Source organism: Netta rufina (genome assembly GCF_964035555.1).
Source record: "Netta rufina genome assembly, chromosome: 1".
Lineage (NCBI taxonomy): Eukaryota > Metazoa > Chordata > Aves > Anseriformes > Anatidae > Netta > Netta rufina.
In genome coordinates, this window is record NC_140123.1 from 130,943,754 (window position 1) to 131,087,932 (window position 144,179).

Genomic DNA, 144,179 nt, shown 5'->3' on the forward strand with positions numbered 1-144,179 from the left:
TTATACATTCATGCTAGCATAGAGCGAAATACTGCTCAAGTATGAATAACAAGTTTCAGAACTACCATCAGAGGTCGTAAGGCATATTGGAGGAGGCTTGTGTGGGTTCTACCAGGTCTAGTAAAAATGGTGAAGATGACTTCTATAAGATACTTGTCATGATTATTACTCTTTTTATCACATTGTAAAGGACTCTTTTGCCATATTAAATAAGTAAATAAATAAATAAATAAATAAAGTGGACTACATACAAAAATATCTTGTGTTGATAATTTATTTCCATACCTCAAAGAAAAAAAAGAAAAAAAAAAAAAGAAAAAAAAAAGAAAAAAAAAAAGAAAAAAAAAGAGAGAGAGAGAGAGAGAAGATAAAAAGATACAGGGTAGAAAAAGATTTTTTTTAAAAAAAAGGTAGAATTTTCAAAAATATTCCAGTTATCTAGATTCATAATTCTCATTTCTAAATGTATCATAGAAGCAGGTGTCCACTTCACTAATTCTATGTGTGTGAGAATTACTTAAGCCTAAAACAATCATACAGACTCTCTGTTAGTCTATGGAGTGAAATAGTGAAATATCCAGAGGGGAATGAGTTCCCAGTATCTTATATGCTTGCTTTACAATGAAAAGAATATATTTTTCTCTTCAAATTCTGTATAGATAGTCTAGGCAACTAGCTAAGATGTAAGCAAACAATTATCAGCTATCTAACTCTAGGTTAGGTGAGTTCTGTTTTCTGGGTTCCCCTTTCAGTTCACATTGAAATTAGTCACCTAAACATCTTTTTGTTCCTGTCTATGATGTATCTAAAATCCAAAATTTGAAAAAAAGGGGACTTGTGAAGGTAGGTGGCTGGTTGATTTCTATGGGAGAAAATGATTCTCTCCCTAGTTTAGTCTTGTCATGTTTGCAAAAAGGATAAAATCAGATCAGAAGGTTTGCTGGTTTAGAAGTGAAAAGAGATTTTACGGTCAACATGCAAGAACAGTCTAAATCGTCCAATGTCAGCCCCAAGGAAATAAATTCAATACAGCACAGATAAAAACAAAGAAAACACCAGTACTTTGCTCCAGCTCCAGCCAGACATACACACACAACATCCAGAACAGTGTTGTCATTTATATTTGTGAGTCTAAGCATCTAGTAGACTTTATATTGTAGTAAAAAAGACTACTTTATGAAATTTAGGATCAAACACCTCTGTGCTTAAAGGAGATGCAAGTCTTCTATTGTTCTTGACAGCCTCAAAAAGCCCTCCAGTATTAAAAGAATAGCTGTCAGGTTTTGTGACTTTTTTTTTTTTTTTTTTTTTTTTTTTGACTAAAAATGTGTAATTTTGAATAAAAATGTTTAATTCAAACCATACATGTTTTCTTGCCCATGTGACTACCCTTCAGTACCTTTATCAAACAGAACAAATACAACTGGAGATCCTAAAAGTAATATTGTGTTTAACATTTAAACATATAACTAATTTTTCTGTATTTATCCTAGTGCTTTACTTCATATTTCTGGGATCTGAGACACTGAGACTCAGCTAGTCTATCTCATTTTTGCTTACTGCCACTTTCTAGTTAATGCTCTGTGTACAAAGGCATGTTATTCAAGTGTTCCTGTTGCAACTTAGAACTTTTTAACTCTTTATGTGGTTGGACTTGTGTTTTTGTATTCTTATAAAAACTACTTGGGGCTGGAAGTTTGGCAAAACAATGTGAGGAAGCATCATGGAAGGATATGCTAACAACTAAGTAGTAGTCCAGACTTGTGCTTATGAGCCTTGTGTGGGGCAACCCAGATTCCTGCAGCAGTGCAAATCTCTTCTGCGGATAAACTGCAATTTTGCACCCTGATTCAGCCAAGATTATGAACTACTGAGATGAATATAGCATTGCATTTGGTGCCTGGGACTTCACTACTGCACCACTTACACTTAGTTGTCCGTCAAAAGATCAGAAGGATGGTACATCCCTGCTCAAGTCATGTGGCTGTATACACCTTTTATAGTGATGAACTCCGAGGTCTGGGATTTTCTTGTAGTTCTCCATATAGAGCTCTTTTCCACTTAGGTTGCTCTGTTGAACTTTTGCTGTATATATTTTCCACAACACTTTTCCCCATAGAAACCAGGAATAATAACTTTTTTTTAAAGCTGTGGAAAATATTTTAAATAATGCTAAGCTTCTGGTGCTTCTCCTCTCCAAGCTTAATCACAATAAATATTTAAAAGGGACAGAGAAGTTATTCAAAGAGCAGGCTGCATTTTCCATTACATTAAAAAAAATTAAAATAGAAAATTGACGTTTTGGTACTTCTTTAAAGTGTTCTTGGCAGATCCATTTTTTGAGATAAAATTAAAATGAATGCAGAAAACCTTTCTTTTATTTTAAATAGAACTGTAAGCATAAATATAATTAATCTTGAAGGTGTGTTACTCTGGTCTTTTTATATGATGGCAAGAGTCCTGACACAGCACTACTAAAGGACAGTTACTGTGACAAATTTAGAAGTAAGATAAAGGCTTGATATGCTTTAGCTTATATAATTTCCTCCTAGCATTGCCTATGTAGCTATATTAGTGTAAGACTCTGGTACACATAGGTTTAAAATAAGTCAAGTAATTTATCCATACTTATTCAGCTGAAGATCCGTGAGAGGTTTTGTCAAAAACAGCTGGTTCAGTGTCAACAGTTCAAACAAAACCTGTGTGTATATGTGAAACAATGGTGATTTCAGCTCTTTGCCTAAGGAATGGGAGAGACTGAGGGATGGCATGCAGCTACCTGAGTTGGGCTAATGAGTAATAGTTCTTTAAAGGCCAATTATTTGATTGCTAGTGTTCGTGGGCCGTGAAGTACGTGTTGAGGGAGGTCTATGGACTGGTCTGCAATGTGGGAGAGAGCTGTACTCAGCAGAGACTCCACATATTGCAAAACAGCTTGTTATGTGAACAGTGTCCAAAGCACAGGTACCCTCTGCCGTGTGGAGAGTTAAATAATCCAAGACAATTAGAGTGGAAAGTGCTCAGCTGGGACCTGTGGCAAATTAATCCACGGCTGCAATGGATTGTATTCACAAAGGTGAGTGCTATTTCATGAAAACCTTTTCCCACTCCCGCTATTCCTTCACCATTTCAATTCCTTTGGGTTGAGCCGGTCAAGTGTGATGCAAGCCTGCAAACAGCATGGAAACTATCGCCAGCATGTTAATGGGCTTTGGCACTTAATTTTGCCTGCCTGCGAGCCAGCAGCCAAAACTCAGCGGTTTCATAAGATCTGCGCACTTTCCCCCCAGAGTCATCAGGTAATGTGGCTGGCGGCGCTGCGCTCTGCAGCCCTTCAGCCCTGATGGCTGCACACCTGCTCCCCGAGCAGGGACAGTGGCGAAAGACTGGGGCCTAGGCCAGGGCTGGGGCTGGGGTTGGGGCCAGGGGGCAGTGGCCCGCAGTGGGGGGCGTCCGGGGGCTTCTGAGCAGTGGCTACAGGCATTCGGGAGGCGGGCGTGGGAAACTGCATGGGAGGTTTTGGGCAGAGACACCTAAAAATCACCCAATTTTTCTCATTTAGTTACAGATCCGAACGTATCTTAAACCATTTTGAATTCCTTTTTATTTATTTATTTATCTGGCGAATCAAGAAGCCCAAACGCAAAAAAAATCATTCTGGATCAGAGCAGAATGTTTTCTGACATTTTAGAGCTTTCCGCTCTCCTTAATCCTTCTAAACATTCATTTACAAAGCATTTTAGATAAAACTTAAAGCATTCAATTGGAAAATAGAAAATGAAACATTCTGGTAGCTGCTACTTTTATTTTCATATACTGTACCCTTTTTTTCCTTCCTTTTAAAACAGTTTGATGGAAATGGGTGAGCCAAATTTTCATGTTTTAATTAAGAAAATCTTTCCATTACTTTTGTCCCCTTCTGTCTGAAATCACACCTTTTTTTTTTTTTTTCCAAAACGCCACATGATGGGTTAAAGATTTTATTTTGTATCATCTTTAATGAAACATAGATATATAACAGAACTCAGATCCTTTCCCCTCAAAGTTACTTTTTCCTGAAACACTAAATATTAATATGTTAGAGGGAAGAAAAAAAAAAAAAAAAATAAGGGCAAGTAAAACATTTCAAGTGCTGTGGAGGATGGTCAAGGACTGTCTCAGTCGCTCAGTGTAATGGTGTGTTGATGTTTCAAGTCAATGGGATATATCAAAAGGCAGTATTCTTCTTTAGATCTGAGGTTTCCACTTTTTTTTTTTCCTATAGTCATAAGGTAAAAAAAATAAAAATAAAAATAAAAATCTCAGAAAAAGGAAAAGGCTGGATTTGCCAAGATTTTAATGATTCTGGCAATATTTGACCCCAAGCATTCCCCTGCATATTCAGATCACAGTTTTCTGTAATCCCTTTCATAGCATGAAAACACATTTGACCACAATCTATTTGAGACCATCTGTTCCCCGCTGATCTCAGTGCAACCCCTGGATTCTGCTAGGTCTGAGCAAACTTTGTACCAGAGGCCTCTAGCTCTGGTACCCAACTCCAGAACCGCTGTGCTTGTAAATGCTCTGAGTATTTATGCCAAGCCCCAGGTCTAGCCCTAAGAACTTTGCCATTTTTGGCCTCAAGATGTATGGCTTGATAAAATGAAGCTATCATGACAGAAAAATCTGAACCTTGGCATATCTTGCTTCAATGGCACAGAAAGAAAATAGGCAACAAACCAGCCTGTAGGCTCTCGAGGACCTCTTTATTTTTAAATAAAGAAACATACGCAATGTAGCAACTTCCAGTGCTGCCAAAAAATATTATCCCTTATAAATAAGGGCAATTGTATGGAAAATTATATCCCTGGAATAAACATAACATTTACTTTGAATTTTATTTCAAGATTATTTGTTTTCAATCTATTTCAAAAGAAAAGCTATCCAGTACTTTAAGTGATAAAAAAGTGGAATTTCTTCTGTATGTTAAGCGGGAGAGTCTGGAGGGATCTAGGGTAAAGTGAAATATCTGAGTAGACTTATGCTTTCTCTTTTGCTCAAGATGATGGACAATGTACAAAATTATGTTGTCAAATTCAAATTAACCAAGCTTAATTCAAAAGAATTCAAAAACTGCAGCTCCCATGCCTGCCAAAAGTTAGACTACCTTGTCCAAACCAATTATTTCAGGATAACCATCTGATAATAGCCTGCGCATTGCAATGCAGCCTCTTGGATTCTTACCACTCCAGCGAGTAAGAATGAAAATAAAAGCAAGCAGAAGAAATCCCAGGGGACTGTAGCTTCAGGCGGCGAAAAATTGGTGCTTCTTGCTTGCCTGTCTCTTCCCAGTTTCCTGCCCCCTTCGGCATGTGAGAAAGACAAGCAGAGTTTGTGCGCTTTGGAAACTCGATAGGAGGCAGCAGCTGATCTTCCCATCACCAGCCTAAAAATAATCCACTCCAGGGCTTGGAGCTGCTTCACTAAGTGGAGGAAAATCCTGCCACCGGGATGATATTGATCACATAGCACAACCGAGTGAAAATTTGGGTTGGTATTTTGTTTTTGTGTTTGCAAAGGTAAGCTACAGAGTTTGCTCTAACATTCAGCAAGCAAGCGGGGCATGCAGTGTCCCCCCCCCCCGTCATCCCCCACTAACCGTCTCCTCCTCCTTCCCTTTATATCTGTGGGACAGGGCTGCTCCTTGTTCTTTCCTGGGATTACAACTCAGATCTGTTTTTCTTTTCCTTTTCCATTCTCAGGCATTCTCAGGCTTTACAGTACCCTACCGCTGATGTTTTCTTTGCTGCTGTGCACAGGGTTATGTTTCTTTTTTTAAACCGTCCTGTCTTAGCATGTGGAGTCATAGGTTTTGCAGCAGGCAGCGTAGCACGCCGATGGTTGAAATCGCATTGTGTTAAGGAGCTTACCAAAAAAGAAAAAGCAATGTCTTAGATGTGTGAGAGCACTGCAGATGTTTGTGTGAAATACTTTTTAGCGTCAGTATTGTGTTTAGCAGCCTTGCTGTTGTGATTTTCTCTGTGTTTGGGGCCTGATCCAAAACCTACTGAAGTCAATGAGATACTTTGCTTTGACTTCAGTGCAGTTTGGATCGGGCTGCTGGTATACACCAGTTAGTGATGAGAATGCTGACAAGTATCAGAAATTCATCACCTTAAGGCCCAAGGTAACTGGGACAGTGCTTAGCAAGGAAGCAGGGTATATCTAGGGTAGCTGGTCAAAGCCGAAATAGAAATGGAGAAATTTGGTACAGGATCATTTGGGGTAAAAGAGATTTTAAGTGGGCAGCACTTTTTTGCCATTGACTTAGCAGAACTCTTTGAAAATAGTGCATATCTATGGATTGCAGATTCCATTATATCAGGTGCTTTTAGGGAGGTAAGAAAAAAGAATTAATAGGTTTACACCTGGAAAGAAAAATGATTCAGAGCACTAACTGAAAATCCATGGCAAGTTAGGCCTTCCATACTGCTTATCCTACCTAAAAATAATTTGATCTTTGTTAAATTTTCTCTGTGAATTTCAGGAAAGAAGGAAAAAAAATCTTGCTTTTGTAATGACTCCATTACTGAGAAGTTAAAAGCCAACTACTTTCATAAGACTCGCAGTATTTTCTCCATCCTGCATCTGTGTACACATATGCATATATATATATATGTATACATGTATACATGTGTACTTGTATATATGCATATATGGGCATATAATGCAAATTCTAAGACCAAAAAAATATGAACTGAGACCCAAATATGCTCTGTAAGCTGATGTATTTTAATCAGGAAGTGCAGCTATTGATTTTATTTTATTTTTTAAGGCAACTGAACTGCTGAAATAAATACTTTTTTAAAGTTCCATATTTCCCCCAAGCAAGGTCCACCTGAGAACTGTATTTATGCTGTTTTCTTTACAGTCATATCTTGCAGAGCGTGCAGAACAGTGATAATCCAGGTAAGATAAAACTCTTGAATATGAAGATTTTTAAGCCCAATTTTAAAGTCTTATTTTAAAGATAATTAAAATGTATTTATCTTATTTATTTATTTATTTACCTATTTATTTATTTATTTATTTATCTTATTTTAAATATAATTAAAATCAATTTTAAAGATAATTAAAATGTCTGTAACTCTGTAACTCCAATTCTAAACAGTTTTGCACTCAGGCTGTTCTTATTGTTTTTATGGAAATTTACATTTTCTGCCATTTTCCTATTTTATTGTTTTCTATAGCTTATGTAAATTATCTCAGGAATTGACTCTATGCATTAAGGATACCAATTTCAATTTGTTAAAATGAGATTTGTAAGTGTTTAGGTTAAATATTTCATCACATTCATGCTTAATTTGTTGTCCTTTTACTTTTTTCTTCCCAAAACGCTTTTCTTATTCACAATGAGTATACATGTATGTTCCTAAACTCTTTTGCACTGATTTCTGTTTATTATATTATGACAATGTCTGTACACCTTAACTCAGAGCCGGAAAGTCTCAGTTTGCCAGTGATGGAGATTTTTTGATGAAAATTTAAATGCTTAAAGGGCATAAACTTTTTTAGCTATTTCATTGGAGGGTGACCTGCTGTTAGTTCACATCCTCATTAAAGTAAACCAACAAGGAATCAGATTGCCAAATGATGTCAAGGAGAGATGAAACTGTCCACTGGCACCATCATGGACTCATCCTCCTGACTGTTCTTTTCATTCCTCTACTCTGTGAAGTTCTGCTCATTGCTTTAGCTTGCAGCAGACTGTTTGCAAAGGGAGAAAGAAAAAGCACCACTGAAAATCTGTAACTAGTTCTACTGTTTGCAAGGACTGAAGTTAAACTGAACAATTTGTCATTAATTTTGAAGGACAAAGGCCTCTCATTGTACAAGTGATAAAACAAAAAATTACCAGGTATTTGGCAGCCTTACTGGGGCTGAATGTAGCTGCTACCCTCAAATAGTATGCACTTGTTAGCTGAAGATCTTTATCACATTACTGCATTTCTCCTGACTGAAATGCTAGGTTAAGCCTAGTGTGCTTGCCAATGTTATTATAAAGTATACCATTCCTACTATAATTAGTAGTAAAGCAAATATATAATGATATCCTCACTTTGGTGCAATCAGCCCTGCATAGCTTGGTGGCCTACTGTATTCAGCAGAAAGAGAAATTATCTCTGGGAAAGCCATTTTTGTAATAGCCATAATACTGTTTTCTGAAATGAGTGTTAGGATCTCAACAGGCATCCTGAAAGGCTACTGCTACTTGATGAGAAATAGTGGTCAATAACTTCAGATGTCCAAAAAATTTCAAAACAACTTGTTACCCTTTCATCTGTCCTCTCCTGAATATTTATGTCTAGGTTATGCATTCTGTTGTTTTGTAGTGGCAGTTGGACTGCTCCCGTTTATTGCAGTCATTCCTGTACACTATACAAAGCCATCTGCCTGTAAATAAGCCTTCAGCTACAAACACTACAAACTGAGTAAGAACTTAGAAAAAAGGTCTTGGTAATTCATGTGAGAAGAAGAGGTCTCTGTGCTTTCCAGAGGCTGTCCCTTCCTTTGGGACACATAGGTAAAGATTTGCTAAGAAACCAGTGGACATTTCCCTGCTGTGCTATTCCCCATGACTCATAGGTCCTTGAGTTTGTCCTAAATGAGCTAACATTGAAATTGAAGTATGGCAGCTGCAACAACTCAGCACTGATCTCATCTCAGGCTTGCAGCGAGCAGAGCTTCTTGTCTTGGAAAGAGTACCGTGGTAATAGAACACCGTTAACTCTGAGACAGAGTTAATATATTCATGGTTCCCCATTGGACCTTGTAGAGTACAACAAAGCAGGCAGCTGCCTGGAGCAGCAGGCTGCTGGGGAAGATAAAGCAACCTGGCTTTGCTGCTCGATTCACCTACATACAATTCCAGGAATTAGAATCTCCATGCTGCTGCCAGTGTCACCAAGGATGGAGGCTTGGCACGTGTAGGAGGGCAACTGTGATAATGTCTCTGAGTTGCAACAACCTCTGCTGTTCTCTCTACCATCCCTTAACAACAGAAATCTCCTCAAATCTCTCCTCATGTGGCTCTGCAGCCCAGCTTCTCCTCTTTGACCCCTCACTGCATACATACTGCAGCCTGAAAAGTTTGTCTCCACATCTTTGGTAAGGAGAAAAGTTAGCTTTGGCTACACTGTGTGGAAAGCTTGAGTGAACTTTGTATTCTGACTTGCTTAGAGCTAACTCAAAGAGCTTCAACATGGCTATTCATTTCAGGCATAAACTGTTTTTCAGTGTGGCCAATATTCTGTCTTTGGCAATGATAAAGAACTGGTGCTTGGGAAAAAACATAAGAAGTCTTTGGAGTATTTAATTATGTTATAGCATGATGCTTAGCACTGCGTGAAACAAGCAGCACTTCCTCATTTAGGCAATATACCTCTATCCATCTCTCTATAGGTCTAGTTCTAAATGAACCCTAGCATAACCTTACTAAAGCCAATGGAAGAAAAGTCTAATTATTAATGAGGAACCCAAATTTGGTCAGTGGTCATTCATAAATGTGTTTCATCTTCCTTTCTAAATCCAGCTGTAGTTTTGATGAGTTTTAGCATTAGGAAAAACTACAATTCTTGATATTATTTCAAAATTTGATGTTCTTCCATTTCACATTTTTGTTCTGTGAAAAGAAACTTTATGGTATTACAGAACAAGAGGGATTAGTGCTTTTTCATTCTGCCTTTTATCGGTTATATGCAGGTGAGATCTTCCAAGCTATCTTCATTTCCAGAATCAGTTTTTTGACTCAAAATTTTCAAATGTGCATCTGTGCATCTCCAAAGTCTATGTACATGAGTTTTCCAAAAGTCAGAGCTAGGTCTAGTGGTTTGGGCCACATGGGCAAAACTGGGGAGGTTGTATCTGATCTTATCTGATCCGATACCTTCTGCACCTGAAGTGGATGCGAAAGGAATGCTGAAGTGGTTTGTTGCTCCCTGTGAGGGACAATTATTTCTCTGCCTCTAATGTAATGCAGTGTATTTTCATACATCACTATTCAAGACACAAAGAACAGCTAGCAGCCTGTCTTCAAACACCAGAAAGCATCTATGAAAGCTGGCATGTACCAACAGATGCAGTACATCTCCTCTGTGGGTCCTCCATTCACAGTCATAGTTCAGGTCTAGCTCAATGACAGATGGACAGTTGGAAGGAAGGAAAGAAGGACGGACGGACGGATGGACAGGAGGGCAGACCACTGGAATATTAATGTTTCCTGATGATCAGAATACTTTAATAGATTTTAAGCCTTAGGAGCATTAATAATGGCGGTCACTGGATGTGCTGATTAAAAAAGAAGTGTTTTCTGATTTAGTAACTTGGGAATTAATGGTCAATTACTTTATTTCATTTCATTGACAATGCAATCTTTTTGATTGTGTTTTTGTTTGTTGGTTGGTTTATTTTAACAAACTAACCAACCTAGACTCTGATTTCTCTCATTTTAAGAGAAGAAAATTAAATTCTAGCTCTTTGAACCTGTAACAAAAATGTTGTAAATAGACTGCTTATACGTATCTTGAAAATGATCATCAGTATGACAGACACTGTCTCTCTGTATTGGTGTTAATGACAGAAACAGATTCTTTCCTCAGCTCTATCAATGTACAAAGGATGGTTGTTTTTAAGATAGTATATTGTTGGACATACTCCACCATAAAACTGAGCACAGCAAAGGTGCTATGCATCTTACTTGACAGCTTCTAGGGACCACTGTTTGAGGTGTAATAAGAATCCTCTAGAAACTGATGGTTAGGTCCTAGCTAGCAGAGAGCACTCTCCATGCAGATAATGGCCTATTCTTGCATGGGGACATCTACTGCCTATATTCCATTTCACTTCCAGAAAAATGGGAAGAAAGAAAAAAAAAAGGCAAAACAGTTTCCCTTAGCTTCTCTTGGACACAGTTTTAATCCTTTCTCCCAGATTTATATTTGACCAGAAGCCAAAAGCTACACTTGAAGTCAGTGATTCAGTACTTGTTTGAACCCAGGATCCCCCTGCCCTTCAGTACCAATCCAACAACTAGACCACAATAGCATCTTATGCTGTCTCAGAAAAGAGCCCTATTTGTGGGAAAGGGAGGAAAATTCCCAGCAGAACTCCCTTGGACTTCTGACCTTCGATAAAAATGAGGAAACAACACTTCTGATTTTCAAGAGATTATCATTACCATTATGTTTCTCTTAAAGGAGACATGTCAAGCTTTTACAAATTAAAAACAATCTCCTTGTAGTTTTTTTTTTTTTTTAAGTTATTTGTTTGTTCTGTTAATAACTCTACAGACTATTTAGAAAGAATTCATGAATTCAAAGGAATACTTATTTTGCATTATTAAACATTTAGAATTTTGAATATATTTTATATTAAAGTATAATGTCAGATTGATAGTGGTCATATCATACTATTCATTTTGGAGATTGGGTCAAATTCTCCATCAAATTTTGTTCTACTGAAAATTGAGTGGGTTACCCATCATCTGTTGCACCACAGTAGGTACATGAATTCATGTTTGCAGAATGTGGTCCACCATATGACCCTTTGTTATGCTTCACTTCTGGTAAATCTCAATCCACGAATCCCTGATATGTTTGGAAAAGGGGTTGCATTTATCACATTCTTTTCAATTAAACTCCTTTACATGTTTCAGTGATATATTTCAATATGGATTACGCTTTCTGGACCCAGCAAAAAACTACTTAAAAGCAAAAAAGAGGGGATTAGCAGAGGTTCAAAGTGCTTCTTTGATCTCTGAATTCTTTTGAAGATCTTTGTATTTGTGTTCTCTCCAAGGTAGTACTTGAGTAATTTATATTTACCTTGTCATATTTACCGTTTTTAAACAAGTAAACCGATAAAACTAGTCTGAACTATCTAAGGAAATAAGGAAAGCATTTTTCCTCATTGAACTAAACTTTTCTTTTTTAAATTGTATTCATGTATTTTTTGCATGTCTTTATTGTTCTGAGTATGCAAAACTCTTTAATGCCAATGTTATTACAGAAAGATGCATTCACCAAAACATACAATATACTTCGCTGAATTAAAGGCATTCTTTTTATTTAGTGTGTAAAATTTGAAAAACAATGTTGTAAGCAGATAAGTTTACACAAGCTATTCTACAGCACTACATTTCTGTGTATAGGTTTTGGGAAAAGAAACCAGCAATGAAACATTTTGGTGGCAATCTTCTTTGATCTTCCTATAAAGAAGAATAAATAAATAACTAATGCACAGGGTGATAAAAGCCAGAATCTGGCCATAACTCTGGGTCATATTGTAGCCCACACTCTGCAAGCATGAACGCGTGAGCTTATCTTGGTGTACAAAGATAATCTCATAAGAAAACATGGAAGCCAAATAGTGGCCTAGATGAGGCTAAGCATGTGCATAAGGATTTGCAGGATCAACAAGCATGAATGCTGATTTACTGCCCATGCAATCTTCAATACAACCTACTTTGATTAAGTAGGTTCGCACTTTGTCTGGAATGACTAGTGTATATGATCACTGTTGTTCAATGGGACAATGAAAAAATGCAAAATATCAGGGAATTCAAAGCTGCTAAACAAAAGGTTCAATGTGCTTGCACTGAAAATGTGCAACAAATCTTATGAACAGAAAAGTTGCGCAGAGTGTTGTCTCATCAAAGAAAGAGTAACACACAAGATTCAGCTAATGTGAACTTGAGTTTTCTTACTAGAAGTGAAAGTATTTTTTCTCAAAAATTTCTTGTTCTTTTTCCACATCCTCTTATGAATATAGAGCACTTGCAGTCTAACTCTTGTGCATATAATGAACACTAGAAGACATTGCACAGTATATTTAATTAATGTATATTCGTTTAATATATTTAATATAAACACGGCCTTCTTTCCAATGTGCTTGTACTTGAACAGGCCCCAGAGCATTTTCAAAATACCAGAAATTTATTCTTTGTAAATTGCTCAGTGTGTTCCTCATGTATCTCCCTCTCTCTCTCTCTCTTTCTCTCTCTGTATGTAGCTGAAATAAATGTTAGCAGTCTTGGTAGTCAACTCTTGCTTCAACATGTCTCTTGTATTCTCTTTTTTGTAGTAGCCAGACCTTCTGGAAGCCATGAGGCTTGCATTTTGTGGTAACGACAATGCTTCAGCCTATAACATCAGTGCTGGTGTTCTTAGAAATGTCTGCTTTGTGGATGCCCTCAACTTGGTTCCCCATGTCTTCCTGCTTTTTATCACCTTTCCAATTTTGTTCATTGGTGAGTTATTCAGTGGAGCTGTGCAATCCTACAAACACTTGAGCATGTGTTTAAACTCAGACATGTTTACATGTGCCTAGAGGCCAGTGGTGCTAACTGCTGGATGCTTTGTATTTAATAATTTTTAAAAAGAAGAGAAAGAGTGGTTTGATCCAGAGGACCCGGAGCAAACTCACTTGACATATTGGGAATTTTAGATACAAATCTGAAGTAAGAAACAAGAAAGATGGATGAGAACCAGAAAAAACAGTTTGAAATGCTTTGAAACTCCTCTCTGGAGAGGCTTTCTTCAGATTTGAAATTAGCAACTTGCAAACTTTGTTATTTATAGATCCTATAAGACTTAAGACAGTGGGTCTGAATTCCCTTGAAGTTATGCGAATTTTGGAGAATATCTTGGATCTAGCAGTAGGAGAAATGTAGGAAACTTTTAAAACAGAATAATTCTCTCTTTTGCCAATATTTGGAAGCAAAGGTAGAGCAAAGGTTACAATCTTTGCCTATGGGAATGAAAATAATAAATGATAAATATTTCTGGGCTAAGTGGGCTGGTGAGCTAAGACACTTAATAACTAGCAATCAAAGCTATTGTAAGGTCCAGAGACTGAAAGCTAATTAAATAATTAAATGGGGGAATAGGAAACAAATTTTAACAGAAGAGTAATTAAAGACTGGAGAAAAAAAAAAATCAACAACAAAGGTTATGGAGCACTGCATCCAACAGAAATCTTAATATCAGTGCTGGATCTTTCCCTGAGGTAAGATGTAAGCCATCCTTGAATTACAGGGCTTTCTGCAGAAGTGTTTGAAACCTAGTACAGGGTCTGAGGGCTGACATTATCTTTTACAACTTTCTGTGTTGTATCAACTTGTAGCAGGCTCCTTTAATATTTTTACAGGTATTAGCCAATTAATTTTGAAATAGTATTGCGACAACTAAGAATTCACTCTGTTTTCTAACAATGTTAGAAATAAAACATGGTAGCTTAAATTATATGGCATGCAATTATATATGTGTGTGTGTGTGTGTGTGTGTGTATACAATTCTTTCTTTTCTATTTTGTACCATGATAAACAGGAGAAGTAGGTGTTGGACAGAGCTTTAAGAGCCAGCTAGAGTCCACAACATTGACTGAATCTAAAATTGAAAACTGATGATGAAATGTGTGCAGATTTATGTGCAAAAGGAAATAAAAATGAAAAGCAGCTTGGAAGAGAAAAGATAAAAGCAAGGTCAAAGGAAGACATATTTGACTAGGAAAATCTTTGGAAACTCTGGAGAGTTCTTGAGTTAGACAGGGAGAAGAGAGGATATTTTGGTCCTGCACTACTTTGCATATTAAAGGATGAAATGGTGATAAACTGATGGTTTCCAAAAATGAATAAACAAGGGTTCTTGTGTATGTCTTAGTCACCTGATGAGCCCTATGCATTATGAGACACTACCTCCATCCATGGCAGGGACTTAGAACTAGATGAGCCTTTCCAACCCAAACCTTTTTATGATTCTTTCATTCTACGATCCTTGTATATCAAAGGTATATCCTCAACTTTAAATTCAGTTCTGCACCATCTGAAAGAAAAAGATGGAAAGCTCATATCCTAGTTAAAAATGTTTTTTGTTTGTTGGTTTGGTTGGTTGGTTGTGTTTTTATTTTTTTACTTCCCCTAAAAATTGGTGTTCTTGAGTTTCTCTCTGTGAGTTCCAGAATTTGCCGTATAGTAAAAGGGACATGTACGGACCAGAGCATTTAGACTGAATGGTTCAGGACAGGCCTTTACCAGAATGAGAAAGGACAGAGGACAAGTTGCCTTACAAAGCAACATGCAAGAAAGAACTTGACACCATGAGAGACTAACCTCTGATCAAACTTCAGTTCCTCACAGCACTGACACGTCTGTCAGGTCCCTGGTGTCCAGCTTGTTTTCAGGTTACTGGCTTAGAGACAATCTTCTCTGAAGAGGATAGTTGATATCTGAGGTGATGAAACTGAAATAGGTTTCAAATTTAATTCATTGATTAAATCAGCTGAGTTCTGGTAGTGGAAGCTTTGAATGCACAAGGCCAGGCTGCGCCAGAGGAGACTGGGAAATGGCTGCCTGGTATCCCCTGAGATAGTGCTCCCAGCCAGGCCTGAGAGAGACATAATAAATTTTATTTGTTTGAAGTAAATATATCTCTTTGAGGCCTCATTGGAGGATGTATTTTTATATCAGTTGGCAGCTTTGCCTGCTCTTGATCTGTGGCTGGGAAAAACATGACGACACCACCATTTCAGTTCTGTCAGCCCCTGTCATGCGAGGGAGAGACCAAGATATTCCTATTGTCTTTTTCATCCTTGTTCTTGGCCAGGAACCTCTTCTCTTTGATTGCTATTTTGGAAAGTCTGTTGTCCTGTTGTCTGCAGGGTCAGATCTAAACTATGGAGGGCTACATGGCGACTCAGACACTCCTGGGTCACAAGGGTAGGTAACAACAGGTCTTGTAGCTCTTTTATGATGTTGATAGTTGATTTGCTTTTCAACTGATGAAGCATGACTACGGCTTAGAATGGATAACCAGATCTCTTGCTGGCTGAATGCTAACTTCCTTCCTTCATTAATATTATTTTCCAGGCTGGGGAAGCCAAAGCTCCAAAGTCCAGATTCACCACAATACATGGCTACACTTCCCTGGACACAACCTACGGTGGATCCTGACATTCACTCTCCTGTTTGTACATGTGTGTGAAATAGCAGAGGGCATAGTTTCTGATACGTAAGTGACAGTGATGGGTGGATAGCCAAGTTAATCAAATTTGTTAATGTACACTGTTAACATGTGACATGCTTGCTAATATGTTCTAAAGAGTTGCTTTTTTTCCCAAAAAAGATGGAGCATCAATTCAGAAACTCTTGATTTCAATGGGGTAATGAAATGACTGTTCTTAGATAATTGTTATTCTCCTCTCAAGCTATAACAGTAAGTAAATATTGACAGAAATTAACACATACACATGGAGAAAAAAATGCTACTAGGAAAGTCGTATTTGTCCTCTTAAGTAGTTTAACAGAATACCTAGCAATGTAATATTGGGGAATAAAGACACCAAATTCACTAACTTAAACCTCATTTATTTTCAGACAAATGAAATCTCGCCATCTCCATCTCTTTCTACCAGCTATAATGGGATTTGTGGCTGCTACTGTATCCATAGTCTATTATCATAACATTGAAACATCTAACTTTCCAAAGTTACTGTTAGGTAAGTCTGAGTCTGATATTTCTGTACTCTTACAAAAAGCAGTAGGTTAGCCAAAGTCAGCTTGCTTAGATTGAAAAGGAAGATGAAATCCAGAGGAATATTAAAAGTAATTTTCTGCTCATAGAACTACTATTGCTGTAGGAGTTACTACACCTTTTATTAGGTACACAGAGAAAACTATTTTTAAAAATAATCACAAAAGGGAAAGCACAGTATGCTTATAGTATTTCTGGCATGAGCTTTTAGGTGTTCTTTTTTGACACTGCTCACTAATTTTGGGGAAAAACTTATTCAACTCAAAAGGGCTATTTTGAAAGGCCATTTTTAATAGTAATCTGTTCACAAGCCATCCTGTGCAGATGGCTGTTGTTTCTCAGCATCTATTGCAGCTTACTCTGCATTTATCCAGTCTAATGAATGCCATCCCTTGCTTTTTCCAAATACGATTGGCAGGTAGGGGGTAAGGAAGGTATATCTTTGAGAAACACAGCTACCTTGTATTCATGACATCTATCTCAGTCAGAAGGTGGTCAGAAGAATTTGACTAGACAATGAAGGATAATGTTTCATGGAACTATACTGTCCAAATTACCTGTATCTCAACAGCCTGAACTAGTAATTGTCAGATACAAACCAGGCTGCAGGATATAATTAAACTATGTATACTTTGTTTCAAAATAAACACATTTCCAAATGCACACCTATGATGAACCCTACTATTTCAAAGATGCAATAAGATATTTGTCATGTTAAGTGATTTTTACTTAATTTTAATAACATAGTTTCCCATCAGATTGTCTTTAATGGACTTTTTAACTGTGCAAAGACTCAACATAGTGGATCTCTTTGAAAGGTGGTAGCCAAGAAAAGTAAACAGTGACTTGTGAAAAGAAAATGCAAAGTAAATCTCATGATCCCCATCTCCTGACTTTGGCTGACATTACCCTTGGCCAGCCTGCAGGCTGGTGATACAGAAGATCACCATGCTTGCATCGAATTAAGCTTAAGAATATTTCTGCTTGAGAAAGCTACAGCTTCTGCAGCATTATCATAGCTAAACTATGTATTTTATAATGATGCATGTGCACCTGTTTTACAGCTCTCTTTCTTTATTGGGTAATGGCATTTGTCACCAAAACAATCAAGCTTGTCAGATACTGCCAGGATGGTGTGCCTTTTTCTCAGCTGCGTTTCTGCATCACTGGAATTATGGTCATTCTCTATGGACTGCTGATGGCTGTGGAGATCAATGTTATTCGAGTTAGGGTATGTGATTTCGTGATCAGGTTCTGAAAAGATATCTGTAGTATCTCAGGGATGAAGATGGATCATTAGTCCCAGTAACTGTAACTTGTGTCAAGTTTACATCCAACTTTGTCTTATCTATGGATGTCTCATTAATTCTGTAGAAATCAATGGGACCTGGTGTCTTTTTTAAATATATCCTTGATTTAGGCCCTAGACTTGTTATTATGTGTGCATATGAATATATATACATACAGAGAATACATATGTGTATATAGATATACAAGCATATTTGTGCATGTATAGGTATGTGTGTGTGTAATCTGTACAGTATATGCTATGTTAATGCAGATAAACTATATATGCATAAACAAGCATATGCTTTTACCCATTGTAATTTAAAACATATACCAAGAGTTCTTTTGTTGCTATTCAGACAGAGATAGGTGGTACTGGTAGGGTATAGTGGATTGTCTACATACCACAGTGGTCAATTATTTGACAGTTACATTGTCAAAATGGAAATACTCCTGCTTAAATGCAAATGTATATTTGATTGTAATGTATAATTGCTTTTACATGCAAATTTGTCACTGCAGTTATATTATACATATTTTTTACTAGAAATTGCGCTTAATAAGATAATTCCTGGGGACATGCTGTTTATTATCTTCTTTCCAGAGGTATGTATTTTTTATGAACCCTCAGAAAGTAAAGCCACCAGAGGATCTACAGGACCTGGGGGTGAGATTTCTTCAGCCATTTGTCAATTTGCTCTCAAAGGCGACTTACTGGTGGATGAATACTCTCATCATATCTGCTCACAAGAAACCTGTGGACTTGAAGGCAATTGGGAAGCTCCCAATTGCAATGAGAGCACTGACAAATTATGTTTGCCTCAAAGAAGCATATGAGGAACAAAAGGTAACCAGAGATGTCCATGTCATTGTTTTGGCTTTCAGAACCGTAAAGTCACTGTGAATTTCTTCTGCTTCTATGAAATCCTGGTTTTAGGATTTTTAATTTAGGACTGTTTGTTCCAAGGTCAAACTTGGCATAGGAAGTTCTAATCCAATAGTTACTTTTTGGTTTTAAGTGAATTTACAGCAGGGGAGAGTTGCCAAATTGAGAGCAAGAGGATACTAGAACCATAACAGAATGATCACTTGCTAGATTCCTCTTTAAAAAGGAAAGCTTTGTTTAAATATTAGATATTCATGACAGCATGTTAATTTAGAAGTGTATTCTAATGATGAGTATTTTCAACTGGAAATACTCATCTTCACTTTCTCCTTAGAAATTCTGCCTTAGAAATGTTGCATGTTTAAGTAAATGTTGTCCTTTACCCTTGCAAGAGGGTACAAACTCATGGACAAACCTGTCTATATGACGTAAGGGCTCAGCTGTGGTTTTCCTCTAAGATGCACATTGGAAGGGGAGCAAACAATTAAGAATGTTAATGCAAGGGGAAGCTGGAAAGAGCAGCGCTCTCCACCCAGTAGCCGGTGGAGCTGCAGACTATTCTGTGGTCTCTGATATGAAGGCCTAATAAGTACAATTCTTTACATTTTAATAGATTGAGGTTGCTTCTTTTGCCTTTTGTAATGGATTTTTAGGCTATCAAAGAGTCAAAGACTCTACTTTAAGCAGAAAACTATGGAGTCATCAGAATTGGGCTTTTCACACCAGAGGAGAAGTGCATCTCTTAGACCAGCTCCTTAAAGAAGCATTTGGTGCCTAAATCTTACTTAAAGAGACCAATGAGCCTTAGACACATACATACCCCTGAAGAGCTCAGTCTTGTTCTTTTCTTTATCACAAGCATACATGACAGTGCAAGCATTTGTCTGTAGCTCATTTGTATCTTCAGATACACTGTGCCTGCACAAATACGTGATTCAGATTCCAAAAGGCAACTGAAGTGTGTTATTGCTCCTGTGCATGAATGCAAGCATTCAGTGCATAGCTTCCATCAATGTGCACCACGAACATATGAACACTTGCAGAATTTTGCCCATACATTTGCATGCACCTACATTTATAAAGATGACTTACATCAGATTTTTTTCTTCCTGTTGGTTTGCATAAATGTTTGAAGTCTCAAGGTTATGATAGCCTCTATTTGTGCTAATATTCTAAAACAGGCTGTAACCCTTAACTGGTATTTTATAGACAGTGTGGAAGTAAACCAAAGTGCTAAAAGCAACATGTTGGTTTTGTACATGGCCAGGTTAGAAAATAGCCACAGAATTTGGCAGGTTGCACGGTCTGCAATCTGGAATAAATGCTATGTCACTGTCTCTGTTGACAGGGTGGATTTTACACTAACCTTCCACAGGTGGTGAGAGGAGCCCCCATATCCGCTGGATTAAGTTGGGTTACCCCTGCCTGCACCTGCAGAGATCTGTTCTCATCTGTACTCCCTGGCCATGTGGGAAGGCTACTGTTCCTTTCCAAAACCTTTTTATCACACCTTGATGAAAGACATTGCGCATGAAAATGAATGTTTTGTATTGTAAAATGCCTTTGACACAGCTCACATGAAGTGTGGTTTGTTGCTATGTTGTTGTTGTTTTTCTGTCCCTTCTGTCTGAAATTTAATTTGAAGGCATACCAAAAGATAAAGCAAGAGAAATTAATTAGGTTAATGACCGTTTGCTCAAAATCATTGTTTTCCTGTTCTGTGTCCCACACAGATCGGACTGTAGGCTTGTAGGGCTGAGACCAATGTTCTGTGGCTGCTATATTCTGCTAAAATAAAACGCCACTTGAGTAACGATGAAGTCTGTGAACACTGGGTGGAACCTTTTCTTCTTACCTTTGATGCCAGTAGGATCACTCCTGAAATCTGTATTCAACTCTTTTGACAGAATCCTTCTGGCTCCTACCAGATGAGGGTTTGCCCACTGACGCATGAGACACTTAGTTAACACACAGTTAACACTTCTTGGTGACAAATCTGAATTCACTATTCTTTTCTTACATTTACCAATCTGCATCAAGCAGTTCTTGGCATTGTTAATACAAACACTGCTCAAAATTATTGACTTATAACTATTTTTTTCAAAGCATCAAGTCATTTAATTTTAATATCACTTTCATGCTGCATTATATTTTATAGACTATTGAAGTCAGTTATCAGTAATGTTATCATAATATAAAGTACTTTAAAACAGTACAATAAAGGCTAAATAACTGGAGATCGACATTCTATTTGTCTGTTAGTCTAGTAGTCACTACTGCCAAAGGCATTCCAGCTCTTACAATAAGATATAGGTTGTTTGTTACAGGATTTGTAGATTGTTTGTAACAGGCAACATAAAATAGAATAATCATAAAATAGAATACAGCATATGTTCTTTCAAAGTAGAAAATATTATAAACTAACTGGTAAAACATGCTCTTTTGATAACCAAGCTTACTTAAATATGTTGTTTGAGTTTTTTCCTAAACAATGTATTTGTTTTTTCTTAAGCAATGTTTTTTCCTAAAGGATGTATTTTCAGCAAAACACGCTGCAGTTGGATTTCCTTTACTTTTTTTTTTCCATCAGTAAATATCCTAAAAGATAGACACAGTGTATTTTCTTGCTTTTCTAGATAGTCTGCCCTAGAAACTGAAATACTTGATCACTGTATTTTAATCTCACCTTTCTAAGAACTGTAACAGTGCATAGGAAGGTTGCTTCTGCAAAATAAGCTGTGGTGCACACCATGTGCATAGGGTTAGACCTTTAATGCATGTTCCCAGTTCCCACTCTATAAAAGAACATTTTGGCTGAAGATAAATAATTCTTTATTAAGATTAAGATGATAAAAAAGTCCTTAATAATATCAAACTAATCTCTCACAGACAAATTTTTGGACCAATGTACTACATGTGAGTAGGACTTGTCATATAATCCTTAAAAGTATTTTGATTGTGTTTCTGCTGTTGCTTGGTGTTGTTTGTTTTTTTTGGTAACTGTACAAGTGGTCTAGATGTTTCAAACCACAAACTAATGCATATATCACATATCCAGGAGAGATTTGCACTGTACACCATACTATACTGAAGCTCATAACATTAGGCCTAGAGGACCATTTTGTAAAATCTCTTGTGATTATTAAAAAAAATACACTATTCTTTCTCCTCCCTTCACATTAGATGCTTCGGTTATGTTGAAGTCCTGATTAAATACAAAGAGAACAAACATTGTTAAGCAGTAGAGATTAATAGTCTAACAACCCTGTGACAGATATTAAATGTCTAATGATGTTTCTATTTTTCTGTTTATAATTAATGTCTTTTTTTTTTTTTTGGTAGAAAGTTCTTTGAAGGAATATGGAATGACTTCACAAATTGAAGTGGCAGATATCAGGGAAAGACAATAACTTTAAGGCTTACATTTGATCTTATCTTTTTTTTTATTTTTTTTGTCTTTGATATACTTAGCTTGAATAGCAAGGAGGATGACAACTGCACTTGTAATTAGAATATTAATTTAATTTAATTAGTAGAATTTCAGTGAAGAGTAAATGCATTAAATGCAGTGATGACAATTATGTGAATTTTGTATAAGTAATGAAAACAGCAATTAAAATAGCAAAAAAATAATTAAAGAAATTAGAATTCATCATTACCATTTCCCAAATTTGCCATTGATGGAATGCCCAGAATAGCATGTGTTGTTGTTTCTAAAAGACGACATGCATTTTCCTAAGAAGGTAACATAACTCCTATCAAACAGTTAAAGTGCAGGTCTCTGTAGCTGCCTGGTGAGATACAGATGTGTAGGAGTCCCTGGGTGCAGAGTTGTGCAGAGTTGCCCACCGTCTGCTGCTGTGGTCTGGATTGCCCCCAGCAGCAGTGAGGATGTGGGCACAATGCAGGGCAGAACATGCATAACACCCATTCAGACCAGGTCACTCTGTCAGTACCATGGTTTCAACAGGAAAGAAGAGGCTTGAGAAAATTGCACTCTAGCTCCTATTTCTAAATTAGTTCAATGGGATTTTTAGTCTGTCTGATTCCACCTGTATTCATTTATTTATTTATTAATCTGGTTGTTTCATCTTCAAGTGTCAAAACATCTTTAAAATTTGGTCTCTGCTACCTGAATAACCCAAAGTTTGTCTGTGACATACATTCTCCTTGCCTACAAGCAACAAAAAAAGAGAATTGCTTCTGTGAAGTGGAGAGCCTGAAAACAGCCTGTTAGGTCTAGTTTGTCCCCATGCTGCCTATTTCTCTCTACTACACTTCTTGCCATTGGTTATGACCAGCCTGGTCTAATCCCTAGAAGCCAGCAAACAGTTATCTGGCCCTCCAGTACATTTGTATATTTTTGGCACCATGGGAACATTCTACCTCACTGTTGAAGTGGCACAAAAGGAAAAAAAAATGAGAAAAGAGAAAAAAAATGCATGAAGCAGACAGACAATACAGACATACTAGCTTTTTGTTGGTTAACTTGCTGGGTCAGGGGCCTGTTATTACTGGGCTTTACTTAAAATGTCTCTGTGAACACTCAAGAGTGCTTGGCTTAGGTTATAACTTGCAGGCATTTGTGCTACTTGAAAAATGACAGATGCTTTTTTACAGTGTCAAAAGCTGCTGCCCAAAGTGCAAGACAGCACTCTGCAGACCATGGATCTGTTAAATAAACCTCTTTCTTCTTAAGATTAAAAGGGCCTCAGCAATATCAGTACTCCTCTGACAAGGCTCAGAGATATCCATTGGCTGGTGTTTTAGTGCAAGAGTCAAGATATTGCACAGATTCCCAGAACTGAAGGCTCAAAAGGACCATTAGATGATTTAACCTTACCTCCTAAAATAGCCCACCATTTTCACCTTTTTGAGTGCAGTAATTAGTGATTAGCTGAAGTATAATCTTCCTGAAAGGCATCCAAGAGAGAGAAGAAAATCCAGATAAATTAAATGATGTTCTTCTCGGTGTCTGACCATATTTTTTCCCTCTCATATCAGAAGTCTTTGGATCAAGTTGTTTCACACCTACTGTGAAAGTAAAGATTATCCATAGGAGCAAGGGCTTGAAAGGTCAGACCCTTTCCTGAGCACACATGACAAAGAGCAATGTCTACATACCAGTATGCTCAATCTGTATTTGCATCCCTGTGTTCATGGGTTCAGAAAAGTTTTAGGATTTAGAGGTGAGGAACCACAGTTACCAAGAGTAGGCAGAATTTGAATTTGCTGTGAACAGTGTCTGAAATCTGCTGATACCTACATCATGTTTAGTGCTTTGTCTACCCTTAAAACACCCTGCAGGAACCATTTGGGCATCCAGACAGGAATGAAAGGGAAGATGCCACATACTGCCAAGGAGGCCTCTTGGTGCATTGACACCTTTCTTTCTGTTTTCCAGAAAAAGGTAGCAGACCAGCCCAACCGGAGTCCCTCAATATGGTTAGCAATGTACAGTGCTTTTGGACGACCAATTCTTCTCAGTAGCACCTTCCGTTACTTGGCTGACTTGCTGGGTTTTGCTGGGCCATTATGCATTTCTGGCATTGTCCAGGGCTTCCAGAACACAACCAATAACACAAATACAACAGAAAAGGTAACCCGACAACATGGATTAAAATATTTTGTTTGGCATAAGTTCTTGATTGATATCACATATTTAATACTGTATGTTCCTATATGCCTATGATCATCATTGTAATGTTTTATTATTACTTTCATGCAAATTGGGTATTTTTGGTGAAAGACCATCAAGTTATAGACCTAAGTAGTGAAAGTCTTGGGTATGAATGCAGCACAGGTACAGACGTAGTGCAGGCTTCCCCCAGCTGCCCAGCTGTCTGCCTCTTTGTGGAGTCTGTTCTGAACTTCTGGGGAGAAGGAACAGCTTCTGTGCCTCCTCATTTCAGGCAGGACACCTCACTGGTAGTGCCCCAAAGATGGATTCAGTAAGGAAGAGTCTGGGGATTCTGCCTAACTTCTGTCCATCTGTCTATTTGTCAGTCATTGACACTTTGAGCAATTTGCAATCTATTTTCCTCTGAGAGGCCAAGAGTAGTCACCCTCTATGACTGATTATTCTGCTTGTTGCTGTGATGAAATACACTGAGTATGTGCAAAGTTGAAGGCCATCCATTTTGTTCAATAGAATCCGTTCTTCTAGAGATGCACAAAAGTTGCTGGTTTACATATTTCAAACTTCACTGAGACTGCACTTTCAGATTATCACTTCCCAAAGCATTGAGCAAATCTCTGATGCAAGACATTTTCTGTCATAAGAACAATAATTTGTTAGTAACTAGTGAAAACATAAAGACAACATTTATTTTACTAGCTGACATCATACAAAATACAAGAAAAATATTTTCCTTTGTCTTTTTTAGGGTATGGAAATACAGCCATACACTTTATATAGTGAATGTTTTATATTTGAATGAGCAGATAGGTATGTAATGGAATAAAATTTTCCTCTGCAGATAACAGATTTGACTGTCATTGTTATCCAAGCATCTTCTTGGCTGCTTGCTCCTGACATTCATTTTCTTGACTGATTCTCTCAATTTGGCTTTAGACTCTCATCCAGCCATTACACTGAAGAAGCAGAGTGTAACTGTGCAGCTTATCAAATAAAGCATTTTATCATCTTTGAACCTCCACATACTGGATTTGAGCCACAGAATTAAAAGGCAAAGTACATCTTTTGCCTCAAAAATAGGTGGTGTGTTTTGTTTTATTTTGTTTTGTTTTTGCTTGTTGAACAAACAAAACATTTTAGTTTGGGAATGATCATTTCTGGATCTCAAATGTAGTAACCTGTACCTTTTTCCCTTCCTTTATCTGTTGCACTCTTCAGTGAAGTGTATTCTTTTGTTGCATTTTAATCACCACTGCCTAAGAGGAAGATTAAAATCATCAGAGAACTTGAAAGTGCTCCAAGAGGCTGGCTTGGTGACAGACAGTTACTATTTCTGTTGGATATATTTCAGAATACATTTGCTTTTAATTTACAGATTTTGATAAACTTTCCCTTGGTTGTTCTTGCTATTATGTTTTTCTCCTTTAAATTCTTTCTAGCTTTGATTAATGTAAATTACTTGAATTTTATGGATATTCTGCCTTACTTCATGAGAACCCTATATATATTGATAAAGGTATCTACAAATGGTAGTTTGTTATTGTTATCCCTACTATGTACACATGGGGAAGTTAGATTTATCTGACCAATTATGCACTTAGGCAGCCCTCATTTCAAAAAGCCTTGAGCTAGTAACCAACTCAGTCCTATTATTTCAGCAGGATTTAGGTGTCTTACAGACTTCAGCTCTTTGGAAAACACCATTAGGTGCTTATAAATGTTTGCGTACATCTATGACTTTTGGAATTTTATGGTTTAATTTGTACAGAAGATGTCTGACTGGGGACGGGAAATGATTCCCCCCAGCCCCACAACGGGTTCAGCCCAAACCCAGGCTACCCATTCACTGTGTCTTTGACAGAGGGAGGAGAGTGGAGTGAGGTTAGAAGAGAATAGGATAGAACAGAGCAGAACCAGAACAGAACAGAAAGAACAGAACAGTTCAATAGGAAGGGACCTTCAAAGGTCATCTAGTCCAATTGCATGACCACTTTAGGGCTAACCAAACGTTAAAGCATATTATTGATGGCATTATCCAAACATCTCTTGAACATTGACAGGCCTGTGGCATCAACCACCTCTCTAGGAAGCCTGTTCCGGTGTTTGACCACCCTCACAGTAAACAATTTTTTCCTAATGACCAGTCTGAACTTCTCCTGGCTGGGTGACCATGGTGAAGTGCACCTGCAAGCTCAGGGCACCTCTCTCCTCCCTGCAGTCCTCTGGGAGGTTACAGCAACCCAGAGTGATGAAAGACTCTGTAAGAGTGTAGATACGCAGCTTACCTTTCAGTATTTCTCAGACCTTTCATCTCAGCATCAGCCTGGGGATTTCAGAACAGGCTTTTCCTTTCTTTTTTTTTGTAAGAATTCCAGTAAATCCTGCTTCCAGCTGGATCGGAAATGCCAAAGGAACAGCCTTCCTTGCAGTATTTTGGTACATTTATTTCCTTCTCTGGCTGAAACAGAGTAGCACAACGAACATAAAAAAGTAGAAAAGGAAAACAAATAAAGTGTTTTAAACAAGAATTGTTTTTCCCCATAGAGGCATTTACATGTCATTTCATGGGAAATACTGGAAGCTAAAATATTTCTTTATTCAGAGTACAAAGGTAAAATAGACTATATTTCTGGAAGGAATTGCTTCCATATTGTACAAATGCAACATACTTAATATTGCAATATCAATGCAATAAACCAATAACCAATCACGTGTTATAGAAAATACTATTTTTTCAACTTCTTCATGTGCAGGTGGAATAAGCTTTATCTTCTGCTGAGTGGTATTTCTATCCTCCAAATCAGAATTCAATGGATAAACTAATGATAAACCAAGCATGGTAATCTCACTGTCCCTCTTCTGCTAAAAACAATTTATTTCAGAACTACTAGAAATTAGTGTCCTAAATCTTTGGAACAGGAACAGAGAGTTTAAATTCTGCCTAAATGATTATGATATGTACAACAGTAAGAGTTATAATTCCTGTAACTTTCCCATATTACTATCAATATATTTTATTCTAATGCAGAACAGACAATCCCTCCTTTGCCACTGTTGTCATGTTTTTCCTTTTATTTTCAGTCAAAGGATCCGTCAAATTCATATCTCTCCTCAGAGGAATTCCTCAGGAATGTCTATGTTTTAGCAGTCCTCCTCTTCCTGGCCCTTATCCTTCAGAGGACATTCCTGCAGGCTTCCTACTATGTGACTACAGAAACGGGTATCAACCTACGAGGTGCTTTACTGGTGAGCAAAGATGTTCCCGTGATCTGACAAGAAATTCACTGACATTAGCTCCCACTTTGTACTTTCATTTATCTTGTTTTTTGGTTTTTGTTTTTAAAGACTCAGTTAATAATAATAGTTTGAGAGAAGATATGCACTGTATTTTTACACAGAAAACTAGAAAATGTAATATCACTGACACAGCCAAAGTCATGGCAGCAATTCCTTTCACTGAGAACTAGACATATCATAGTAATATGGAGAAGTTTAACATTCAGTCTGTGCATCTAAGAACATATCTCTGCAGATAGTCATATGAAGATAAGCAGCATTGTTCAGCATATTGAAGTTTGAAGCTCTGTGTTTGCCTTGTTCATTTGCTTAGGAAGTTATTTTTGCTGACTGTGAACAGTCATCTGCCATATCATTGGCTGAGCTGTTTTACTGGAGAGCAAGTCCATGAATCATGAGTGGTGATTCTGAACAGTTATGCCCTTTTGCACAGAGCCCTGTGGGATGGGACAGGAATGATTCATCTCCAAAATTGTCTTTAAAGCCAGCATCCATTAACCCTTTGTGAAAGTCATGCTTATGAACTAAAACCAGCAGCTCCAGCTCAAATTGTGGGCTGTAGCTGGAACATCCACAAACCAAACTCCTCAGAAAGTATCAGGACTTCGAGCAGAACAGAAGTTGCACTGATGTTCTCCCAGGTATAACTAACCACAGGATTATTGTGCCATTGTGGAGGCTTCTCTTTCTGTGTGCACAGTGACTGATGTAGCTGTTTTAAACATTTTCTCTCTTCTCTCAGGATTGAGGGTGTAGACTTGATGAAGAAAGAGTACCTGATTATTTGCTTATGTTTTTATGATTCCTGGTTGCCAAAATGGGGTTCTATAGGATTTACCTTGCTCACAGACAAAACAGGGCAGAGAGTACAAATTATTCTAAAAAATTCCCTAAAGCTGTACTGTGTGAAATTTAATCACAGCTGTGACTGGGCTCACAGCATTTGTCTTTAAAATTCTGGTAGGTAGAAGCCCTAATTAACCTTAAACCCTGTTAAGCTCCTACAGATTTTATGGAAATAGATGGCTAGGTACAGGAGAGAAATGCAAAGGAATATAAATCCACCCTGTTCAAAACTTCATAGCTTGAATTCAACTATTTCACTGGAAACAAGAATTTCTTTGACAGTGCCCAGAAAACCAGGCTCACCATGTGTTTATCAAAAAAAGATCTGCCCAGTCTCCTCAATGCTGATGTTTTCTTGTCATTTTGTTCTGTTTTAGGTCTGCATTAAACAGCAAAGCTTTTGGAGTTTTTAAAAGTCTGTTCTCTCTCTGGTTCTTTTTCTCATTCTGTCTCCATCTCTCTTTGTCTCAAGTGAGAGAGTGGGAGAAAGGCTGTGCTAGGTAATCACTGATACTGAAATGTGAAACATCCTGCTGCTGCTATTGCTTTATAATGACATAATTTTCATATATGCCATTTTATTCCTTTCCCACAGGCAATGATATACAATAAGATCCTGAGACTTTCCACATCCAACTTGTCCATGGGAGAGATGACACTGGGACAAATCAATAACTTGGTCGCCATAGAAACAAATCAATTAATGTGGTTCTTGTTCCTGTGCCCCAATCTGTGGGCTATGCCTGTTCAGGTAGAGCATCAAAGTAAGGGCCAAATGTCAGGATCCTCCAACCTGTTTGAAAAGAATATATGTCTGCTGTGAGATTAACACCAAATTCAGAACCTCTAGCACTGCACTTCATGCTCATTTTCTTGGAAGAGGACTAACAAGCAGAAATGTGGTCCGTCATCTCCTCCAAGAACTGTGAGGCTGTGTCTTTAAGGGCCGATAAAGAGAGGATTTTTTTTTTTTTTGAGGATTTTGCTGTCATTGATAAGATCTGTGGCTTTAAAATTATGACCTGTCATCTTTTCCCTGCTCATCTCTCTTCGTCTACTGACACAAGTCATTGCTTTTCCTTCTGCCACATAGCAGCAGCATGGGCATCTCTCCAGAGCCAAGTGTTGCATTTGCAGTGCCCACTTGTAACTGCACTTTGTGGCAGGAATGAAAAGCAATTGAATTCTGCTCTGTGACTGATGGCAGCACCAACACTGTGCTGCGTGAAATGCTCAGAGGTGCTCTGATACAAACACCTGGTTGTTATCAAGGCTGGAAAAAAAAGAGCAGATGTGTAGGAAGGAAAGGTAATAATTACTGTCCTGAAATAAATCCTCAGAAGTACATATATAACTAAGGTCCTAAGCCACACTGATTTTCCAAAAAGCTTGAAATCCTATAGCACATTCAAAATTTTAGCTTCAGGTGGGATTGGCATGGTCCTCCATCAACACCAAACAAGTTAAAAATGGTATAGAAGCCATTCTTGTTGCCTGGAACTGCGTCAATAATTGATTACACTAGACAGCAGTATGACTACTGCTAATGGAAACAAATATTGTTTTTATGTGTATACTTTAGGATATGGTAGGGTTTAGATGGTCATAAAATAACTAATAGAGAAAAAGACATAAAAAAAGTTTGCGTGGTAACAGACGTTAGAAATAATGCAGAGGGTTCAGATTTAAGTTATAAATCAATAAAAAGAGGTTTCTGTTTCACATCCAGGTTTATTTGGAAGTGTTGCTGTTAATATCAGTGTTACTAAATGAACAGGTGGTCTGGTTCTACTGAAGGAATGTAATGGCCTTCCTCATCAGTATTTCACTTTCAGGGAATCAGTAGGCAGTGAACACAAGAACAACTTGATCATATCTTTGTCCAAGAATGAGCATAACATCACCCAGGAATTTGCACCTGATGTTGAATTTAGTGAGCGTTTGTGGCCTGGGTTTTACTAGTCTCCTTCTGTGCTTAAAGCACTATAAATTGTAGTGAGTACTTTACAGCTCTGCTTCAACAATAAAATCGGAAGGAAAATACTATTTCCTTCTGAAAGTATTATGCAGTTGATGTCAGTGGCACTGTTATTGTGATAATGTGTCTTTATGCTTGTTCAGTTCAATTGGCAGCTCTTAGCTCTTTGAAAAGAAAAAAAGAAAGAAAAAAAAAAAAAGAGAGAACGAAATAACCCTTGGTAACTATGGACTCGATTAGAAACATACTGCTTTGGAAAAGATGATGGAACTATCCGGGAAAGAGATGAGCTAGAAGGGATGTCCCAAGAAACAGCAGTTGTAAAGGCTGCCCCTTTCTCAAGCAGAACAGCTTCTAGCAAATACTGAATTTATATCCGCCCAGTGTGATCAAATGTAGTATAACTGGCCATAGCTTGCTGAATACTGTTACTAACCTTAGGAAATGTATCGTGTATCCGATATATTTGGCCTACTATCAAAGGGCAAAAACTCATAATGGGATTGGGCCTGCAGTAAGGATTTTGGAGTTTACCCCAAATAGAAATTATTACCTGAAATCTTGTACTTTTCTGCTAAGAAAAAGGCATCTGTGTATGTTAACTTACATTACAGATGCCTAGAAATCTAAATAATGCTTTCAGAATGTTGAACTCCACTGATTCTTTATAATTCTTTATATTCTTTATGATTCTTCATATTCTGTATAATAGGGCAGATTTAAAGAGAGAGCTGAGTCATGTAAGGGAGAGCAAAACAAAGTGGGGAACAAGTTCTACATGTCCTATTATCACTGAGGATCTCTCTGTACCATAAAGTGAAGCTTTATATTAAAATACTTATGTTATAGAGCTTGTATTAACTTTGGCACCAGAATCATGGTAACTGCATCAGAGTCATTCCCAAGTAAACCTGTGTGGGTACTGTTTCTAAACATTTTGTAGTGCTCAGCTAGCACCTTGGTACTTTCCTACAGAGCTATACAGTATTGATGCACAAGCTCATGCTTGTGTCACTCCCAGCACGTCTGCTTTGTGCTTCAGTGCCTGTCTTAGACATGCCTCTGTCTGCAGTTGGAAGAGGATCCATAGGACAGAATGCAAAAGTGATTCATGACAGTTCCATGACCTTTGAATGCTTCTAGCTTGATGTAAGGAGCTGTAGTGTAAATAAGACTTGAGGCCAGTGATTCTGTCAGATGCCTTGGGGCAAGCACCATCTTTTTTGGTGCTACTTCAGTTCTTTGGAATCATTATCTGGAGTTAGGACTACCAGGCACCAAAATAAACTGCAGTTAATGTCAGAAATAAAGGCATCTGGGTTCATTTCCCACACTTTCTAAACATGACCTTCTGAAATAAGGTCTCACTTAACTCCTAGGAAACATTTAGCTGTTTATTAGAAGAATAAAAATATAGATATATTTGCTATCATTCCAGTGTATTGAAATCTACTTTTCCTTCTACATATCTTTTTTTCTTCATAGATAATAATGGGTGTCATTCTACTCTATAATTTGCTTGGAGTAAGTGCCTTGGTTGGTGCAGCGGTTATTGTACTGTTAGCTCCAATACAGTACTTCATAGCTACAAAGTTGGCTGAGGCTCAGAAGAGCACACTGGTAAGTAATTTATATTTGGGGCAAGCCATCACTTAATTCCATCATTCTTCCCTTTCTGTCTCTCTGTGGCTCAGCAGCCCTTGCTGTCTGAGAAAACCACCTCAATGTTTGTCAGAAAGAATCCAAAAAAAGTGTGTGGGCCTTGGTTTGTCCTCTCCACAGAGAGTATTTTCACCCAAATGGCACAGTTTTCTTTGAATTCAATTCTATGAAAGGATGTTACTCCTAAATTCAAATGTTGTATTTCATGGGATGTTACCAAATAGTACAAGTGACTGGTAAATTATGGCAGTATTTTATTAAAGAATGACAACCCCCCTCTATTAAAGAATACAACCCCCTTCTGAAATGGCTGGAGGTTACGCTCTCGCTCCAAGCCTTTGAATTCTCTAAAACTCAGCTGGCATTGCTGGATTAATATCTATTGTGCCCTCTTCAATGCTGCGAGTTTATTTTATCGTCTAATCTAGTTTACCAGTTGCAAGTGTTTTCTGATACTTTGTCTAATGTTTAACCTTATTCTCATGGCCCTTGAACTTTTTTGATCAGCCTTTGATGTGCGAGTCCTCAAATATTTAGAGATCATTGTTATCTTAATATTCAGTAAGCAAATTATATCTAAGTGTATCTACTCTTCAGCACACTTCAATCCTGTTGAGTTATTGCAGCTTATAACAATAGAGGATTTATCTTCTGCACTGTTTCAGAAATCTTTCTTTTACCATTTCTGAATCTTTCTTTTTGCTCTCTTCTGAATTTCTTCTGACTCATAAAATCTTTTGGATTATGATTTTACGTGCACATATGAGCAATGTTTTCTGGTGAGGAACAATTAGCTAAATACATGAATAAACATCTCACCTATTTTCATGATCATTCTGTATGAATCCCAAAATGAGTCTTGTATCAGCAATTACACGTGTAGTTTTCCATCTGTTCTTATGGACACTATCTACCTACTAATCCACCTTCCCAAGTTTCAACCTGTTTGAGGGATTCAGGTATTTTGTTTTATTTCTCTTCTCAGAACAGAGTCACTTAATTTTTCCTCGTGATTGTAAGTATTTTAATATCTCCAAAGAACCTGAAATTGTATGTTGCCTTACTCTGTTTGACAACCGAAATCCTATGCAAAATCACAAACAAAATTATAATTCTTTAATGAATTTTACAAGAGAATTAAAGGGAAGAAAAATTCTCATTAAAAATACAAAGCATTGTCAATTTCTTATCCTTGTTTTCTTTTGAAATAAAGGACTATTCTACTGAGAGATTAAAGAAAACAAACGAAATACTAAAAGGCATAAAGTTATTAAAGCTCTATGCCTGGGAGCACATATTTTGTACTAGCGTAGAAGAAACAAGAATGAAGGAACTCACCAGTCTCAAAACATTTGCTCTTCATACATCTCTTTCCAGTAAGTAACTGTTTTTAGCTCTTGGAAATGCATCCTGTTCCTCATGTCAACATTCCTTCTGACTTCAGCTACAGTGAGATACAGCTGTTTCTATGACATTTTTCTGTGTGGAATGTATTACAGTAAAAAGACATGACAAATACATAACACAGAAACTTGAGAAGATGTCTTGTTGGTTTTTGTAGTAAGTTTTCTGTCACCTTAATTATGACATTACAACTACAAGTTGTTTTATAGTAAGGAGTCTCCAGATAATATCAGAAGCTCTGATTACAGCAAAGATAAATTAGTGTCTAAAACAAATTGTATTTCTTGTACTGAGGAAGAGCTGAGGGGATAATGTTTTAGTTATGTTGCATAATAATTGTGCGCATAAAACGTTTCATCCAAGTTCACTAAAGTATACAAATGAGATAATTCTTTGGCTTATTCATTTGTATGTTTAAGATCTCTCTGTCACGGAAGGAAATTTCTTCCTGCAGAGGAATTTTCCCTTGGGACTTTTCAGTACTTGAATTGGAAATACCTGGATTATTCTACCTCCATATTGTAAGACTGTTTTTTATATGTCATGTAATCTGATGCCTATTTTATCTCTCTTCCCCAGTTTTTATGAATGCAGCCATACCAATAGCAGCTGTTCTTGCAGTAAGAAATGCTTTTTTTCACTCTTTTTCTTAAAAAAGGGGAAAGAAAAAGACAGGAGGAGAAAGAGAAGAAGGACACTGGTGTTATTGCAGGACCATTGTTTACAGTCATAAAAACAGCACATGAGTTAATGCACGTGTGCTGGCTGGAGCATAGCATGATGTTAGAAAAGCCCATTCCCAGTACTGGTATTTCACCAGCTGTAATTCAAAAATAAATAAATAAATAAATAAATAAATAAATAAATAATAAAAAATGAAAGGCCCATTTTATAGACACAGAAGCTCTCATTTTGAGAGCTCTCATTGTGAGTTCTCATTTAGGTGGCTTTGCTTTTCTGTTGTCTAGCAGTGAAAAATAATTCCTGTTACACAGTGCATCGTAAGCCTCCATTTCAGTATTCACGAAAGCATACTACAGAGTTTAAGGAGAAATAAATTTTGCTTGTCCTCTGGCCAGATATGAATCTTAGCCTTCACTACAGTAGTTATGGCCTGCTGGTCAGTAAGAATTCTGCAGAGACCGAATTCTGGCCTTACTCAGAGTATGATGATGGTGTGTACCAGAATTCAATGAAATATAATAATAGTTTTGTGTCTGTGAAAAAAGTAAAAACATTTAGTAGATTTTTTTCTAAGTTGTCTGTTTTCTCTAAACATTGAAACTTTACAAAGTTTCTACAAAACTTTACAAAACTAAACGTTTTGATTTTACAAAGATTTTTATTTTTCATTCTTAATTGCTTGAATCACTTGAAATTTCTCGCAAATGTTTAGATTCTTTTTTACTTTAGCAGGACCCACCTTTCTCTTCAATTTTCTGGAATTCCCAGCAAACTGAGATATGTAGTTATCTGCCTTATTGAAGTAAAACATTTTGTTTGTTTTCTTTGTTTTCAAGAGCTTTTATACTAATATGCTCTGTTTTTCCGATGTGACAGACATTTGTGACTTATGCATATACCAATGACAAGCCACTGCAGCCTGCCCAGGCCTTTGCATCACTGTCATTGTTCCACATCCTTGTCACACCATTGTTTCTGCTCTCCACTGTGGTTCGTTTTGCAGTCAAGGCTATCGTAAGGTAAGCAGTCCTTGTAGTTTCTCCAGCTCTTAACATCTACATTCATTTATACAGCAGGAAAGGTGCTAGAGAAAAAGGTTGTTCCTACCTAGTCACCTGGAAGAAGATTTAGAGGTGGGACTCAGAATGTTTATAAGCCTGAGAGAAAACAGAGTAACCATTTCTCTTCACTGCATGATACAGAGACAGATAAGTGTTCTGTTCTTTTTTATAACTTCACTAAGTTTCTAAGTCTGGATTCAGAACCAGGCCGGTCTCTCTTGTGTTGAGGTTGCTTCTCTTCTCACAGTGTTGCCACCTGTCATTGCACTCACATAGTACTTTTCTGGGCTATAGCCAATGCAGAGGCTGATAAGAGAGGCTGGGTTGCAGTTATCTAGTAAGGCTTGCCTTGCTGGTACAAGGAGAGCAACAGGCTGAACTTGACCTCCACAAAGGATGCATTGTGCTTCAAGTGAGAAGTTAGTATAATTCTCTCTCATTGTCTAGTGATAGCATGGACTCTCTTTGGAAAGAGAGTGATTGGAGGAACATAAGGCACTGAAGAACTAATTATGCAAGAGCAACAGCACTACAGGACTTTTCTTATAGAGGAAATTCTAATTTTTTACTGTCATTCCCCTGAATGACATTAAAGAGGTGCAGGAGAGGAAGCAGAGCAAGGCAGAAATTTGGGAGTTTTGTCTTCAAGTCCAAGAGATGTTAATGTCAGGACAGCAAGGAAGCTGGCACAAAGTGGAAAAAAATAAAAAAGAAAAAAAAAAAGAAGAAAAAAAAAAGAAAAAAGAAAAAGGAACTCATAAAATGTGTTACTTCATCAGAAGCATGTATGTGCCACGCATACACTTCTGCAAGTAACCTGACAAAACAGCTTCCTTTGTGCTGGGGTACAGAACACTTAATCTTAAGGAAGCTGGTTGGTAGTAAGTCAAATTTCAGATCTTCAGCTATTGCATCAGTGGTCTATATGGAAAGAGTCACAGTCATAGGGCAGTTATCTAGAGGTAGGCACTGCCAGGCTGCCCGAAGAGGAACAGATGGACACCTGATGGGCAGTAACATGTCAGAGGCCAAGCACTATCAGGACATGAAGATCAAACTAGCCTTCCCACCTGGAAGGCTTAAAATAAAAATCAGTGAGACTTCAGGCTACACAGCTGTAATTTACCAGCACTCATTAATAAACAAAAACAAATTAAACAAATAGTGTTTATTTTTATCAAAGCAGCATCAGAGCCACATGAGAGATTTTCCCTACGTTGAAAATGATTAGTGGAAAATAGCAGGTCTGCCAAAACAAAATTTATCCTTTGGCGATCTTCTTTGCTATCGTCTTTCTCCCATGAGCATTACATCCCCCAAATAAAGAATGAATTCCATCAGTTAAATATATGTATACAAGTATGCACTCATTTGTGTTAAGGTTAAAACACTAATACTTTGGTCAGAATCTCCATTTTATTTTAAAGAGTAGTTCTAGTAACACAAAAACTTTTGAGGGTACCTGTCCTCATTCAAACACAAAGTAATGATCGATGTCTTATTAGGCAGATGATCAGAGCAAGGTTTCTTATCTTCTACAAGATAAATTCTTGCCTGATGCAGATATACTTATGAAAGACTGAAATTCTGTTATGTGAGTGAGACATCTAAAGAACATGTATACCGGCAAGAGGAAGCAATGACAATAGCAGTACATTCTTGCTAGCCACTACCTCTGTAGCTTGAACAGGTACTGGTTATTCCATACAAAATGCTCAGGCAGGTCTTGAAACAGGTCTACTTTCCCATTTGCAGGTTCATGTTCAAATCATTCCTCTAAAGGTATATACCCTCCTGCTATCTCCTGCACCTAGATCTTAGTTTTCACAAAGTGATGTAGCTCCATCGTGGCAGGTGGGAGTTTAGGTTCATCTCTTCCTCAGAATGATGGAGCCAGGTACTTATAGCAGTCTTACAGGAAGTGGGACAGAGGGAAGATAAAGCCTTTCTGAAGAATGAAGAATTAAATGAACCTTTGTGCTGTATTTCCCAGGAAGCAGTTTTACAAAGTAGGCGTAGAGAACTCTTGCTGTATTTCTTCAAAGCTGGCCATGGCTATGCTGTTTTGTGTAGTGTTGGGTCCTGTTAGAATGTAGTTTATGCCAAAGCTGTGTTCAGGATGCACCTACTGCACTGATATTTTCAGAGGGTGCAGGTAGGTGAATGACTCATTTATGCACCCTGACTGTGTGTAAACATGGCAGAGGCACAGAAGAGAGAAATCTGCTGAGACGGAAACCATATTCACAGAGTTCTAGCAGCCAGCACGTGACTTCAGTTCTCCTCTTCATTTCCAGCTACCACTGCATTTATTTCATCTGTCCTCCTGATAGGTGAAAATTGCCCCAATGGCAAGTGAAAACTTGCAGACAGTTAATAGGAAGAGGAAAATATCCTGCAAACTTTTATTGAAATATTTTTGGTGTATCCTGCTGGCTGGACTGCAGATAACTGGAAAAGTACCCATGGAAACCTGGGCTTATTTAACTCACTGTCCTGTGGTTGTTTTGTTGTTGTTGTTTGTTTTGTTTGTTCGTTTGTTTAAGTGTACAGAAGCTGAATGAATTTCTCCTCAGTGATGAGATTGGAGATGACAGCTGGAGAGGTGGGGACAGCTCTGTGGCTTATGAATCCTGTAAGAAGCACACGGGACTTGTAAGTTCTGTTTCATGGCACTGAATTTCAAAGCAGAGAGCCCATACAGCCCAGGACAAGGCCAATGGCCTGGCTGATAGGGTTCAGGTTTTTTTGGCTTCTTACCTGACATTACTGATGACCAGTTTTATAACTGTCCCAGGTGCATTTTCTGTGTTTACAGGGATTGTTCTGTACATTGACAGAATAATGTTACATTGGGCATTTTTAGGTAGGACAACTCCCTGCTCTGGGAAATTCAGGACTGGAAGTGGAAAAAAACAACACTGAAGTTTGTGAAACAGGAATTAATTCCAAAGTGCTGTTGCTGGAGTGCTAAAAATCTAGTGAATTTGAGTAAAATTTGAGGAATAGTTCTAGCCAAGACATCAGTTACAACAATTAAGATGATTTGGGAAAATATATTTTTTCATTTCAAAATTTTTCTAAAGCTAGATAATTCAATTGTTTCAAACTGATGATTTCATTTAAAATGTGACTAGAACTCAAAGAAAGCAACAGAAAGAATAAGCACAAAACAAGCTTTATTTTCAGCTGAATTAACCTTTCCAAACCAAAACAGCATATTTTTTCTTCTGGCTTAAGAATTATAATAAAGGAAATAAAAACAAAATTATTTCAGTGTTTACTTATTTTCTTTTGTCTACCTGCTATGCCTATTCAGCTCAATACAGTGCTGCTTACAAATATCCCAGGTAGCTCTAAACAAGCTCGTTCTACAATCAGAATTATGCATTAGTGGAGGATTCTGCACAAGCTAATATAATATGCTTTTCACTGTTGCATCTATTTTGCTTCCAAGAACCAAGCTGGTAACTCTGTGTGTCTTTAAGTCACTCTGTGTGTTTGCTACTCAGTTTTACTGACACAGCTTTGTTTGGAGCTACCTCAGGTAAAGCAGACACACCTAATAGTTTGAGGAGGATGACAGAGCTGCAATTTGGGATAGTTACACATAGGAGACCAACATCAAAAAGATCAATTCCAGTTCTTCACTTGAGGATGATTAAAACATTGCAATATGTACAACACAGTATAGTGTTTTATCACACATATTGAAAAGCACTGTTTTCTTCTTGTGACCAAGAATGGTGGGAGGAAAGGGAATGGACTTTCTTTTTTCTATGGAACGAAATGCTTTCCTTTCTTGAGAATTCCAACTTTTCTCTTCTCTTCTCTTCACCTCACTGTTTAGCACACCAAGGCCATCAACAGGAGGCAGCCTTTGAGGTATCAGCTTGAAAGCTATGAACAGCCATCAAGGAGGCAAACACGTCCTGTGGAAACAGATGACATTGCAATCAAGGTGGTTAAAAAAAATCAACACATACTGTCTTCCTGCTAAGTACTACAATACTAGAAAGCACCTAATTGCTGTTCCTCTTCCAAAGGCAAATTGTCCATTGCAAGAACAAGAAAAAAAATAAAAATAAAAATAAAAAATAAGCACTGTACCCAAAAATAAAGTGTGAAGAATTGTCTTCAGACCAGTTCTTTACAATGTTTCCCTGTCTTTTTGGGAAACAAGAGGCATCATGAGTCTAAAGGAACAAAAACTAGATAATCTGATTCTCAGGATTAATACAGATTTTTTAGAGTTTCCCTTCATGCACTTCTTTTTCACTCTTAGAACCAGGATCAAAATTTTGTGTCATTTTTTGTCGTTTATTCTGCCACATTATTTTAAGTTATTTTGGACAACTTTTCCCCACATATGTCCTTGTTCTCTTTGCAAATAATGTTTCATTGGAGGTATGCACACAAAGGCCAGGTTCCACTGGGGAATATTTTTCTTATGGCCAGCATGAACCTTGAGAATATTTAATGTGTACATTGGGAATCCATTCACAATAGGCCATATATCACAATATGCAGAATTACTTGTTCCTTGATAAGCTATGGTATTTAGAATGTCACCTGTGAAATCTTGTGATCATTATATTCAGTGTTTAATCTTTTATTTGACAGAATGAAAGTGTTTGGTACAGCTCAAGATCACAACTTTATCACCTTTCATGCTGTGTATATATTTGTGTATGTAACCTTTCTTATTCCCAAGCTTTTCTGAGTTTGACAATCTTTTCTAACCTAACTTGCATTTTTATGTGTCTGTGTGAGAATACCTCATCATTCCTCATAGTTTGTTTTTTTTTTTTGGTAACATATTTTAAATACAAACTAGACATTCTAGATTTTGCTCCTCATGTTTCTATATCTGACATGATAATTGTTTTGTAGGTGACCAACGGATACTTTTCATGGGGAAGCGGTTTAGCTACATTGTCCAATATAAACATCAGAATCCCAACAGGTATGATAAATGCACATCTTAAAAATGAAGTATGTAATATCAGATTGCTAATAATTCCATTTCTTGATGTTGTGAAAGGCTTAAAAATACACATTTAGTGTTTTGTTTTTTTTTTAATAAAAAAATACCATTAAAAATATACACAAAGTTATGAATTATATTGGGTATAATTGGGTATGAATTATATTGGGTATGGAACATCAACATGAAGTACTATATATACACAGAAAAAAAATGTAGTTTTTATATACCTGTATTGTTTATATTGCTTTTATAATAGCAGGAACAACACTAAGAATAAAGGTAAAAAGGATGGTTGCAGAAAAATACAATTTTTATTATGAACAAAAAAAAAAAAAAATGAGAACTCCAGGCTTCTTCAAACCACAGGTTCATCTAGACCAGGATTTTGTTTAAGCAGTGGCCACCAGTCGGTGCACAGGGACACAGCAGTCATATATTGTACTTCTCTCATTCTTCAATGTTACCGTCTCCCAGTACACAGCTGTTTTCATCTCAGTGTATTCCTTGACCTTCATGCAGTTTGTCTTTTAAGGAATCCTGAATGAATTTCTTTTTCAAGTAGTCGTTTGGTCTGCCTCCTCTACATTTCTTGCATCCACAGCATCTTTTGGCTATGAGGTGCACAGGTTTACAGAACATTGATTTGTTTTGGAAAACCTATGAAGCAAGTGCAAAAGCTATTTTTTACTTTGATAATGGTGAATACTATAAAATTCCTAATGCTGGTCTGGTGGTATTTCATGTTATTAAATAAGACTTTATATATATGAATATATATGTATTATATCCTACTGTTTACTTTCAAAATAGTTTGTTCCTTTAAGCTGACACATGTTGAATGTCACATAGCTGGTTAGTAATCCTGGAGTGCATTATTCTACATAATCTTTCTCACAGTAGCATTAGGTCTCCTATACATGAATGAACACTCATTTGTGCTGGCCCAGTCCCACCTGTAACACCAGGAGCAGATCTTGGCTCCAGGGAGTTTACAACCTAAGGCCACAGGTTCACAAGTTTGGTCAGCCATTCTAAGAGCTTACATACTTTGGAAGGAATGAGTCCATTAACACATTATCTGGCAAGAAGCTCACCTGGCAAAAGCAACAAATAGCACACTTCGTGATTTCAAAAAGTTTGTGGCAAGATCTAACACCATTACCACCATAGGGTGGAACTGCAGATGGAAAGGTGGGGGGAGGAGGAGGCAGGAGGAAGAGTACAGCAAAGGAGAAAAGAATAAAATGGATCTTCTTTCAGATGGAAACACTTCTGTGATTGGCCCAGATTTTCATGGAATCATGGACTGAATCCTTACTTCCCACCCAAATTATCATTTGACCCCAAATAATTTTCACAAAATAATACATTCTCATACAATGTATGATAATGTATGTCAAAGCAATATTCTTGTGCTTATGGAACTTGGTGTGTACTTGTACTATCCATAAGTGTATTTCTATAATTGAACAGATGCAATGCTATCTAATTATATAGCGTATACTAACAAATTTAACCAACTATCTCAAGTGCTGTAGAATGGGATCTAGTTGGGCCTCGTGGACTTGAGTAGTTTATTTGTTTGATTGTTTGTTTTAATGTGTTTATTGTTATTATCATAGGTCAGATGACAATGATTGTGGGTCAAGTTGGCTGTGGCAAGTCATCACTTCTCCTTGCTATATTGGGAGAGATGCAGACACTGGAGGGAAAAGTTCACTGGAGCAAGTATGTATCGTATAGCTATTAATTGTTTTAATTCAAGAAGGAGGTAGCTGGATTTTTTTGTGAGAAATGTAAACTTCATGTCTCATACTGCTTCTTAAATAATTACCCATGTGCATCACCCAGATTCTCTTTGAAAAGCATCAACTGAAAGCTTATGAGGGATTATTTTCATTTCTGATTTTTTCATGGTTCGTAGCAGGCAGAGCAGAGTGCCTCAGGAAGGGAAATGGGCCAGTATGGTGATTAGTATCTAATATATTAGCACTAGGAAATAACTGGAATAGAAAGAATAGAATATACTCTTCCTATTATCAAATGTCCTTCTGTGGTGGGAATCAGCTCTGGGTTTACAGTACTCATTATATTAGAAGAAAATCTTACAGCAAATAACATGTATTTCCCTGTTGTGGTAAGAACAATGAGGTTCAATTTATATCTGTTGTGTTTCGTCAGAGGCATTTGTTGTCTAGTAACACTGTGCATAGTATTTGCAACTCAGGTTGCGCAAATAACAAGATTCTTCAAGATGCATTGAAGGGATGGGATAGTTAGCCAATGTAAAAGGAAAAACAGTGTGGATTCCTACCCAGACTTAAATCAGCATTATTATGCTGTAACTGTTCACAAGTGAAGGCGTGACAGGCTGGAGCTTCTTCACTTGAGAAGTGGCATGTGTGGAGTACTAGCATGTGGGAAAGGCTGTCTTCGCCACTCAGTGATGTTGCTGCTAGCAGAGAAGAATGTTTTCTCCCTTCCCTGCTATCTGCCCAAGCTTCATCTGTGAAAGCCATATTCTTTCCCCTAAGCCTACAGAAAGCAGACTGAGGATGCCAAATACTGAAGAGTGAATGCTCTGAAGAAGCTGTTATTGAGGAGGGGATTGCAGATGGGGTCAGACCTCTGGATCTACATGGATTCAGACCCAGTGAATGAAAACTTCCTATGGAAACTAAGTGGGACCTTTATTCCAGTGTAGGCAGGACAGAGGTTGTGGAAGTGGTGTGCTGTAACCCCAAGACTTGTTCTCTGGTTCTAAAGCTCAGTTCTGTTTCCTTAAATCTACCAAGCCAAAATCTTCTTAAGTAGCTTTTTGAGGAGAAAGGATGAATTTCATCAAATATACCAATTTTTTTTTGCCCTGTCCTTGAATAGGAACCTGCTTTGTCATCTTTTTCTTACAGCAATGTTGCAAGATATTTTTACTTTTCCTGTGTTAGTACGCATGGCATTTTTTTGTTCCCTAGCCATATTTCACTGTCTGCTATTCTAAACATATGATCTCACTAGAGTAGTAGGTACAGTTGGAGCCAAGGCAAGACTTACTTTAGTGTAATAATATGCAAGCTGAAGTTTTGATGGACAAATATGTGACTTGCCATGGTTAATTTTTTCAAGATATATAATGAAAATATTGAGGTCACAATGAGTTGGATTCTATTCTGAAGTAGTTTAAGAAAAGATGAGTCAGAATAGTGTACATAAAAATTATTCTCAAATATTTTCAAAGATATATTTGAGAAAGACTCAAATTGAGTCCTAGAGAAGGATATGAAATCTTAGAAAGATTAGAGAAATAGAGAAATCTAGAAAAATGCAAGACGTTACAGAAAGATTGTGAAATAACGTGAAACTTTATGTTGAACTTTCACAGTGTTTAAGGGATTGGAAACATATTGTCTGTTTACCAGCAATCTGTACATAACCAAACAGGTAACTCAGGTTTTTGCAAGCATCTCAGGCCTTACTGAGTGACTGTTTTCATTGCAAGGTATAATTTGGTTCCTTGCTATAGCTGATGCAAACAGGGTTATGTTTTGCTGATAATTTCAGAGTGCCTGACAGAGAGATGAATACATGTACAGAAGGATACTTCAGGTATTTAACTGAATGGATTCTATACTTTACAAAATAGCAATAAAGGTCCTATTTACTTTCTTGAATCCCTTTCCATGTGGTTCCATGTGCATGACTAACGTAGCTACTGATCCAAGGGTGATATGCAGGGAAGGTGAATTCTCCAACAAATTCAGGGGTAACAGCACAGTAAAGTAATGATGGATCAAACTTCAGCCATAGTATAATCCTGCAATACATCACTGTGAAAGCTCATCATGGGGCTTGAACGCCCTGTTGCAGTTGTGGTTGGCTCTACTGAGAGCTGTATGCTCTATTGCCAGGGTTGTCATCGTTTTGGTGTCTTAGGGAAAGCAAGAGCGTAACACCTCTTGGCAAGAATAAATTTGATGGGCCAGATCTCAGTTCTTCCCAGTTATATGAGACATGCTTCAGGTGCATTGCAAACCTTAGACAAGGAACTGTGGTTTTGTTTTCGCAGTGAACAATCAGCCAGACAGATGTCTTAAACACTGAAAAACGAGTCTATCTAGATTCAGTGATTCAGCTGAGCCTGTTTCAGATCTGAGTTACTGTTAATTGTATACTGGGAAAAATGTCTATTTTCCTCATCCACATCAAACCAAGGAGTCAGAACCATCTTCTCAGACAGACAAGCAGAGAAGAGTAGCTAAGTGGAAGGCCCTTCACTGGGTATACAACTATCGAACAGGTTTCTGTGGAAACAGGCTGCCATGTACTAAGTGAGAAACAGGGGGAACTCAAGAGTTAATGCATTAGACTTTCTTCCTTTTTGTTTGGTTTGACCTAATTTCTGACCTCTTTCTAATCTCTCACTAGAGTCCATCTTTTGATTTCTTGAAAATTCTTTCCATGATAGAGAAGACTGGGAGCGCCTGCTCATAAAGGACAAACTCTGGTGAAGCAGTGTCTGTTCAAACTGAGCCTCGGTTTGTGGCTCTCTGACCCTTCTGAGATAACCAGCAGGGATCATTCACCTCTGATCTAACATGTTCTGCAGCAGTTGGTGCATGAAGAAAACACACTGATTGTGCACTTAAGGAGGCATTAATTATCAAAGTTCTTAGAAAGCTGATGCATAGTGCAGAAAGCAGCATGTCTCAGTTCTAGCACTTTGGGAAGATGCTCAATATGTGAGTCTGGCACTATCAGGGCTCTGCTATTAGAATTTTTCTGTCCTTTGCCAGATTTGGATCCTCTGCTTTCAAGTGCAGCTGCAGTTACTGGTATCCTAGCAGGCAAACACATTTCTGTTTCAGCAGCAAAATACTTCAGTTGGAGTATTTGTAGACTTGGGAAGGGAGGATTTGGGGGATTTTTGTTGGTGGTTGCTTTGTTGTTATTTGTTTGTTTGTTTAAGTGAGGCAAATAACACATTAATATAATTTTCCTAGTCCTTTCTAATGTCTGTTTCCATTTACGTGGCATGAACTTACTTGTTAAGGTTTGGCAGTTTGGAGTGATGCATTGCTGTTCCTGGCAGCAAGCACCATTACTGGTCTAGAACCCCTTTGTATGGCATTCCATGGCCTTGGCACTGTTAATAAGTTAATTCATGGACAAAGAACACTGCAATATCATTACTGTCATTACTGACATTGTGTGTTCTACAAAGTGCATTTCATGAATATGATCCTTAGAAGTGGAGGCTGACAAGAAAAGTCTAGGCATTGCAGTGCCATACATAGCTTGATGCAGCCTCGCTGCTACAAACAGGTTCAAAATCTGTTCTGATTACACAGTAAAAGCGTGTCACCTGAACCTTGCAAAATTATATCTGCAAAGGTTGTCTTTGCCCCAATGAAATCTGATGTTAGGGTAGTTACCAGCTTCCATAGGTTGTTGGTGGAACAGTATAGAGAAGCTGACTTATTGATTGTCAATTTTTTATATTCACAGGCAATGTTAATAATTTCATTTTAACAGGTTTTACAATGCAGTTTTCATTTTTAATTCATTTTCTAACAAGATAGATTGCCTGTTTAGCCACTATGCACAATAGACACAAAACTGTTGTATTTAGAAAAGTTATATGCTTTTAATTAGTCCATGTTTATTTTCCCTTTAAGAGCAAAAAAAAAAAAACCAAACCTAACCAGACAAAAAAAAAACTGATGTTGAGTTCGTAATGTACTTAACTACAGTTTTCCTGTATATAAAACTTGTATAACATGTTATTTTCTCTACTTCCTGCTTACTAAATGTCATTTACCATAACTTACAGTGTAAATGAGGCTGAACCTTCTTTTGAAGCATCCAGAAGGTATTATTTCTGTTTTTAGTGTATCATAATACACTAATTTTTTCAGAATTTCCTCAAACTTTCATCTTCATACCCTTCAGCCATCTCTGTGTTTCCTTACTCTGTCAATAATTATTTACTGTAGAATTAACTGACAGATTGCTCTAAATCCAGTGGATCCCAGTCTTTCCCAGCCATTGTACCACTACCTCAATCTGAGGGCTAGCATCCCAGAAAGGCCCACATCTTGCTTAAAAGAGGTTGAGTGCTCCTAGCTCCCATTTGACAACACTGTGAGTTTAGTGTGTTCCATATCTCTCAAGACAGGATGCCCAGATACAAGTCATCATCACATGTACCCTCCCATGAGCTTGCATGTTTTCTGATCGGCACTAGGTTTCATGCTTTTGGTAACCCAGCTGCTTGCTGCACGATGAAGCAGGGCCACGGCATGCAAAGGGAGCAGTCCAGCTCATGTCAACCGGTAATTCCAGCCCTGGCTTCCATGAAGGAGCCTGCAGGATTAAAAGATGGGCAAGCTAAACTAAAAAGGCACGCCATAAATGACAAACAAGTAGTGGCACCAATAGCAGTAGTTGGGAGCCACACCGTTATTTGATACCTGACAGTCCTGTGGACATATTTCATACTAGTGGATATCGAACTGCTGAAACTGCTAAAATTTTGGGAGTACTACTGACTGCTTCTAACCAGCTATTACTCATACCCTAGCACCCTCTCTCTCAAAAGTAATAGATACTTACATTCAAAGCTAATTTGAATGCTTGGTTTGAAGCAATGCAATCAAAGAAACAGAAAGGAAAGATAACCGTTCAGATTTACAAGCCATTAACAATGCTTCCCACATGTCTCAGGCATTACAGAAAAAGGCCTGACATTATATGATCATTTTTGCCACAATACACAGACAAAACACCCAGAAGTAAAGAATTTTCTTACACTTACTGTACATATTTAATGAAGTATTTAGACACATTTAAAATTAAGCCTAATAAGTATTTGGGATACTGTAATGATTCTTTCCAAATCTGTATTGAATTGTCCTCTCCTCCCATATCATGTCTGTTCACTGAACATCTAATAGGCTTAAAGAAGAAAAAACTTTGCCTGAGAAAAAGATATTTCATGTGCACAGGCTGGTAAAATAATTTAAGGCTTCAGAAAGCAGCAAGACAAGTATAGTGATGACATTTGAGCAGTGCCTTTTTACTACCTGTTTCAATGTTGGAGAAAAAAAAATCATTTTTGTCATAATTTCATCATTCTGAATATTTATAATCTACTTTTGGATTGAAATTACAGTTACTAAATTGAGGTAGGTACCAGTCATTTATAGCAGAATAGAGTACAACCTAGAATATAGATTGTGCCACCAGGGGAGAGAGTGCGTGCTGTTCTAACAAAAGTATCTCATTTAAAGTTCTTCCCTTCACTTCAGTAACAATTTCTCTGTCTATGTGTTTCTCTGTATTTTTTAATGAATTTTTTCTGTATTTTTTTCCCCTGATTCTCAGACATTTCATAATGCAGATGTGTTGCTTTTTACTAATGTTCTTTATTCATCTACAGTAGAAACAGATATTCAGTGGCTTATGCAGCTCAGAAACCATGGCTGTTGAATGCAACAGTGGAGGAGAACATTATATTTGGGAGCCCATTTAATAAACAAAGGTAAATATGAAACCACTTGCAAAAAATAAAAATTTAATAATAATAATAATAATAAATAATAAATAAACCTGACTGCTTCCCTTAAGGGGTTTTGTCTTCTCCTTCTGGCAGAAGCTTTCAGATTCTGAAAAATATCAATGCACGTGAACCCTAGTGTGGGTTTAGCTAACCTGACTTTAGCCATTTTAAAAGGCTTTTGCTTTAAATTAGCCTTTCGAGGCTCTTTCTCTACCCTGAGTGCATGTCTAAAATTTATGTGAGGAATCACACAGCAGCAGCGATTCTCCATGGAATACAATGGAAGCCTTATGTGTATTTTTCAAGCAGCTAAAGTCAGGTGAGATGAATCCCATCTTTGGATGCTAGTGCCGTATTTTTGTTTTGTTTAGTGGAGCTTGAGGTTGCCAGAGGACTATGGAAACAAAGATAGTAGGCATGTTTCCACTGAGTTTATGTCCTAATCCTGCTGTGATATAGTTGCTGGAGCACCCACTTTACAAAAACAATGCACATATGCAGATGGGGTACCTCAAGGAAATAACCTTAATTCTTCCTATAGAAATACAGGAGAAGGGAGTGTGAAAGCTGGAAGTGCATAGTTTCTGTTCTGCCTATCCAGCACTTGCTTATAACGTCTTTCCAAAAAGGCTAGCTAACAAATACAGTGGAAAAAATGACTTAAGTAAAATAAATTGCTGTTGTTTCAAAGGTCATACTCATTTTATTTTAAATTATAAAAAATACAACCCATTCCTCTTAGTGTGTACTTTGATAAGATGTATGATTCCATTCCCACTGAACAAAAGTTAACAAATAACTCAAAATTCAGATAAGCACCTACATTTTCAGGGACTAGGTTCTTCAGCTAGTACATCATCCTAAATTCATTCATATCAAAGGGGCAAAACTGAATTAACACCACTCAGATTTTCTGATCCCAGCTGCTTATTAGCAGATCATCAGAGATACCCCACAGACCTAGAAATCTCATAACACATTTCAAGTTTTTGCAAGAGGTTTCCTGACGCAAGATCAGAAGCACTGTAAGGATCCTTTGCCCTGAAATATCACACTGAAGTAACTGAAGAGGCACCTAAAAGGGGAAGAAGAAAACTCATTGAAAAATGCCTTCAAATACTCCAGAGTCCAACAAAACTGCTCAGTGACAGGGAAGAATGTATCCAGCAATTTAAGTAACAGAATCTTCAAAAAATAGTCTTGCCAATGAAAATTTCTGATAAATATGTGATTTTTTACAACATTTGCCTTACTTATTTTTGCAATTATCATTTGCAAAACATCACAGGGCCATAATAACTTAGCTGTGAATTTGAGATATAGGGTTTTTTGTTTTGTTTTGTTTTTGTTTTTGTGTTAATAAAGCATGTGGCTGGTTAAACAATTGCAATGACCGTATTGGTTTTACAGGTACAAAGCTGTTACGGATGCATGCTCTCTGCAGCCTGACATTGACTTACTACCATTTGGTGATCAGACAGAAATTGGAGAAAGGGTAAATAACCTCAAGGCTTTCGTGTTTGCTTAGTCTATGTATTAAGAAGGGACTTTCTGATGTCACTCATCTAATCTGATTTGGGTTGCCAGCCTGATAAATAATTGTAATTCACTAGTGTTTACTGAAGTTATTTTGCATTAGCTGCTGCAGCATTCTAGGCAGTCATGACAATGAATAAATGCTATGACATTAAACAATATTGTTATGTGATCTCTAATCTGGAGAGCACAAGACAGATACAAATCTAAATAATGTATTTTGTTTCAGAGATCAGAATTTGCCCCCACGCATATATTGTTTCTTTGTATGCCATAGAATTACTACACTGGATGTTATGATACACAATGAAAAACAAAGATTCTCAAGGGATGAGTTTTGTGCAAATTTCCATAGAAAATTGGGAAAGATTCATACTGGAATTATTTCAGTGAGTTTGTTGTTCACTATGGGATAAAATTCAAAATGTAGTAGTCAGTAAAAGGATAAATAGGGTTTAAAGTGATGGGTGAAATGGCCCTTTTACAGTATATTTATATAGCAGAGTGATGTTGCTGTGAGCATACAGAAATTTAAACTGTATATTTTGTCCTACAGGAAAATTGGGTTACTTGGCACTGATCTTAAGCCAGGAGAGCTTTATTCCCAAGCTCTTGTCAAGCACATCTCCATTTTGGTCTGAATGTGTGTGAATGAGTTAGTTTAAAAAAGCTAATTCTGTTTCCCAATAATGAATACATGGCCATATAAAGCTTAATTGAACATCCTTGGATAAATACTTGGACATCTAGACAGGACTGAGGCCTGTACAGCTACAGCACAGATCAGAAGGTCTCTGGTTTATTAAGACCTCAGGGATGTGAACGAGTGGCCTTAACTGTAGGATGGACATGCCTGGAAAAAGGCCGACACTTTAATGGTTGAAAAGGAAAGAAAATGAAAGAAAATATATAAATAAATAAAAAGTAATGTGCTCCTTTTGAACAGCTGCACCATGCTTTTTGTTGTATTGACATGTTAAAAATTGTTTTGAAAAAAAAAAATCCTTCAACTGTACCTCAAAAGGGATTTTTTGATAGCCAATATTTTGCTTGCAGAATTTTATGCTAGCATTGGTTGCATTTTTCAATCTAAGAAGCCTACTGTGCTTAGAGAAGCTCTTCATAATTCATACTTATCCATGATTCGTTGCTGAATAATAATTTTTCTTTGTCTGTAATGTAAGGATTATGCTTGTTTATCAACAGGATTAGCATTTTAACTAAGCAATTGATTTTTATTGGAACCTTGTATAACTGTAAAAATCATATTTCCCAAGACCTATCATAATGTTTATTCAAAGATGCATATTTCTGATCCATTATATTCATTAGGGGATTAATTTAAGTGGTGGCCAACGACAGAGAATCTGTGTAGCTCGAGCACTCTATCAGAACACCAACATTGTCTTCTTGGTAAGATTTTTCTTTTTCATATGGAGCACATAAAGTTAGTAATAAAACTGTCATTCCTTGTATATATCTTCAGAAAACTTTATATTATCTTCAGAGAACTATAGGGACTTGTATTCAACTACAAATTCAAGTTATGGAGTTAGGAAATAAAAAGCCACCAGAGGCGGTATCAAAACATACTGGGAGACTAAAGAAGGTGGGACCTACAGAGATTAATGCTGAAGGAGGCAAACAGATTGCCTTTTACTCACTCACAGTGGTACCTTGTATCAACATAATCCTGCTGAAATCAGCAAGACTTCAGGATAAGGAGAAGCACCATAATGCAATTAGATCTGAGCAATGAACAGACTGAGCATTCAGCAGTCTCCTGTAGAACGCTGTCGATTCAGACAGACTTTTCCTTCTCGGTTACTTCAGGGTATGTCAGGAATTTCAGGAGGCTACTGTTCATGAAAGGGCTGTCTGAGACCCTTCAAAATTAACCAGAGACTTAGCTCTGTTCTTAGAGAAGAAGTGTTTGTACAGCTGAATGTTATCTTATTGCTAGCTGCAAGTTTAGTTTGGGTGCAATCAGTGTAGTTCCTGACTCTGCTTTATCTTAACTGTACCAGTTTCACATCAAAGTTAGACTCAAGTTTGGCTCTGGTTTCCAACATTTTCAATTTTGAATGTGAAATTTCAGACTTAGTGTTCCTTATCATGCTTACTTCTTATTGTCAGTGTGGCACCAGCACTGCACACATCTAGACACAAAAAAATTAAATGAGTCTGTTACTATGAATTGAAGAATAATGGATTCTAGGTCACTGCTTTATAGTGCAGCCCTCTGACTAGGTCTTAGTCATTAGAGAGAGATGATTGGTCATGGAAGATGCTTTCTATTAAAAAAAAAACAAAACAAAAACAAAAACAAACAAACAAACAAACAAAAACTTTTTAAATTAAAAATATATACTTTTTAAACCCTGTTCTTTTTATTTATTTTATTTGTTTTATTTAATTGCAGGATGACCCATTCTCTGCTCTGGACATTCACTTAAGTGATCATTTAATGCAGGAAGGGATTTTGAAGTTTCTCCAAGAAGACAAGAGGACTCTTGTTCTGGTGACACATAAGTTACAATATCTACCACATGCTGACTGGGTAAGAAAAGAGCTACTACGCTGCAGATCTGCTAACGATGAACATACGTTTGAAGTTAACACTGTAATGCTTGACAAATTCACTATTGCTTTCTGTAATAGAGTGATTAATTCTATATATCATGTGGCTAGCTACAACATTACATAACATGGATTTTATAATAGAAGAAAACATTTTATTTTTATATTACTTGTGTAGGATTTTTGATGGAAAGCCACTAAAGAATTGTGACTTAATTACAATTATGACTAATACTTAATATGGCTTGTCCATGTGCTTTACAAGTACAGATGAGTTTGGCTTACAGAAATTTCAGTTTATGAGCTGTGCTAACAAAATTAAGAAATTATTTCTTAAATATTGAATACAGTGAACACAGAAATTTATATGAATGTAATCTCAACAATTATAGGACATCTTGTAGGATCCAGGTCAGTGATTATACTACATATATTGCTGAGTAGACCTATTGGGTGCTTTCTCCCCTAGATCATAGCAATGAAGGATGGAATGGTGCTTAGGGAAGGGACACTAAAGGATATACAAAACAAGGATGTTGAGCTGTATGAACACTGGAAAACTTTGATGAATCGCCAGGATCAAGAATTGGAAAAGGTAAATAGGAACATGTGGGCAAGGATATCAAGGAAATATTTTTCAGTTAATTTCTAAAAAATCAAAACATGTCATGAAGCAAGTTTTAAACTAGACACTAAGGAATAACACATGAACAGTAGGAGATGTAAGGTCTAGAAGAGATTGTCTGAGAAGTCCATCCTAGGTGGTTTTTAAGGACACATTAGGCAAACATCCTTTTGGAATGATGTGCACAATTGATCCATTCCTGGGGCAAGGGGTCTACTAAGGGACTTTCTATTTTAGCCTTATGTTCTGTTATTGCCATAAGGATTTAGGATTCTTTAAGAGCTATTTTCAAAGTTTTTATCATTCTAGAAGAGAGGGAAAGAAAGAATACAAGGCAAAAAAGAGGAAGAAAGTGGACAAAGAAGGATTTTCTGAAAGAAAAATCCTAAAATACTGCGTTTTTGTGTTCTGTGGCCTAACTGATCCAAATAAAGTCTCTTTGAGGTTAATGTTGGTGCCAACACAGTAGCAGACAACTGAGCTCTCAAATTAATGAATGGTTTCTTATCACAGGATATGGAAGCTGACCAGACTACTCTGGAGAGAAAAACTCTTAGAAGAGCCATGTACCCCAGAGAATCCAAATCACAACTGGAAGATGAAGATGAAGGTATGTTTTATCATTTCATTTTTTTATTCTATTGCTATCATTGCCATTTCACTTGAATATACAAAGCTGACAGCTAGCAGTGAAGTATGAAGATGTTGAGGGGAGGCTGGATACTGGCAGCTGGCAACAAGACCCATCAGGAACATCCCTAGGATGACAGACCAGGCCTAAAGGGATTAGTCAGTCCTGAGAAGCAATTCAGTGATGCCAGGGAAGAGAAGAGGTGAAGTGCAGGCTTCCTCTTACAGGGAGCACTAATCACAAAGATTCCAATGGTGCTGTTTGCTGTAATGATCACAGAATACAGACTAGCTATTTGCAGGCTCTTTATTAATGCCTTGTGTTCAATCTGGCAAAACTCATGGTGGATTGCTATTTAGGACATAGATCTGTTGGGCCTTGATTACTGCATTTTGAGGAGATTCCCAATCATTGTACAGTAGGCAGAGCTAGACACCAAAGTCCTTGAGATGGAAATACTACATTGTCTTCATACTTATTTGGTGAATGTGGGCAGAACAGCTCTTACTATGTGCAGTTATCACTACATTTTATCAGTTAATTTCTTGGAGGAGTTTAAACTGGGGTCACTCCCAAGCTCCTCCTTTTGATCTGTGCAGGAAAGCCTTGCCAACAACCTAATCCCAGAAATTGGAACCCATTATTTCTTTGTGGGGGTAATATAGAAAGTACAAAAAAAAAGATGTGTCCATATAGTCCACAGAATGCTTACAAAAAACAGTCATCGTTAGGATTATAAACTATATATCAGTATCTTCAGGGCTGAAATATAACCTGAGAATGCATTCCAGGTCATCCACAACTCCTATGTGGCCTGGGAATGTACACGTCTCTGTGTCCCAAAATAGTATATAATTTTCAAAAGTGTATAATATTAACTTTAAAGAAAATGCTTCTTACTAATTCATTTTTAATGTTCAAAATCAGAAATAGGTTGCATACACTGTCAGTTTAGAGCTGTCAAGTAAGAGCAGGTCATCTTTTTTTTTTACCCAAGTGTATCATGCAAAGCTATCAGACATATATTCTTTTTACTTGGTGGAAAAATATTTTAATGTAATATTTATGCATATATGAAATACATATTTGCCATAGCAAAAGTCTGCCACCAATTGTATTTCAGTATGATGTGCAAATTATCAAATAGTCAATGGTAGGCCCAGAAGAAACACTAATCCAACATCTACATTCTTTTAAATAGACAAAACTTTAGTACCTCTAAATAAAGTGAGAGTAAAATTCACTTGTGCAACAAATGACAGAGCCTCTGAATGGAAAGCTTGGGAGAACATTTTGTAATCTTGCACATGACCCATAGTGCTCTGCTGACAGTACAAGAAAAACAGCTGAACACACTGGGAAAAGGCCTAGTCTCTACTATAAATACAGTCAATCCTGAAGACTTAACATTAGCGAAACTTCAACTAGTCAAAGACTGACAGACTACAGAGTTACTCAAAGAACACAGGACAAAGAATAAGTCTTATGAAAATATGTCTGAAGTGTTTTCTGTTTTCAAATGATGAGTTGTATTTTGTCATTAAAACGTAAGGTTCAAAACAGAAGTCAACCACATACAGTAAAACCAGGTATGATTCTTAGGACTGCATCCAAGCTAACTTGATTAAATGTCTGAATCACAGAGGAAGAAGAGGAAGAAGATGAAGATGATAATATGTCAACTGTCTTGAGGCTCAGGACAAAGATGCCATGGAGAACCTGCTGGAGATATCTAACTTCTGGAGGATTTTTCTTGCTCTTTCTGATGATTTTCTCAAAGTTGTTGAAACACTCAGTTATAGTAGCCATAGATTATTGGCTTGCTACGTGGACATCCATGGACAATGAAAATGAACTCAGGAATGCTGATGATGCTAAGAGCACAAAGGTAGGCCATACCTTGGAACCTGACAGAAAATAAAAAAATAAATAATTTAAAAAAATAAAAAAGAGAGAAAATGTTTGCTGTTCATTTCAAAGCCAGCTAGACTGGAAAGATAGATAGACATAGTAAAATTAATCATTAGATAGGATGTATGAAAAAATTATGCTAAAAATACAAGGCAATTCAAATTTTATCAGTCTTTTCAAACATGTAAAACTGAAGCAGAAGCATGTTAAGGGTAGAAAAATGGTTGAGAAATGAGGAATCTCATAACAAACTTTTCCAGCTGGATTTTTTAACACCTAAGTCAATGACCCCATTTACTGGCTATCCAGTTATGTCCTGTCAGGAAAGAAAAGTACAAAAAAAAAAAAACAAAAACAAACAAACAACAAAAAAAAAGTCTTCAAATATTCAAGTGTACTGCTTAAATAGGATCTGTTTATTGTTGTAAATGTAACTAATATACAAATATCTTATCAGAATCCACTTAGCAAACTTTCAGAAGGCTTAAGAGTGTTATAGCCCTGGCAGATTAGTGTAGGATTTGCTCTAAGAATTTTAGTGGTGCTTGAACTTAATAATGTGGAAGTTTCCAACATCTCTATAGTGCCTTAATTATTGAGATAATCTAGTCTGTTTGTCTGAATTCCCTGGCTAACAATTTGCCTACTTTCATGTTTACCCACCTCGTCTATCTTCATAGTTCTATAGTTCTATAGTTCTTCATAGTTCTTCAGCGTCTTGAAGGATACTTGTCAGTAGCTTGAGTAATCTTGGAGCAGTCAGATTTTCTAATTACATTAACTTCATGAATTTCAGTTCCATGACAGCTCTTTTATTTTCCAAAAAACAAACAAAACAAAACAAAAACCAATCTAAAATGTAATATAATTATGTAGTATCTGCAATGTGACATAGCAGCTGTTTGTACCAGGTACTAGTTCTGAAGAGCAGTACCTTGAGAACTTCACAGTAGACAAAATAAATGTGTGTTTACTCCTAGGACTGATATATTTGTCATTTTATTAGACTTATCATGTAGCTGTCTTCAGCATCCTCTCTGGAGCAGGAATAGTCCTGTGCCTCATCACATCTCTAACTGTGGAGTGGATGGGTCTTACAGCAGCCAAGAACCTACATCATAATCTCCTCAATAAGATCATCCTTGGACCAATCAGGTACAGGAAAAATAATGTTCCTTCTGGAGAACTACACAGTCAAAATCTGCCCTCTTTTTAGCTGGAAATGTACTCCTGTGAAAAACTCTTGTAATGGCCCTGTTTCCTTCAAGACTTCAAAAAGTGAAAATAAGCAGTGAAGCAATGGGGGAAAAAATCCCATGTCAGCACATGTCAAATTTTGACCCCTTTTTTATCTGGCTGAAAGGTAGGTGTGTCAGATAGCTCCATGCAAGCTTCAAGGCTTGGATATCAAGGAAGGCTTTAAGTGTAGTTCTGGCTCCACAGTACCCAGAGCCAGCCCTGGGGTCAAATGATTTGAACACTAAGCTTCTTCTAATGCCTGTGGGGATAGATTCTGTACATGCCAAGAATGGTCTCTTGTAGGCAATGGTCTGGCCAGAAGGGTTCCTGCATAATGAATACAGCTATCACAGTTCTTTCACAAAACAATGAAGTCCTGGTGCCTGGACCTGTGCAGGAGGTCAAATAGCAGCCAGGGAGAGGATTTGATCCTTAAAATGGAATGTAAGCCTGGAGGGAGTGTAGAAGAAAGAGCAAAAGGTAAAATGATTTGGGAGCTTTTGGAAGAGATGAGTTAGCAGCTAAGTGGGAAAAACGCCAAGAGAAGCATTTGGATAGTTAGAATGCAGACATGATGGGCTGGTGTGATATTTATGTTTATTGCTTAGTTTTAGAAAATAGCTGGACACAGCCTTGTATTTTATCTGACTAGGATTTTTATCCAAAACTGGAATTCCATTTCAAATAACATTTTGCTTTTAATTTTTTCAACAGGTTCTTTGATATGACTCCACTGGGACTAATTCTAAATCGCTTCTCTGCTGATACCAATATCATTGATCAGGTATACATATCAATATATTCTGTTTTATTATATCTTAGCTTTGTAAATTTTCACTTAGCTGCTGAATAAGATGATGCATTAAAGTATTCACTAGAGAAGAGCATAGCAAAAAGAGGGTCTGGAAAGGATAATAGACAAATTCAAAATATAAATTAGTCATACATTTGTAGCAACAAGGGCATTAAACTATTAGATTAAATGTGATAGGAGATGGCAGCTCTTAATTTCTTCATATACAGATTAGTAACTTTTGTTGGAAAATCTGGGTTAGCAAAACACCAGATTTTGGATTCAAATCAGGAAAACAGAATTTAGAATATAATAACTTTTACTGTATGGTAGTGCATGTGAGGTAAATAGGTGCTCCATCCTGGCTGTAGCACGTATGAATTTAGATCATTCAGGGAGAGAAAGGGATACTGTCATTATGTCTGTAAATCAAAAGGTTTGAATGAGTAATAATCCTGGATATAAGGATGATGGGAATATGGAAGAAAAATTAAGAAGTTCTGAGAAAGAGAGTGCTGTTTCTCTAAATATTTAGTATATCAAGAACAACATACTCTTTCTTCCCTCTTATATAAGTGAGGTGGAAATGGCCCCTACTTCATCATGATCTTTGGAACACTGACCTCTAGAATAAGAACTGCTATGCTGTTTTTTAACCTCTGCACATTAGGGAAGTGGAACCACAGAAACATGCAGGCTCCCAGTGTAAGGGGGTATCAATGAGTGTACAGTAATATCATTCTACTTTCCCTAGGGTCCTCTACAGGAAAAGGCATATAGTCGTGCTATCAGTTGATTTTGTCTTATATATTCTGTTTTCTGTTTTTCTGTTTGCTTTAGCACATTCCCCCTACCCTGGAGTCTCTTACCCGGTCCACATTACTCTGCCTGTCAGCCATCGGGATGATCTCGTATGCCACTCCGTGGTTCCTTGTTGCTCTTGTGCCCCTTGGCATAGCATTTTACTTCATCCAGAAATACTTCAGAGTTGCTTCCAAGTATGCATTTAAAATCTGCCCTGAAAATTTCTTTTAAAAAGTTGGTATATAGGACTGTATTGAAATGTGAGATTATTGAACTAGTATAAGGGGAAAATTGCCATAGTGACCATGGCATCCTGTATACAGTCCTGAGGTATGAGTTTGAGCCATGCATTAGAGGATGTTTCCAGCTGATCTGACCACAAATAAGGTATTTTGGGAAGTAACATTTGTTGCTGAAGTCTTGTACACTATTAGCTGTTGAGACTGATTAGTGTGAGTTTTGGTAAGTCACCTGAGCCAGCTCACATCTGGTCAAAGCTCCTCTTTGATCTTTTGAGGGTTAGTAGAGAATTGAAAATAACTTCCTGGATTAATGCCAGTCATGACTTTTTCTTCATATTGTGAAAAAATCCACAGAAAGTTATTTCTGCTGTACAGCAACATCTCATACTCAGAATGGTTTGGCTGGTTTTAAAGAGAACATTTTTTTCAGTAGAAAGGTGCCATGATTTCTCAGAGTTATGTTTTTAGTACTAATTATATGATTTAGTAACACATCTAAGCAAGTCATTCTAAGTTTTTTCTTAAGTTTACTCAGTCATGCTTCTTTTTTTTTCTTTTCTTTTTGTAATCAGACAGATGTCTGACTCGTTTTATTCCAATTCCTGATACTTAAAAATGCCCATCAAGGTACCTGCTGGTGGAACATGCATGGAGGCCAAAATAACCTTCTCATCAGCAACACTTCACTTCAGGCCCTGTCTCTGTAGTAGGCATGTTGCAAAGCATTAACTTCTGGTTTTTAGCATCCATCTAAAAGGCATGGTGCTTTTAAATCAAGTGCTCCAGTACAGTTAATTTCATGGATAATTATCTTATTTAGGTAGCCTGAGAAAGAATTATGCCAGTTATTCCCCTTAAATCAATGCAGCAGGTGGGGCACAGAGCAAAGTATCAGTAATTTATCTTCACTGTAGCCGGCTTTTCTTCAGCTTTCCTCAGAATTTCCAATGAATTTTTTTCATAAGAAAACTCCTTAAAGTCAGAATTGGCAAAATAAAAACTGTTTAATTCTAAAATAATTGCTTACATTTTCTAAGATTTTGCAAAAACCTTGCTATTTCTAGACTGTGTTTCCAAACTGAATCTGTGCATGACAGTCCAGCAGAGTGTGACTCAAGGTGGCTAGGGAACCAAGGGACCTGTTTTTCATTCATAAATTCATTATGATCTTCTGTCACCCTGTTCTGCTATACACAGCAGTGCACATCATTTAAAATTCTTAAAAAACACAAGAGGAAGCAAAACCTGATATATTAGACCCCAAGGAAATACCGTGTTTTCTCTCTGTGATTTTATAAGGGAAATAAAAGTCTCCATCCATCTCCAAACCTGTTTTTCCCACGTGCTGAACTGATAGCCATAGCACACGAGCCAACAAGAGGTTGGTCACTCCTGTAGGTCAGCACACACACATGTGTACCATTGGTTTTGCAGTCCCTGATATTCTGCAAGTCCATAACTACCTCATTTATTTTATTTCCTTACAGTTTTCTGGGAAAACATGCATCAGCAAGTGCTTTATTTTTTTTTAACTTATTTAAATTAAATTATTTTAAATCACTCATGAGGCACACAGGATTGAATTGTGTTCTTCCACTTCATGGTAGAAAAGAATACATATAATAGTTATTCATAGAAAAAATATTCTTGGGAAATGTGTGATGAAGGAATAGCTTGAGCCAGTATTTATAACATATTTGCATGCAATACTTTCCAGCCATATAAGCTTCAACAATTTTTAGAAATGCAAATATTTACAGTATTTCTTGCAGCACTTTGATTCTTTATTGCATTTTCCATTACATCTCTCAAAAACTTCTGTGTATTTTCCATCATAAATTTGAAATAGAGCATATTTATCATCAAAACATAAGCAGCAAATTCAGTTCTGTATACTGTAACGTTCAGCATCATGGAGCAGCTATTTCTGCTGGCCTATCTAATACAGTGCGCAAACAGAGTAGTATTTTAATAAGGAGTTTAAATATCTAATGCTGTGGCCTCTGTTCTGTTTATACTTGTACAGCTGGCTGGTATGCCAATGGCAGTGTGTGACAGAAAGATGTATTTGTCTCTGTGCCTTGGAAAACATTCCCGTTTCAGAAGACTGGAACTTTTAGACTTAAATGTCATTGCTCCATACAGTTTTTGAAAATAAGAAAATTTCTCATTCATATTATTGCTCTATCAGTGATATCTCTATTTCAACCAGTGGGCAAATATTAATGCTACAAACAGGTGGTCTGCTATACTCTGCCATATTTTGTGTACAGCATGCTGTTGTACTTACAGATACTGAAAATGAAGAAAAGTTTTTATGCAAAGACATCAACTTTGTCAGGCCAGCTGAAACACTTGAACTAAAATAGACAAATTTACAGATACACAAGCTTTATTTTATAACTGGTGTAAGAGCCACAAATAACATGCTATGAAGTTTCAAATTAACTGCTCTGAGCTGATTGTATTAACTATATTAATAAATTAGAATGTTTAAGAGTAAAAGGTGATTAGTGATGGCTAAAATAGACAGCAGGGTTTTAGCCAGGAGAGGGGTGGTGATATCTTCACTGTGGGACCAAGAGAAGCTTGACTGTAACCAAAAATTGGCAGGGTGGAGGTGGCTGCACTGTGATTGTAGTCTTCTATGACAAAAATGAAATGTCAGATTTTTGTGCCAGTTTCTTTCTACACTATAGAAATTGTATTTTGCATGATCCTGAAAAGAATATGTTCAATACATAAAATACTGCTGTTGTCCATTAGGCAGTAACATTTCTACAGGAAAAGATGTAATAGCTTCCTGTTGTTTGTTTTCTCTGCTCCAGGGACCTCCAGGAACTTGACGACAGCACCCAGCTACCTTTACTCTGTCACTTCTCTGAAACAGCTGAAGGTCTTACCACCATCAGAGCATTCAGGTCTGTAAAACCAATTATTAGAGGGAGGCTTGGGTTCTGGTCAGGCCCATGTAGCTTTCTTGGAGCATGTCAAATTACTTGATTTGGTGGACTTTAATTAAGCTATCTCATAAAAGGGAAGTGGTTTTTGTTTTCATGTTGCTTTTCCATACCTTTAAACTCTTGTGCATGTTTACAGTAACATACTAAACATGTATATTGGTTTTCCTCTGAATTAAAGATGGTGACAGTTTTAGGATATGCTTTTTAAACTTTGAAGATGTTTAGTTTAACTGTGCCTTACTTGGACAGCAGGGAGCTCGCCTTTGAGGGCAGGCACAGGAATCACTCCTTCAAAATCCCTGTGCTACAGCCTACAAGCTGTGTTATCCAAGTTCCTCTGAATCATTTCTGTATTTAGCCAATACCTCAGTCAGGGATGCATCACTGCTGTACTCACTAGCTGGGAGAGTATATAAGCAACTAGAGAGACTTTCCAAGAAAACTACGACAGGACAGAACCTGATCTTGATATTCTACAATGTAGCCTTGTCAGCCAAAACAAAAAATCATATTCCAGGTGAGAGTTTTTTCACTTTTCCATGTTTTTCTTTTCTTTTCTACATGAAATATAAGCCAAATTAGCTTGTTTTCACTGCATTACAGCTAGCATGCATAACTTTGTCAAAGTGCAAGCTTGATGTTGTCCCCAAGTATAACTTGCACTCATTCCACACACAGTAGAATTCCAAACCAGAGTAGATCACACTGTACTACTATTTACATATGTATTTGATCTGGTTCAGCTCTGCAGGAGACTTCTGATATTTTTTCCAGCTCTACTGGTATTGGCCCATTTTAGCCAGCAGTGATCAGGCTGAGTTTAACAACAGTGCCTCTGCCTCTTTGCAGAGAGATGGACAGAGTGGGATAGAGTCTAAACCCTAGATGGCCAGTGTCTGGAAGAACTCTTTTCTCATCTTGTCAATGAATTACACATTCTCTGAGACTGTTCCATCACTTCAAGCTAGCTTTAGGACCCAGTTTATTAGTTCAGAGAGCTGCAGAAAGGACTGTGGCAAGACGAGCAAAAACGTATGCAGTGTGTTGAAGAGATATGAGCCAGTGGTTAACACAAAATATTTTGACAAGCTATGTCAATATGAATGAAGTATTAAACCGGTAATTCATAATTAAGTCCTGATACTGATGTATGCTGAGACATCTTCTTGAGACATTCAGCGTGGCCTTTCATCACATTATCTCCTGAGAAAGAAGAGGAGCTTAGCATTTCTTGGGAGTCATTCAACTCCTCCTTACTTAACAAAACAACTATGTGAGCTTGGATGGCAGAGAGTAAAAGACAGCCCCAAAAAATGACGAGGCTTTGTAACCATCACTTGAATTTTCCCAGATCTCTGGTGCAAATCAAAGCCATTTCATTTCCCTTTTTTTGCTCCACTGTCAACCAAGAACCTGAAGTCTCCAGTGGTTTTTGTCAGCAAGCTCATATTTACTAATAATCCCGTTAGTCATTCTCTGTAGTTTGAGTTCAGTATGTTCCAGGATAAAATAGAGCAGCTCTCTGCATAACTTACCACAAAGTAGCACAGTTGGATAAGAAAGCAATTTCAGTGACCTTTGCTGTTTGTCATCTGACAGGATAAAAGTCTAAAAGAGCCCAGAAGATGAGCTGGATGTGGATGAAAAGATACAGATCGAGCAAGTCAGATTTTCCATTAGGAAAACAGGAGTTTTGCTGCCAGAATGGCAGATGAGCAGAATATTCAGTGAATCTTTGCTCCTCCCCATGTCTTTGCTGTTGCCAGTTGCTGCCTTGGGGAGGTTGCTTGCCATGTTTACAAGCTGTTCAGAGGAAAATGAAGTATCATTGGGAAAAAGAACAAGAAGAAAAAAAAAGGAAAAAAAAAGATAGGAAAGGTTTCTGGTAGAACAAGGATTACAGGAGCTTCATAGCAGGGCCCGGAAACTTTGAAATGTAGGAACTTGCCATGATAAAACAGACGATAAGCGGCAGTATGAAGTTTGGCTATTTCTTTCAAGTGATGGTATTGAACAGACAGCAGAATGTGGAATGAGAAAATGTCTTCCACCTGACTGCAGGCCAGACACTGAAGTACTGTAAGGCACCATGAATTTAGTGTATTTATACCAACAGACATTTTACTTATATCCCTCCTCTCCACTCAAGTGTACCTTCATTTTCAGGTGCTCTGATGTTCTTGCACTGGTTTTTAAAGGTGATGGGCATTAAATGGGAGAGGCAATTGACACTGGAGGTGATACAACTCATTTCTGTAATTCAGAAATGATCTATAGGGATCATTGACTACATGGGATCTACTCCCTCATTGTAGCTGTCTGAGCCTCTTAGGCAGTGTATAGCTGACTGAGAAAACAGCTGAGCTAAGCAGAGAGGTATCAATCTACAAATCAATCTACAACCTACTAATAAGCAATGAAACCTTAGAGATGCCACTCATTTTGAAGACTCACAAAGCTGTCCAGCTAACTTCTGCCTGGTCAGAAAGCTTTGGCAGCAGGCTTGGGGAAGGGCTTTTAATCCAAAGTTTGGCAAAGGCACAAGGGCAAAGAGTTTGAGGTTGAGGGAAGGGGAGGGAAAGAAGAATTTAATACTTCATCCTTTTGTGTATGAGCGTGTAATGTGTTGTAATATAACAACTTTGCTCTCGGCAGGCATGAAGCCAGGTTTAAACAACGTATGCTGGAACTAACGGATACGAACAACATTGCCTACTTATTTCTATCGGCTGCCAACAGATGGCTGGAGGTCAGGACGGTACGTTCAGTTTAGTCCCAGCCATGATTTTGAAACCTTGGAAGCAAACAGAGATTTTGCATGATGCAGAAGAGAAGATAACAAGAATAAATCTCGCGATGAGATTATACACACTGTTACTTAAAATAGATTGGGATTGTTTATGTTAAGCACATAGGGGTTTTTAAGCTTTCTTGGCCATGAATAAGAAAATACGAGTCTCCCTCATCTTTTGCTGTTGTGATGTCTACTGTCTGAAGAGACTGCAAGAACAAACATTTACATAACTTGAAATAAGGTTTCTCTACTACTGTCTGCAGACCTGTCCCTGCAGCAGCTATTTTCAAAGCATAGCATGGCTTTTAAGTAATTTTGTGAACTGTCATAAATCTGCCAGGGCTGTTTCAGGCATCATGAAGCTCCCTGAGATGTCTCCCCAACAACAGGTTTAATCCCACAGCTGTAATTTAGAGCCCCTATTTGCACAGCCCTTACTGTGTGTAATGTACAGGACTGTTTAATATCACAAAACATAGCAGAGCTAGGCTTCAACTTAAAAACAGTAGGCCACAACACAGCCAGTACCAGTGAGACAGGCTTCTGGATTTTATAGGGGCTCTCCAGTGACAGCATGTGAGGAACTTCCCTGATGTGCATGAGGGGCAAGCAAAATCACTGTGATTTCCTTATTCATCTGACGTGAAAAGAGCAGAGAATGAACAGAGCTGTGACCTGATTTTGCTAGACACAAATAGTAACATACACAACTAATCCTCACATCAGGGGCATTATTCCAACCTTCACTTTGTGGTACACTGCTAAATTAACAAAGCTATGCTTCATTTCTTATGGCTTTCCCTTGTGCATGAAGCGTTCAGCATGTGAGATCAAGCTGAACTTGCATTCACACCAAAGACAGAAAAATAACAGAGCCTCATCAAGTCCTGAAATAAGCTGTGGCAATGCCCATTAATGTCTCAGTCTCAGACTTGCTTACATGCAGAATGAATTTGATCCAAGAATATGCGTTGCTTCATCATCACATTAGAAATAATGTGGTCTTGCCAAGGAATAGTTCATTTAGCTTTACCTAACAGTGCAGTGGTACTAATACCACTCAAAACTTAGGAGAGTTTAATAGCAGCTGTGAAGTCCTGTCCCAGCTGCTCATGGAGATCCAAGACCACTGTGCTTCTGTTTCCCAGTAGTTAGGTTAGAGTCTGTCATCTGCTCATCAACACTTCTTACAGAGAGATGAACTAGGCAACCCTTGTTTCAAATCTCAGAGGGAAAGACTCCAGGAAGGACATTATCAAACAGGAGGGAAAAAAAATAGATGGAAAATGCTAACCCTGTAATCCAAAGTAAATATAATGCAGGGAACAGTAAGAGAGTGGGAACGCCAGCAGTCCCATGAATCAGGCACCTTGACAACTACAAGACCACACATATCTGGCATTCACTTCAAAACAGAGATACACATCAAGGAGATTGGTTCAAGCTCCTGCAGAGGATATGAGAAGTCAGATCTGTCCAATACAATCTCCACAGCAATTTCTGCAAGAGCAAGGCTTACTAGCCCAAATGCAGCCCTATAACTACATTGCTCTACTGCTTTCAGCTACTGCTACCAACATCAACATGGTGTTTCACTGCAATCTGTGAGTGTATAGCAGGCTTAGAGATGTCTTCCCCATGCACAATGTTCCATTGCACAATGCTTTATGCATCATGCTTTATTGCAGACACTTTATGTCTGTCTGCCTACAAAATGTGTGCATTAACTGTAGAAGTCCTACTAGAATCTTTTCATGGACATTGTGAAGTCAGCATTACTTCTGTTTTGAAAGGTAAACCCATGTTTGAGAAGACATGGAAGTGGAGAGGAATAGACTTGATTTGTTTTAGTAGTAGTAAATAAGGGTGTCAATGTTATGCTATTCTTATGTTTTTCTTCACACACTTAATAGATTTTTTTATACCTCCACTTTTGGGTGTAGCTACACTGAGATGCCCCAGCCCAACTGTATTTGAAGAAAATACTGGACTGTTTCACTTGTGTCCAGCAAAGTCCAAGAGTATTTCAGTTTGGGCACCAAAAGTCCTGACCTTTTCCAGGAAAAACAACCCAGAAGTAAGGACTAGGTGCCATTATAGAAGTAACTCTCAGTAAACTGAATGTGCTGTGAGACTGAAGAAATTTTCTTGGTGCTGCATTTTAATGTTGTCTAGAATCTTTCTTTCTCCCTCTGTCTCATTTTAGGATTACCTCGGTGCCTGCATAGTTCTTACTGCAGCTGTCACTTCCATCACTGAAGGGCCTAACTCGGGGCTTGTGGGGCTAGGTCTCCTGTACGCTCTGACGGTATGTACCAAAGCAGAGGAACTTTCAGACCAATTATCAAGTTTATGGTAGTTTTAAAAATACATATACATGGTTATCTTCCAGCTTTCTTAATCTTGAAGAAAAAAAAAAAAAATCTTGCAAATAATGGATTCAAGCCAAAGTTGAGAGAGTTCAGGGCAACTTGGACTTGCTTCAGGTTTTATGAGCCAATTAAAAAAACACAGCCATTCCCAGGCCCCGAGTGCTCCCAAGCAGAGCAGAAAAATTAAAAATGCGTAAGAGAACCTGCTGTGCACTCTGTTTTGAACAGCGCAGTGTTGATTGCTCCTGTATACAGCAAAACCTGCCAGAAACTGCTATCCCACAGACTGTCATAACCTGGGTAATGTTTAACCAATGGCTGATAGAATCATTGCTGAAGAAGAACAAATGCCATTTCTGCTTTGGAGGGAATCTGCTCAAACACCCAATATTCTCCATCCAAATCTGGATGGATTTGGGGATTGAGACCTTTAAGGTTGGTAGGCGTGGCCCATCATGACAAGTAGCAACTGGAAATCAGAGAAGATGGGGTTAGGAAAGACAAGATTTTGATGGCACAATAGCCAATTAATTTTAACTCTTATCATTAACAGTGAGCTATTTGAGACGAGTCACAAAGGTGGAACGGTGTTTTAGTGTAGTAGGCTGTAAGACAGGATGAGAGAGCATCATGGGCATAGACTGAGTACTATCATCATTGAGAACAAAAATATTGCTAAATTCACCAAGAGAGTGGGGATAAAAGCAGGATGAGGATAGTCGCAAGGAGAATTTTTGAAATCATGTCTGGAGTGGCACAAAGCTGGCTGCTTTAGGCACTGGTACAAGGAAGGTGGTGTCCTCTAGAGGGTACGGGTATGGGTCTAACACTGAGATTTGGCTTTAAGCATAAATGCTGGTGAGCCTATGGTTGCAACAGAAGATTCTCAGCAGCTGTCTTAGGGTGGCCTTAGATCCCCTTCAAGCCACTGTTGCAGCACTTTGAGCATCTGCCAGCAACTGAGAATCAGTCCCAGACTTTCAGCTTCACTCTGAAAACATTCCTGGTAATCCTGCTTCATTAGCAGAGATCTGGAAGCGCCAAGATGTCTGCATCAGCTTTGGCTACTTTGTATTTAGTCTGCATTTGCAAACAGATCATTAGTGCAAGTTAGCTGTTCACTCAAGTCTGGTGTAGCAGATGAAGAGATGCTCCAGTTAAAAAGTGGTTACCTGTCTCTCCCCTCCCTCATAACAACATTAGTGAAACATTGGATGCAGTTGGATGATTGCCTGCATCTCCTGACAGGTTTTTGTGTCATTTCTCTTTGGAGCTAGGAGAGGGCTGATGTTTGGACCTGGATGAGAGCAGACTGTTTGCACCAACATGATGTTTACTATAGACATTCAGAAGCTTATTCTCTCCCCTTGTATAAACCCTCCCAATTCTGTTTCACAACTGAGATAAAGGCTGAAACAATGGGCAGAGCCTTTGGGATACCAGGCTCTTTTATCAAATCTGCTAGAGCTATGACTGCAGATAAATTTCTGAATCAAAAGCTGGACACAGAAGATGTGTATTTCTGACCAATAAAGAAAGTACTTCACACTACCCCTGAGAATAACTCCTTATCATTAGGGCAAGCAACTAAATCATCTAAATCGACCAAAACAAATATTGTTGACTCTGAGTGAAAAATATTTACTGTATGCCTGTTGCATCTGTATTAGGTAAGTGGTAAAGAAGTGAATCTGAGTGATTTATCCATAATAAACATCTGTCAGATTCATCAATCTCTGGCAAATAAATGACAAAATCATTCTCTCGCTATGTTAGCATATAGAATGTTCTCCGTAAGTGAGGTTTATACACCCTTATTCAGGTTTCTAAAGCTGCTCAATTTCTAAAGGTGCTTGTCAATCAACAGTACCTAATAAGATTATTTTTGTTGTTGTTGTTGTTTGTTTGTTTGTTTTTGTTTTTTAATTAGCACCTAAACAGACTTAGGAACATAAGTTTAGGAAATGGCTATACAGTTTTCAGCCTTAAATAGTCTTGACTAGGGATAAGCTTCCCTAAGTTACTGGGTATTGTTTGACAACTAGTTATCAGTAGTTACTTACTACAAGTAATACCTTTTTGATTACAAATGGGAATAAAAACTAAGAAGGAAATATCATTGAGCTGATAGTATATTTTTTCTCATATATTGCTATGATAAAGGAACACACATTTTCCACTGAGATAAATGGATTATGTAAATATGCACAGAAAGAAGCAGAATTGAAATGCCCATAAAATTCTTTTCAATGTATTTGCAAATAGTGAACTTTCTTAATCTTTAGTCTGTCTTTGAAAGATTATAAATTGCCATATTCCCAAATGGCATTACCAATTTTGATTTCTTCTGTGTCGTGTGTTTAAAGAAGGTGTCTTTCAGTACTGCTTACTTGGGAACAAGAGATTTCCCTAATCAATCACATCTACAGACTCTGGGTATAACCTCTTTCAAAAAGAAAAAAAAAAAAAAGAGTATACTGTGTGCTAAATTACTATGTCACAGTTGTTTGCATTGGAGTATGACAAGCCTGTTATGTGTTTGATGCTGTTCCACTGAGTTTAGGACTGTTGCAATGCCAGTAACAGATCCACGGTGCTGGGTCAGGCCAAAGACTTTCGCAAATTTATCTGAGTTTTATTCACAAACAGATAGATGCACAGACCTGAACCCTGTCCTTGTTTTCTTTTTGTAATGTAGATAACAAACTATTTGAACTGGGTGGTGAGAAATCTGGCTGATTTGGAGGTGCAGATGGGTGCAGTAAAAAAAGTACACAGCTTCCTGAACATGGAGTCGGAGAACTATGATGGCTACTTGGGTATTGCACTCTAAACTTTTTTGTTTGTTGATTTTTGTTGTTGTTGTTCTTCTAGAGGATTGTTAAAGCAAGGTAGACTTGGTCATGCAAAATTTATAGGTCTCCTTGTTATGTAGGAACTCCCACTGATTTGACTAACAAGGATAGCCAAAAGCAGCCATGAGATATGTAGCCTGTACTAGCCAACAGGAAAAAAAAAAAAAAAGAGGAAGAGGAAGGAAGAGGAAGAAGAAAAAGAAGAAGAAGAAGAAGATGAAGGAGAAGAAGAGGAAGAGGAAGAGGAAGAAGAAGGAGAAGAAAAAGGAAGAGAAGGAGGAGGTGGAGGAGGAGGAGGAGAAGAAGAAACCTATCAAAATGTAGATAAGAATTAAAAATGCATTAACAGTCACATGCTTCAAATGTGGGATTTTTGTAGCCCCCATTTGCTGCAAGACAGAGGTATGATGGCAGTCAAACCTCAGTCAGACCTCAGCAACTCTTCCCTGAACTGTATGCTGCTCTTTGTACTGCTGCTGTTTTATTCAAATTAGCTTTGACTGGTATTTTGCAAGTGCTAGCAGTGCAGAGATGAAGAAGCTTACAGGTCAGAAAGCCTCCTTGGAAAGCCAGGCTCCTATTCTGAAGACAAAACCTGACTGCATATTTGTAAATCAGGATGACATATGAGCTGTGATAATGTCAACAGCTCAAGTTGTAAAGCGGTAACAACATCCTTCCTTGCACTGTCCTTCCTCTGCTGGTTACTGACTTCAGAAGATGTTAACACTCCGCTGACCTTTTCTGCCCTCTTTGCTTCTACCCATTTCATTGCTAAGAGCCCCTTAGGCATTTACCCTCTCGTCTTATGTGTCAAGATCTGGCAGCTAAGTGCTAACGTGCTCTGAGACGGTTCTCAGCTCCCCTGCAAAACAATCTGAACGCCAACCTGGCAGAGGGCGCACCCTTAGCCTATGTCCTTTTGGCATGGCCTAGGTTTCTCAAGTGGCTTCATGAAGACTCCCAGGAAGGAGGGAGGGGAAAGGGAAATGTCATAAAAAGTGGCCCTTTGATAGCATGTTTTGTTTTATTGTGACTATTCCAGACTCTTCTCAAGTCCCAAAAGACTGGCCTCAAGAGGGGGAAATCAAGATTGAAAATTTGTGTGTGAGATATGAAAACAACTTGAAGCCTGTTCTCAAACATGTTAAGGCCTATATTAAACCAGGACAAAAGGTACTGTATAATTGCATATGGTCCTCATTCTGGAGCAGATCCTTCCTTATTGTGTTTTCTTTTCTAATGTAGCAGAAGAACAAGAATAACAATTTGCAGTGACATTCGCATACATTGATGGTCCTCTCTGAGGTCCCTAGCCATGGGTCTAGAAACACCCTGATGATATCACTTTATTGGCTGGGATCAGTTTTTCTTCTGAGACTCCCATCTCTTTCCGTGTCCATCCCCCTTGCTTAGAGCGAGCATAGGTGGCAGATGAGATTAGATGAACATCAAAAAGGAGATGAGTAAACACTCAAGAACATCTCACATTTCAGCATGTAGTGTCATTGGAGTCCAGGACAAAAAAATTACAAAATTTTAAAAATCTTCCTGGAACAGATGTTTCTAAAGATTATTTAGCAAAAGGGAACTATTTTGTTCCAACATTTTTGACTGAATATCCCAACATTCCTGAAATTCTATTTTATTTTTTTTATGTTAAATTTCAGCTACTGAAATCATTATAAAATGCTCAAATAAAAGTAATATTAAATTGCACATTACCCCACTGATCAATTCAACAAGATGAAATAAAATTCTACATGAACCAAAAAAATATATTTTTCCCTTGGTTAAAATTGCATTTATTGCAATATTAATATTGCAGAAATTTTGTTTTCCACTGTATGAATTGTGATGCATACATGCAAACTCATTGCATGTAAATGAGAAACACCATAAGGTCTCACTGTGAAGTAAATAATACTCTTTTTTATCAAGCTGTAAATAGCTAGCTTTTACGATGTGATTGCTAAGGTTGTTTCTTGGGACAGGTAGGAATCTCTATCACATGTTCCATGAGCTCTTCAGTGTACATGTGAAGCAGCTTCACCTTTCACTTAAGGGTTCCTCTCCAGGTCTCTGAAATTTCAGCACTGCACAAGCCATATGGAGAAATTAAGCAGGTTTTCTTTTTTCTTTTCTTTATTTTATTTTATTTTATTTTATTTTATTTTATTTTATTTTATTTTATTTTATTTTATTGTATTTTATTGTATTTTATTGTATTTTATTGTATTTTATTGTATTTTATTTTATTTTATTTTATTTTATTTTATTTTGAGATAAGACATCATCTGTAGCAGCTGAAATACCACTTTAAATAGGTTTTAACATATGTTTGTTTGTTTGTTTGTTTCTGTTATTACCTTCTGCCTGGAGTTTGGAGCAGGGTAATGATCTCTTCCTAATACTTCTTAGCATCAGTGAAAGCCCAATGCTTTTGTTTTCATTTTACAAGTCTTTTCTGATGCACAGATCAAAAGGAGTCTGCCACTGGCCATTGGGAAGGACCTTTATTCTCACCAGTAGGGCAGTCCAGTCCAGCTTTCCTGAAGGACTGCAAGTCTGACTTACAGCTTCCTTTTATAAGGAACATCTTTACATGTTTTCTTTTGCAGGTTGGGATCTGTGGTCGCACTGGCAGTGGCAAGTCATCCCTATCTTTGGCGTTCTTCAGAATGGTGGACATATTTGATGGTTAGTTTTCACTGGAGTCTGTTGTCACTCCTGACCTGCTCCCCCTTATGTCTTCAGAAGACACTATATTGATAATTTATATCCTGGCTTGGAAAACACTTGGTTTGAATGGGGCTTGTTATACCTGATCCTTCAAAGTACAAAGTGTCCTATAGTGAGTAGCATTTGGTTCTTCCAGGAAATGTTGCACACAGATTACGCTTGTAAATTTTATTCATTTATTTATTTGGCATTGACAAAACAATATGCCATTTTTGAGGTAGGAGGAAAAAATATGCAAGTCTGGAGTCTCAAAATTTCTCACTAAAGAATGACTGTATTAACTTATGATAAGTGTCATAATATTAGCAGAATAGAAACTGGAACTTGAGAAGCCCATTCTCTTGATAATTATTTTTATTTTATTGTGTTTTCCCACAACTACAGCAGAAACTGACTAAGGGTTTTGGATACCTTTTACTATGTTTTCACTCCTGCAGCATTTCACTCTCTTAGCTCATTGGAATGAACTAGTGTGCAGCAATACACACCCTGGCATTTATAATAAATATACATGTGAACTGTTGTACAAATATGGAAAACTACTGATCTTTTTGTTACAAAGATTTCTGTTTCTAAATTGGTTGTTGTGCATTAAATGTTTGCTAGGGAAACCCCAGTAGGATGTGCGAAGATAAGTAAATCTGATGCAGCTAATACTTGCTTTTGTTGTGGTTCTGTGCCTATGTGTATATATGGTTTCTGATTCATGACTGAGGTTCCTGGATATGTAAGTAGTGCAAACAGTTTTATTTCTGCTCAGCTTTCAGTTTCCTTCTACTTTAATCTTCTTTCTATATCGTTTCTTTGTCTGTTCCTTCTGTATCCCTGATTTTTCCCTATGGGAATTCCTCAGCTTTTTCTAATTGAGCTTAGTTTATCCTTTGTGCATAACCATCTCTCTCTCAGCAAAAACCGTATTTGGACTGTAAGCTGATCCACTTCTGGGTGGGGTCCTGGCTCTAAAAAAAGATTATTTAACAAGATTACAAGTAACTTCAGTGAAGCCAAGAGTTCATTCAAGGTATCCATCTTGCTTCCTTATGTCTGTGTTACTTCTTAAAATTTTTATTTATTCCATATTCCATGTTCTCACTTTCTTCTTCAGTCTTTAATGTTTTCCCTTTCTTGTCCTCTCTTCAAACCATCTCTTTCTTTTGTCTTGCTTGAACGCCCTCATTACTTTCTTGGTTTCCCAACTCCTCTTTACTTAACTTTTTCCCGCAATGATATTATCTCATCTGCTCTTTTCTTTTCCTTGAGCACCCTGGCTTCTATCAAAAATATCTTACCTTGTTCCCAAGGAATGACATATTAATTTTTCTCTCATTAGTCCACCTCATATTCTTCTAACCTTCTCTTATGTCCTCATTCATGCTTGAGTTCATGCAACCACTGTTGTCTCATGCTGAAGTCTTATGAGCTGATTCAGCCTTTATGAAAGTCTGGAAATAATTGAGCTTTGCATTCCACAGATGAAATCTTGGTTCCTCTGAACTTCCGAGAAAAGCATGAGCATGTTAGTCTGGCTAGGTGGGAATTGGGTCTTTCATTGGAATAGGCCCTCATATTGTAACCTACAAAATGGAAAGTCATTAAAATTGGAAATGATTGAAGGGTCATGCACACAGAGCTTTGAATATCCATTTACTTGCCAGTTCATGGTTAGGTTCTCCCTGTTTGAGAACTAATGAACATTAAGTAGGTACTTTCCAGGACTGGGTGCAGTCACACCATGAAGTAATCCACAGGGAAAAGGCAGAGTTGAGCCTGATGAAAACACCTCTTATAATATCCTCATCCAGTTTACGCTGGCCCATCCCTTCCACATGTGAAGAGGGAAGCTTCTGTGTCCAGGGAAAGTCATTGGATTCACTAGTTCCTGGCTTTTCTTTGAGGATCGAAGGGAAGAGATTTCTGTTGCCCTTCCAGCTCTTCAACTTACAGAGTAGCCATCCATGGTTCCTCTTATACGTTTCCTCCACCTTCCTCACCTGGATATCTACAGTTCCAACAACTAGCACATCGTGAATCAGATTTTCAGATGAGATCCATATGCTCATTAACCTGGAGTAGTGACTAGGAATGGAAAAATCTTCTTGCTTTACCAAGTATCCCAGCTGTACCAGCAACTTCTTGTACGGGAATGAACTACTAGTTTAAGGAATGATTAATGTGACCACTTCCAGTAATCTTATGCTAGAAGAACAGTATATGGCTAATTCACAACCAAATATTTAAATGAAATTGATATGTAAGAACTGCCATGAATAGTATTAAAATGCTTGCAGTATGACATCCTTTTTTTTTTTTTTCCTGATCTGCCTCTTGTTAAAAAGTTAGTGCTATCCCATTCCCTCTGGAGTTATTTTTGGCTCCTGATGCATTATTGATTGTAGAAACATATATTATGAAAAAGAAGTGAGCATATCTGAAATTAAAGATCTTCTGCTACTGTTAGAGTCAAGGGGAATAGAGAAAGGTACAGAACATGACCTAACTGCATAAGTTGCTCCCGTTCTTCTTGATCTGTTTGGCTGTAAACCTTAGGTTGCCCCAAAATAAATTATCTTTCAAGTGCTATTATTAATCATGTAGCATAGGAGCCACACATTTCCTTGGGGAGGTGTGTGGGTGGGGAGCAGACAGAAAGGCAACAACATCACTAATAAACTAGATTCCCTCTGGCTTGTGTTAATGCATACATGCACCTTCTCCATGTTTATATAACAATGCTGAGAGAATGCAGAAGCAAGCTGTTTCATCATCTGGAGTCCAGCACAAAGGATCTGCTTTATCTTTCTGCCTGCTATCTGCAAATCACATTTTGTGCAATTCTCTCACATCTTCTGCATGTTGTTTTAAACAGGGAGGATAGTGATCGACGGAATAGACATCAGCAAGTTGCCTCTTCATACTCTTCGTTCCCGACTCTCCATTATCCTCCAAGATCCAATACTGTTCAGCGGTTCCATCCGGTAGGTGTAAGCAGACAGGGGGTGAAGAAAAGCATTGCATGGCATGTTTGTGATGGTTACTGTGGACAGGAAAGGATGGAAATGGGAATGAACATTCCCAGCTCACTCCGGTGTATCCACACAGTCTGTCCAAGAGAAATCAATTGAGATACACTGTGCCAAATTGTTCCGTTACAGAAGACCTGAATGAACTGCAATTGTAGTGACAAGACTCCTGCTCTGTTTTTCTTTGCAGATTTAATTTGGATCCAGAATGCAAGTGCACTGATGATAGACTCTGGGAAGCTTTGGAGATTGCTCAGCTGAAGAACATGGTCAAATCATTGCCAGGAGGCCTTGGTATGTCCAAGTAGCCAGGAATGTAGGCCAATAAAGTCATTCTACATGAATGAGCATGCACTTATATAGATAGATACATGGTATCTTACACACTGAACCATCATGTTGACAGGCATCTTATGAATATACTGTCTCCATGACAGAGAAAATATTGTTAGTAAAAAGCTGGAGAGTAGTCTTGTTTTCCACTTATTTCAGAGAAAAATGTGGCACTTCAGCATCACAGAGGGGTGACCTATCATTTAAGAGTTTTAAAAGAGCAGATTTACCTCTGCTCCTTCAGCAGAACCTGGCTTGGCCAGCAGAGTTGTTGCTCTTGTTGAGAACACTGACAGAGCATTTACCTTATTGTTTGAGATTTGGTTCATGAAGGAAGCTCACCTAATTCCTACCATATTGTGTATTTCATATTACTAAGATACAATCCTGCAGCCTACCAGATTTAACTATTTTTGCCAGCTGTTTGCTTAATGATATGTTGATCCTTTCCCAAGAAGATGTGCTCATTTTTCTTGGTATCTCTCTATGCCAGTGTTCAGTCAATATTATTCTTACTAGATTTTACAGGGATCTTGCTTGATGCAGGAACAGTGCACAAGCAGAGCTTTCATGGTGACCACTCAAAATAACTGCATCCTGATTGTAAGAACATACATTCAACTTAATTGATTTTATTACAGATGCAATGGTAACAGAAGGAGGAGAGAACTTCAGTGTAGGGCAAAGACAGCTTTTCTGCCTGGCCCGAGCCTTTGTTCGCAAGAGTAGCATTCTCATCATGGATGAAGCCACAGCATCTATTGACATGGCCACAGTGAGTATAGCAATTTATACCATTGATGCATGGATCTACTAGGAGAAGAGGCGTCATTGTCCCCAAAATGTAAGCTATGAGATCTAGTTAGAAAAGAAAACTGACAGAATTTTTTCTTTTGTCTTGTGTTTAGTTTCAATTATTTATGTTGTATTTTGGGGGTCGATGCCTGCAGTGAGGGGCAAAAAAAACAACACAGATTAAATATTTTAGAGCATCCCTACATTTCACCTGTGTCATTTCATTACTAAGAGTCTGATGTGCGGATGGAAGATGGTGTGGAATATGACCCTGTCTTTTTGATGTTTGAAGATACATAACAAAGTAGAATAAAGAAGGATGAAATAACTGAAGTAAGTCTTTTACTTTGGTAGGAAAACATTTTGCAGAAAGTTGTGATGACTGCCTTTGCAGACCGTACAGTTGTAACAATAGCGGTAAGTATTGACACTCACAGATGCTCTGTCCTCATTTCTTAAGCAGTTATTCTTGCCTTTCAACATATAAACATCATAATGAAAACAACATAAAAGTAAAACCCAAGGTCAGAATATTCCCAAACTAAAACACTGAGATCTGAAGAAAGACTTTATAGGAAACTTCAGCATATAGATTGTCTCAAAAAAAAAAATTGCAGTTATTCTCATTAACAAATTTAAACTGAATCCATGGGTCAAACCATTACTGAAAGTTGCTTTAAAATCTAGATTTGAATTTTGCCTCTAAAGTTCATGCATGTATGGCATCTAAAACCATGGCACAAATTTATAAAAGGAGCTGAAATTCCAAAAGATTCAAAAGATCTCTCAGGTCAGATGGTCTTTTCTCTTTTAGAATAATAATTTTTTTAAAAGGTTGGTTTTAGAATAAAGATTTTAAAAATTAGAATCAGCAGGGATTGCTCAAAAATTAATATCTCTTCAACTAAATGTTTCTGACATTTTTTCCTGTTTTTTCCTGCCATTTCTAGTGACACAGAACATAACAAATATCTGTGCAAGTATGCACAGGTATGTGCATACATATACATACATAAACACACACACAGAGGATACCTTTTAGATAAATTCTACCTTGTGATTGTAGGCTTACTCAAAAAGCAGACATTTTATCCAAGAGATAAATATGTGTTTCAACAGATGTTTCTTCACCGTGTCTTGAATCGAGTCCTGTGGTTAGAGATTAGAGTTATGATTCCTGGACTCTGGTTTCAAGTCTGTCAGTGGCTAGTTGATGTCAGACAAATGACTTAACCCAGGGTAATTTACAACAGGCTCTAAGATTACTGGATACATAAGTGCTGAAGATGCTAGCAGTAAGCATATTCCCCTCCAGTTAAATGTCATTCGATTTTTTAGTATTGTTCTTCACTCTGGAATCTCACTTTTCCCTTGCTTTTTGAAACTTCGTGTCTCAAAATGGCACATATTAATATTTAGCTTTCCTCACACAGCTGGCTTCATTTCCTTCCTTTCTTTACTCATATATGATCTTTCCTTCACCCACCTGTTTTTCTTTTCTTTTTTCCAGCATCGTGTATCTCACATCTTGGATGCCAATATTGTCCTAGTCCTTTCTGAGGGCTCTCTAGTTGAATGTGACACTGCCTCAAACTTACTCCTCAAAGAGGATGGCCTGTTCACCACTTTGGTGAAGACTCACAAATAGACTCTCTCAGTCCACACTGTTCACAAGACTTCTGGCTCTATGGTAGTTATTTTTTACCTCTTTAGTTCCCTTTCATTCTGCTTCCTTTCTACTGCACAACATCTGAGATGACAGTGCAAGAAGGAGTTTATTGTGTGGTTCCTGGGTTTATTTAATTTTGTCAATATTTATACTAATTAGATTTATCTAAAGCCTAGACATGCAACTAACATTGATTCTATGACGTGAAAGAAATCCACCCCATAAAGTAATCCCTGACCTTCAGCCTATACAATGAAATGTCTCATTTTTAGAGCTAGTCATGTCTATATCTGACTGGCTATATTCACAAAGCATTGCAACCAAACTCTACCTGGTTTCATTCCTGTTATATAGGACTAAACTATTCCCTTCAGCAGACACCAATTTAATCACAGAGGGAGCTAAATGATTTGCAGAAGGAGACAATGTAGGAATTCCCTAAGATGTATGCAGTGTGTACAGACAATGTACGAAAACCAAGGATTGGAGCAGGACGATAAGCCACCTTGACTATACAGGCATACTCAGGATGTTTCTTCATATTTCCTTAAGGGGAAGACGTATTTCAGTGATGCCGTGGGATTTATTCCGACAGCTGTGTTGTCCATAAAGGCAATTAGCTGACTGAAAGTGAAGTGCGTGCATGCATAAGTATTTTCAGGCTTGGTGCCAGAGGCAGTAAAATATTTTGAGATCTCTTCAGATTAAAGATATAGTACAAGGACCTACTCCAAATACCACTGTAAACAAGGACAGCCATTCACCAACTTCATAGGCCTTGGATTAGGCCCATTAATGAACTGCAATGAAAACTATCAAAATGAAAACATCTGTATGTGTTTTTTGTTTCTTTTTATGGCAGCATCGGGTTCACACTATTCTAACTGCAGACCTGGTCATCGTCATGAAACGAGGGAACATTTTAGAATATGATACACCTGAGAACCTGCTTTCTCAAGAAGATGGCATCTTTGCTTCATTTGTCCGGGCAGACATGTGAAGAATCACACGATGTATGTTAATAGCTTATTTTTAAACAAATCAAATGCAAATACTTTATATTCAATGTAACATCACTTTAACCTTTTTTTCAGAGCTTTTTTTTTCTTTACACGTCCATCTTTCAAAATAATAAAACCCATTACAATACATGTATGCCTCAAAGAAATAAAAATATCACTTAATTAAAAATCCATTAAACTTCACAAACACAAACACGCAGGCAGAAAGTTTTTATTTCCTGGAAATCCGACATTTTTCTTAGACATTTTAAGTGACCTTATTTTCTTTTATAGACAACAAAATAATGCACTGTTCTTACAAACTGCATATGTTATTCTGGAAGCAAGAATCAAATCGTGCAGTTTGTCAAGGAAGCTAGAGACTCACAGAAGCATTCAGTCCCCAGAGAGGAAAATTAAAAAACAACAAATCCAAACCCATAACACTTGGGGCAATCTTCTGCATTCCAAAGGGATAAACTTTGCTCTTCAAGTTGTAGTAGAGGAGCAGTGAATGAGGGAAAGGAATTTCATCAGAAATAAGGAAATTCTTCCTGTCCTTCGTGTTAGTTCATACACCGTAGTTAGTACAGCACTATTTTTTCAGTGCAATGATGACTTATCCCTACAGCCAGTTCCTAAATCTGTATTCATTCTGCAGACTTTTTTGAATCGAAGACCCCTATTTTTGAATCAAATCACCCTATAATTATGCATGCTTTGATAGGTTTATAGAAGAATACATTTTGTACAGTATCATAAGACTTCATATTAAAATTAATCTGAATTTATCTGAACTTGCTATTAGTCAATCTTTTAAACGTTTCCACTAAAATATTCTATTTAAAATGGCATTTAATTAGACAACCACTAAATGTGTTATATGTCTTTAGCCCTCCACATTATTTTTTATGCTAGAACAACCTGTCTTTTCCTTTGCACATTTCTGAATTATCCATAAATCAGATCTTGTCCAAGACGAGGTGATTTTCAAATGATTCCTTCAAGATTTTAGGTGCACTTAGATATATATTTACCTCACACATGTTTGAAAAGGTTGCCTGCACTTGGCTAATGCATATGGCTAGATTCTGAACTGTGATAACTGCGCAATGAGCAATGAACCCCCTCTAGAAGGGGTTTAATAGACATATTTTCAAAGGCAGAGTTTGAGACATCAGTTTCACTAGTAGTATTCAATGTGATTCTTATTCATCTATTTTTATAGACAATTTTTATATTTTATATATAAATATATTTTGACTGGCTGAGGGAGTTGGGGTTGTTCAGCCTGGAAAAGAGAAGGATACAGGAAGACCTTGTAGTGGACATTCCAGTACCTAAAGGAGGCCTACAGGAAAGCTGGGGAAGGACTCTTTGTCAGGAGGTGTAGTGAGAGGACAAGGAGTAATGGCTTTAGACTAAAAGAAGGAAGGTTTAGATTAGATATTAGAAAGAAATTCATCACTCAGAGAGAGGGTGGTGAGGCACCGGAACAGGTTGCCAAGAGAAGCTGTGGACGCCCCGTCCCTGGAGGTGTTCAAGGCCAGGTTGGATGGGGTTTTGGGCAACCTGGTCTAGTGGAAAGCATCTCTGCATGTGGCAGAGGGTTGGAATTAGATGATCTTTAAAGCCCCTCTCAATTTAACCCATTCTGTCATTCTATGGTTCTGTAAGATTGAGGATGAACAAGAAGTGCAGTTATGCCTATTTCTAGTGTAAAGAAAAGAACATGAGACAATAATTGCTCCCCTTGGCCTCCAAAACTAGGACTTGAAATTGGAATTGTATTTAGTCTACTATTGTAAAAATGATACAATGGTTTATGGGTTGGTTTGTTTGTTTGTTTGTTTGTTTTTGTGTGTGTGTGTGTGTTTTGGTTGGTTGGTTTTTGTTTGTTTGTTTGTTTTGTTTTTGGTCAGTGATATGGGTCTTGGTTTGGTTTGGTTTGGTTTTCCCATCTTAACTATTGGAAATACAAGCTCTGTGGCACAACTAAACAAAAAAAATCAGCCTTGAAAATTTTAATAAGGGAAGCATCGTGATTTCCCTGTCTACTGCTGTGAAAAGTTTTTGCTCTTTTCCCAATTAATACTCTCTGCTGAACCCTGTCATACAAAGAAAATAATAAAAAAAAATAAAGCAGATGTTTACAGCATGTTTTTATATAGATTACAGAGCCAAAAGGCCAGAAATATTCTTGGTTTAATTTCATTGTATTCAGTGAAAAGCTAACTGGATTCATTGCTGTCAGACTCAGACAGTGTGAAGATGAAGTACAAATAACTTCACCTGTGTATCTTTGATGATGTCCTGATTTATGTTAAGAGGTACCGATGCTATCATTGAAATCCTATTTCCTGTTAAGCCACATTAAGTGGCTGTAGAAGAACTAAGATTTGTTAGGCATCCTAAAGAACTTAAAAGGGGCCAACAGTTAGCACCTCTTTCCTCTTACATTTGTTCCAAACACATCACAGAAGTAAGAAGACTGTTCTTTGCTCATCCATTCCTCCAGAGGTATAGTGTAATAAACACTGCTATTTCAATATGTAGAAAAGAAAATACGTTGTGGGCTGAGTATAGTCTACCAGCATGCTTGATTCATTTTGCTGAAGGAATGCAGGAGTACTGCATGGAGTTCAGGAGTTACGCAACTGTGGTCAAAGTGTTTGGTAATCATTGGAGCATATCCTCTAGCAAGTTTAAATGTACGGTTTGGTTTCTCAAGCAATTAATCCTGCTCAATACACACAGATTCCAAGAGACAAAGCACACAGATTGCCATAGATCTGTCAGATCTTGCATTTTAGTCACCATGCCTATGTTACATACTCAGCAATGGAATAGGTTGAACTTTTGCTTTGAAGAAGGGTGTTCCCAACAGTCTTTTGAAACAAAGTTCTCTTGATTACATGTAAAGGTCTTAACTGAGGCCCCTTTAGGAGCAGTTTTCTTAGGCTGTTGACCCTACGTGTACAAGGAAGCATCAACCTAGAGATTTGGTTTCTTTGACTCTTGCCACACTCCCACCTCTGGTGTCACTCCTCAGCCCTTCCTCTCTTGCCACAGCCTCCTTGCTTTTTTTCCTCCCTCAGCACCTCTGTATATCATACCCTTTTTGAGGTTCATGTTTGTATTCCTGAGTGCTCCCTACTCTGCCTGTGTCCCACTCCTTGATTTTACTCTGTGTTCTCTGCTCTATTCCCTCTCTGACACAGCTTTGCTCTCTCCTCCTTCCCCTGCTTTTCTCTAGTTTGCTATCCTTACACCCCTCCTCTTCAGGGGACACATACTCTAGTGTGATCATGATTTGGATTTTTTCCCCAAAAGCAGTAACTAAATAAGCCTTCATTATTGCAAAATTATACTCTAGAAATACCAAGTTCCTCCTTTTACAAAGGAGCTTTGAATGCAAACACTGGCCACATGTATATTTTTTTTACCTATGGATAGAGGAAAATCACCTCTTGTGAGACTTCTGAAATTAAGTTTCTCATCTCATCTGTCATTTTTTTTCTCTGTCAAGTATTTTTCTGGAATGTTTGAAGTAAAATAGAAGGAGTAAGGTCCCTTTTTGCCAATGCAGCTGTTTGTGGATCCACAACTGTGTTCCTCAACCTTTGAGCTGCAACCAGTGTATTGTCTTTCCTTTTCCCTGTATTGGCTGGCACAAATGGCTTTGTGCCCTTTTTGTATGTGACCTTTCACCATACTAGTAACAGCTAACCTCTCATTACTGCTTCACCAGCAATGCCCCATACAAATGTTGTGTTAATTTCTGAGCCAAAATGTTCATGTGCCATGAATCCCATTGCAGGGGTTTTAAGTTGTGTTTGAGCTCAGTATCCCCATTGTGATAGTGTCAGTAGAAATCCATTCTAAAATAGCTAGTGAAACCACATAGCTACTAGTTAAAATCTCTCTGGAGCAATGATTCTCCCATAAAATGTGTTAAAAAGCAAAAATGAATTAGTCAGATTTGCTATTTTATATCCTCAAGCAGTACCTTTTGAAAGCCTAATTTAAAACCACAATAAGTTTTGTAAACTCTCTGATATGAATTCAGTGATGTCATGTGAGGAGTTCTTTGGTTTCTTTGGAAATAAATCCTTTCAGAGGCAAAACAGAGTAATAAAAAAAAAAAAAGTCGGAAAACAAAACTGTAAATCAAATTCTTCATTGCCATGCAAACATCCCAATCATTTCCACATTGTTTTTTTACTGCTCTGTTTTTTCTCCACCAGAACTGACCTCTGTGTAGAATTGTGGGGAAAGACTACCAGGTTCTCAAATTATCAAAAAATTATTATGAGGCAGAAGTTCCCTGACTTACAATTCAGCGATGTGCTGATGCTCTTTTGGCAGGACAGCTTAGAGTATTGGCTTATATGAAGCTATGAAGTTCAGAGAAGCTTCCAAATATAATTCTTCAAGAGAAGAGAGATTTCTAGAAAAGTCTTAAACAATTTCCTACACAGTTATTAATTATCCACCATTGATAGAATCTGTCTGGTGTTAGACACTACTCATGCAAACATAACAGACATTCCTGGCAGGAGTTTTTTATTCCTCTAATAAAACAAGCCACATTCTTAACAGACTATAAACAAACATTTATTGCAAAATAACTGTTTTATTAATAAGAAATAGTTTCTATTTAGTGTATTGACACTCACCATGTGCAAGAAGTCTTAATTCATTTTCATTGAATATGGAGATTTCCATCCTATGAATTACTCTATAATAATGTAGCATTCAGCTCAAATGTTACCATGTTGCAAATTTCACCACCTGGTGATTCTTGATTGAAGATTCCAATTCTTGAAATTCTTGGTGATTTCAATTCTTGAAAATTGATTCTTGTGTATGCATATTAGTCATTTTTACAAATGAATACTTTGCATAGTTGCACATCCTCAGAATAGAAGGTATAAATAAGTAACAAACAGTGACAGCTAGAACTGCCCATGAGTGTCTCAGCTATTCCCATGACATTTCTTAACTCTCCCTTTATTTTACTTCAGGGTTTGCTGGCTGTACCAGCTTACATCTGAAAACATCACTTAAACATCCAGTAAAATATTTAACCATGTAACCAAGGAACTAATGCACCTCAGTGTAAATGACATGGTCCAGAACCACTGTCCTTCAGTATCACAGTTACAGATGCTCCAAAGCCGCATATTCTTTGAAATGCATAAAGTTATAGACTCATGGTTGACAGTTATGTGTGTTTATAGCATACTAGCTAGATTTGGCCCTTACTCTTTCAGCAATATCAGCTATGAGTATTAGACTACTCCATCAGAGGGGGGAGCCTTAAGTTGTGAGAGGCTCTTTGTACCACAGATTTTCACAGCTGAATCATTTGGGTTTGGGGCCATCTATTGGGGCCACTGTAGCATCTGAGACCAGAGGGTTCAGAGCTGCCAATTATTCCGTGATATGATCTGAAGATGAGAGGTAGTGTTTATCTTCCATCAATGGCATATGTTAATTTAACTCTCACTCTGCAGCCAGCAGAGAGAGCTGTTATATCAATCACTTGTAACCAAAGCGACCTGGAAGCACAGAGATGGAGATACAAAAAAATCCATACCTCTATGGAATTTTATGGAGACGAAAATGAATTATGCTACTCTGATGCTGAAGACAGCCACAAACCTTCTGGCTCCAGCTACACAGGAGGAATAGGAGAATTTGGACAAGGACATCAATGAAAAAACCTTTGATACCTGGCTCTGTTTCTCCAGATCCCTCCAGAAGTAAAGGAGAAAAGAATTGTCCAAGCCCTAGCAACAGGGGTGTGTACCCTCTTCTAACTTCTGGTTCTCCAAAGTTCTGGCACAGAAAAAGGAGACAGAGGCTGTTCTGCCACAGTCAGCACTTTGCTACCTTAGGCATCTTTGCCTGTCCCTAGAGCCAACTAGGGACAAGCAACTGCCCTATCAAGGGATAGGGCATGAAGGTTTTGTGACAGTCTCTATAGTGCTGAGACTCAGCAATGTGCAGCCTTTGGTTTTCAACCTTCACTGTCGAGATTTGGAAAGAAACAAACACAATGCTAAAATAAAAGACAAAGGCAGGGAGATGGGTAAGTAATGTGGGGTGGCAAGAAGTCTCGGTGGGTTTTGCACACAGACATAGTACAATGTGGTTGCCTCTAGACGGAAATGAGGCTGAGAGTGAGTATAAGGTAAATCCTGGAGCACAAGGCGTTTCTTTCATCTACCCCCTTCTTGGCTCAGGCATGTCCCTGGAGCAGAGGTGGAGTACAGGAAGCAGAGGCTAAAAGATGCTGGATTTCATAAATCAGATCACTCTAGGAATCACATGGTTTGGGCATGATAATCCCTCTCCTCTCCCTCCTCCTCCCCCCTCTCTGCTGACTCTGCAGGAGCCCCAGCCCAAAAGGGATCTCCCTGCACCATTTCCCTAAGACCATGCCCTCTGTCATGGATGCATGCTGGTGGCCTTCACGCTGATTCTCTGGAGCACCAGGGGGCAGCCCTCCAAGTATGGTAGCACTTCCTAGGAGAGGCCATGGGAGCCAGCAGGGCCAGGGGAGCTCATGTTGTTTTGCAAGCAGTGGTAGGGGCCCAGCTCTGGGCAGGTTTGGCTGGAGTACCACTGCCCATCCCAGGACACATTCCTACGCAAGCAGACTTGGCCCCTGTTTCCTTGGTGTAGGAAGAAGCATGAAAGAGGCATGTGCTATCACTTGTTCCATAAAATCTTGTGTCAAAACTCCCTGGAGCCTCTCCGCCACTGCAGTGACAAAGAAAGCCAAAAGAAATGACTATTTCTCCAAAAAGTGGCTAAGATCTCAACAACGTGTATCATTTCCAAACCAGACAGTCTTAATGTAGATCAGTGCCTCTGCCAGCAAACCCACAGGACATATATAGACTCTACTATGTAACTTAGCAATAATGGATGAGGGGCATGAGTTACATGTATTTTGATGATAAAGACTATTTTTGTCCTGCTGCTATTGCATGAAACAGAAAAGAAAAAAGAAAAATTGTTTCAGGGTAACAGACGCCCTTAGTTTGCAGTTTCTGCTCTTTCATGTTTGATGGATCTACTGCCAGTTCAGCTGGGGAAGAGTTCATCCATGCTGTCCGTATAGGGCTTATCAGCTTTGTGTCTTTGTGGAAGCCTTGTGCTGAGTGCCTGACATCTCTGTCTGCCTGAAAAGTCATCCTATCTCTAAGCTAAGATTAGAATTTCAAACAAAACTTATTATGAAGCAGGATTTTGTGAAAGGACTGGGCACAGATATAATGTGGAAATTTAAGATTCATGCCTAAAAACATTATTTAATACTTTTTAGGTAGGCATAATTGTGAAGTGATATTTGCCATAATATCAGTAACTCTTGTGAGTGGAGGGCAAATGAATCAGCAAAAAGGGAGAAGCATAATGGGCTGGAATAAACCTGGACCCAAACCTGTCATCAATTCTGATTTTTTTTTTTCCGCTGTACAGGATGTGTTCACAGTACTCAGACACTATGTTCTTAACAAAAAGGGCTAGGAGACATCTGGGGAGATTTTCCCAGCTATTACTTAAATCTCAGACTTTCATGTGCATGTGGCAACCAAGCAAGTATTTAAAAGGGCAAAGGGGAACATTTTTGGTAGCTGTCACTCTCTGGAGCATATTCATGTACTGGAGCTTGGGGAGGTGTGTGCTGTGCTAAAAATCATGTCTCATATTATTGAACCAGGAATGGTTCTTGTTAGTAGTGCTCCTGACCTTCACATGCCAACAGTTGCAGCCCAGCAAGCTTCCTCAAAGCTGATCTCAGGTATAAGAGTGGAGGGAAGCATCCCTTTCTGTGAGGGGGAAGCTCTTCCAGTATTGAGTAGGCAGAGATGGAAAGATGGGATTTACAAGCATTTTTCTTCCAGTGTATAATGATGGGGAAAATGATCGATAACTTCGGTGCAGTCACACTGGGGTTACACCAAGACTATCTGTGTTTGAAGGGACCCCTTCCTATCCCAGCTATGCACAGTGCTCCATACATGGTGAGGAAGTGGGGCACCCTCACGTGGTGCTCCACCATGGTGAGGAAGCCCCCAGCAGTTCATGGGAAACAAGAGGGGCTGGGAGGTAGCAGGGGACTCTGACTGCAAGGCAGTTCCTGTTCCACCTGACCAGCTTTTGGAAGGTTCCTCCTCAGAACCCCATCAGCAGATGGGGCAAGGGGCACACCAGCAGACAAAGTGGCTTGGCATGGTGAGAAAGATCGGAGACTAAACACAGAAGCAGTGGTGGGTTTTGCTTTAAGGTGGCAAGTAAATAAAAGCGGCATCACCTGGTATTTACATGTCTGCATTTATAAAGCTATGGATGTCAATAATAACCTTAGGGAAAACTAGAACTGGTTGCATGGCATGAGTTGTGTCAAAAGCAAAATAATAATATGCAAGGATCTTCTGCAAAAGGAGGGGGGTTTGCATGCAATTTCCTGCCAGCTCTGTATGTTTTTTGAAACACAGCTAGTGACCATACTGGGGAAACATCAGTCTTGTTTCTAGCCTTAGCATGGAACAAAAGCTTCATGGGGCTAGAAGGGGGAAAAGGGAAGGGAGAGGAAAAAGGAAAGGTGATTTTTTGCATGTGTACTAAATCAGCTGTTTCCAACAGTTACACCCAAGTGAGATGCTCTTTTGGAGGCTGCATCAAATGAATGAGTCAGTCCCTCATGACCAGCCTCTGCCACTCCATCTGTAGCAGAATAACCTCCCAGGCTCTCCCATGCTAGCCCATCGATTTCCACAGTGGGCAGCAATGCCGATCCTGCAGATACACACAGAAGTGACTTGCTGGGCTTGTACTCAAGCCTGGTTACAATCCAAAGTAATTGATTTAGAACCTGATTTTTCACACTGAAGCAGGTCATCTGCCTGGAGTTAATTTCCTACAAAAATGTTTAGTTAGTTGCCTAATATGACCGTGGCTTTGAGTCTGTCTCTTTTTCTGACTACTGGATACTTGGTATTAGAAAGGATACTGCTAGAAAAGTTTCCAGGAATCGCTCATCTATTTAAACTTGAGCACGTGCATGTGTTTGACAGGATGGATATCTTCAAGCTGAGGATTACATTGCCTTTCAAATGTGCCTTCTCAATTTTTCCAAGCCTGAATACACTTAAAAACTTCCTGACTGCAGCACGCCTGTGAAGCATTTCTTTCTGTCTCTAGTTTATAGAAAGAAGTAATGTATTATGTTCTGTGTAAATTCTATACTGTAAAGGTCATTCACTTGAGTGTTACTCAGAAAACTTTAGAAACCTCCTCACTGTACACACACATTCCTTGGGCATGGAGGAGTTAATCCGACACAATGAAATCTCTGCACTTTGCTTCATTAAAATCTAAATTTAGATCTTTTCGTAAAGTTGATGTACTGTTTATTCTTCCTACTACAAACCCTAAGACTTCGGAAAAAAAGCCGTAATTTCCAAGAATGCAAGTTTCCATTAAACACAAGAGCCAAAACTGTAAACCTTGACCTGTGGGAAAATGACTGAACTTCTATTATATCATTGTTTGTTTTTGGCATTGTCCGTAATTTCTCCTATACCCATCACATACATAAATACCCATCTGTCAATGCCTGTTCCACCAGTTGAAGATTATAATGGCCCTGACACTGCGCCCATCTAAGTTAACACGAGTTGTGAACCATATAAAGGAATGCCTCTTTTCCTCTTGCAGAAACAGGTAATTAAGTTTGTCAAAAGCAGCAAAGGCCGTGAGATTCTGGCGTTGCTCCTCCAGATACTTACGCATGCACTTCGCTTTCTGCCTGCAAGCTGTCTCACTGAGATCCGAGGTACGATAAAGCTAAAAAGGAAAAAACCCTGGGCTTGCCAGCCCTGCTACTGCCAGAGGTGGGCTTCACGCAGGGAGCCGCCTTGCCCCCTGCTACATTTGCAGGATCTGGCCCTAGGGGATGCATCCAGCATCCCTCTAGGCGCCTTTTCCAGCCTCACAGCACCGCTTCTGGGGCCACGGAGGGGGGCCGGGGGGCCGGCCCGGCCGGCAGTGATGCTGGGAGCCCCGCTCGCTGCTGCTGAGCTTTGGCAGCCGGCTGGGGCCAGGGCTGGGGATAAAGGCAGGGCTGCCCCGCCTAGTCCCGGCACGGGAGGAGGGCTGCGAGGGGAAACGGGAACGCCTGCTCCGCCAGCCCTTTCTCCAGCTGCCAGCTCAGCTCCTTGTTGTGATGCTTTCTGGGGACCGGATGGGGGCTTTTTGGAAGGGTCGCGGCAGCTAAAGCCCTGCTGAGCGAGGCAAGCCTCGGTTCGAAGCAGAGGAGCCCAACTTTTCGAGTCCCAGAGGATGCAAACCAACGAGCGCCCCACATTGCAGTACCCACCCGGGCACAGCTGCATCCCGGAGAAGCAGCCCGAGGATCCGTCCTGTCGTACGTCAGGTTACTTTACACCGAGTTTGCGAGACGGCTCTGCAGCCTGCCTTCCCGCAAGGAGCGTCGGAATAGTACCTTTCCTTTCTGTCGGGAGCTGATACCGACTGCTTGCATAAAAGTTATGGGCTGAAAAGGGGAGGGCGCTGTAGAATAAAGCCACACAGTGACATTTGATGTAAGGGTTGCTGATGTGGGGTTACCTAACCATAGTGCACGGGTGACAAATCTGACCGGCTTTTCTCTCTTCTCAGGGTCGGCAGTGATTCCTCCGGAGTCGTGCTAGAGGGACTGGCCCCTGTTTCACATCTTGCTGGGTGGACTATGGTGGCAGGAAGATGCTGGCTCGAAAGAGTATTATCCCTGAAGAGTATGTGCTGGCACGGATCGCTGCTGAGAACCTGCGCAAGCCCCGCATCCGAGACCGGCCACGCAAAGCCCGCTTCATCGCCAAGAATGGGGCATGCAACCTGGCACACAAGAACATCCGTGAGCAGGGGCGATTCCTGCAAGATATTTTCACCACCTTGGTGGACCTGAAGTGGCGTCACACACTAGTCATCTTTACCATGTCCTTCCTGTGCAGCTGGTTGCTCTTCGCCATGATGTGGTGGCTGGTGGCTTTCGCCCATGGTGACATGGACCCAAGCACAGAGAGCACCACGAACAGCACAAAGTGGACACCTTGCGTGACATGTGTCAGGTAAAGTACAATTGGTGGGACAAAGAAAGGGGGGAAAAGAGCTGCCTGCTGTCCTGCCAATACCTGAAATGCAGCTTTTGGGTTACATGAACCATGATGTTTGGTTGAGACAATTGAAAAGTGTGGTGTTTTCCTCTTGAGTACATAAATTCAGCAAGCCTTCTGGGCTTGGAAAATACTGTACTGTAGATTTCTTTGATTCCTTACAGGATCTGAAAGAGAGGGAGACCTGCTGCTTTTCATGTGTCTCCACACTCTGTGGGTAACATACCCTGCCTGTCGAGATAAGAGCCTGCTACAAGAGTGGGTATGTGTTACACGTATTGTAATGTTGTCTATGGCAGCGGTAGCATCCTGAGCATGGTGCAAGCTGCTTGCCATGCTGGTAAAAGGTTGCCGACTGCAAAAGCGCTGCCTGAGAAGCAGGGCACTGGCCATGGGTGTCAGCTAGCAAGAAAAGTGCTGCTTAGGGCAAAGCTAGATGTCTTTTGAGAAAGCTCCCTTGAGACAGCTCCAAAATGCCTGTTCCTTGCTGAAGCCACAGGCCAGCGGTTTGACAGATGAACTGTTTCCATGACGTGCATGATGTATCAGACAGTGAAAGCTTAAGGGACTACTGGGTTAAATGTCAGCTGTTAAAGAAAAGTATTTTCCTCTCCGTCCCCAAAGCCATGGCAATTTTCAAGGCTCTGACAAACTGGCACATACTTACACAGGCTAGAAGAAGTGTTTGTTGCTTGGAAGTGGGGGTAAGCAACAAGATTGCTCTGCCATCAGTAACATCTCTTTTTACAGCACAAGGTTTTTAAGCAGAAAGCTCCGGATTCAGAATGGCCAGAGCAACTGCCTTTACATGGTGCAGTGTGGTAGGGACCATGAGGGGGCTGCAGAGCTGGCTGAGGGTATCCACTCCTCTTTCCTCCTCTTGGAGGAAAATTCCAACATGGAGTTGCATGTAGGTTTTGAGGCACCTCAGCAAGTGTGAAGGTACATCAGATCTGGCTCATAAGGGAGCAGTGATTTCATTCTACTTTCATTTTGACACTTTTTTTGCTAGATTAGTTTTTTCAAACTGAAAGGAAATGGGGATTTTCCAAGCCAACCTTCCTCAATTTTGGGGGCTAGGGAAGGGGGAGGCTGCTCTTATTTCTTTTCCATTAAGTGGCCACAGTTGCCTCTGAAGTGAGATGTCATGGCCCAGCTTGTGACCACTGGGGAAGTCTTTCAGGATGTCACCCCCAGCATTTTTGGTGTATTGGTCCTAGAGAGAAGGATGTATGTGGTTTTTTCAATCCAAACTAGCAGGTAGCTGCACCCAGCAGCTCTCTGGCATCAGCTGGGAGGACACACCCCTGTTTGCCTGGAGGCCCCCTTGGGACTCCCAGACCACCCCACAAAGCCTGTTCTGGGTGCTGAGGGCTTCATGCCACCAGGACAAAGGAGAGCCATGGCACCTCACTAACTCCCCAGCAAGCCTGCTGCTGCAAGAACAGCCTGGAAGGATGGGGATAAACAGAGCCAATGAACTGGTGTAGCTGCGTGGCTTAGCCCATGACAAACAGCACACATGGTGCTCTGCTGTGAGTGCCTAAAGAGTTTCAGCAAACAGCTGCTCAGGTATCCATCTTCAAGCCATGGAAAATCTTTTAGCTTCATCTTCTTAAACCTGGCTACCACTTTGGACACAGCCATGCAACAGCAGTATGACTGCTGATATTTTTAAGAGCAGTAAATTACTGGATGTAAAATATTTCATGCTGAGATGATCTGCCAAAACAATAGCAAATACTTTGTAACTTACTTTTTCTGAGATTTAGGCCTAAAGATATTTCAGAAGAGTTTTTTGAGTAGGTGCCATTCCAGATTTATGGGAAACCTGGGTTTGGAAATTTTAATCATTGGATGGAACTTGCACAACACTTCAATTTCTCAAAGTACTGCAGAATTTCTAAGGCTAGAACGACATTGCCACGCAAGAGGAAAACTTGCAGAGCTCTGAAGAGAGGGAGCTGGGAATAGTGTAATTTGGCATTTATGGCTCCCTCTCCACATGTTCAAAATGCTGTACAAGCTTGCTGCTTCTGTTACTTCTGCTGTAAAAAGGTAGATCTCCTCCCCTTTCCTCCTCCCCCCTCGTTAAGGGAAATCAGAATGTTTCACTGCACAGAGCCTTAAGTTGAATAAAATTGAATTAAGTTTCAGCCAGAAGTTTAATTCTGCATGTCGATGAATATTTATGAATATAAAAATCATTCCATGAATTACATTAATAAAATCCCTCATCACTGATTTCTCTAGAATGAAATGCAGAAATAAAACCCTCTATACATGGAGATCTGCCAAAGAATAAGGGGATGGGGGAGAGAGAACTAAATGACAAAGTTCTTTCAAAGTTATCTATGTGGAGGCTGGCTGGTTTTCTGAAAGATGAGCTTTCTTGTTTTACAGAAAATTATCCCTGGTATTACCTATGCTATTGTAATGTCTCTTCATGGTCCCAACGACTCCAGGCTCACTGCAAATATGGTTAGGAAAAACAAGCAACAACAACAATAAGAAGTTATTTTAAAATGAATTCATTGGAAAGCAAACCAAAACCAATGAATGTCCATCTTTATGGACAGGATACATATTTTCTATAGTTAAAGCCACAATGAGCATGAGGATGGTTCAAGTGTTTGTGTGTTGCACTGTGTTAGAAGGGTCACTATAATGTTAGCTCATGAGATCCCATGTCTACCAAATAAATCCCAAGGTACAAGTTTTGGACATAAGAGACTTTGGTGAAGGACATATCTGTGTTATAAACAGAAATGAAAGAGCCTGGTGTATACAGGGGAGGTGACATTGTTCAATATTATAAACCATGTGTTTTGGAAAGCTTGTGGACAGCCTACTCTGATGTCCAGCACTGTAGCTTACCAGGGACATTTAACTTAACTCACACTTCTACAGTACACTTCTGTGTTGAAATTTTCCAGCTAGCCTTTACACAACAGTGAGCTAAACCCAAGCCCAGGGTCACAGTACTATCCTCCTTCAGGGATGTGCAAAGAGGACCATGGAGGCCACTGTCTTCCCTCTGCAGCCTGATCCAGCAGTCTCAGTCGTGAAGCAAGCGTAGGTTTGGGAGGTGTGAGAGATGTGGGAATGTCCCCTTTCCCTCCAGGGAATCCTGTTAAAGGGGCTCAGGACAGATGGGCAGGTACCATGAGTGAAATGCTGCCATTTTCTCAGTTTCCTTTCCAGGTGCAGGGTGGTGGGAGAATGTCAGTGTGCAGCCAGTTGCTCACCTGTCTCCTAAACCACAGCTCCACCAAGATCTCCACGGGAAGGAGAAGGTGGAAAATCATGCTGTGAGTTAAAGCACTGTCGGCTAACATGGCATGGGACGTGTCTTCTGGAACAGAGGTTTTAGTGAGCTTCTCAGGTTCACCTCCTATTAGAGACGGTCTTATAGGATCTCAGGCTCTCAGGTCTTCCTTCTCCTCTCACCATTAGATGCTGCTCTGATCATGCAAACACTGAATCACCAAGAGTGCAGTCTTTCCACTGATGTTAACAGAAGGCTTAACTGTACAAAGACTGCAAAAATAGGCCTCTAAGGCCATTTGTTTCTAGAAAGTACATGCTAATAGCTTATCAGTTAATGTTTGATATACTTTGAGTTAACTTTGTGCAATCTTCCCCTCCAGGTCTTTCACCTCTGCTTTCCTCTTCTCCATTGAAGTTCAGGTGACCATTGGTTTTGGGGGCAGGATGATGACAGAGGAATGTCCCTTGGCCATCACAGTCTTGATCCTACAGAACATTGTGGGTCTGATTATCAATGCTGTCATGCTGGGCTGCATATTCATGAAAACTGCACAAGCTCACAGGCGGGCAGAAACCTTGATTTTCAGCAGGCAGGCAGTCATTGCAGTTCGAAATGGCAAACTTTGCTTCATGTTTCGAGTAGGAGACCTGAGGAAGAGCATGATCATCAGTGCCTCAGTGAGAATTCAGGTTGTGAGGAAGACTACGACCCCTGAAGGAGAAGTCATACCCATTCACCAAGTAGATATCCCTGTGGATAACCCCATTGAAAGTAACAATATTTTCCTGGTGGCTCCTTTAATCATTTGTCATGTCATAGACAAGAGGAGTCCTCTTTATGATATCTCCGCTGCTGACCTGGCACTCCAGGATCTGGAGCTCATAGTGATACTTGAAGGTGTTGTAGAAACGACTGGCATCACGACACAGGCAAGAACCTCCTACATAGCAGAGGAGATCCTGTGGGGTCACCGCTTCGTGCCCATTGTCACTGAAGAGGAAGGCGTGTATGCTGTTGACTACTCCAAATTCGGCAACACCGTCAAAGTGGCAGCACCACGTTGCAGCGCTCGAGAGCTTGATGAGAAACCATCAATTCTCATCCAGACCCTGCAGAAGAGTGAGCTGTCCCACCAAAACTCCCTACGGAAACGCAACTCCATGAGGAGAAATAACTCCATACGGAGGAGCAACTCCATGCGGAGAACCAATCCCTCCCTCATCGTGCCCAAAGTGCAGTTTATCACACCCGAGGGGAGCCAGAGTGCCTCAGAAACGTGATACACAGCCTTGCGTGAGGTCGAGGAGTTCAAAAGGAGGAGGCACTGTCGAGTTTGATTTAAATTTTATTCTACTGAAGAAAAAGAAAACATGATGCAGAAAAGGACTGTTTAAGAACTATTTATTATATTACTTACTGAAAGCACCACCTAATGGCATTAGGAAACACATTAGCACTTAGTGTATGAATTAATAAAAATGGCATGTACACTAAAGAAAACACAGTCCACTCATGTAATATAAAGTGTATTTATACTTCCTTTAATGGCATGCTATTTTTTTTTTAATTATATTTTTCCTATCAAAGGTCTCTTTCTTATCTGTTTCTGCTGGCTGTCACAAAATGTGTTTTTTCCTGTAGAACTGGGTTACCCACCTGCAGGCAGAAGTTCAAAACTGCTGCATATCAACAGCTTGCACATACATTGTGAGGAATATTTGGATATCAGTCTTCTTGGGGTGAATTCTCTGTTCTCTTGAAGAGTAGCTAAATTCCTCAGTGATTTCACTGGAGAATAGCCAGGATTTTCCCTTCAATTTTCTAAGTCTTTTCTTTCCATTGTTTTATGGTAAAGTCATTTTGAGAGCAATGCAAGTCAGCCAAAGTGACCTGGCCACCCCAGAAGAAACCTGGTGCCACTCTGGGCAGAGCCAGGACAGAAAAAAAATAGTTCAGCAGGCCCACGAAATGGCATGGCCTCTTGCAGGACGCTGCTCTTGTTCTGTGGGTGAGATACCTGACTATGGGACAGCAGGCGTTTCTTATGTAGCTGTAACCCAAGACTCAAGTCTTCCCAGACACCACTTGAGCATACATGTCACTGAAATTATTCAAGTTGGAAACAGCACACGTCCTTAATGTTCTCCTTGTACTGGTGGAAGACCAAATCCTTTTTTTTTTTTTTTTTTTTTTTTTTTCTCTTACAGATTAATATATTGAAGGCAGGAAGTCTATTTCATTCACTTACATTACTTTTGTAGGATTAAGTATGTTTGCTTCAGCAGGTTACTCTTTTTTGCCAGTGGGAATTTGTAAATGGGAATGAGAGGGAATCATGGCAATAATATTAATGATAGTATTTTCAAAACCAGATGACTAATTTTCAGTTAGGGGGAGTAGGGCACTGCTGCTGAAGTATTTTTCAGCAGCGTCTCTCTTGTGTTTTTACATAAAATGGCAGTGAAATTTGGTGGTAAGCAGCTTTTCTCTTCAAATTAAAATGGGCATTTGTTATCAACATCCTTCTCCAAAATGTCACCACAAGTTTTTTTTTACAAGAATATATACATATATAACAATTAATTGTGTCACCTTTGGTAATGTTAAATTGATGCATGCTTCTTTCCCTGTGAATATTAATTATGGACAAATTTCTGTTCATGTTTCTTCCAGGAGTTGCCTTTTCATGTTTCTTCCAGGAGTTGCCTTATTAAGTCTCTGGCTTGAGGGAAGTAGTGACTTCCCTCCCCTGTACTGACTCTGTAAACCACCCAACTACATAAATACTCCTGTAATTTTAAATATCTGCTTACTCCTATCAGGTAAAACAGTCAAGAAAAATGCCAGAGTCTCATTCTCTTTGCAAGTCAATTCATCAGCACTTGCATGGACAGTTTACAGCTACATTTGATGTTGGTTGTGACATGGAAGAGCATTTCTGTGTAGCATAGGCTCTGTATATTTGGAGCAGGTGCTCCCCACAAAATGCTTTATCTGAAGCAGTAGCAGAAACTCAAGTTTCTGCTAAAAGCATTTATTGCCTGTCCTGCCCGTCATTGTGGGAGGATGGCTGGTGAACATCTGGAGATATTAATCTGCCCATTGTGTGTCCAAACAATGAACAGCTGTAGCTTCCAAGAAAAGTCAGAGTGAATATATACAATTTGTCTCTGGCCTCCGTTTCCAGGGCTACAAATTTCTTTGACGAAGTCTGTTTGAAATATGGTTAAGCCAAATGCTGTACAAAAGCAAATTTTCTAAAAAAAATAAAAAGTGACAACAATGATTTATTCCGTCTCTGATTTTCTCCTCATTTCTTTTCTTTTTTTTTTTTTTCTTTCTATTCTCCATTCATTTTTCTATACTCTTAGTCCTTCTTCTCTCCCAGCCTTTTCTATGGTCTCTGTGAGTAATAATTTATTATTATTTCAATATTTTCTTATTATTTCAGCTGAGATATTTTTAACCACAACCTTTTTTTTTTTTTTTTCCTAATTTTAATTTTGCCCTTGCCTTTCTCTCTGTTTTAGACCTGGTGTACTCTCTCTTTCCCACACTGATATTACTGGGGTATTGGTACTGTGGGGATAATGCTAAGGCACCTTGGTCATATGCTAGGGTGCTGCACAGATACATAAAGCAGACCCTTCCCAGATAGCTTTATCATGAATTTCATCTTCATTTCTTCTGAGCTCCTGCTCCTTGCAGAAATCCTCTTAGAGCAAAAACCATTCCTTGAAGGAGCACTGCAGTCCTGGATGAGGCAGGCTGGCAGAAGCAGCCCAGTTGAGCCACCTGGCTGGCTGCAGAGAGCAGCAGGGAAGTTTTGGGGCCTGGAGCTGTGTTCCTCATTGAAGGATGGCTCTCAGACCTGTCTTCACAGCAGCAAGACTGCTGAAAGGGGGTGAGCTGGTAGTACTGCCATTTGAAATGTTTAATGACTTATTCTCCCTGGTAACTTTATCAGGGGAGGTTATTTTAAATTTGAAGATTTCTGTATTTAAAGTACACTGTCAAGTTAAGTTACAAATGACATTTCTACCAAACACTGCTGATGGTTTCACACTGGCATCCATGCCAGGATGAGAATAAACAAGATGCTCAAAAAGCTGAGCACCCAAAAGTTCCATTTGACGCCCGTGCTTTTATCAGTCTCTGGTTCATCAATCATAATTCAGAACAATTAGAAACAATCATTTATAAGTGTTGTTTGTCTGCCCTCTCTTCACACTTCACTGATTTATGTGTGTCCCTACCATTACGATCCCCCAGTAACACAGTGTAACTGGAAGGGCATTATTCAGCATCACCTCTTCTGCACACTTACTATGTTTGGCTCTGTAAACAACACACCAGGAAAGTGTCCCTGTCACTGCTGCAGCCTTCTGTGGGGAACGAAACTACTTCCTGAGAGCAGAAAAGTCCTTCCAGGATTTTAAAAATCATAAAGTCCTTCCAGAACAGACATAATTTTAAATAGAAAAATGGCAGGGAGAGTCTTTGTTCTCTCAGTGGATAGCCAGAAGATTCAGAGTTACTGTGGTGGGGACACAGAGCGCAAATAAACACAGAGAGCACTTAGAGGGGATATAAAGCTTAATGCTACGGGGTGGAAGCCAACCTCTGAGTAATGGGATTTTGAGGGAACTTCTCCCACTGGCAGGTCATTCTGTAGCTGTCACCTTCAGGTTTCCTTGGACTCTCTTCCAAAACATCTGGTGTGAGCCAGGGTCAGGGCAGGATCTGGGGTGGGAGGACCTCAAGCCAGCAGGGTGAGTGATGTGCCTGCAGGAGGGGTGGCAGACCACAGACATCCCTGTCTGCCTCAAGCACCATCCGATGCACCCTGCTCTGCACACCAAACCTGCCCGAAGCCTTCCCTCAGTCACACTTCCAGCCCCTCCAAAAGTGATCCACTCCTGAGTGCTACCTTGTGGGAACATGCTGCACCACGGCAGTTCACCCTTGCAAGTGCAGCTGTGTGGCTCCATCTGTAGAAGGGTTATCCCAAGCTTTCTGGGACACTCAAGACATCATATGGCATGGGAGCAAAGGGCTTATTAAGATTTAGCTAATAGCTCGAGTACACAATAGGCCTTTGCTGTAATGCCATGTCTTACCATAGTCCCTCAGCTCATTTCAGAGGCATGGGACTTGACTTACCTCACAACCATCTTGAACACATTTCACACACCTTCTATTTTGCATAACATTCAGACAAGGCATTATGCTTTTTCTTTGCTGTCTGGAAAGCAGTATGCACACCCCATTCTGCTGACTGAAAAAACATTCCTAATTTTGCATATCTTTTCTTCCTTCACAAACTAAGATTGAGGACATTTTGTGAAATCAGTTTCCAAGTTCTACAGTGATTATTCTTAGCAAATGCTTGTTGATGCAAGCTGGAAAATATAGTTGGTGCAAGACCAGAAAGGAACTTTGTCTGAAGAAAAACATGAGACATTATATGATGAAAGGAATAAAGCTTTCATTATTTTTGATAAATTATATTCTTTGCAGAGCATGATATTTTCAAAACACTGGTGAAGGTTTGGAAGGCACTGTCTAACAATAAATCACATCCCACTAGCCTTTGATTTTGTGCTCTGCTGCTATTAGCAACGGGGTTTTGCAGCCACAGAGCAGCGTCCTACCAGTGTGTGTCAGCTCTTTCTCCAGATGCCTGCAATCACCAAACCCGTGATGCTGGGGATTCATGGTGAGCTGGGTGGTGGCTGGCTCCAGGAGCTGTGGTCACCAGTTTCTATGGGTATCAACGCCAAGGGTTGTGGACATGGAGTTAGGTATGGAAATGGCAAGGACCTGGTGTCTTTATGATATCCAGGCCCATGGGCAGGAGGTGGACAGCTCTTGCTGTCCAGGCATTTTCTTTCAGTATCCTTCATAGGCAGACATCATTATTCATGCCAAGGTGATGGGGGAAACTCTTCCTGTCCATAACAGAAGGCAGTGAAATATGAATTGATAAAGTAAAACCCTGTTTCTCTACGTCTGATTTCCTGCTCTGGGTTGCTTGCAAAGTCAGGTGAGTGATACTTCCTGCCTGTTCCTCCCTTCCCCACTTCCTCCTTAACAAATCCTTATGTTAAAATATATTTTCCATATATTTGTGCTTACATCATATCCAGGCTAATCTAAGCTGATAGGCAAGAATTTCTAATACCCTAACATATTAATAATGTTTCTTCTCCCTATCTCTCTGAATTATGTTTTCTACTTCCCTTTAAGACTTCTTTAAACTTGAAGAAAATAAAAAATAAAATAAAATAAAATAAAATAAAATAAAATAAAATAAAATAAAATAAAATAAAATAAATAATAAAATATTTCTCATGTGATAACTAGACAGCAAAGATAAAATATGTTCCCACATTCCTCCATTTGACAGTGTAGAGAGATTTACCCTATGGAGACAAGATCGGTGCTGTCCAAGAGAAACAGCCACTGAAATTGAGGTACTTGCAGTTAGGACACGTCACCAAGGGGCCTGGATTAAAAGAAACCTTTAAAAATACTAAGTGTATTTACAGGACTCAGGACTCTCCTTCCAGGCCACTAATGAGTTAAAAGTTAACAGAATATGCTGGAAACATCAAGCCATACTACAACATAAAGACAAAAAACATTTGTTCAGGGAAAATATTTTCCATACTTTAGATAATGCTACCAATAATTTTAACATTTGTGTTAAACAGTCAAAGAGGAAGACCTAAAAAGTGATGGATTCTCTATTCATATCTAACAAATGCTTACATCTTTTTTTTTTTTTTTCTCTTTTTTTTTTTTTTCCTATTTTTTTCTCTACTCTAAAAAAAGAGTTGATCCAACTGAACACGTTACTTCTACCATGAACCTGGTCTATGTTTCTGGAGGATATGCATTAGCCTCAACACACATTTCTGGGCTCAGTGCAGGCGTATTTGCACATGATGTCAGGGCCTGTGTTACTCAGGAAACAAGATGGGAAGATCTAATGGTCCCTTCCGGACTGCAGATTTATGAATAGGGAGAGTTAATGAATTTTGGTCAAGAGAAAGGTTCCTCTGATTCAGAAGTTTTAAATTAAGCTCCCACTGAGGAAACAAACAAATGTGCAAAATAAAAAACAGTGTTAGGCATCACCAAATTGTTGATTTATTTTGACAAATGCATTTCAGTGTTAATTATGGACCCTTCAAACATTGCTGACAAATGTCCCTGAAGATAATCTGTAAAAATTAGGGTATTTAATCACTACAGGAGTTTAGTTTGCTACCTACTGCTGTTAAATTTTGGCTTACTAGCAAGAATGAGAAAGCCAGCTTCTGTGTGGGCCAAAGTGAAGCTATATTTCTTGGTTTTATGGTCTGAGGTCTACTGCAAAGGCCATTAAATTGAGGAACAGCACTGGAGTGACTGAAAGGGCTGTTGTGGTTTGGGTCTCAGTGTCTTCCTCATCCAGGGAGCACCACTGTTCTCCTCAAGGGCTATTTTTGTAACCACAATAGCGATGACAATTAATTGCATCCTTCCATGGCCCAGCCTCATTGTTCTTCAGGGTATATTTTATGATGTTAGGTCTTTGATTCTGGGTGATCTGGGTTGGTCTGTCAAAACGTGGTTGCTTCTGCTGATTGTCACGATTTTTATATTCAGTCAAGGCCAGGATTTAAAGGAAAACTGAAGGGTTGCAACACTGGATAAATGAAACACCACTGAGTTTGAGGGAGAGCAAGTAATGATTGTTAGCCCCTTGGGTGGCCAGTTTTGTGTCTCACAGCATTTTAAAAATATATCAAATAATAAAAGACATTCTATGCTCACTCTTAGCCAGTGCTTCTAAAGTATGTTATAAACAGATACTATTCCTGGTGGATCAGATTAAATTGTGATGTGCTACATTTTCCATATACGAAATCTCAACTTATTCTCTAAATTTTATGTATTAAATTAAGAGAATAATAAGGCTTCTGAACTAAAGGTCTCCTTATAGTTAACCCCTTTGTAATGCCTACATACTAACGTGAAAAATGGAATGCAAGTCAGGATGTGATTTTTGAAATATTTAATATAAGCTGATTTTAAAGACACAAGTATTCTTCAGTTTATGTTGGTACTAAGTATGCCTTTATCAGCCATGTTTTCTTCTTCCTTTCAGGGACAAGAGTATGTTCAAATATCAATTCAGATATTCTGGTTACAGATAAACAGTAACAGACAATAAGCAAAGTGTAAGTTCACATTTTGCTTGAGTACAGCAGAATTGCTTATGATACAGCATCAGGTTTCTTCAAAGGTTTGTAGTAAATTGTGTAACTGAGGCCATGGTTTTCATCGTGTCCTTTCTCAGAGATTAAAAAAGAAGCAAAAACCCCATCCATAATCCAATTTATTGTGGTATTTCTTGAGGAATGACCCCAGGAAAATATATAGCTGGGCATGACTACAAGGCCCAGGTCAGTGCTGTACTTAAGTATGTGCTCAATTTTGAAGCACAGCTGTCCTATCATGGAAAGAATAAGACTATGTCCAGCACTAAAACTGGGTTTATTCGTTGCCTGTATAACAAAGTTATTTTGTTAAAACCTTGCAAAAGCATTACTGTGGTGTAAGAGTCATAAGAGGTTGCTGTCCTTCCCTTTGGGCCATGGTCCCCTTCCCCCAGTACATCAGATGTGCCCATCCTGGCTCAGCCTGCAAGTAGGCATGGGATAAACACCCTTCACTGCCTTCAAGTGGAACAAGTTGGGCCCACTTAGAGCATTTTCAGTCAAAAGTGGATCACCTTGCAGCAAAGCAGATGAAGGACAAGCACAGGGATGGGGAGCATTTGCCTGTGGCACCAATGGGTCCATGCAGTGGTTCCATGCATGGTCAGCAATCTATCATTGCCTAAGTTAGCTAAAAAACAACCTGTGGAAACCTGGCCTAATCCTCCAACTCAGATCAATTAAATCAACTGCACTCATGGACATGGTAACACTGACCCAACTGCATGCTGTACGTGTACATCCTCACTGTCTGTTGGCTGGGGTTAATTCCTGCAGGTTTTCAAGTTAAAGCTCTACTTTGCTCAGTCACAGCCTAAATTATGATCATCAGGTTGACAAAGAAAACCTACATATGTCACCCATGAGATACTCTTGGGATTAAACCGGTAGTAGTAAGATGATCACATAAGGCCACAAAGCTGATGCTGATAGTGGAGCAACCTGACCCTTATTTGTGCTCCTTCTGTCAATGGATACTCCAGGAAAAACGGGCCACCTTTTAGGCTGTTTTTGTTTGTTTGTTTGGTTGGTTGGTTTGGTTTGGTTTGATTTGGTGTTTTTTTGTTTGTTTGTTTGTTTGTTTGTTTTTCCCCAACAAATGTTCCACCCTGATTTAAACTTGGAAACAGTGCAACACAAATCATGCACAACACCCTGAAACGTTTTGTCACTATAGTTTTAAATTGATAATTAATGGAAAATCTTACATCTAAAATGTGAGTATCTATGCTGTACATTGCTTCCAGGGGAGGCTGGAGGAGGTGCAGGGCTAATATCCTTCAATCATGTTAATTACTAGATTAAAAGCTTGAAACCAAAGAAACGAGGATTTAAGATAACTAAAAGAGGGATTTCCTGACCTTGCACTGAGTGGTATGTAGAAAAATCTTCAAAGCAAAAGTGGCAGAAACTTCACTGATGGCAATGCTAAAATGAGACCATACACAGGCATGTACGAGCCGTAATAACTTAGCAGGAAGACATGTAGACCAAGTTCACTATACCTTTCTCATTTCAAAGGTCAAGATCTGAACATAGATTTACTGAGAGCCTACTAATGATGTTCACAAAAAAGAAAGACCATCTCAGGGTCATAGGGGCACCTTGCACAATGCTTACAATTCTCTGCAAATAACACAGCTAGCAGCTAGTGATAACTTCTCAGGGTCTTTCCACATGATACATCTGCGTATATTATTACATTCTTTGCTATTCCACTTCAAGCACATGGCTGTTAACTCCTCACTGAATTCCTTAAATTCTTCTTGTATACATTAGCAAATCAAAGGATAAAAGCTTGTTTAACTTGCTATTTATAGAAATAGAGGAGGTAAGTGTTTGCACAGCCAGATTTGACGATAGAGATTCTCCAGGTTATAGTTAATTTGGTTTTCCAGCCAACAGATTCCACAAAAAGCTTGGTCTTGGTCTCTGGCCACACAGACACACAAGTTATTTATACATCAGGAATTCTCATGTCTCAGAGACCCTCTCATGTGTTTTAGCAAGGAAAAGAATATCACTGTGACTATCATGCCTTTGGACTGCTCTCCCACCCAGGGCCTCAAATAACCTCATTGACCTTTGAACAAAGCTACCAGCTCCATCTGTTCTGGCAAACATTAAGGAAGGTCCGACACAGAAGATGTGTTTTTTTTTGTTTTTTTGTTTTTTTTTTTTTGCTTGGGAGAACAGGCTGTGAAGGGGGAATTTTCATCCTTATTAGGGCAACCTAGCAGTGATTAATGTGACATCATGTCACAGGAGAAGCACTGTTTCTGGGAGTGATTGTTGTTTGTAACTCTTTGAAATGTGTTGGTTTAGATTTCTGTCAAGTGTTTCAGAGAGCTTCACCACTTTCCTCTTTAAAGTTTTCAAATTGACTTGCATGGGGATGCAGTGGCAGAGAAAGGCTGGTACATGCCAGTGTGCCATCTGGCAGGGTAGTTAAAGTGAGGCTTCTTTTTCTTCCCTCATCAGGATTTCCAGGCATTTCATATTGGCACTTCAGAAATGTCATTTTGAGTATTAAACAGGGGAAATAAACAGTAGTGTAATATGTGCACATGTAACTGTGCAAGCACACGCATGCAAAGACCATTTATGTTTTATTCCTGACCTTTTTTTGTGAAAAAGTAAGAGTTGTTTTAGTAGAAACATATTTCAAACTCCCTTTGAGAAAATTGTGTGTAGTAATTTGGTGCATGAAATCATGAAGAAGCTGTGGCAGTTCAACATGGGGAAATTGCCTTACTCATGGACCCATCCACCCAACAGCTAAGTGATGGTGCACACACACACACAAAAGAAGGTACAAATAGACATTCCAAGGGGTCACATATTTATTAACAAAGATATGGTAGGCTAACCAAAAGATTTCTTTCAAAGGTCTGAACTTTTTAAGGTTAACGCTCAGTGTCAGTACATGCTCATGGCACCAGGGAGGTCCACTAGTGCAGATGATGGTGTACGGGAAGATGCACACAATGTGCAAGACATGTTCTTCCAGTCATGAAAAGGAATGGTGACCACACAGTTACGTGCCCAACCATTCACATCAGGCAGGGACTCACTTCCAACTTGGTTGCATGCCATGACCATGCAAACATCACAGCAATGGCGAGGATCAGCCCCAGATCTTCCAGCTCTCTAAAGCAGATGTGCCCAATGTCCCCCAAGGAAGACTCTCTCTGAGCTGCCAGAAGCAGTTCAAAAGACTGTGAAAGACAAATCAGAGTCCCGATTCCCTTCCACAGCTTTTGCTTTTACTCTTGCTAAAAAATTGTTTGTTGCATAGAAGGGTTTCGCACACACTGAACCAGAATATTGCTTTGTGCCTTCTGGCTGACCTTGATTCTCTGTACTAAACTGTGGACAATGAATGCTGATCCAGTTCCTAGCATGCTGCTATGGTTAATCAGCTAAATAAAAGTCTGCTGGGCAAAAGAAGCAAAAAAGTCAAGAAAAGTAGGACAAACCATCCTTCAGCACACATGGAGTATTATACAGAAAGAAATTCAGGGCAAGGTGGAGCCTGAGGATAACAGAGATTAAACTACTGTGTCAGACTTGAAGGAAGACATCATCTACAGGAGGATGGCTCCTCCAGGGATCCAGGCTAATGTGGAAATGTACCAAAGAAGTCAAGGTATGGCTGGCTTTTAAGGAAAGCGTAAGTGAATGTCAGCTGTTCACAGTTTTAAAAGCATTTATTGCTAAATGTCTTATTTTTTTTGGTAATGTAAAAGTGATTTTGATTTCAGATACAACTGATTAAAGACTTCTGAAAGGGAGATCTGCAGGTGATGGATTCCAGCTGCTGTGCTGGGTAGGGAATGATAACACATGGGTACCTAATAAAGTATGGCCTATAGAGTACTATCTGATAACATGAATAAATGTGAACATTATTAAAACACCAAGGCAAGGATACTGTTACCTAGTGAGACAGAAACACCTCTGCACTGTTGAAATCCTGAGCAGTTCAGTGATCTCTACATGCTTGCTTTAAGTTCTCTCTAATTTAGGAGGTACCTCAAGGAAGCCTCTGAAGTTAAATACATGCTTAAGTGCCCAGAGTCCAGGCAGGAGGAGTACTTAGTATGAAAAGTGACGGGGTCTCCAGAGCATAACTCTGCCTAGATGGGGCCGTTTCCTAATCCTGATTCAGACCTTCCCAGGCAGCGTGGGTGTGTGCTTTCCAGCCCCAGGGAGTTATTTAACCCTCAACTTACATAAAAACACAAGCATATTGGTTTAGACATCTCGGCACAATCTCTGCAGGAAACGAAAATGGCAGGAAGGTTCCTGTTGTCCTTTCTGCACGAATGCACTGTGCGCTTGTTTCATACTTAGGCACATTAAGAAAGAATTTTGTCTTCATTGTTATTATGACATTATGTTAATTTCCAGAGCTATGGGCTGCTCCAACCCTTCCATATACAAAGCACATTCATAACATCTTGGTAATAAAAACTATAATCTCAGTTCATAGCCTTGTAGAGTTAGAGATAAAATACTGTATAGTTCAGATGAACTTTCTTCGATTAAATTGTTAGGCTAGGTAGGAACAGTCTGTGGGATCCACCTCTGTCTGGAGAAAACTGTCTCTGGCCTTTGCTATAACATAAGGAGCAGCTATATCCATTATGATATTCCAAACTGACAGAAAGAGAAGGGATTTCATGAAAAAAAGAAAATAAAAAAATAGAAAGGTACAGAAAAATCAGCTGCGGTGAGCTTTCAAGTAGATTGTGACCAAGGACTGTGTTCTTTCAGCAGTACTTTTAGAATTTATTTATTTATTTTTAATTAAAAAGGAAGATTATGCAGCATTGAAGAAGAAGAAGAAGAAGGAGAAGGAGAAGGAGAAGGAGAAGGAGAAGGAGAAGGAGAAGGAGAAGGAGAAGGAGAAGGAGAAGGAGAAGGAGAAGGAGAAGGAGAAGGAGAAGGAGAAGGAGAAGGAGAAGGAGAAGGAGAAGGAGAAGATAATTAATAACTTTGAATGAAATCCAACTAACTAAAACCAGAAATTCTTAATTCCATAATTCCATTTAATAATGTTCAAAACATTCATGTCAGAAAGAAGGACTTCACAAAGTAGTGATATTAAAAATACTTTAAATGATGCAATTTCTCTGAAATTATACAGCTTGGAGATTTTTCATGCAGAGTTCATTTATTTATTTTTTTAATTGTTCTTTTATTAAACTCTTTTTAAATGCACAGTTTTTGATTACTTTAACACTTAGCTTGTCTGAAATAATTTGACTATGATCAAAACTTACCATTAGTGTCTATCTGCCATATCTTGAAACTGATATTAATAGAGCCTTTTACCGCATTTTGCTGAATATATACCTACAGGAACCATTACTGAGTGGAAGTATTGCAAGTGCTGTCAGCTCTAGTCATCACCTGCATGATGTATGCTTTGCCTCACAGAAACCTGACAAGAAGCATCAAGAGAGGTGTTAACAACCACACCCATTCTGGCTTTACATCAGCAAAACCTCTCAGAATATGAATGTGAAGAGTTACTGTAAAGCTGTACAATGAAAATAAATTTAGGTACACGGTTTGGATTACCTGTGTGCATTTATTAACTTTGCCCTTCATGTGAGTCTCCAAAAAGCCTTCAAAATGCTATGATTGCTGGCAGTTCATAACAGAAAACAGTATCAGGCAGAAAACAGATGTCCCAATTAGCTAAAATTTATAATTAGTTCAGACATAATCTGAAATTCTGCTTCTAATCCTAACTCCTAATTGGCACAATGTGGTTTTCCAGATGCAGTCCCTGCCTATTTCGCAAGCATTATTCACACTAACTATGCCACATTTCTAGAAGATAGGACAAATATGTGTTTTAATTTTATAAACAAGGCAGAGTTTGTTTCTGGTTCAATGACATAATGTGCACACCAAAGCTACAACTGGCACAATCATCACTGGCCCCTTATGCCAAGGATGCTTCCCTGGTTTGCACTCAGGTCTGTAGGCTCTGGCCCCCCAGATTCCCCATGAGAGAATGTATGACAGCAAGCATGGACAACAGCCCAGTACTAACTGGAATTTCCAGAGATCCTTGCAATACCTGCTACCAAAACATAGCTGAAGCTACCCAATCCAGTCTTCCTCAATAGGCACCAGGAGGACAAATCCATGTATATTTACTATTATAAGCCAGTTTAGCCTGAAGTATAAAGGAAAGAGCCCTGCAATTACATAATTACATGTACTACTTGACGTCAGGGAAAGAAAAATTATTTCTCTCATCTGAGCAAAGGCCCAGTGATCACTTGAAAAACAAAATGTCAAAAAAGAAGCATCTCCAGGGTACTGAGCATTCCCAGAGGAGACACACTGCTCCTTGGGATAATTTCCCACCAGCAGAAAGCAAGGCCATCATGCAGATTACATAACAAAAAATTGAACTGATCCTGGTATAATAGATCAGTTAAACTTTTTTTTGGGGGTGGTTTTGTTTTGTTTTGTTTTGTTTTGTTTTGTTTTTTAATCATGAAGTGAATTATCTACAACCATTATTTTATATTATTTTCAGGGTGATGTGACTTCCTACTTGCCATTTAAAACAGAAGGGCCCAGTCTCAGGATTGAAATACAAAATTCCACTGGTATCAAAACAAGACCATGGTTCACACATGACCTTCTAACATACACTATTCTATTCTATGAAAAGAATTGAAAACATTACAAGGTTTTTATAACTGAAATCATAGGAGTTAGTTTACTGTTGAATTCTATAGAATATGTCTCAGAGAATAGGGAAGGGAGGATCTGTCCAGTCCTCTGTGCATCAGACAAAGTTGGATTTGTCTCAAAAACGGAGAAACACCTAGACACCCAAAAGAGGTGCCCTATTCTGATATAACTGTTTCTTACTCACTATACCCCTCACATGCTAAGGAGAAGGATAATTCTTGCTTTCCCTGTATAATAAAATAAAATTCTGGAAAATGACTGAATTCTTAAATGTATTTTTTTCTTTCCACAGCCTAGTGCTCAGTTTTGGTTACCTCAGATGCATATGCACATCCCTTCTTTTCCTCTGACTATAGTTGGCTCTGTCCTCTCTCACTTCTTGTCCCTAAGCAGACAACTTAGGAACCACAGCCCTGTTCAGGCCACCCCTTCTCCTGGGGGCAACGTGACTGTGGTACCACATGGTGAACCTGTAGCACTGGCAATCTCCTCTGAAGATCAGCTAAAAATATTCAGAGATGTAACTGAATTCCAAGAAACAGTTAAAAAAAAAAAATATATTGAAAACCCAGAGACTGTGAGAAGATAGGCGAGGTAAAGTTTCAATTTCATGCCTAATCTCTTTTACTGTTCAGGTTTCCAAGGTCAGGATTTTTTGAGTTTATTTCTTTCTGGGATAGGAATGTCTAACCACACTCAGAACACATGCATTCTTAAACTTTTATGGCCTCAAATTTGACTGAAGAAGGCAGATATTTTTTATTTATTGTTTTTTAAATCTGAAGACTTAATGCAGATCACAATGTCATGGTAAGACAATACTGTGGTATTTGTCATACTTTTGTATGACATCAAGGAATAACAGAGGTTGAGACAGATATTTTAGATGTGACTTTTTCCTAATGGTGTTTTTCATTGGATTCATAACAAATCCTGCTATAAATATATTTATCATACCAACTGAAACAGTCAAATTATTGCCGACAGAATATAAAAAGATATGAAATTTTAGGAATAGGAATCTATTCTTGTTACTGATCAAGGCTGGAGGCTGCTTATCAGACTGGCTTTACAAGAAACAAAACCATATAAATCCACAGACATTCATTCCTGTCCACAAAATACAAAACTCCAGGAGAATGGAAAATTAGAATAAACATTCTTTACTCAGTGTGTATATATCTATACAAACACATGCATATATGTAGCTAAGCAACAATTTAAGCAGTGAAGATTAACAGATATGCTACATTAGTCCTGAATGTTGATCTTCTAAAAACTACAGTTTATTTCTTCTGAAAGCCTTTAAAGGTTTTTAAAAGATGTATCCTGATCTCTGCTGCACTGTTGCCTGGATGGAAGAGGATGCATAGCAGATCAAGATTCATGTCAGATATACGGCATTCTCTCTTCCCTAGGACAATATTAAGAAATAAGCCACTGAGACAGTATGTCATCCTTCAATGATAAAGAGCTATTAGATCATGCTTCATTCAGATGAGAAGGCATATTACAGCGTATTTCTTGCTGTATTCATCAGTAAGAAGGGACAATTACTCACCAAATATTTTTTGGAATCCATTCTCTGAATTTCCAGCAAATGTACTGTTCCATAAGTTAGTAATGTCCTATACCTACAGTCATTTCTCTTACTGAAAGAGAAATGACTGTAGGTATATGTATTGGGCTGGGGCAGACAAATAAAAATGAGTCAGGGGCAAATAAGAATATACATTAAACATGCCCATCATTCTGTTTGATGAAGAGGAAAACAATGGATAGATGAACAAACTTCCCCAGCTATTACGTGAGGCTGGGAGCACTGCATTCTTCAGTGTCACTGGTCTGTCACTTTGGGGAGTACATTTCCACATAAATCAAATGTTAACCAGACAGGGTAAAACTGTTCTCACTGTTACAAAGGAGGCAGCTGGCCAGCTCAAAAGGACTAAAACTCTGTTCCTCTGGGACATATGGAAATGGTCATTACAAGACAATATTTATTTATAAACACACTTGGCCCCATCAACTGGGCTTGAATATATAGAGGAATGGAGCTTATTAGTAAGATAAAGCTTTCCCATGACCTATAGAGGACACTGCATAGGGACCACAGATGTTCCATATTAGAAAAGCTGGAAAATTTATGTCAACGGCCATGAAAAGCTCAGTTTGAAAATAAGTAAATAAATAAATAAGGAGGTCACCAGCAAAGACAAGGTTAAGGACACTGGAAAATGAATCTTCCAGGATATTTAACCTTTATTTATTTATTTAAGTGGAGCCAATCCTGGCCTTGACTACACATGTCTCTCCTGAGGAACTCTGCTGAAGTTACCAGATTGCTGAAGTCCATTTGATTTGCAGAGCACAACATCTGTGGTGGCTGTGTTTGTCATGCGGGTGAACATACACACACACACTGATTTGCCTTTGCAATGGGATTCACATAAGTAATGAAAAGAGCCAGGGAAGAACAGTACTTCAGAAGACAATCCATACCACCTTCTATATGCAAGTACAAAGAACTGTATCTATCAGTTAAGCACGTAAGGACTCAGCTTCTGCTGTACATGTTAGGTAATGGAGCAAACAACATGTAACACAAAATTTGTAGCCTACTCTCAAAATTGAAGGCCAGAAAAAGCTAAATGAAAATGTCACAAGAGGTAATTAAATTCTTATTTACAAGGGACTAGTTATTCAGAATGTGAAATCTAGACTGTCTAAGCCAAGGATCACCTCCTTACACCAGCTCTAAATCTGGCCCTGACTAAATGTGAACTGTATCACGTCCTGTGTGGGCCTGAAGCCTTGAATAAAAGGTTTTGTGTATCTATGACTTAAGTCTGATGTCGTTTGCACAGCTGCAGATTCACTGTACACCTCTGGTCTGGCTCACAGCCTCCTTCTGCCACTCAGCTGCTTCTTCCTTCACCATGACATGGAGCAAACAGTCCAGCATTTCCTCACCTACCCATGTGGCATGAGACCTTTCTGTCACACACTAGCTCCTTGGTCAGTCTTGGGCCTCCTGTTGTCTAGAGGGTGCTGGTTAGCTGCCTTCTAGTAGAGCCCTCTGAGAGACAATCAACGTGGACTACTGACTTTTCCAACTATCTAAAGGGCCTTCCTGCATCCAGGTGTGCCAGGCCAGGCACTGATGTGGCAGAACCAGGAAAAAAAAAAAAGAAAGTTTTGTTGTTGTTGTTGTTTTGTTTTGTTTTGTTTTGTTTGTTTTGTTTTGCTTTGCTTTTCTATCTAGGACTGAAAAAAAGTCACATTAACTGAGAGGAACAGGAGTGAGGCCACAAAATGCCTGAGGTCCTAAGAAATGCTCCCTACCACAGTTTTGCAATAAAAATGCTACAGCAGTCCTATGCCTGAGAGCACCACAGGTGTGGCACCAGGTGATCCCAATCAGGTAACAGAAGGCTAATTTTTTCTAAACCATTATGATGCTACAGGAGGTTTCCAGCTTTTCATGACTTCAGAAGGCCAGGTAAGCATTCCTACAACTACAGAAGTACAGCTGCACCTGTTTGTCTCAGTTTGTTTCACTTTATATGTTTCCACAGGCATCTGGTCTCACTGATACCCTCACCTTTTAGTTCACTATTGTCTGGAGCTACCCAGCTTTCTGCCAGGCACAGAAAAGGGAACACTTCTTCAGCCAGCCACCTACAGAGGCATGGGCCCAGAACAACATACAACATGCTCCCCTTTTGCTTTGTTTTTTTTTTTTTTTTTTTTTTTTTTTTTTTTTTTTTTTTTTAAGAGTAGTTAAGAAACAAAACAGTTGAAGTATGTACAACTCTCTAGCTTATAAGAATGGAGACACTTTCCACTACTTTTCAGCATCAAGGAGAAAGATTTCATCTGGAATATATTAGTATCTGTAATATGGTCTTTGTTGGATATCACGTTTGGTTCACTCTTTGATTCTTTGAATCTGCATAGGGATTTTTACGAGTGAAAGTAAATCAGGATCCATGATCTTTTATTACTTCCAATAAGAATATAAGAAAGAAAGAAAATGATCAGCAGTCTTATAGCACTTTACACCTGAGGATTACCATGTGTGTCTGAAACAGGAACTGAATGTTTCTGTAAACAAATGATACTTTCATCAGTCCTTTGACTCTCCTTTGCTATCCTTCCTCCCCTCAAATTTATTTGGCATTTTTTCACTGGTTAACAGAAACAGAACACTTGAAGTGTATCATGGCCCTCTCAAAATCCTTCAGTATAAGGCTACAGAATCACAGAAGGCACCTCTGGTCCAAACCAACCCCCTTTTTAAAGCAAGGTTAACTACAACAGGTCTTTCAAAGCCAATTCCAACTGTATTTTCACTTACACTTGTTAGAGCCTGTTTGAGCCTGAGCTGTATTTCATCAGCTTGTCTATGAGGATATTATGGGAGACTGTCAAATCTTTTGCTGAAGTCAAGATAAATAAGATCCACCGATCTTCCCTCAACTATCAAGATGATCATTTCATCACAAAAGGTTATCTAGTTCATCAGACGTGATTTCACCATCATAAATCCATGTTGTCTAGTACTAATCACCTCCTTTTTCTTATTATGTTTGGAACTGTTTTCCAGGATTAGTTGCTTCATCACCTCCCCAGGGATCAAGGTGAGATGGGCTGGCCTGTAGTTTCTTTGTTGTCTTTCCTGAAGATAGTGGTGACATTTGTTGTCTTCCGGACCTCAAGAACCTCCCCCATACACAAATCTTGACATTACATTTCAAAGACGGGCAAGAGTGGTCTTGAAATAACATTGGCTAGCTTCCCCAGCTCTTGTGGGAGAAACCCATCAGGTCCCGTGAACTTCTGTACATCCAGTTTGTTTAAATGCATTTCTCCTTAGGGAAGGAACATAATGACAATTACCCATTTGCTTTCATTGTTTTTGTTATTGTTATTATCCTCACTATTTTGCTTCTAGCAACACTGGTGCTGAATTTGTCATCCCACAGTTTGCAAGTTTTTAATTCCACCCATCATCCCATCAATGGAGAGAGAAGTTAAAGACTTCAGTTCTTCCTCACTGCAGTCTTCACTCACTGTTTCATACCTTAAGGTACTCTAGTTTCTAGAACAAGAAGAGCAAGAAATTGAAAAGTTTTTTGGCTTTTATTTGTAACAAGAGCCCTGAGACTGTCTGTATGTGTGCAATATTTACTCTCACTCTCCTTGAAATGACCAGCTATGTTTCTACCACAAGCACTTGCTCTTTTGATCTGAACCTCTCCAGTTCTCACAGAGGCTATTCTGTGTAGAATTAGAGACTGATTCATTCCAAGTAGTCTATGCTCAGAACTGTTCCTCATCTTCCCATGCAAGATTCTGAGTAACCCACAAAGGGAAAAATACCGCCACAATACAACTTTTCTTTCCAAATCCTCTTCTGTCCCTGGATACCACAAGAATACATTTCAGCTGCAGTAGGGACAAAGATATTTATTTTGATTTATGGTTTTCTATCTGCTTCCCCTTAGCCACAATGCTGATCTCCAAGCAGACACATCATCTCTGCATATCTCTGCTCCCCAGCCAGACAGTGACCTATTTCAGAAGTCAAACTGAGATCAAATGTTACTTTCTGGTTCATGGGTTTAAAAAAAAATGAATCACAAGAGGTCTAGAGGAAAGACATGTTCATCCTGCACACTGCTGTGTCCACAGTGAGTACGGTTGGTTCCTTTCCCACACATCTTTATTGTTTATTTGTTTTTTTTTTTTTTTTTTTTTTTTTCTGATTAAGCTAGCATGCATTTCATCAGATGGATCCTTGAGAGTTTTAAAACATACTGAGGAGCAGGCTAACCCATTAATGAGAAAATAGTACTGAGAGAAAGAAGAATTGTAACCTGGCAGATACTGAGCTTGTTTTTCTCCTAGTGGCTCCATGTATTCAAGGAAGTGCTGAGATAATAGTGTGTGGGAAGATTTTTCAAAGCACACAAATGACAACATCAGTGTGAAGGGTCGGGTTAAAAAAAAAATACCTTCAGGTTGAAAAAGGAAACGGAAAAGAAAATGAAAAGGAAAAAGAAAGGGAAAAGGGAAAAAGAAAAGGAAAAGGGGAAAGGAAAAAGAAAAAAAGGAAAATAAAAGAAGAAAAAAGAGACAAAAATCCCCAGCCAATAGTCCTTATATCAGGAAATTAAAGCTGGATCTATTGACCATGCACAAGCCAGTTATACTGTTGGATCTGAGTCCCAGAGTTCATTTCTTAAAGGTGTCTCATGGTCAGACTGAGGCTCTTAAACCAAGGTAATGAAATAACACAGCATTAGAGCTTCCCTGTATTTAAAGGTATTTAGACTTGAACTCTATAAATTCAGCTTCTTGCCACATCTCCCTTTCTCTTTCTGGTTGCCCAATAAAGCTTCAAGTCTTTTATGGGTTTTGCTGTGTACAACATGTATGAAGAAAAATGATTCACTGCACTCTAAAGCTACTGGCTAAAGTGATCAAGCTGTAAATTTGGCTTAGTTCAATATGTCATCAAAGCATGAAATTAAATACATTTTCTGTTTCTTTTTAAGATTCTTATAGAAATAATGCAGAACTTTGCCTTAACAAGGACAGTTTAAATGCATCATGCCTGTAGTTTGCTGTTTGGATCACTTGTCATTCTAAACCAGGTCCTCCAGTTACTTTGTTTTAGATGAAAAGCAGAGAAATTTTAAAAAATGGGTAAAAAGAAGGAAGAATCAGGATGAGAATAAAGCAACTTCTTAGTATCTGCCCTAAGCTTGATCAGTGCAAATCTGGGTTATTTTTTATGACTATCCACATTCCTGGTACTGGAGGTATGAAGTCACTTGGTAATAGGGGCTCAATCTGATTCCAACAGAAATAAAATGAGAGGAATGATTTCTCACATGTATCGCCCTAGAAATAGCCAACACCATGTGAAAGGTTCTACTTTGTTATGAAACACTGCACTAGCACAATCATTTGGCCACAGTTTGTTTAAAGAGCAGTGGAGACAGAGAACTTAAAAGAAAACATGGCTTTACATCTATTTGGGATGGAGGGACAGTTTTTTCCAAACAACAAAAAAGATAACGTTGCTAAGTACAGTTTCAAAAATTGACTTGCTTTTTAAATACATCCAGGTTAAGAAAGAAAGAGAGAGAGAAAGAGAGAGCAAAAGAAAGTGAGAAAGAGAAAAAAAAAAAGAGAGAGAGAGAGAGAAAGAGAGATGGAAGGAAGGAAGGAAGGAAGAAAGAAAGAAAGAAAGAAAGAAAGAAAGAAAAGAAAGAAAGAGAAAGAGAGAAAGAGTAAGGAAGGAAGGTTTAATAATTTAGAAAGCAACAGTAGTCACAAGCTAATATTTCAAAAGCAATTCATGTGCCAACTTCATTTCATATACACACACAAATATAGTATTATTACAGGATGTACCGAGTTAGAGGAGTGTCTCTGAAAATGGGATCTGCTGAGTACGTGGTGGATGGGGCCAAGGGAGGAGGCACTCTGAGCTGTCCTGAGGGACCAGCTCTTGTATGTTCTATAATCCCAGGAAAACAGAGGTTGGAGGGGGAAAAAACACTCAGTCAAAACCGATGGCATTGGTGGGACAGATATTGGTGGACAGTCTGCAGTGGAGCAGCCCAGGGTAGGAGAGAAACTTGCTTAAAGAAATAATCATTCAGCCTGATAATGAGAGGTTGTTGTGGCATGTTTCAACTGCCTCATTCAGATCCTATAAAAAGGACTAAGACTGCATAGCCAAGTCCATTTATTCTGCCTTGTAAATGCAGATTTCCTTATGAAGAAAAAAACCCTCAGTTTATCCTAAACAGTGCAAGGGCACAGTATCTGCACTTCTCATAGACACAGGATGCTGAGCTGGTTCAACTGGCAAGCCATACACAATGTAAGAGTCTGTTATCCATGCCTCCTGCACCAAATAAAACCCAGCACAGCTTGATGTGGGGCTTTGAGAATATTTTCACATTGCTCAAGTCCTGTTCCACAATGAAAAAGGACTGGAAAGTCTATTCTTCTGGTTGAGTAGCAGAAAACATAATAGAGGATCTGTTAAACAACTCCTTATAAAAGCTTAGAGTTTAGAATAAAGTATGCAAAATTTCACTCAATCAGAAAGCCATTATCTCTACCATTTCACAAAACAGCTATTTTGTTACATACATCAAACAAAAATAAGGACATAAAAAGAGACTTCTTGACATGATCAGAGTTTGTAATAATAATCTAGATTATTGGTATCTTTGAGAGACAAGATTCCAAAGAGAAACATGCTCTGAGCTGCTGAACTAGTGACACCTCCTTTTATACAGATTTTCTATTTTCAGTTGTCTAGCTTTGGTTCCCAATGATGTAAAAATTCCAAGTGATATTGCACATAACTGAGCATTTATTTATAAAGACACTCTCTTACACAGATTCTCTAATGACTAATAACATGTGGTCTTACACTACAAGCTTTTCTCTCTCTTCTACTTCCACATTTATTGTGGTTGATGGTAGCCAAAGTATTTAAAGATTACTAACGAGAGAGGAGGAACACATAAACACATTGGGTGCATACACTTTGTTTCCAAGTGTAACATAATTTCAGGGCATGAAGAACAATAAAATTTGGACTATATTAGGGTCTTAGAAGAATGGCAATGTAAAGGATAACAATCGGTCTTATCTTTGCGAAGATCCAGTTGTCTTGGTCTAAGGTAACACAAAAAAAAAAAGTACAAGCTACAAGTAATAGATACAATATACCTAGGAAGAGGTGAATGTGTCAGACCATAGTAAGGCAGAGGGTTTCTTTAGCCTGTTTCCCCAAGCCTAGAAAGAAAGAATACAGATAGTGACAAGGTGGACGAATGTTTGAACCTAATCCCCCTGCCTGTGTCTCCAGTATACAAGCATGAATACCATGGCTATTGAGGCAGTTTTCTTCTGCAGGTAATCACATTCAAGCATCCATCCCAGTTTTATTTCTCAATTGAATGTGTGTTTCTTTAATGGTAACTGTTGTCCTGACTCTCTCTGTCAGATTAAGGATCACTTTAATGTAATGTTTGGCTATTTTTCTCTAGGAAGTTACTTGTACATGTTGCAAAGTCACACACCAATAAAATGAACAGATTAAGTTTTCTTTAGGGTTCCCATTTTTTTTTAGCACTGCATCAGCTTCGGTGTCATTTGTTTAATTTACCCCAATTTTTCAGCTTTCTTTTTAAAGGGCAAACAGTACAAATCTCTTATTCCCATGTTGGGCTCCCAACTGTCACATATCAATACAATCATCTCACTGCTACTTACTGTACCCATACTCACACATCTGTGGGTAATGATTGTCCTTTTACCATGGTATCAAATGGCATTCAGGCTTGGTCCCAACTCACCTCAGGGTTTGGTAAGGGCTTGCAGTGTCTCTTCAATCTGCTTTTCTGTTTATTCTTTTATGACATAAATTTTGGTGTAGCTTTAGCATTCACGAGTTTTGAGTAAGACACAAGGATGCCATGTAAGAATATAAGGGCAGACACAGTTGGAAAGACCAAATGTTCCCCTTACATGGCATAGTCTCTTGAGGTTAGTTATTAAATGTGATAGCTCCTCTTAATGGCTTAATATGGCAGTTGCTCACTATGATGACTCGCAATTTAATGGCTTTGTTCAGCTAGAAGATGGATCCGTACTCTTTGCATATTTATTACCCAGTAGTACACTGGCCATTTTCCACAGAAAAATTCCCCCAAGTGGCCAATAAAGCATTACAAGAGCAGATGGTGGCACCCTCTCCCAGGAACCTCTCCCAGTATCTGCATTATGCTGCCCAACAGCATTCTGAGGCAGAGCTGTGGTCTCACAACAAACAACCCTTGTGGATTTTTGTTCCCTGAAGATGTAAGGTCATTTTTTGAAGATGTGCATACATTGATAACACCCAGCAGCTGCTGCACCAAAGAATGACAGATTAAATGTATTTGGGGTTAAGGATCACATCTTTATATATGTTCTGTACCTTTTCTGGCAATTTGAAGTGATTCCCATTAGCTTGCATTACAGAGACAGTGAGGAACAGTTTCTTACACATCTTCCCCAGGCAGCATGTATCTTCTAAGTGTCTGTCACAAGCTACTTCTTGTGTCATCAGGGGTCCTACCTAATTTAGTTCTTCCACTTTATTCATCATCCTTGCTGTGTTCCTGACACTTTCTGTTCTACCATGCTTTTTCTGAAGGGAGAGAAATGTATACAGCACTCAGGATACGCCACGGACCCATTATCAGTTATTTGAGTGGCAGCTGTCTGTGTTGATTAACACTAATTTCAAGCTCTCTTTTATCTTTAAAAACTCAAGTTCAGTTTCAGATTCCCTGTAAATCAATGACACATTTGGGGTTTTCAAACCCTTTCTACTTGCCTACCAACTTTGTTACACACTCCAAGAGTTAAAGCCTGGATCTGCAAATTTGGAATAAGATCTACAGAGATGAGATAATTAAGACACAATTTTTACTTCACACTTGCTAATTGGAGGCAAGGCAAAACTACACTTGATGGTTTCAGCTGAGTGATCCACTTTCTGCACGATTTGTCCAGCAGCACAATGAGCTGGGGTGAGTGGCTAATGCAGTGGCAGAAAGGGGGACTTTTCTGGCTGGTTTATCAGGCAGTAAACCATGAGAAGCCCCACAACAGCCACAGCAGAGAAGAATCAGCATGGGCAAGCTGGCACCAGCCCCGCTGCACAGTCTGACTTCACCGCTAAGGAGGCTTTGGGTCTCCAAGGGATGTAGGGACTCTGCTGAGGGGTCGCAGGCTGCCCGGCCATAGCCAGGTGCTGTGTCCGAACAACTGCTTGTCTCTAGCAGATTTGCAGCACAGGGATGGCCCTACACTGTTGTTGAACCCACAAACACTCTGGCAGATTGTAGAGCTGCTGTTGTTGAGCAGAATTCTAATTAACATGGCAAATGCAATGACAAATGATAAAGCTTCACTGTCCTCTGTCTTATTTGCTACTAGCTGTGTTGTAAATGCTCTAGGAAACCAATGTTTAATGCTGCCATCAGCTAATAAAATGGCTTTTTCAGTGGCATTTATGGGAAGGTCTTGTTTCCTTTGAGTATCCTTGCTTTGACGTTATTGGGAGAACTTTTGTGGCAGATATTTACACTCAACTGAATTCCTTTGGCATCCTCCAAATGCGTTTGACAAAGGGTTGGGGTCCAGTCTGCCAGAAGATGAAAGAGCACTTTGCACAGCACCTTATCAATTTGTTGTGCTGACTGAGTAGCCTGATGACTTTTCCATGGCTGGGAAGGCTGGCTAACCCTCCTGGAACCATTAATCTCAGGACAGCTTGAACTAAAGGGCTGCTTCAGAGGTTTCTGTAAAAATAGAGCACGAAAAATGCATCTGAGAGGAGAGACTGTGTTGCTTTTTTTTGCAGCTTCTTGACCTCTTCTGTGTGGATTTTATACAAATAGGAAGGATTAGATGTAATGTCCTGGTGCCTCAGTGCAACACGGTGACCAACTTGCACAGCTGTTCTTAGTCATGTCTCCAAACACATTGCAACTTGGGCTGTGCTGTCGAGCACATGAAATAAGGGCCTGACTCACTGCTACTTCAACTTGTTTTTGAAGCTTGGTTCCACTGCAACCAGACTGGAGGAAAAAAAATGGAGGAAAAGAGCAGGAGGAAGTCACCTAAGAAAACTTCTATTTCCCTAGCATTAACTTTTGTTAAGTTGGTGATAAATTGTGGTGGCAGGACACCTGGGTCAAATAAACAACACAGTAATCATTGCACATACAGTAATATGAGATTCATGTTATTAAGATGTCTGAATGCTAATACAACATGTTCTATGATTAAAAAAAAAAGGGGGAGGTGAGGGGGAGGAATGCCTGGGGCATGGAACAATTTGACTCAAAGCTTTTGAGTCAAAGTTTGACATAAGCAAATTTTTTGGAAAAAACAAAATCTCCTCATTTTAAAAATTGTATTCAGTGTATAAGGCTATTTCTTTTGTCAGATATTTTACCTGATACCATAATAGAATATAGCTTTTATTCTGTGGGAGAAGTGCACTCACTTTACCAGCTGAATCTCAAAATGCACTATAAACGTAAGAACTAGAGTGATAGTTGTGTATTAGGATTCCAGAACATGGAAGTGGTTCTATAAGTAGGATTCGTTATGTAAAAACGATAATCAAGTAACTCTTCTTTGCAGATTACAATTAAACATATCTCAGTGTAATGCCCTTTATTTTCCTGCTACAACATCAAATTCATTAAATAAAATGATCATGTAAGTACTTACACTGCTGAAGTGCTTATGCCAGCAGATATATATGCTAATCTAGATGCAGAAGGAATTGAAATTTTACATGCTAGTGTAAGTTTTTTGTACATTATAACCTCAGTTACACTGTGTACAAAACATGTACCTATGCAAGGACTTTGCTGCAAGGGTTAAGGAAATAAATCTGCAGTGCAATGTTTGGACAGTGGTCCAATGAACACAGAATCATTTTCTTGATTGGATGAAAATTCTATCTGAGCAACTTTAACTACTGAAGAATAAAAGAACAGGGGATTGGCCAAGACACATTTGAACAATAATTAGTTTAAATTTGGTTCCACTGTAACCAAATCAATGCCTAGCAGCAGTCATATGGCCCAAAGCTGCAGACAAAGACATACACAAGCAAAGAGTAAGAGAAATTCCCACCTTATCCTTCATTTAATAAATAAATTCATTAAGAAAAAAAGAAAAAAGTTTGTTTTTTTGTTTGTTTGTTTGTTTGTTTTCAGGCTTTAAATCATACACCACGCAAAGTTGATGCACTGTGGATCTTACAGCATAGAAACCCACTATTAATGCAAATGTGGGTACTAGTTGCAGAAGTGGGAATTTAATGATGGATCCAAATATTACAGCATATAAATACAGAAGGCATTTAAAAGCAAATCTATAGAGAGCAAGGAAAATAAGCCCCTCCCTTTGCACTCAGTGACTCCATAATTAGCATTATCAACTTTATCTCTAGTTTTTACAATCATGCTGTCTTTAGCTCCAATTCTGTGGGAGCCCATGTTCTTTCCCACTGTTGCACTATGAGCCTGTAGTTTCCATTTGACATCTGACGTTTGCTGGGTATTTCATCATAATCTAACAAACTTTTCACTCAGAGTCATGAACAGGAAAAAAAAAATCAAACTTAAATATATATATATATATATATATATATATATATAAAGAAATTGCGTTGTTACTACCACCTAGTGGTGGCTGTAACAAATTTGCAGAGAGCACTTTTATTGTACACACACAAAAAAATACTTCATAAAAAGGCTATGTGCACATGATTTATTTAATGTTATTTCACTTATCTTATTTTTTCCATTTAAGATACTCCTAACTTGTTCTTAATACTGAAAAATCCTCAGTAAATAATGGGCAAGCATCTTCTGAACAATTTGAAGTGGAAGTTAACAAATTGACAGATGCCCAAGATTCCCCAGCTCTCAGCACCTATTTTAATGCTTGTGCTTTCATGGTGGTGTAAAGCAGACAGTGCACCCTTAATGAAATGGATCAGGTCTCAAAGACTGAGAGCTGGATCATTCATAAGCCCCAGCAAACAACAATCTTTTCCTCTATATGGAGGAAACTGGCCACTGTCATGACTCTTCTAGAAACTGTCCTGACCTCATTTACCATCAGCCTCTTCCCAATATTTCCAGTAACTCCTTGGAGAGCAAACACAGCTGAACATAGGCTGAACTATCTGCCAGACTGGGATGCAGTGGAACTCCAGAAAAAGAGTAAAAGACCAGTGAATAGGTTTATAGGAAATGTTTATTTGTTGGTTTTCCAACAGCCTCCTCAGATCCTTTCCAGGCAGATGGTCAGTCTATACTTTCCTCACACAGTTTCTAACACAGTGCAATGAATAACACAGGGAGGTAAAGCTGCAAACAGCTTCACTGAAGGTTAATGGGAATTTTGAGAAAAAGGTATAACAAATAACAAAGTCCATTAAATAAGTATGGTCAGTGGTCATAACATCATGGTCAGCTTTCAGCAGCACAGAAACTACCATCCTTCCTAGGCTCCAAGATCTTAAGACCTGTAGGAACAACACTGGCACATGTCTCACCAGCATAACTAAAGCCAACAGGAGCAAGCTACTAGAGGAACCATCAGAGGAACAACAATACCAATGGACAGTGGCTTTAAGAAGTGCCTGTGGACTGAAACGTCTTCCCATCATTTGCATCAAGGAACAGGTGAGGCCACTCTACTGCCTGGAAGCAGGAAAATCCCATGGCACTGACAACATCTGACAGGAAGTGTTGTGACCTTAGCAAGAAATTTGTAAGAGCTGATGTATCTGTGGACTGAATGGATAGACTATGGCTAATATATACACACCAGACAACGATTCACCTCATTAAATGCTATTCAGGATCATTCTGGAGCTGAATTAGCCATTCTGAAGTAATCGTTTCTGCACAGACTTGCGCAGATTTGTGGCAGAGTAGGCACTGATCATCGACTGAAGCAGACCAGACCTAACAGGACTGCTGCTGCAGAAGCTCCCACACCTCTGCCCAGAAAGTGAGGGGCTATTGTGTCCAGTGCAGAAAAGTGATCTTGTGTCAAGGGCTCCAAATTGATGGCATTTGATACTACTGTCACATACTGGTAAAATCTGGTCACAGTTGTCACCTAGACCACAGCTGGGACAGACAGCCCACCTAGTCCCTGGTTTAGACAGTCTATTGACTCTGACCCCTACGTGTGGGCTCAGCCTGTCCAACACAGTTGTACTGTAATGTTGTTGATATCATAATACATTGCTACCGCCACAAGGACAAGAAAATTAAAGGTTGGTAAAAGAATTACTAAATATAGAAACGTTCATTCCATTTTTCTCAATACTTGCTGGCCAGCTTTCCACAAAAACAAACAAACAAACAAACAAAAACAAACAAACAAACAAAAGCTGGTCCATTTTTTAGCTATTATTTGGATCAAAAAAAAAATCTTCCCTCTGTTTCCTGTCCTGCCAGTTTGTGGTCACCCGTGTGTAAGAGAAAAACTTAGGTTTCTTACTTTTAGTGAAGTATATGTGGGATTATGTTGGTTGGTGTTGGTTGTTTTGTTTTGCCACCAGATGTCAGTCTACTCTTCATTAAATAGCAGCTATTCCTAGCTACTAAATTCTAAATCAAGTGGAAAGTTGTGTGTGTACCCAGACCCCAATCAGCCACCCCTCAAGGTAGCAAGCAAATCAGTCATGGTGAGCACAGACAGAGCTGAAATCCTTTTCCTGAAATCCTATTCCCTTTCCCACTGACAGAATGGCATGGAGAATGCAAACTATATTGTACAAATTAAATGAGAAACAGAGATCCGCACTTTAAGATTGGTCTGTGTCTTCTAAGAAAGCATAACAAACACCATTGATCTGGACTTCACTGGAACAGGAGGGTTTCTCATCCTTGCCTGGACACATTTTCATAGAAACAGTACTCTTGTCCCTGGAAACCATGTTCAAAATGATATCACCTGTCCTTCAATCCTTTCCCCCTCTTCCACAAGAAGACCTGAAACCCAGCTTCAAGCCACTGTGCAATAACATTCATAACAAGCAGAATAAATGGATAAATGGTATCACTTAAAAAGACTGTGACTGGAAATAGTTTTGAAAATATGATGCCTAATAATGGCACAAACCATGTCCTCATCTTTCCAGATGTTTGTGGTCTGACGATCTTATATTAACTATTAAAGGTAGTCAGTGTGATTGGAGTTGTTCTTTCATTGGGGTAGTCTGACAGTGTAGAATGGAGTGTTTGTTCTTTGACATACATGTAAACTTATCATTTGAAAATAGGTATATGAAAGTCTCTTTATTCTATATTGAGGAATATCTCCCATATCAATTCCAAGCTTAAGGCCCAAGGGCTTTTTTTATGTGCATGGCTGTTACACCGTGCTTCACCAGGGCTTCACCAGCACAAGCTGCAGAGCAGCCCCACACCTTAGTAGCAGAGAAATCCCACAGCAAACAGGACTTGGTTCTTCTGAGCTGTACACCTTGGGATGGGTCTTTATTGCTTGCAGCCATTGTGCTTTGGAAGGTGCCTTGACTGAACCTGGCATAAACATCTCCACCCATTGATTTTGACAAGGACTGATTCCTTTTTTCTATTGTTTTTGGCTCCAGGACTCACCTTGAAGGAAATAGAAGTAATAAATGAACAGTGAGTGTTCTGAATGGAGAAGGGTCTTACAAATTTGACAAAGATTTATCAGAGGAACCCATCTATTCAAAATAATAAGTGATATACCAGAAGTGGGTTGGATGCTTTTTCTTTTTTTTTTTTCTTTTTCTTTTTTTTTCTTTTTTTTTTCTTAAAGCACAATTAAATGAGAGTCAGTAGACTTCAAAAAGGAAAAAGGTGCTCACTCAGCAGATAGTTAAACAAGGTATTAGACATCTGTGGGAACATTCACAGAAAGGCAAAAGCTGAGATTTTTGCTTTGGAACAGATGAGAATTATTAACTGGTGGACACAGAGAGGAGCTATAGGTCCACCAGTTTGCTACAGGATTTCTTTTCTGCTGAAATATTTGGTACATTCTACAGTCAGAGAAGGGTTAATGGGCTTTGATGAACAATGTAGTGATATTATTGATGTTCACAGGTCACTAACCAGGGAAATTAGGAGAGAGTTTTGTTTGAACTTCCTCCACAACCTATGTATTTACCAGCACACAAGACTAGGAGAAGTGTATCTGGCTAAAACTGGATCAGCTAGTTAACCCACTGACAGCAGCTTGTGCAAGGTTTGCTCATGCAGTCTTTGCCAGTGAGACCTTGGGACTGAGTGCCCTCTCAGGTCATACTTGCTTGAGTGCAGCTCCACAAGGGTATATCACAGCTTTTCATGCAATCCTTGGCCCTGTGGGCAGGCACCCTGCAGAGACCTTTAGCCAGAGGGGTCTGGAAAATAAAGTGGTGCAGATGCAAATTAAAACATTCCTCACCAGCCATTCACAGGGACAGTCACACCTATAGCAGTGTTAAGATAATCTCGAAGAAGACAAAAAAAAGGCTGTAACTGTTAGAAATAGAAGTTTGGAATAACTAAAGCAAACAGGTTCATAAATTTGAGGAGTATTTTCTGAAGACTTGATAATTTGACTAGAATGAGGGGGAGACTGGGACACACTGCATCTGTGGTTCAAGAATTAAATTGCCAGTGCAGGGCCCAGAGGCAGACAGGACTGTTCTTTATTGACACAAATTGTTAAAACATTCCTCACAATGGGATGAAGGTGGTGAAACAGGCAATGATACTGGCAGTGGGATTTCTGCTTGGCTTTCTTATGAGGAATGTCCTAATACCACACTATGGATTTGGTTGCAGGTTTTTTGATCAAGAGGATGCTCCTAATTTTGCTATCAACTGTTGTGTGTAGCATTCTAACATACAACTCAACGCAGTCCCCATCTGGCAAAGCTGTGTTTTTTTAACTTGGTCAGTAGATGTCAGTGACACACGACTTCTCACACAGGGACATATTGTTGAAAAAAAAAAAAAAAGAAAAAAGAAAAAAGAAAAAAAAAAAAAGGAAAAAAAAAGCATTCTGTTTCCTCTTTGGTGTCAATTTGCAGTGGGTGGAAAAGGGGAGAAGTTAATGTGTTTCAGAGGAAAAATGTTCTCAAGATACTTGAGATTCCTGTGTTCCAGTGGCAAATATCATGAAACAGCAAAACTGGGCAATGCCAATTTGGAGACTGACATACCTCATTCCAGTCCAAATTCTGGAAAACTTTCATTCATTCTTTATGAAAACATGCATTATCACTATCCCTTTTCAGAATAGTGTCTCACACACTGCTATAGCAGTTAAATGTATTTAACGTTTAAGCTGTTAGGCTAATACTAACCTTTTTTCTAATGAAAACTCTTCAAGAGGACTGATTCATTACATTTCAGACCAGTTTATAGTAGAGTTTATTAACTGTGTGGTTTGTTTTGCTAGCATATAAACCAAGCAGGCAAAACTGAACATCTCTTTCAGGCATAAAAACACCATGAGTTTTTAACAGACTCTTCATAGCTTCGTAGCTTGCTGAATTGTTACACAGTACTTCAAAACTTTCCAGAAATCATCAGGCAAGCCCAGAGAGTCCTAGATGAATCATTGCACATCCTCTTTTTTTGCAGAGCTAAGTCCCAGATACCAATGAATGTGCCAAATGCTAAAACATAACATCTTGACAAACTGCTGAGAACATTTACCTACTTCCCTTCTGACCATGGCTACAAGTCCATCAGCTCTGAATGCCTCCCTTCACCCAAATGTTCTTCTCTCTTGAACATCCAAAAATGCTAGTAGAAGCATTTTGAGCTAAAACTGTGAGATGCACGAGCCCAAGATTGGGAACTCTTGGGCAAGGGTTTCCAATAAAGATAGGAGGAGAAGTATGTATTACAAATAAAAGTATAATGAGTATAGACCAAAGAGGGACTTATAGAGATATATATATATATTTTAATTAAGTCAACACAATGGAAATTTCTGAGACAATCACCATATAAATCATCTGTGGCCTAAAACTCTGTTGTAGGTTCCCAATTTTAGATGAGGACATGAATACCACACTTCTAACCACACTGTATGTGGTGCACATAACAGAGGCATAAATTAAAATCAGTTTAGACCTTGTGCCCTGGAGTGACCATACAACTCTCTTAGCAGGTCTGTGTGAATGCAGCGAGATGGGTACAGCACCTCAACAGCTGTTGCAGGGAATGACACTCTATGAATTGTTGCAGGGAAGTGAGAAGTGCTTAGTCCTGCACCATAATGCCTCCTTCCTTGGCTGCATTTCATTATGTGTTAGGCTGTCTGTATGTAGCCTGCATGTATTTTTTTTAATGTAATACCTCAGATCTGTGGCCAGGTTCGCACTCCTCCTGTTTGACATGAATGGATTTAGAAGCCATTGACTTTGGATTGACATTGACATTGGATAAAGACTAGTGGAGGAATGCTGAGGTGGTTAGGGGCCTGTAGTACACCATACAGGAGAACAAGCTGGGGGAGCTGGGTTTATTCAGCCTGGAGACATATCTTCATGGGAGAGGATGCAGGGTCAGACTATTAGAAGTCCACAGTGAAGAGACAAAAGGCAACTACCACAACCTCTAGCAAGAGAAATTTTAATCAGATTTAAGAAAAAAATCTCCATTATGAGGGCAGTCAAGCCACTGGGTGAACAGATACCCAAAGAGGCTGTGAAATCTCTGTCCTTGGAGCTGCTCAAAATGTAGCTGGACATGGCCATAAGCAACCCACTTTAACTCCAAAAGTCACTCTGTGTTAGGCAGGAGGCTGGAGTAGAGGAACTCCAGGAGTCCCTTCCAACACAAAGTACTCTTTGAATCTATATTTCACAGAAACCTTTGGGGAATAGCTGCTGCTTCTAAAAACACTGTCGTTCACACTCAGCTATAGCTGTATAAAGCAAAGGAACTTAGCATTGCTTGTTTATTATTTCTCACTTGCTTTTGTTATTCATAGCCTCCTTGGGCAAAGCCAGTAATTCAAAGAGGAAAAACGTTCCTCGTAACACCAGCTGCCACTCATCTCCCATGAATATCAAGCAGTGGAAATGAATATTTTACTATTAGCAATTGTAAATTAATATTTACTTTTAGTAACTGCTTTACATCTTTTCTCCATGCATGTTCATATGACCACAATGTCCACCTGTGTTCCAAGTAACCACACTGCCAATTATATAAAACACACAAACCCCAAAGGGATACACATTTATACCTGCAATTGTTGAAGCCTTTGTGCTTGAAAACTATTCCTTTTTTTTTTTTTTCCCCAAAAAATAATTTAATAAAAGAGAGTAACACTGCAGACCTCATGTATAAAATGGTGTTCCACAGAGTAATTTTCAGTGTCGGTATTAAATTATACAAAAGGCCTCCCATTGTACTCAGGGGATTGATTCCCCTTATTGATTCATATGCATAGTTTGTGCACTGAATACTTCCAAGCTCTGAATACACTGTTCAAGAAGAATGAAAATGTTAGTGCAAACTTTTTCTATAAGTGCAGTACTCTTTTGTTGCCCTTCCCTTCCCTTCCCTTCCCTTCCCTTCCCTTCCCTTCCCTTCCCTTCCCTTCCCTTCCCTTCCCTTCCCTTCCCTTCCCTTCCCTTCCCTTCCCTTCCCTTCCCTTCCCTTCCCTTCCCTTCCCTTCCCTTCCCTTCCCTTCCCTTCTGTTGTTGTTGTTGTTGGTTGTTTGTTTGTTTTATCCTTGCCTTTCACACATGCTTCTTCCTGAAGTTCCTCAACAGTCTGAGTAACCCTTGTGGGAAAAATGTGTGACTATGTACTAGCACCATGGAAGAAATTGGCATCAGATGAAAAACTTGATCATGAATTGGCATCATGCCCTCCTCAGATGCCTGGCTAGGAATAAAGGGTACTTTAAAACCCTTGAGCTCAGCACTGAACATCTGACAATTGTCTTGATAGGCAGAATATGAAGGCACTCTGTGGCCAGTTGTCTGTATACATCTCCATTAGCTTTTCCTGCCCTGGCTGTATTCCTAGGGGACCTTTCCCACAAATGAATTGTCTTTCTGATTTTTTAAAACCCTGGTCCACCTGAAAACACTAAGGGAAGATTAGATGTCTTACAGCATTTGCAACTTCCAGAATTTTTCAATATGCAAGCCAGTAAAAAGAGTCAGTGAAAATACTGACTTTTTAAAAAATGAATAAACCAACAAAACCTCCTTCCTTTGTTTGCTTATGTTGTTGTTGACATACCCACATACATATGTGCACAGCCAGATTCTGATCCACTGATCAGTTTGAAAACTGATTTTCCTGAAAGCGTGCTCTGATAGCCATCCTTGCCAAACATCTCAAAAGTACTAAAAAAAAAAAAAAAAAAAAAAAAAAAAAAAAGTTAATTTGAAGATAAACATGATAAACATCAATCAATTTCTTAATAATCTGAGGCAGTCAGAAAAAGACTTGTTCTTATGAATAATAGCATGTATTTCTCATAAATCTTTATCCCATGTCATGCATGTTAGATACCATCAGCCATGTATGTCAAGTGCTTTTCAACCTCCCTTTGCATCCTGACTTGTTTAAGGGTTGCAGTACCAAAAAACAGCATCCGAGAGGCTGACTGTGCACAGCACAGAAGGGTATTCCTTCTTCTGTGTTTTTGTTTTCCTGCTTCTTCATTTGTGCACCTAATGTGGAAACACCTTGGAAATTGTTGTATTATTATTATTATTGTTTAGAAGAAGGAAAATAAACCTTTTCAACAGTGAAAGGAGTATACAGAGATAGACAATATGTGAGATCTGAGAAGAAAGATTTTCAGTCCTTGCCACATTCATGCTGCAAGCTCTTGACAGTGGTGTTCTGAAAAATAGTGTTCACACCTCCTCTTCATGCTATTTTTAAGAGCCAGCAGCTCTAAAACCCTTTTACTTCTTTTCTAACTATAGCACAGACCAATAAGGTGAAGTGCATATGAGTCAGACATTTATACCCACCCTTGCATTTTTTCTAACAACCTTCTTTGTGGGAATGTTTTCTTTTTAAAGAAATGGCACCCATGTTTAACCAGCAGTCTTGCAGGGCTGCAGACAGCTGAGTCATCCTGGAGGATGCACAAGCTTGATATAAGAGGAGAGTAGCAGAGCTCAGGTTTTGCTTTTAAGGAAAATATGTTTGGGGAGGTTTTTTCAGTAAGGTTATGGAACAACTAGTATATGAGCTGGGAAATGCTCTAAATCAGGGTATAGCAACCCAGCAGGACACTTCGTTTTTAATCTTCTTGATAGTGTTATCATCTCCTGGTATTTGAAGTCACTAAGAAGTCTGAAAAAAGTGCAATTTTGCTAAACCTACTTGTTTTCTCGTCTCCCCTGGTTTGACTCCCAATACGATTTATCTGGGCATTTGTTAATTTTGTTTCCTTTCCTCTGCAGAGGGAGGGAGTCACTCTGAGATTAGAAACTGCCACTTCAAAATGAGAGCTGGGCTGTCTTGTGCATTTAAATAATTCAAAAGAAAAAAAAAAAGAAAAAAAAAAAGGTTCTGTAATAATCTTTACTATCTTGTGTATTGGCAATGGCTTCATTCTAAGTGGATTCCTTTTTTTCTTCCTTATCTATCATTTTATAACTACAAGACAGTAACCTGACTTTCTTGTCAGCAGTATATTTTTTCTATGCAGGTGTTGTTTTTTGGGGTTCTTCTGGCCAAAATGATTGCTTGCTGTTTTCTATTTAAAATACAGGATTGAATTACTGCTGCTCTTTCCCTTCAGTATATTACATGATAAGTTGAAGTGTTCAGAGAGCATTTTCACATTGTTGTTTCTGAGTAACTCCTATGAAACTGAGGATGCAAAAAGAATGCAAAGCAGAAAAACAAACAACAAATAGAACTAGAAACCTCTTCTGAAATTGCTTATTCCACTACTGTACATTTTCTGCCTCTTGGATGTTTTTTGCAAATTTTGCATATCAATTGTATACTGCTGAACAGAAGATCCATAAGGGATCAAGATCTTTGCTGCTTGTAAAGTATGTCCATCTATTTGAAAGGCCTGGCTTTTTTTTTTTTTTTTTTTTTGATTCCTGCAGTACTTTACCTTTATGATAAATGTTGTATTTGCCTGATGCAGCTAATTGTAGCTGCAATTAATCCAAACCTTTTGTCCCTAATGCTGTTTGTAAGCTACCTAACTTTGTAAGGATTTCTGTGCTGATAGTACCATACCCATGGTATATATACTTCAGCATTTTTTTTTACAACATTTGCCCTTTGTTATTTATGCTGTGCAATCAGCCATGTGAGTAATTAATTTTGTTTTCTTTCTACACATGGGTGACTGGATTGTTATAAAGCATGTGCGCTCCTCAGGCTTGAGCAGCTAAATTTGCTGAGAATGCCGCAGTCCATTTGTGATTATGGCATTCAGACCAAGCAGAGCTGTTCCCCATGTTCACAAGAACAGTTTGTTACCCGATTTTGCAAAGGGCTGACACAAGGGGCACTGAACATAGGCCAACCCAAAGCAGTTTAGAAACACTATGTTATCTGCTGTGTTTTTTCCCAAAATACAGGATGAGTAAGCAGAGACAAAAATCTGCATTTATCTATCTTTTCAGTAGGTAAAGATCTTGCCACCTGGGAGATGGATGGATTGTGACAGTGAGAACAGTGCTTTGCCAAACCGTCATCTGAATATTGTATAGCAAAGCTTTATGCCTTCTTCCAAAATAACTACCATTTAAGTCAACTTGTAGCAGTCTCAACTAATGATTGTTTTTTTTTTTTTTTTCTTGTGTTTGCTACAGAGGTGATAGGGCTGCAAAGTGCTTTTCTGAACCACCCCTCCACTCTCCAGCACACAGCAGGACATCCTTCAGGCACTGTTGTGAGCTAAAAGCATCTAGGGGCTGGGTGAGGCCAAACCGGTTCCAGCCTTTCTAGGGAACGGGTATTGCTCAACAGGGTTGCTGAACCCTTCTTGCAATGCGTGCATAGCTGTAGGAGGAAGGATACTACCTGATAGGGCATGGAGAGGAGGATGCTGAAGGGAGAGGAGCCTCCAGCATGACCATGGGTGAGGTTGTCCTTCCTGGGGGAGTATGTTTTCCTGCTCCATCCAGGCCCACAAAACCTCCTTGAAACATGGCTCTTCCAGACACTAACCCAAATATCAAATAGTATCAAAGGATAGTGACCCTGCTGGAGCCCAGGTAGATGGAAGCATCAGGTCCTGCTGCAAATATCATGAGAAGAAGACTGTCCAAATTTGGTTTACACATAGTTCTCCGTGTAAGTACAGAAATAATCTTCTGTTCACTCACCTCATTGTTCATACAATTTTCTGAACAAATTTACAGCCCATTTTCTTTCTCACCTGAAATGACCCATTACCTTTCTGTCAACTGAAATCTTAACACCAATTTTCCTGTAAAAGGATGTAACTGAATATTTTATTCTCTTTTGACAGTCATCCTAAAAGTTTAAACAAGAGATTTATTGCCCCCTTTTGCTTGTTTGCTGGAAATTGCCCTAGCTTTGTTGCTACAGAAATAAATTGTAACAGATGTCTCAGCACCCTCATGGAGCTACGAGAACATCACATTCAGGCACAATCCATGAGCTTGGTGGAGGCTGGGAGCTGAGAGAGGGCCTGAGAATCAGCAGCTTTGGGCTCTTTTTTTTTCAGTGGATGGTCAGGTTTAGTTGAACAAGGTGAGATCCCTAGCTCTTGCTGAAAGTGCTGCTCATTTGTGGTGCCTTGGTTTGGGGACACCATGGATGTAGTGAGCAGGCCCCAGTCCAAACAAATTCAGTGCAGTAGAGAAAACAGACTTTCCCTACTCTGAGCTGGGCAGCTACAGCTAAGAGCACCAGGTAATTTTTTTTCCTGTTTGTGTCATTGCTTATCTGACCATCAGTAATATGAGGTGCTTCAAGAAGTGCTGTGAGGCACAAGTAATCTCTGTTTGTAAAGCACCTGAAGGTACTCAGCTGAAAGTGTAACCCATGGCCACCAGTGTGGGCCTACACAACAGCTTGCCTCTGGAAGTGGCAATATCTGTCTAATGACACAGCAGTAGTCACCTATTGTGTCTGAGAGCAACCAGCTCCATAAGGAACATGCTCCAATAGTAGCAACATGACACGTATTTGAGCACTCTGGCCTTATCGGTGTTAATAGGCCATACATAGCTGCAGTTGTCTAAATGAAACAGCAACCTTCCAGCTGAACCATCAACCTTTCTGATGGCTCACCTGACCCTGAGCAGATCTTAAACATCTCTGCTGTTATTTTCAGGTGTGCCCAGAGCACCTATAGGCTCCTATAGGACCCTCTTGCATCAGGAACCAATCGATGGCACAGCAAAGAAGCCCAGGCAGCTTGTTATCTCTGACAGGAGGCAACTGACGGGTGCAGGTCAGGTGGAAAGCTGAAGGAATTAACTGTGACAGCATCAGGCAGTGTAAGGCATGTCACCCTGTGGTCTTAACCATTTTCCAAGGTTTGGCTGGCATCACTGAAAATAACTACTGCTGAGGCAAACTACAACAGGAGAATGGGGAAAGGGGAAAGATTTGTTTCCCTGGATGCTATTCAGTGAGTTCAGCATCTTGCATTGAAGCTGGGGACTGTAAAACATTACCCATCCAGAGTGAAGGAAGATACAAGCAGCTGGATGGTATTTGAACAGCAGAGGGAAAACATCAGAAATGCCACAAAAAACAGCAAAAATACTAGGCAGACACCTGTTGGATGACCCTGGGAGACTTAAAGTTCAAAACTGAGGGGGAAAATAGTATCTTTCTGCCCAGTTTCTCCTGCGCCCAAGGCAAAAAGCACTTTGCTGTACAGTCTCTGTAAATGAACTGGAGAAATGAGAAATACATATCATCTGTTTTTTTTCCTCAAAAGGAGATAGCTTGCAGCTCCTGAATACTGTCTGCTGTTTGAGCCACAGCTGGGCAGAGCAGTTCTGGTGTTAAGTTTTACTTGTGCTTGACGCTTTCTGTGAGGATTTAAAAGATCTGCTTTCTCACTCTTAGTCTGAGCTCCTCTCGTCTCCTCTCCTCTCGTCTCCTCTCCTCTCCTCTCGTCTCCTCTCCTCTCGTCTCCTCTCCTCTCGTCTCCTCTCCTCTCCTCTCCTCTCCTCTTTTCTTTTTTAAGCAGATGCAAAATTAAGTTTGTTTAAGTTTTGAATGAAAATGTCATTGCATCTTGTTGAGTAGTCCCTGGGAACAGCAGCATCCTTTTAAATATTACTATATATTGCATCAGAATTACTAATCAGAATGAGCTCTTCAGGCTATTCCAGCACTGAGAGACTCTCTTATTTTTCTTCAGACCCACAAATGAGCTCTTAAAGTAGGCACAAAGTCCACTCAAACCCACATCAAGGCTCTTCAAGTAAGCAAACTTGCTGCTCTTGGCCTTACTTTGAGTGCCCAGCCAACTGGCTCACCCCTGCCCTGTGTGGGCCTAATGACAGAAATCAGGACTGTGCCTCATAGGGTAGCTGGCAAACTCTGAATCAGAATTATACTTTCTTTGTGTGATAAAATTCATGGGGTCTGTGTGTCTACAGTGGAGTAAACCGCAAAATGAGTTAATATGCCACATTCCTGTATATACACTGCTCTCTGTACTCTGTAAATTGTTTTAAGTGTATAAACATTTAGTAATTTGAAAGGAAATACATATATAGTGATGTGTGGGGGAAGTAAACTCTTCAAATTTCACAAAACACTCTTTTTATGTAATTATGCAAAGCTCTTCACTGTTTAGTAGGATGGTTTCATAACAGGCCAGCTCTACTTTAGTGGGTTAGAACATGCCAAATAAGAAGACAAAGAAACATAATTCTGCTTCATAAATTGGCTAATTACCATGAGTACTTTGCAATTTGGAAAGTACTGAAAGTTTCTCAACTGTTTTGCAATGGACAGTACATAAGAAAAGCAGGATTTTGATTTAAGTTGAAGCCTCCTACACCCCTGGCAGGAAAGTTTCTATGTTAACTGCTTTGAGGTTGTTGCAAATGCCAGCAATAAATTTACCAATATTTTTGAAGTAGTAAGCACAAGTTTGTGTTCAGAGAGTTTGAAAGAAATTCAAATCATGTTGTGTCTCTTGAATTTTAGAGGGATAAAGAATGGAGAGAAGGACACAGACCAGTCTCCTTGAATGTTTACTTGAGCACAAACTGCATATGGAAGGAGGCAAGAGTCTGGTGTCTGCACCAACACACATGCAAGCATTGTACCTTAAAATTTCACTGGAAAAATATTTGGCATCTTTGTATTCCACAATCTACAGAGGAATTTTAACTCTCGTACTGGCTTTTGGAAGACAAAAATTTGCAGGACAGCTGAGAGCCCTGGATGAAAGCACAGGTTGCTAATGAGGGGCAGGGGGATTTGGAACATGTTTCTGAAAATGTCACACTCTTGTCTTTAACCACATTCCTCTCTATCTAGCTTGTCATATTTCTCCTGCAGCCTGCAACTCTTCTGCTATGTTACCCTCCCTCATTTCCCATCTTATCCACAAATTCAGGCAGAGCTGAATTTACTCAACATGATGAAGACACCCAAAGACCCAAGAGGCAGAGCTGGAAATCCCCTACTGTGTAAACAAGAGCTCCTTGAGGACCGAAAATATACTGCTGTAGCATTTTCTTTTCATTATGTCATGCCTGCACATGAAGAAGATATAGTTTCCATTTTGGCAAGCAGGAAAGAACCGCTGCAAGGTACACAGTGCAAGGTGTTTCTGCCAGCCTAAGGGACACATGGGGCAAATTGGAGCTAAAGCAACAGCTCCCTTACAGGAGTGGCAACTACTTCCACTATTTCTTCCCGAGATTAAAGTTTGGGTGGGATGCTCCATTCTCATTCTGTCATGAAAATATCTTCACAAGTCTTTGCCCCTCAATTTTAAACATTTAAACATTCACCCTTCAGCTTAGTTTCTTTAAAGAACAGTTGGATTGTTTTCTTTCCTTAAGCTAAGTTAGAAGAGGTTATTTTCTTATGCAGTCAATCTTAGGTGCCACGGACTTTAAAAAAAAATCTATGTATACATATTTTTCTTTAAATCCTGAAACTCACGGTAAAATTACAGAAGTTTACATCTTTGTCTTGCAGTACTTGGACTATTTTTTATGTAAGGAAAAAGCTGCATACACATTGTCTTTGATTTCACTCCAAAAACAATTAATCATTTGTTGCTTATGGAGATGAATAATCATTGCTCTGCCGAGCTTAGCATGTCCTTTATTTTCATTGAATGGATCTGAGCCAGTTAATAAATGAGATCTCAGCTCCTAAAAGCAGTTCACCAAAAGCTTGAGCTTATAAATGCAGTCTGTGCCATGGGAAAAAAAAAAAAAAAAAAAAAAAAAAAAAAAAAAAAAAAACAGAAAAGATTGGAGACCTCTGCTCTGGTGATATCTAGACACCTGCTGTCAGATTTCATCAGCCTTGGGATACCAGCAAAACAGGAAGGCTAAACATCTGTTTTCCACCACAAATACCATTAGAAGCATGAGAACAGAGCCTTTGATAAGAAACTTGATAGCAATAGCTCACAAGTCACAAACCAGCCAAAAAGAAAAAAACTACTGGAGAAAGTTATTCAGAAGAGCTAAAAGTGGCTACTGTTCCCTTAGGAGAATCAAAAGCACCTTGCTGGAAGCAGGACATTACAGAAAGCTCACGGTGCATCAAGGATTAGAAGAGAGGTGTTTGTTTGGCACAGAAAGACACAGATTTGTGTCCCCAAACTTGAGGTGCCCAATTAGGAACACAGGCAATGGAGAGAGAAACTTCTTCCAAGGAACAAACCATAACTTGGGTGGGACAAGCTGAGGCCAACATAAGGGAATCTGTGTCCTGCTAGTGTATGAACTTCATGCACGTCCCTGCTAAATTTGTTTTATTAAAGATGCCACTCAGTCTGTCCTTGTAGTCACGCCTGTAAAGTGGTGCTTGGCTGGGTATGTTTCTGTCTTCTTTACATCTTCCAAATGTAAGGCAGTTTTATATTACGTCTGCTCACCCACTTTGAGTAGTACCATTGGAATTTTATATCTATACATACATCGCCTCATTTCACTTTACTGGCATGGACACTGCTGAGCTGATATTTTGATAACAACTCTTGAAGCACATCTTTCCTGGAGTTGATATCATAGCTCACTACTAGAGCTACAGTAGTTTATGGGGAAAAAATGCTTTGCTGAGTGCTTCTAAAACTCCTGCAAAAGCAACAATGTTCAACAACATCCAAAACAGTTCTCACTGAGTCAGAAAGACAAAGCTTGCACCTGCCCCACTCCAGCAGTTCATGGGAGGAGATGAAGGCATCCCCACACTAGCCAGCAGCTGCAGAAACACAGTCGACGCTTCCCCTGATACTGCTTGCAAAGTGATGATAAAAAAACTCACAGCACCCTGGCAGAAAGCCAAGGCTGGATTAACTTTCAGAGGCACTACAGAGTGACTTCCTTGCAAATTATACCCTCAAGACCCGGAGGAGGAAACACAAAAACAAGTTTCCAAGGACAAGGTCACAGTACTTGCCAGTAGCAAAAGCAGAAATGGGAACAACACTGAACAACACTGGTGGGCAAAAATGATGAAAAAATAAAAATAAAAAATTAAAAGATGTAAACTAGTGGAATATAAAGTGGAGAAATTATGGAACATAGTTTTCAGAAAATGACACAGATATTACAAGGTGATTTAAATGTGGGTGAAACAGAGTCCAGGACAGGAACTGATCATACTTCTGAGATCAGCATCAACATGAAAGCAAAATCTGCAAGAAAGGAAATTTTAAATGAATGACTCATTTGGTACTCATTTCAGGCAGGGGAAATGACGATCTTCAGTGAGCACTGGTCGGTCATGTCTCTGGCTTCACAGCAGCCTGAAACATGGATGCCACAACTTCAGTTCTTAAGGAGAGCTCAGGCTATTGCCAACCAGATGTGGTTGTCCTGAAGTTTTGGAGGTGTAACTCCAGCACTTGGTGGCCCCTGAATGAAGGATTTGCTGCTGCTAGGGTCCAAAACAGTCAGCGTAATCTATGGCATCTTGTCTGGGTACTGTGAAGTGAAAGACAAAGTCAAGAGTGATTAGTGTGCGCAGCTGAAATGAGGCAGCCAGTGGCAGTAATTCTGCTGTAAAAAAATGCAACAGACCCAAGAGACAAGGTGAAGGGGTACCCCTCTCCTCCCCCTCCCTCAGTGAGAGGCCAAATGCCAGCCCAAGTCTGTTTGAAGTAAATATAGCAGCAGCTGTGTCACATTAGCGAGCCGCTCTGACTCGCTAATTCTATTTCTAATTTAGATCTTAATAAAATAGTACCAGGACAATTTAAGGAAGAACAGAAAGTATTTAAGGAAACCAAAGGAGGACATTTCAGGGGCTGCTTTTTTTTTTTTTTTTTTTTTTTAAAGTTATCTATGATGCTCCCTAGGCTGCTGATATGTATGCAGAAGGCAGACTCTCAAGGAGAATTAAAATGCTAATGACAGCAGAAAGTACCATTTTAAAGAATGCAAAGAATGCAAAGAATGTGACTGGGAAGCCCTTAAGTGTAAAATAGTTAGCAATTAGTGACAAAAGACAAATAGGCAACAAGAAAAAAAACCTTTTCTGGAGTGTTCAGCTCTCTCCTTTCATCATCCTTCACATATTTAAAACTAAATTGGCCTGTTGCTGTTTCATCTGTTAGAAAACTGGGAGTAAGGGAAGAGGCGGGAAAGGGCATAACCCTTCAAGTCAGTGGAAAATAAACCCAGACAGGCACTAGACATCTGATCTTCAACCCATGTCATGTTACAGACCCTGGGATTTGAAGTCTTACAGAATAAGCTATCAAAAAATAATGTACATGTTTTCTGTTGGAAGAATCCCCTCAATATACCAGATCAGCTCTCTTCTGACTTACACCCAGCAATCTCCCCACATAGGAGCAGCTCCAGGTGACAACCCACAAACCTTCCCATGGTTTCTTTCGTTGATGCTAGCCAGGGGGATGGTGGCGCGGAATGCTCACCAGATTTTCCTTGGCTGCCTGGGGAGAGCAGGAAGATTCAAGGAGGACAAGAGATTGGACCAAGGATTGCTGGTCTAGACAGTGATTACTTCCTATCTATAGCTGAGCTAATATTCAACCATTGAATAAACAAAGCCATGCGACTGGTACATATTTTTGTTTAAGGAGGGAATCATTAGCAAGTTTATGTCTTTCCAAGGCCTCCCTTACCTGCAAAGACAGTTTGAGGTAGTGTGAAGGGTGCATTTATGTATCTTGGTGAAGCTCTCATACTTCATGGGTGGTCAAGGTTATTAAACAGGCCTCTGTTTAGCAGTGCTTTAATGATCTGCTTCTGAAGGGCAAAACAATCTACTGCTGGCAGATAAGCAAGATTTTGATAAACAGACTGTTTCCCTTCCTTCTAACCTTTGCAGGAGGACAAACAGAAAGACATTGGATTCCTGTTTGGTGCAGTGATAGAAAAATACAGTCTGTTTTTGTAAGGGCTTCACTCACTGGCATGCTCCCTATTGCTCTGCTAATACCCATTTTGCTTCAAAAAGCAGGAAAGGGAGCTTCACCACCAGTATTGTACAAAAGAGCTGGGGTTAACAGGCATTAATACAGGTCACAAACAACGATTGAATTGCCTTTGTGTGGCATCAGACAGCTTATATGAGATAGAACTCTCTTTATTTTCTTTAAAATCCCCATTATGCCACATGTGCACACAGTATGATCTAAATTCTAGTTCATGAATAACACACAAAACCCATCCTAAATTACAAACAAAACATAAAACTTCCTCCCTGCAGTAATGGGAGATATTGTCCAACAGAATAAAGGACATCTGGGGCTCTTCACCTTCGCAGTTCTTATCTATCCCCTTAATTACTGCTTCTTCTCCTTTCAAATCAAGTTAGTATGTTTGTATGTGGTAGCTGAAAAATAGGTAGGCATGTGGTTTTATGTTCATTGCCATTGCCACTGCCTGCCTCTGTTGAGGTGTGTAGCTCACACCAAAGAAAGAGTTAAGGATGCTAGCCCAGAAAGCAGCACACTCACTGTTAATTGAGAATAGATAGGAGAGGGGTCACTGGGGCAAGAGATCATGCAGATTCCTGCCTGGAGATGCTGACCCCCCAGGAGCAGAGAGTGAGAGACTGCATGAGGCTGTGGGCTAAAAGCATTTCTGACCAGGGCTATTCCACCCTGGAATTGAATTTGCAATGCGATGGCCATAGGCTGGCAAAATCAGCTGTGATACTACAGCATCCACATAAAACCAATCCCAGCACCTGGGGGCTGTGCTGCTGGGGCACTGGGTTGGGGGCTGGCTGGCTCACAGGAGCACAAGTAGACAAGCAGGATCTGTGACAATACAACCAGTTACACTGAAGCGTCTCTACTTCCTGGTGCTCTTCAAAAACCTGCATCCTTACTCCAGAATCCAAAACTTTTACCGGTTATTTAAAATTTCCTTTCTTGCTGTTTTCTTGTCTTAGAATATAGAAGCTAAAAACACATTCAGTCTTCACTAAGGTAAAAAAGATCCCCAATAACAGTTGGGTTATTTTGCAGCTTGCAAAGGAAGCAGGAAGTTTTCCAGGAACACTAAGTTAAACACAGGGGCATGTTTATCACTCCCTAATGGCATGTAAGCTGTTCAAGGCGACACAGCACTATATAGAAGTCAGCAAATGTTGCTAATGTCTTCTGTGGGACTTTAAGCAGGAGGTTCCCATGGATTTTCTCTCACTTCAGAGAATTCCTAGTAGTTCCACCAAAAAACACTGACTATTAAAATCACCAGAGAAATAACTTAGTCTGCATTTCACTGCCTGCACTTTGAGTAAAGGTCCTGTGTAGTCTATAACCAAAATAAGCTTCATCCTCTATTTAATACTTATGATCAGAAGCAGAATTTTCAGGAATATTTGCTAAGAAGATATCTTTAAAGGAGAGTAAAATAGATGGTCATTATACAGATAACCAATTTATAATGGCACAATTAGAAATTTATAACAATGGGAATCAAAATACACTACAAACACAAATGCTAAGAACCTTCAGCAGGAGGAGGTGTGAAAATAGTTATGCTATAGGCAAGGACTGTCTTTATAGTTTACTTTCCACTTGGGTCCTTGAACCATTACATCACAGCACATTACCCACATTCAATTTTATAAATAATCTTCCCAATTAGAAAATAGAAATAGTATGCTAATGTGTTCCTGTGATAGGAAACTAATTCTGCGCTGTATGCTCAGTGTACAAATATTCCAAGAACATAGTCCAAAACCCGCTTAAATCAAAATACAGGATTTCCATGGTCATTTATCAAGGTCTTAGTGTAAGATGCTACATGGTGTGAACAACAATGACAGAGTAAGATCTTAAATTAAGGCTATAGAAATACAAGACTTTTTTGATGTGAAAGAATAAAAAGGTCTTTGTTTTTGGAACCTGAAAGTTTAAAAAGACTCCAAAAAGATTAAAAACAGATGGAAAAAAACACTAGCACTATGCACCATGCTCTAACATGCAGTTTTTTCCTGAAATAACAAAGTAAATGGAGTGTTTTCAGTAAAGAGTAAAAACCACTCATGATCTCCTACAATTCCTTTTTGTACCATCTGTGGTTACAGCCTTTATAATGCATGAATAGGAAACACATTGAAGTGCTAAACTAATTCTTTACCGAGAAAAAAGAAGCATGTTATCATAAACAAGGCTCTTTCCCTATTGAATATATACATCCCAATTATCACTAAAATTGGACTTTCACTCAGTTAATTACATGTTCAATGCAATGTTCAGATTATTGACATGAAAGAGGATATAACAATCGCATACTAAACACAAGTCATGCTTTCCCTAATCTTCTCCCTAAAAAGTTACGGATTTCTAAACTTTACACACCTCTGTTGTGAGAGGTAATGTTTCCATTACAAACAGATGTCTGCATTTTTCCATTTTGCTTGCCTGGTGTGTGCACCTCAGCACAGAAACATTACATTTCTCAGACAATCTTGCAAAATGCAAGCACTGCTTCTGCCTCTCAGAACAGCCTGCTTTTGTTCCCAGATAATGGTGCTGCCCTTTCTTAGCCCAGATCCTAGCTGTCAGAGGGTGAGAGAAGAACTTCCCAGGCATCTTACAAAAGATGCTACAATGCTTTGATTCGGCATAGTACCAGAGCACGAAAACATGTAGGAGAATGAGCACCCCAAGGTTCAGCCAACTCGTGATTTGCAGATTTTTCTAGCCAGAACTCACATTCACAAAGCTCAAGTGGAAGCTGCAGAAGATAAATCTTTCCTATGGGATTTCTACCACATCTTTTTTCAGCATCGGAATGCCCTTTTTCAGAGCCTAAGGGGGACAATGAGACCATTAAGCAGTTTTTTTTTTGTTGTTGTTGTTGGTGGTGGTGGTTTTTTGTTTGTTTGTTTGTTTGCAAGCTATGCAAACTAATTCCCTCTTGGGAGAGGACCTCTGTAAGAGGAGAAGCTGCTATTTAGCATCTGTAATCCAGCAGCGCAGCTAGGGATACAAGGCTCCCCTTGAAGGCAGAGCCAGGGATACAAGGCTCCCCTTAAAGGCAGAGCCCTGTATCCTGTGCTTTACACGCTGCAGCCCCTTCAGCACACCCTGCTGGCCCTAGTAATGCTGGGGAAGCTGGAGTCCTTAAATTCAGCCTGGCTGAGCTAAATAGAGCAAAGCCCACACTACCTGCAGGCACAGAAAATATTTTACCTACTAACAGAACCAGTCACTCTTTCTGTTTTCTTTCTGTCTCTGTTTTTCCCTTCCTTCCTTCCCTCACAGTGTTAAATCTAACAACAACAACAACAACAACTAAAAAGCAGACAAACAAACAAAAACACTCATTTTCAGTGAAACACAAATCAAATAGGCTAGAATATGAAAACCCTTCCCTGCCGTGAAATCAGAGGACATTTCTTGCAGAGTGTACAGCAACCGTGATGAAAAGCAGTGAGTCAGATTCTGTGGCCAAATGTAAGCAGGGTGCAGGTGGTACTTCCAGTGTCTTCTACATTGTCTAATGAGGAATGCTGAACAGCATCCCAGCTGCAATAACATGATTTACAGCGCCAGATCCTTCTGCCGTTTCAGAGAAGGGTCTCTGCACTGTTGCACAAGCATGGGAAAGCCCACAGGCAGATCACAGAGGCTCAGAAGTGGGTCAGTCCTGCCAACTAGCACACATGCCCACACAAGTGCTCACCACCATGAAAATAGGCCCCAAAGCTCCCACCTCACTGCAGGATTTTCCGTTCAGTACCATGTGTGATTGCATCTCTGGTTCTCATCTTGAACAGCCTTGTTTATAGTCTCCTGATCTGGAGAAAGCTGGCTCCCAACCCCATTCTCTTTCCCCTCTGCAAAATACAGGGGTCCTATGGCTGATGGTGTAACCACTCACACCATGAGGTGTTCTGGCCCTGACCCATAAACCGCTCTGTGAGATCACAGGCATAGGCAGGCCCCTGTGGGAGCCCCAATGGTTTGTGGAGCTGTTCGAATGTGGCATCACCCCACAGACCAAAGCCCATATGCCTCACAGGCAGACAGATGGGCATCCTAGATCTACAGTTTCCTTAGCACTGCCCACACCCAAAGTTAAAGCTTTGTCATTCATCTCAGCTCACGCCTGCCAGAAAAATAGGTTTTCACTCATTCCCCCAGCCACAGAGTGCAACCAGTGTGTTACTCAGCTGGTGTCTACAATCAGCTCCCCTAACTTAAGCCAAGTCTATAATTCCCAAGGATGCTAAGTGGGTTACTCAGAAGGTATTATCTGTTGATGCTGTGATGCAAGTTGGGTCACTATGGTGTTGATCCTCCCAATTATTCTTACACTTGTCATGGTCAACCATCTACCTGGAATTGGCACACTAACATCAAAATCAAAGGGAGAAAAGATAAAATCATTAAGGGACAAATATAAATTACTAATCCCTTAGCAATGCCAGCACATTGCAGTCAGACATATTATAAAAAGCTTAGATTTCTTCCATTTTAAACCAGTGGGGTGATTTCTTTTGGTCCATTTTCTGTTGTTTGTTTGTTTGTTTGTTTGTTCTGGGGCTTTTCAGCTTGCTTCCTCAGGAAAGGAAGGCTAAGGAGGATCATGATGTCTATTCCCACTGTCTTAATCTTCTCCTTCCTCCTCCTTCTACAAATGCTGAACTGCATGACTACCTTCAACAAAACCTGACAATAGAGAGATGGGATTCCCAGA

General features: G+C 39.0%; 2 protein-coding genes across 10 annotated transcripts; both read left to right on the plus strand.

Annotated features, from left to right (window-relative positions):
- Window positions 1-5,432: 5,432 nt before the first annotated feature.
- On the plus strand, window positions 5,433-80,867 carry ABCC9 (ATP binding cassette subfamily C member 9). Of its 8 annotated transcripts, XM_084292011.1 has the most exons (41): window positions 5,433-5,561; window positions 6,914-6,951; window positions 13,123-13,288; window positions 15,905-16,046; window positions 16,412-16,533; window positions 17,633-17,799; window positions 18,460-18,702; window positions 24,146-24,340; window positions 27,461-27,625; window positions 29,118-29,273; window positions 31,986-32,120; window positions 33,376-33,538; window positions 34,146-34,186; window positions 35,127-35,269; window positions 37,858-37,966; window positions 39,162-39,272; window positions 40,205-40,277; window positions 41,924-42,029; window positions 46,129-46,167; window positions 47,737-47,838; window positions 49,267-49,351; window positions 50,725-50,805; window positions 51,815-51,952; window positions 52,442-52,567; window positions 53,111-53,207; window positions 54,872-55,116; window positions 56,146-56,294; window positions 57,093-57,162; window positions 58,012-58,169; window positions 61,046-61,138; window positions 63,836-63,938; window positions 66,181-66,282; window positions 69,045-69,165; window positions 70,247-70,377; window positions 71,823-71,901; window positions 74,810-74,918; window positions 75,154-75,257; window positions 75,938-76,071; window positions 76,446-76,508; window positions 77,602-77,781; window positions 78,623-78,763. In XM_084292011.1, the coding sequence occupies exons 3-40, from the start codon at window positions 13,144-13,146 to the stop codon at window positions 77,737-77,739; spliced, it is 4,683 nt and encodes a 1,560-aa protein (XP_084148137.1). In that variant the 5' UTR covers window positions 5,433-5,561; window positions 6,914-6,951; window positions 13,123-13,143; the 3' UTR covers window positions 77,740-77,781; window positions 78,623-78,763. The 8 variants fall into 8 exon arrangements, 5 of the variants coding, with proteins under 5 accessions (XP_084148137.1, XP_084148141.1, XP_084148139.1 ...); XM_084292015.1 differs by lacking the exon at window positions 77,602-77,781 and having other exon boundaries at window positions 78,623-80,867; XM_084292013.1 differs by lacking the exon at window positions 46,129-46,167.
- Window positions 80,868-88,933: 8,066 nt separating this feature from the next.
- Window positions 88,934-96,484, plus strand: KCNJ8 (potassium inwardly rectifying channel subfamily J member 8). 2 transcript variants are annotated; one of them, XM_084284651.1, is made up of 3 exons: window positions 88,934-89,205; window positions 89,460-89,908; window positions 93,604-96,484. In XM_084284651.1, the coding sequence occupies exons 2-3, from the start codon at window positions 89,544-89,546 to the stop codon at window positions 94,502-94,504; spliced, it is 1,266 nt and encodes a 421-aa protein (XP_084140777.1). In that variant the 5' UTR covers window positions 88,934-89,205; window positions 89,460-89,543; the 3' UTR covers window positions 94,505-96,484. The 2 variants fall into 2 exon arrangements, with proteins under 2 accessions (XP_084140777.1, XP_084140778.1); XM_084284652.1 differs by having other exon boundaries at window positions 88,934-89,908.
- Window positions 96,485-144,179: the final 47,695 nt, after the last annotated feature.

Excerpts from the sequence above, each read along its gene's own strand:
- ABCC9 (XM_084292015.1), top strand. The coding sequence starts at position 13,144 with ATGAGGCTTGCATTTTGTGGTAACGACAATGCTTCAGCCTATAACATC. Across the intron at positions 16,534-17,632 it reads CTTTCCAAAGTTACTGTTAG|CTCTCTTTCTTTATTGGGTA; the intron begins GTAAGTCTGAGT and ends CCTGTTTTACAG. Across the intron at positions 66,283-69,044 it reads GTCTCCTGTACGCTCTGACG|ATAACAAACTATTTGAACTG; the intron begins GTATGTACCAAA and ends TTTGTAATGTAG.
- KCNJ8 (XM_084284652.1), top strand. The coding sequence starts at position 89,544 with ATGCTGGCTCGAAAGAGTATTATCCCTGAAGAGTATGTGCTGGCACGG. Across the intron at positions 89,909-93,603 it reads CCTTGCGTGACATGTGTCAG|GTCTTTCACCTCTGCTTTCC; the intron begins GTAAAGTACAAT and ends CTTCCCCTCCAG.